Raw genomic sequence first — 144179 nt, 5'->3', positions numbered from 1 at the left:
TTGCACGGGGAGTAAACATGCACCCAGTGAGACACATGTGTTTCCGTAATCCATTTTGGTGCACTGTCACATGTGCATGTAGCTCAAATTTGATTTTTGCACATTATACCCGTAGAAAATCAATCAATCAATGTACTCAAATATCTTAATGATCTATGTGATTTTTTTGAAATTAAAACATCCCTCCTTTGGTAACATGTATGTTCACCGCGGGATAATTAATTTAACATGCATCGTAGTTGCGGTGGATTCGCGGTGTGTGTGTGGGTGTGTGCGTTTGGGGGTGGCAGGTGGCTCACAGTACACTACGAGTTGTGAGCCACCATGTGGGTTGGCCGTTTTGTTAGGCAGGCCGGTGCCACATCAGAGTCGTGAAATTGTTATTTAAAACATTACACAACCCTTTCATACATAAATGTTTTGGCCACATGCAGTCGATGGTTGTCCTACACGACACTCGATACTTGCGTGTGACGCTTTCTGTGGGCCTGCGAGGTCCTTGTCCATCACTTTGACGAATAGCCGGCAGTGAGGTTAATTCGACCAGCAAGGTAGAATCTTTTTTGTTTGTGTTATGGTGGTATATAGTACGCGTTGAAGAGGTGGGAGGGGACTAGCATATATACTATACGTACGCGTCCGTGAATAAGTACACCTCACTCAGTGTCGGGACTTTTTGGTTACCGAGGCACGTGCCACATCAAAATTGTGAAATTGGTTATTCAAACATCACACAACACCTTTTTGGGCCACATGCATATCCTAGCTAGGACACTCACGTGTGACGCTTCCATCTGTGGGCCCACGAGGCCATCGTCGATGCATGCATGCATCACTTTGACCTACATCGGGAGAGGTTAATTAATTTCACCATCGATGAGGATTCTTTTGGGTTGTACATATGTTACGGCAGGAGCATATAGTATGCGGTGAAGAGGGGGGAAGGGGACCATCATATGTAGTACGCTTGATATGAACCTCACTCCGTGTGGGTGCATGGTTTACGGTTTTTGAGGCATGTGGGACATCAAAGTTGTGCATTTGGGTATTCAACATATATATGTTTGGCCCACATGCAAAGCGGTGGTGGTTGTCCTCTCGCACCCACTTAAGCGGTTATTAGCGATATCGATGCTTTCCATCTGTGTGCCCGCTTGGTCCATCACTACTTTTCGCCTGACAACAAGAGAGGTTAATTTGACTTAGGAGGGGATTATATTTTTGCTCTGGGATGACATGCATGATACAGTTTGAGCACATACACATGCATGTGTACGCATGAATCCCTCCCATCGAGTCAAAGTGGCTAGCACAACGACACATCATGAACCGATCTCGCTCTGTGTGGGGAGCTAGTGTACGATTTTTGACACACGCGCCACATCAATGTTGTGTATTCAAACATGCATGCACGCATCACCTCCATACATATGCATGTAGTGGTTGCCTGAGAATGATACACTCCCTCGCGTGGTTATCGGCAACAAGCCTATATATTCGCGGGCCCGCGTGGACATCCATGATCACCTTGACCAACAACAAGATAGGTTACCATGGCGGATTCTTCATTTCGTTCTTGTTATTGTAGTATAGGTCATGGTGAGATTCAGACCTAATTAAGTTGGAGCGCATATACTATGCACGCATGCATGCATGAATCCCCGTCGTTGGCTTGAAGTGTGGTGTAACATACATATGCATCGTCAACCTAACCCTCACTCAGTGTGGGGATTTCTAGTTCGAAATCACGGTCCCACATCAAAGTTGTTCCATTGTTACTCAGAAACACACCTCTCCATACATATGTTTGGGCCACACGCATGCAGTGGTTGTCTTCGGGGAATAGCTACTTGCGTGATTATTGGCGAGCTAGCCCATCTCCGGGGTCGCATGGACGGCCATCACTTTGACCAACAACAAGAGAGAGGTTGTACGACCAAGGTGGATTATTCTAGCTTGGTCCGTTTTACGATCCATCTTGGTGAGATATATGCCTCTCTGGCCCGCCGACTGAAAGTGTGTGTGGGGGGGGTGCTACTTTGCACTTTGCTAGGTGAACCTCAGTTGGGGGGCGGGCATGCATTCATAGCTTAGGATTCCCTTCCTGGCGACACGAGGGGGGTGGGGGGCTGCTAGCTACTTCGCACTTGCTAGGTGTGGCACCCCGGCTCAGAGAAAACCGGAACGCCCCGTATTCTAGCCCAGAGATCGAGGAGAAGTCTTCTGGAATACGACACTGCTTAGCATAGAACAAATCAGCTCTTTATTGCAATCTATTGGGGTACAAGGGGATTACATCGGCACGACGACGCTACGCCTGCCATGGTTGCTCCATGCAAGCAACAGAACAACACGATGCAGCGGAATGACTACTGGTAGCGGAAAAGCAACGACGGTGGTGAACTCCACTCTGCAGGGACTCTGGCTGGAATGCTTATCCTAGCGCGCAAACAAGGGATCCACGGCAAACAAGCAATCATATCCGGCATGACCTGCAAACTGGCATGACACGCCAGGTCAGTACATTGAATGTACTTGCAAGCTCACAGCAACCAAAGCAATCAAGACAAACAATAGCATGGCAATTACAGGTTAACAAGGATTAACATGATACTATCAGATCAATCATAGCATGAACAAGCTGATACCGCTAGAACAATACGAGCATGGCATAAACATATGAACATGATGAGACTAGCATGCAACATGATGAACTATCATGCACCAACTTACTCTGTTCGGGTTACCTCGTAACCATCACCTGTATCACTTAACATCACGGATATCACACAATCATCTCAGGATCCAATCAAGCTTGGTATTAACAATACCGTAGTAATCATTTATGACCACAAGGAGCTTGACCTTTACCCTTGACTCTCGCATAACATCCCAAATATCCAACGAGTTGGTATTCACGATACCACAGTGATCCTCTCACGATCACATAAATATCAACCAACTTCATTCATCATCGAACCAGGGTTGTTATTAAGCACATCATTATTATTACTGTTGACCCACAGTGTAACCGACATGAGCTGGGCCCATATCTGCGGGCGCGGTTATCGATAGATTTAACACACACACACACTTTGCAGAGGTTAGCACAATGTACCCACACCACGAAACCCATGGCCTCGCCCTCCCATTCGGGTGGACCAACGGCGTTCTCATAAAATCGTCCTACTGCCATTTCGCCCCCCGGCCACTCCGACCAACTCCCCTTTGGGCTAAGTCATGGGTGGCCCCGTGCCTACCAAAGGCACCAACGGCCACCGTCGTGGCAAAACGGTCCCAAACGGGGACAAGGATCCATACTCAACAACGGGCACACAAGGCTTATGCCGTCCTACCTGGCCAAGGTAGCGCCCGCGCATAACCTTCCCCCGCAGTAGGAACCGGCAAGAGGCATGACAATAGACCCAGTTAGGACCCCCCCATAGGGTAAGCGTGGATGCACTGGTCAGATCGATATGGTGGCACCATGACTCAGCCAACAGTTGTTCAAGTTCAATTTAATCCGGTTAAACTTGAATGCAATATGCTGAGCCATGATAAAAATAACATGATGCAGCTACAATGCATGAACATGATAACAACATAAGCATGGTGATGCAACATAACTATTAAACATATCAACAATAAATCATATCCAACTTAGCATGGCATAATGACGAGCATGAATATCACAAGTATAACACTACTCATAGCATAATAGGACCACTAGCATCAACAATAAACATCATGCAAGAACATACCGATAAAACTACCATGCAAGTATTTAATCAACTGGATGCAAAGGAACAGGCATAACAACGGTACTCGGAACTGACGTTAGCCAGGCACCAAAAACCATCACCAACATGTACTACTACCAAACATTGCCAATATTAAAGTAATACTAGCATGAAGAACAAAATAACAGAGTGCAAGAAAACGTAGCATGACGGTAAACACCGGTCCATAAGCATAACCGGAATACTGACAGTAGTAGCACAACAAACAGACTTTATTAAAGATTCAAGTTGAAAACCAATGCTTCTACATGGCTATCATGCAAATGGTGGTTGTGGCTTGCCTGGGGATGGAGAAGGCTCCAGGAAGAAGTGCGGTGAAGCCGCAGAAAGATTTGCCGGAAAGGGTTCTCTCTCGGAGGGGGCTGATTGGGGCAAGGGCAAAATGGTCATTTCCAGTATGTCAAACCATAGTGAAAATGATACCAAAAGTTTGGGCTCGAAGAGACGAAGAAGTGGGCATTGGAATCACCTAAATCGGAGTTGTGGTTGAAAAGATATAGAGGTTTGACTGCCAGGGACCTATCTGTAAAAATAAATCCACAAACAGGCCCCTGAGTGGAAAAACAGAAACGCATTTCACAGAATACGCTTTCCTGATAGGAAAACGCATTCCTGGACTAAGCCGCACGAAAATACGCATTCCGAACGGGAAAATGTATCCGCGCAAATGCGCTTCCACTTATCCACCATGGCAGTGGCGGGGCCGCGGTTTGTGCAGCTGATGAGCGGGGCCCGCGGCCAGCTGGCAGGGAGGGGTCATCGGCTTCATCTTCTCCTCGCTCGCGCCCGATGGAGCAGAGGACGGGGCCGGCGCCGGTGGCTGTTCCGGCAGCTCCGGCCGTCTCCCGGGCCGTGCAGCATACCGGCGCGCTCAGGGGACCGAGACGCACCCGTCCAGAGCATCCATCCATCTTGGGGAGGTCGGACTCGAGCGGGGCCGCTGCTGCGGTGGACGGCGGTTCGGGAGGCGATGGGGCTTGCGGCCAGAGTGACTCCGGCGAGGGGGCGAGGGCACGGGGAGGATCGAGGTGGTCCGGGGAGTGCTATGGTAGCGACAGAAAGGAGGGGGAGGCTCGGCTTCGACCAAATTTAAGAGGTCAGGGGCGACGGCCATGGCGACAAGGGAGGGCCAGTAGAGCTCCTGGATGCTAATGGAGAGGCTAGGAAGGTTCCTGGGAGCGAGGTGAGGCTGCTGAAGTGCTCGGGCTACGCGGGGAGGGGCTACTTATAGCCGTGGACGGTGCCGCAGACGCGTGTGCTCGTGCATGAGCTCGGGGAAGACGATGGGAAGGGAACGGACGAGCGCAAGAGGTCACGGAGACGAGCGGAGCTCGGGGACAAGAGAGGGAAGCTGCCGCGGCGCGAACAGAGCCGGTCGGCTACAGTTCGCCCGTGGGCGCACGGCGACGAGCGCCAGCAAGGAGGCTTCGGGAGGGGGAGATGGCTCTAGGGGAACGGCGACAATGCGGGCTAGCTGTTGGACACGACGAGGCGCGCGAGCACGACGAACTGAGGAGGGGCCCGAGCAAAACGTCGCTCAGCTCGCGTCCATGGCGTGCCAGGGCGGTGGTGACTGCGTGAGCTGGCAAGGAGAAGAGGCCAAGGGCTGCCCTGAGATTTCTAGTGATTAGTCCTTGCATACTAGAGGACGAGGGAGGTGATAGATCACGCAGAAGTTCAAAGCAGAGATGTGAGTGGTCGCCTGAAGTTTGCTGTATCAGTTTTGGCTGAGTACTGCTGCTCAACAGGAAGGAGCTTGGAGCCAAATGGGTTGTCTAGTGTGATTATCTACGGAAGAACTATGATCCTGGAGATTTGGAGGTGATTTGGACCAGGAATTAATATAGTTTCTTTGCAACTGCATAATCTGGTCCAGAAACTTGATCAGGAAAAAGCACTCAAGTGATGAAGCCTCTTGAGCTGAAAATGGGCAAGGCTAGATGATTTGGGCATATGAGAGTGCCATATAAATTTCATACCATTTGGAAAAGCCAAAGTAGTACTTCCTTCATAATGGTCCTCTCTAGACAGAAACTTGAGAAAATTCCTGAGTGAAAGTGGCTAAACAAAATATGCCCAAATTTGTTGGAGATAGGTTATATGGATAGGAGAAGGTCTAGAAAAATTTACCGCCATAATGGAGCAAGATAAAATATACTTGCTTCACAAACTGAAATTTTGGGCATAATCAAAGAATTGAAGATGAGCTCACATGGAGGCATTACATGAGCTCAACTTTGGTGGAGGGCTATGATATGATGATATTGAGGTCCATGCAAAATTACAACTCATTTGGATATGCCTAGCTTATACCTCCTTCACAAAGTTTCTTTCTAAACAGAAACTTTGAAAAATCATAATTAAATAACTACTAGGCAAATGTGGTTGACTTTTGGCATGTGGCAATGATATGGGTATGAAAAGGTGTCCAAGGAGTTTGATTCCACTTGGAAAAAGGAAAATAGCACTTGCTTCACAATGTGGCATTAGGACAGAATAGGAAATGAATTATTTGAGCATGATGATAAACATGGCAAATGAAATATTTTGCCATATTGGAGGAAGATATGACCCAAACAATTTATGAGAATTATTTGGGAATTTCAGGACTGATAGAAATATAGGTTGCTTCACAACCTAGGGCAGACACGGTTATTCCTTTAATAGAAAAAGGAATATTCCCTAGCAAAAGAATTTTGGGATTGGGGAAGGATTTGAGGTTGACAAGCCGCTCTGAAAGCAAAGAAGAGGTCATCTTGTTCTGTTTCCAGACCACAAAGCCACTGAGAAAGAAAATTCAAGCAAAAACCTCAGAAAAACAAAAGAAAAAGAAAGGGCCAAAAATCAGGCTGTGACAAACCTTCCCCCCTTAAAGAAATCTCATCCTCAAGATTTGGTTGCTCAAGGAACAAGTATAAATATACTACCTTAAGGAAACCGTTTCCAACTCGGGCATCCTTTTTCCTTTGTTGATTGTTCCCATTAAATTCTTCATCTGACTGACCTGACTGGCTCTAGGGTTGCTTGCTTCACTGTATCCATATCCTGACGGATCTTAACTCACATGTTCTGCTTATACTGGCTCCAATTCTGTTCATATCTGCTGAGTTAGCTGAGATTACCATGACTGAAATATCTGCCTGTCTCACAAATCCAAGAGTGATTTCCAATGGTTGTGTCTGTACTAACAACTGTCCATGAATTGGTGATCCGATTTGTCCTGATGAACACCCAAGCTTTGACTCCTTGCATTGGGTTTCTCCATCAAATGCAGGTCCCTCAGGTTCCAAACAGTGAGTTGCGGCATATCCGTTTTCTGACAGATTCTGACTTATCGCAGGAATTTCTGACCCATCCTGACTGGCTCCACTGTCTTGAATCTCAACTTCATACCAAATATTTGATTGTCGCCTGTTGTTGCCAGCATAAGGGGTATGGCCTTACATGATAGTATCCGCAGGCTTGACTGACTGTGAATCTCGTGAAAGAATTTTGTCCATGACAGGCTATCCGTTGAGGCTTCACATAATTGAGGGCACATGCTCCCAGACTGTTATTCACCATCCAAAACCGAGCAGACCCTTTTGGTGAATATCCATGGTGATCCATACTGACTCAGACTGTCCGGGGTATCTGCACCATTTGAGTTATGCAACAATTATCAGTCTGGCTCCTTCATTACTGTTTTCCTTGCCTGGATCCTTGGGTGAAGGAGCGGGGTCATATTGCTTCTTCGTGTGACCATAGGTTCTATCGGGTGCAATATTCTGACAGTTGTACTCTTATCCGCATCTTCTAACATGGTAATCCATTAAATGGCGGGTTCAACACTTCTCAAGTTCCGACCATAGGAAAATGATCATCCGAACCCTTGCAAGAAATTGGCAAATAAATCAGTAGCCACCAGAATGGTCTTTACAACTCAGATCTGGGACATTAATGAAATAACTCAACCACGGCTCAGGACGGCTGAAAAGCAGCTCAGAACATGAGACCGGGTTGATAAGAAGAAAGTGGCAGCTCCCTAAAATAGCCAAAAGCAGCTATAGGGCTACTGTCACAAAAAGAAACTCAACAGCTGTATGAGATGGCCGAAAAGAAGCTCAGAACTCATGACAGTCGTTGAAGAGAGAAATAAAAATCGGCATCCACCCCGGATAGCTAAAAACAGCTCAGATCACAGGCGTGGTGCCGGCACTGAAGAAAAGGAGACAAGGGCTCATCAAGATCATCTTCCAGGTTCACTGGTACTTGTACAGAGCTCAGTGTTGTCGTCAATCCTCATAGTCCTTTGTCACACTGAGGTGTATATCTGGCTTCCTTCACATATATCTGAGAATCTGATTCCCGAGGCAGACTTGTGTTCTGACAGATTCTTGCTTCTGACCAACTGTTGCTGATCTGATTCTGCCATCTGCTGTCAATTCACATTGTACTATCTTGCACCAGTGCCATACTGAGGACGATTGGATGGCTTATGCTGAAAACCATCGAGAGTATCTTGCTGAGGAAGATTGGGCTTCGTGCTGAAACAGGAATTGCTGGACCATCCTCCTTTTTGAGTATGTGGCACATCCTTGCTTTCTTCCAGGCATATCATGTTTCGAAATCATCCTCCATGAAGAATCAAACCTTGTATCTGAACCATACCTTTGACTAAAATTGCACTGTTGGTCTTGCACATAGCTTATCTTCTTGTTGATCTGATCATTACTGCCATGAAGAGTGCACTCTGAGGCAAACTTGATTATCCGTATTGTTGTAAGGAGTGCATGCTGATGCAAACATGATACTGACTATCCATCCAGAATTCCTTTTTCCATTCAGACGAGATATTCCAAATTTCACCGCAGTCTGCTGATAACTTCATTCCATTTATCTGAGCTTCCAAACCTTTGAACTCCTTGCTGATTCTTCAGGTCCGGTGTTGGTTGATGAGCAACTTTAATGAGGGGAAAATAATGCCACACCGAAGGCCCAAAGAAAGAAGCAAAAGAAATGACTAAAACAAAAGCACACAAGCATACAAATAATATAAAATCAACCAACATCACATATTACTGCTACTAACACAATAATATGCATGCACACCTAAGCACATAAATCTCGCGGAAACTCCGGTATTGCGGTCTAATATGCTGTGACGGTGTGCACGAAAGTGAATCCATGTGTGGAAAGGGTTGGTGTAATCAAGGCTACACCAAGCGCTGGCTAAACTCCGGTTGCAACTAGATGGATACGGGGCAAGGACGGACTTGGTGATCAAGTGGTGAGACACAAGGTCACGACCACATCTTCATCAAGCATACGAAAGGGAATCGTACATGTCCAAAGAATGGAGTGACAGGGCAATATAGTGGCGGAGAAGCAAGGCTTGATGGCATTGCCCTTTTCCGATAACAAATATCAGTAAGGATTGCCGAAGGGATGAGATGGATGGCACGATTCGGGATAGAGACAAGTCTATCACCGAAATAATATGGGTGGGTTGCGGAAAGATATCGATGTGATACCTGAGCACAACTCCTGCAAATGGTGTCTGGAACACTTGGCACCAGGGCATCACTTTGCTGGGACAGAGATGACGCCAAACACCGAATAGCAGGCATGCTAAGAAGGAGGGTGCAGGTCGTGGATCGAAACCGATACCACCTACACTCACAAGATTAACCGTTAGCGACTAAGTAATAATCTATATGCATGCTATGCAACAAACAAATGCAGCAATCAAGTGCAACAAACCAACTAGGCTCTATACTACTGCATTCTAACGTTCGCGCGGGCTAGGGCGTCCTACAGCCAGACATGCTCTGATACCAAGCCTGTGGCACCCCGACTCAAAGAAAACCGGAACGCCCCGTATTCTAGCCCAGAGATCGAGGAGAAGTCTTTTGGAATACGACACTACTTAGCATAGAACAAATCAGCTCTTTATTGCAATCTATTGGGGTACAAGGGGATTACATCGGCACAGCGACGCTACGCCTGCCACGGTTGCTCCATGCAAGCAGCAGAACAACACGATGCAGCGGAATGACTACTGGTAGCGGAAAAGCGACGACGGTGGTGAACTCCACTCCGCAGGGACTCTGGCTGGAATGCTTATCCTGGCGCGCAAACAAGGGATCCACGGTAAACAAACAATCATATCCGGCATGACCTGCAAACTGGCATGACACGCCAGGTCAGTACATTGAATGTACTTGCAAGCTCACAGCAACCAAAGCAATCAAGACAAAAAATAGCATGGCAATTACAGGTTAACAAGGATTAACATGATACTATTAGATCAATCATAGCATGAACACGATGATACCGCTAGAACAATACGAGCATGGCATAAACATATGAACATGATGACACTAGCATGCAACATGATGAACTATCATGCACCAACTTACACTGTTCGGGTTACCTCGTAACCATCACCTGTATCACTTACCATCACGGATATCACACAATCATCTCAGGATCCAATCAAGCTTGGGATTAACAATACCGTAGTAATCATTTATGACCACAAGGAGCTTGACCTTTTTACCCTTGACTCTCGCATAACATCCCAAATATCCAACGAGCTGGTATTCACGATACCACAGTGATCCTCTCACGATCACATAAATATCAACCAACTTCTTTCATCATCGAACCAGGGTTGTTATTAAGCACATCATTATTATTATTGTTGACCCACAGTGTGACCGACACGAACTAGGCCCATATCCGCGGTCGCGGCTATCGATAGATTTAACACACACACACTCTGCAGAGGTTAGCACACTGTACCCACACCACGGAACCCATGGCCTCGCACTCCCATTCGGGTGGAACAACGGCGTTCCGACAAAACCGTCCTACTGCCATGCCACCCCCCGGCCACTCCGACCAACTCCCCATTGGGCTAAGTCCTGGGTGGCCCCGTGCCTACCAAAGGCACCAACGGCCACCGTCGTGGCAAAACGGTCCCAAACGGGGACAAGGATCCATACTCAACAACGGGCACACAAGGCTTATGCCGTCCTACCTGGCCAAGGTAGCGCCCGCGCATAACCTTCCCCCGCAGTAGGAACCGGCAAGAGGCATGACAATAGACCCAGTTAGGACCCCCCCCATAGGGTAAGCGTGGTTGCACTGGTCAGATCGATATGGTGGCACCATGACTCAGCCAACAGTAGTTCAAGTTCAATTTAATCCGGTTAAACTTGAATGCAATATGCTGAGCCATGATAAAAATAACATGATGCAGCTATAATGCATGAACATGATAACAACATAAGCATGGTGATGCAACATAACTATTAAACATATCAACAATAAATCATATCCAACTTAGCATGGCATAATGACGAGCATGAATATCACAAGTATAACACTACTCATAGCATAACATGACAACTAGCATCAACAATAAACATCATGCAAGAACATACGATAAAACTACCATGCAAGTATTTAATCAACTGGATGCAAAGGAACAGGCATAACAACGGTACTCGGAACTGACGTTAGCCAGGCACCAAAAGCCATCACCAACATGTACTACTACCAAACATTGCCAATATTAAAGTAATACTAGCATGAAGAACAAAATAACAGAGTGCAAGAAAACGTAGCATGACAGTAAACACCGGTCCATAAGCATAACCGGAATACCGACAGTAGTAGCACAACAAACAGACAATTATTAAAGATTCAAGTTGAAAACCAATGCTTCTACATGGCTATCATGCAAATGGTGGTTGTGGCTTGCCTGGGGATTGAGAAGGCTCCAGGAAGAAGTGCGGTGAAGCCGCGGAAAGATTTGCTAGAAAGGGTTCTCTCTTGGAGGGGGCTGATTGGGGCAAGGGCAAAATGGTCATTTCCAGTATGTCAAACTATAGTGAAGATGATACCAAAATTTCGGGCTCGAAGAGACGAAGAAGTGGGCGTTGGAATCACCTAAATCTGAGTTGTGGTTGAAAAGATATAGAGGTTTGACTGCCAGGGACCTATCTGTAAAAATAAATCCACAAACAGGCCCCTGAGTGGAAAAACAAAAACGCATTTCACAGAATACGCTTTCCTGAAAGGAAAACACATTCCTGGACTAAGCCGCACGAAAATACACCTTCCGAACGGGAAAACATATCCGCGCAAATGCGCTTCCACTTATCCACCATGGCAGTGGCGGGGCCGCGGTTTGTGCGGCTGACGAGCGGGGCCCGCGGCCAGCTGGCGGGGAGGGGTCATCGGCTTCGTCTTCTCCTCGCTCGCGCCCGACAGAGCAGAGGACGGGGCCGGCGCCGGTGGCCGTTTCGGCAGCTCCGGCCGTCTCCCGGGCCGTGCAGCATACCGGCGCGCTCAGGGGACCGAGACACACCCGTCCAGACCATCCATCCATCTTGGGGAGGTCGGGCTCGAGCGGGGCCGCTGCTGCGGCGGACGGCGGTTCGGGAGGCGATGGGGCGAGGGCACGGGGAGGATCGAGGTGGTCCGGGGAGTGCTATGGTAGCGACAGAAAGGAGGGGAGGCTCGGCTTCGACCAAATTTAAGAGGTCAGGGGCGACAGCCATGGCGACAAGGGAGGGCGAGGAGAGCTCCTGGAGGCTAATGGAGAGGCTAGGAAGGTTCCTGGGAGCGAGGTGAGGCTGCTGGACTGCTCGGGCTGCGCGGGGAGGGGCTACTTATAGCCGTGCGAGATCATGGCCGAGCTGGCGTCGCCGCGGAGGCGTGGACGGCGCCGCGGACGCGTGTGCTCATGCATGAGCTCGGGGAAGACAACGGGGAGGGAACGCACGAGCGCCAGAGGTCACAGAGACGAGCGGAGCTCGGGGACAAGAGAGGGAAGCTGCCGCGGCGCGAACAGAGCCGGTCGGCTACAGTTTGCCCGTGGGCGCACGACGACGAGCGCCAGCGAGGAGGCTTCGGGAGGGGGAGACGGCTTCAGGGGAATGGCAACAACGCAGGCTAGCTGTTGGACAGACGAGGCGCGCGAGCACGACGAACCGAGGAGGGGCCCGAGCAAAACGTCGCTCAGCTCGCGTCCATGGCATGCCAGGGCGGTGGTGACTGCGTGAGCTGGCAAGGAGAAGAGGCCAAGGGCTGCCCTGAGATGTCTAGTGATTAGTCCTTGCATACTAGAGGCCGAGGGAGGTGATATATCACGCAGAAGTGCAAAGGAGAGATGTGAGTGGTCGCCTGAAGTTTGCTGTATCAGTTTTGGCTGAGTACTGCTGATCAACAGGAAGGAGCTTGGAGCCAAATGGGTAGTCAGGTGTGATTATCTACGGAAGAACTATGATGCTGGAGATTTGGAGGTGATTTGGACCAAGAATTAATATAGTTGCTTTGCAACTGCATAATCTGGTCCAGAAACTTGATCAGGAAAAAGCACTCAAATGATGAAGCCTCTTGAGCTAAAAATGGGCAAGGCTAGATGATTTGGGCATATGAGAGTGCCATATAAATTTCATACCATTTGGAAATGCCAAAGTGGTACTTCCTTCATAATGGTCCTCTCTGGACAGAACCTTGAGAAAATTCCTGAGGGAAAGTGGCTAAACAAAATATGCCCAAATTTGTTGGAGATAGGTTATATGGATAGGAGAAGGTCTAGAAAAATTTACAGCCATAATGGAGCAAGATAAAATATACTTGCTTCACAAACTGAAATTTTGAACAGAATCAAAGAATTGAAGATGAGCTCACATGGAGGCATTACATGAGCTCAACTTTGGTGGAGGGCTATGATATGATAATATTGAGGTCCATGCAAAATTACAACTCATTTGGATATGCCTAGCTTGTACCTCCTTCACATATTTTCTTTCTGAACAGAAACTTTGGAAAATCATAATTAAATAACTACTAGGCAAATGAGTTTGAATTTTGTCATGTGGCAATGATATGGGCATGAAAAGGTGTCCAAGGAGTTTGAGTCCACTTGGGAAAAGGAAAATAGCACTTGCTTCACAATGTGCCATTTAGGACAAAATAGGAAATGAATTATTTGAGCATGATGATAAACATGGAAAATGAAATACTTTGCCATATTTGAGGAAGATATGACCCAAACAATTTATGAGAATTATTTGGGAATTTCAGGAGTGATGGAAATATGGGTTGCTTCACAACCTAGGGCAGACTGGGTTATTCCTTTAATAGAAAAAGAAATATTCCCTAGCAAAAGAATTTTGGGATTGGGCTAGGATGGAAATGATATGATCTAGGGAAGGATTTGAGGTTGACAAGCCACTCTGGAAGCAAAGAAGAGGTCATCTTCTTCTGTTTCCAGACCACAAAGCCACGGAGAAAGAAAACTCAAGCAAAAACCTCAGAAAAATAAAAGAAAAAGAAAGGGCCAAAAATCAGGCTGGGACACTAGGTGAACCTCGGTTGGGGGGGCATGCATATTCTTAGCTTAGGATTCCCTTCATGCCGACACGAGGGGGGGGGGCTGTTAGCTACTTCGCACTTTGCTAGGTGAACCTCGGTTGGGGGGGCATTCATTCATAGCTTAGGATTCCCTTCGTGCCGACACGAGGGAGGGGTGGCTGCTAGCTACTTCGCACTTTGCTAGGGTGAACTTTGATTGGGGGGGAGGGCATGCATTCATAGCTTAGGATTCCCTTCGTGCCGGCACGAGGGAGGGGGCTACTAGCTACTTCGCACTTTGCTTGGTGAACCTCGGTTGGGGGCATGCATTCATAGCTTAGGAATCCCTTCGTGCCGACACGAGGGAAGGGGGCTGTTAGCTACTTCGCACTTCGCTAGGTGAACCTCGGTTGGGGGGGCATGCATTCATAGCTTAGGATTCCCTTCGTGCCGACACGAGGGAGGGGGGCTGCTAGCTACTTCGCACTGTGCTAGGGTGAACCTCGGTTGGGGGGCATGCATCCATAGCTTAGGATTCCCTTCGTGCCGACACGAGGGAGGGGGGCTGCTAGCTACTTCGCACTTTGCTAGGGTGAACCTCGGTTGGGGGGCATGCATTCATAGCTTAGGATACCCTTCGTGCCGACACGAGGGAGGGGAGCTGCTAGCTACTTCGCACTTTGCTAGGTGAATGAACCTCAGTTGTGTGTGTGGGGGGGGGGGGTGCATGCATTCATAGCTTAGGATTCCCTTCGTGCCGACATGAGGGAGGAGGGGGCTGCTAGCTACTTCGCACTTTGCTAGGTGAACCTCGGTTGGGGGGGAGGGGGCATGCATTCATATATACCTTAGGATCCCCTTCGTGCCGGCATGAGGGGGGTGGGGGCAAGCAGTGCTTTGGGAGAGAATTGCCACATCAAAGTTGCATTTGGTATTTGAAAATCAAACCACCCTTTTGATACATAAATTTAATCCACATGCAAGTGTGTTCGTGTTCTGATCCTCTCCCGCGTCATTTTTCGCCAAATTTATGAACATTAGACAAGTCGGATGACGCAACAGACACGGTTCACTCAAACTAACCGTGTGCCACGCCGGTGCACCTGTCACGCACACATCCGCACAGTACATTGGGCTCCACGAGGCTCCCCCTCTCAACAATTTCTGCCCGCCTTGAGGGTTTTTCTATTTCATAACACACGGTTGTTATCTCCGGACCTTGTGAGATGTTTCTTGTTCCCAATCCCGCCTGCATCCCTAGAAAATATCTACCTGCCTCAAGGGTTTTTTTGTTTCATAACACACGATTGTTATCTCCAGACTGTGTGCGATGTTTCTTGTTCCCAATCCTGCCTGCATCCCTAGAAAATATCTACCTGCCTCGAGGGTTTTCTGTTTCATAACACACGGTTGTTATCTCCGGACCGTGTGCGATGCACTATCATCAAAATTTTCAATAGCCTGGCATTTCACTCCCGCGTTTGACTCCCGCGTAGTAAAATTTTCAGTACCCGCGTCATTTCCTCAAACACCTCGCGCCCCCCTTCCACACACACACACACACACACACACGCACCAAAACCTCCTCAGGCGTGCGCGCGCGCACACACCCCCTCCCTCGCTAGAAACCCTAGCAAGGTCCCTACCGCCGCCGCCACCGCAAGGCCTCCATTGTCAACATCTGCCGGTTTGCCCGTGCAGCTTACCCACCGATCTCCATACCCATGCGGCCCTTAGTTTCGTAGATGACGCCTGCCAAACGCCCACTTTCCCATAGATCCCCATCCCCCACTCCAGAGCTCGTGGCCTAAGCCCGGATACGCTTCCCGTGGAGCTCGAGGAGCGACTGGCCCAAAAGAGGTGTATAGCGGTCTCTTCGCCCGACGTCACCGAGGAAGCTGACGACCATTACTGGCGCAGGCACTCAAGCAGCGGGCAAGAGTATGCGGGCATGTCTCGTCCGCCGGCTACTACATCGAGGTCATCGACAGCGATGGCCTGAGGCGGGCTATGTCACAGGTTAAGTGGCCCACCCCCAACCCCTCGGGTTCAACCGCCATTGATCTCATCCATGGCCCCGCCGCTGATCTACTCTGGCTCGCTATCAACAATTTGCCATTCTACATCGCCATCGAGCCCCTTGTCATTTCTGAAGGACACGTTTTGCGATGTTGCCTTGGGATCCACAACTTCCAAGTCAGACCTCATCGACGGCGATCACGAGGAGGGCACCCTCTCCGGCTCTTCCAAGGGGAAAGAGCCCATCTGCTCTTCCAAGGGGAAAGCGCCCGTCTGCACATCAGGGAGGGCACCCTACTGCCGTGCTCTTCCAAGGGGAAGGAGCCCATCTGCGACAACATGGAGCGCATCTAGGGTCCGTGCTCTTCCCACGGGAACGAGCCCATCTATGACAAGTGAGGAAACCCATGATTTGTTTTGCCGTGCCTCTTCACAGGGGGAAACCCATGATTTGTTTTGTCGAGTCCCTTTTGTAGTGTAGTGAGAATATGTTCAGTTTTAATTGCTATATCTGGTTGTTTGCAGTATGCCTTGTTTATTTCAGTTATTCACAATGTGATGCTCTATATGTGCAATTATTTACTGTGCAGTACATTTCATCAATCCAGTTTTAAACATACCGATAGGAATGCATATATTTGCTTGCTGTTAAGCCTGTTATTGCTAGCATATGCCTCTTTTAAAGTTTTTTGATTGTTCGGTTGTTTGTAGTTAGCATATGTTCAGTTTCAAATGCTATCTTTGGTGGTTCATAGTATGCCTTGTGTATTCCAGTTATTCACAACGTGATGTTCTATATGTGCAAGTATGAACTTTGCAGTTCAATTTCATCAGTACCAGTTTCAACAATACCACTATGAATGAGTACATTTGGTTGCTGCATCTTGTAGTTAACACGCCTTTCCATTTTTATTTAACCATACCCAGTGTACTTAGACCAGCACAATACCAGTTTGAATGACTATGTTTGCTTGTTGTTAAATGTTAGGCCTGTTGCAGTTGGCACACATTTCCACTTTTTTGCTTTACTAGCGTGCTTAAACCTACACACTGAAGCTATATTTTGGAGATTATTTTGTCTGCCATGTATAATTTTGGTTGATGCTTAGCCTGTTGTGCTTAACATGCTTCTCAATGTACCTACACAGGACAATTTTGGGAACGACTGTTGTTTTCCATCGAGGTTAGTTTCATCCCATGGCTTATATCTGCTCACTGTTCAGGATATCGGCAGCTGGTACCATATAGGCAGCGGCTGATAAGCGACTAATCGGTGAATCGGACTTTTAACTGAATATATCTGCAACCCATTTTTCGTTAGGTTAACTATGGCCATATGTAATATATCTGAGGCTACATAGTAACATGCACTGTACTTAATGTCTAAATATGCAATCCTAGGCTACATAGCAACAAGGAAGAGTGTTACATTAATGTTCTAATGATGTCTAGATATACGTAGAAGAGCAGCAGCAGCAACAGCAACAACATAGCCCTGCTTGGATACTCAACTTAGCTAGAGGTTAGAGTTAGTTTCTCGCTCATTACTAACCCTGAACTAACTCCATCCGAAGAGTTGTTTGGATGGCAGGGTTAGATTGACAATAAATGCACTAGGAGAACTAGCTCCAATTAGCACCATTGGGTTGGATAGTTTTTTTGGGTGAGTTATAGATGCAACTAGCTCAAACTAGCCCTCATGTTTAGATATACTTTAGGGCTATTTGAGCCCGAACTAGCTCAAACTAACTGTAACCCATGGATACAGCAGTTAATCAGCCGATAATTTCTAAGAATGAACTAAACTCCTTCTGGCCCATAATATAAGATGTTAATTCATCTAATATGTGAGTATATTGGATGTTATAAGATACTCCCTCCGTTCCTAAATATTTGTCTTTTTTGAGATTTCAAATGGACTACCACATACAGATGTATATAGACATATTATAAAAGAGTGTTGTACTACATCATTGTGCAATTGCTGTTTAGCTTCTAATATTCACTTGGTGCTTTTAGGTACATATGTCATTGGTAAAGATCCGCGTTTCGACCCTTTCTGTGTATGGGGAATGAGATATCGATGAACCAACATTAAGTGAGGAAGCTGATAAAGATTGTTAGTAAAATGGGTCCAAAGATGGCAATTAAACTATTTGTTTACACTTTATCCAAGACAACAGCGAACTACAGGATGGTAAGTAAGAACTCTGCAGCCTTCTTTTTACTGCCCATAATGAGTTGTGTTAGATGACGATGTCTGAATCTTTTTCCTTTGCAGTGGTTACCAAAGCAGTTTACTCAAGATTACCTCTCAAACTACATGATTGGTGGGCATGCAAAGGTTAAAGTATTTCTACTAGAACACGATGATTATCTAGATGTTTTCATGAAGACCGTGAAGGATGGGCGGTCGGCCATCACAAGGGGTTGGACTAGAGTCGTGCGTGCCTTCTGCATGGAGGAGGGCACAATATGGGCATTCCACTTCACCTTGTTCAGCAACCAGAATATATTTCGCCTCTTTCTTTACCATCTTTAATAGTACAAGGATACAACTGTGGTTCATCATTCTTTATTTGGTTCTTATGTAATTCTTGAACATATGTACCTATGAATCGAATAATGCATTGGTTGTTTGAACCTGATGTATATGAATAAAGCTGTAGCATACATTCAAATTCAAATTCGAATCCAAATCCGGTACAATTTGGAAAAGCAGCAATTAAATTATCGTGAAATTACGCTCTCCGGGTTGTTACGGCACACACGGTTGGTAAAACACAAATTTTTGTGGTATACACCATAATCCGAGATGCATCACTGAGAGGAAACGTGTGCAAGCATGCACACAGTTGACGTTTGCAAAGCGTGTGCGATGTCGGACAATATCACAAACTGTGGGGCACACTAAACATTTGTGTTAGTTCCCTTATCATACATGATTCGCAACCATGAACTGTTTCTGATGAAGTATGCATCGTAAACGTTGCACCACAGAATAGCATGTGCGATAGTTGTCGTGTACGACGATGTTACGACGGTCCAACGTTTCGTAATCCTGTCCGACACTCGTACGATGATTAGCTAATCTTCTTAACGGTGAACCATATGTGATGGGCCGCACATCATACACGTTCTATAATAGTGAACCGTTTGTGATCACTACAAAAAAAGACACATCCTTGACATTTTGGGCCGAATGAATTTTTTCCTGTCATACTTATGACACTTCTATGATGATAATTGTGACAAAACCCGGTATCATCATAGATGTGGTGGGGTCCTACTTCTATGACAAAAAATTATGATAGAAAATGGGCTTTTCATCCTGGGCGGGCCGGAGACGCAGCTGCATGACATTCTTTGGGCCGTCCATGATGAAAAAAACCGTGGTAGAAGCGAGGGCGACGAAAATATTGGGGTGTTCCCGGTTACGGTGGGTGGTCGGGGCCGAGTGATGTGCGTTTCTCTAGTACACGCACGTGCGTGGGTGTGAGGCGTTGGGCTCTAACTGAACCCGAGCGATTGCACTGCAGGCTACGCGTTACTGAACCCGAGTGATCGATCGATGGCTGTTAACTGAACCCGATCGAGCGATTCCTTCGCTACTGCTGCTAACTGAAGCCGATCGATGCTTCCTCTGGATGAACAGTGAGCGTTCTTGGGGGGGTTGGATGAACAGTTCCCGGTGGGGGTGGATGAACAGGACCCCGTGGTGTTGCCTCTGGATGAACAGGACCCCGATCGATCGAGCCACTTGGGGTTGGATGAACAGGACCCCATGGAGGGCTGGATGAATAGGACCACCCCGTGGAGGGCTGGATGAACAGTAGACGGTGGAGGGCTGGATGAACAGTAGCCCATGGAGGGGTGGTTGAACAGGAGCCCGTGAAGAGGGCTGGTTGAACAGTAGCCGGTGGAGTAGCGCACGGTGGAGGCTGGATGAACAGGAGCCCGTGGATGAACAGTCGCAGGTGGAGGCTGGAGGAGGTCGACGGTGGATGAACAGTAGCCCGTGGAGGCTGGAGGGGGTCGACGGTGGAGATGAACAGTATCCCGTGGAGTCCCGTTTTGCGGTACGCCACATCCCTCCCAATGAACAGGACCCCCGTTTCGACCGTAGCGCTCCAACACAAGTCCGTTTCCTCCGTTTTGCGGTACGCCAGACCCTTCCCGAGCAACAGGACCCCCGTTTCGACCGTAGGAGGTCTGTTTCCTCCGTTTTGCGGTACGCCAGATCCCTCCCGATGAACAGGATCCCGTTTCAACCGTGGCCGGTCGAACACAAGGCCGTTTCCGCCGTTCTGCGGTACGCCAGGCCTTGTTTCCATCGGCTGTTCCGTCCAAGCCCTCCCGATGAACACGACGACACATTCTGTTCCGACCCAGCCGGTTGGCTCTCCATGAACACAACGAGGATGCAGTTTCTCCGTTTTGACCCAGCCATGTACACGAGCCCTGGCCGTACGTATGCGCGAGTAGGCGTTCGAGACCCTGCCCATATGTACGTATGTGGCCGTATTTTCTTTCTTGCACACTGGCCGTTGTACGTACGTGTACAAGCTACATCCGCGCCTCTACAATGACACGTGCACGCCTCTACATCGACCAGTATGTACGTATGCGTTCGCGACCAGAATGACAACGCTACGTACGCTTCGACCAGGTGGGTCCCGACTGTCAGGCACTTCCTTGCCTGCAAATATGTAGCTGGTGGGTCCCAGCAGTCAGGGGGGCGAATCATTTTTTTTGCCCGGACGCACTTCCTTGCATGCGAAGATGTAGCTGGTGGGTCCCAGCAGTCAGGGGGAAACGTTTTTTTCGTGAAATACGGTGGCCCGTCCGGTGGGTCCCTGCTGTCAGGTGGAGGAATAATTATTTTGCGCGTAATAAGGAGGCACTTCCTTGCGGCCGCCTTGGATCCAGCTGTCAGCCTCTCCACGTACAGTACTCTTCCGATGGAAGTCATTCCTTGACCACGTTGACCATGTCGCGCCGAGAGCACCAGGGCAGTGGACGACGGCGAGGCCTAGGAAGGGGACGACGCGGAGCCGGGGAAGACTGTTGGTGTCAAAACCGGTGGATCTCGGGTAGGGGGTCCCGAACTGTGCGTCTAAGGCGGATGGTAACAGGAGGAGGGGGACACGATGTTTATCCAGGTTCGGGCCCTCTCGATGGAGGTAATACCCTACTTCCTGCTTGATTGATCTTGATGATATGAGTATTACAAGAGTTGATCTACCACGAGATCGGAGAGGCTAAACCTAGAAGCTAGCCTATGGTATGATTGTTGTTGTCCTACGGACTAAACCCTCCGGTTTATATAGACACCGGAGGGGGCTAGGGTTACATAGAGTCGGTTACAAGGGAGGAGATCTACACATCCGTATTGCCAAGCTTGCCTTCCACGCCAAGGAGAGTCCCATCCGGACACGGGTCGAAGTCTTCAATCTTGTATCTTCATAGTCTAACAGTCCGGCCAAAGGACCTAGTCCGGCTGTCCGAGGACCCCCTAATCCAGGACTCCCTCGAAGACGCGGTGGTGGAAGCCCGCGCGGAGAGGAGTACGAGGGTTCACTGGTTCGGCTGCGGTGTGAGGCTGCCATCGCCGCAGGGCCTGGTCAACGGTGGGAATAGTAGGGGGCGGTGAGGCCTCCGCGGCAGCACAGCCGGCCACGGGAGGCAGGAGCATGCGGCATGACCGGCGCTGCTTTGGGCGGCTGGAGCAAGAAGACTAGAGGTTGAAGAAACACTACGGCCATTGGATGGACATCGTACGGACACTGGAGCTAGAATCGTTCATATTGACTAAGTTGACAAAGCACTCTGTCCCCGTCAACTTTGTAGGCCCACAAGTCAGCCTCCCACCAAGGTGGGTCCGAACTAGCAGGGGGAGTATTCATTTTTTTGTGCGTAATAAGGAGGCACTTCCGGTGTGTCCGAGCTGACAGCGGGGGGACGTTTTTTCGCAAAATACGGTGGCCCGTCCGGTGGGTCCCAGCACTCAGGGGGAAACATTTTTTCGCCAAATACGGTAGCCCGTCCGGTGGGTCCCTGCTGTCAGGTGGAGGAATAATTATTTTTCGCGTAATAAGGAGGCACTTCCTTGCGGCTGCCGTGGACTCAGCTGTCAGCCTCTCCACGTACAGTACTCTTCTGATGGAAGTCGTTCCTTGACCACATTGACCACGCCGCGTCGAGAGCACTAGGGCGGTGGACGACGCGCGAGTAGCAAGGCCTAGCAAGGGGATGACGCGGAGCCGGGGAAGACGCGGTAGTGGAAGCCCACGCGGAGAGGAGTACGAGGGTTCACTGGTTCGGCTGCGGTGTGAGGCTGTCGTCGCCGCAGAATAACAGGGGGTGTGGGTGAGTGGAGGCATGGCCTAGCTAGCGGTGGGAGTAGTAAGGGGCGGTGAGGCCTCCGCGGCATCACAGCCGGCCACGGGAGGCAGGAGCAGGCGGCATGACCGGCGCTGCTTTGGGCGGCTGGAGCAAGAAGACCAGAGGTTGAAGAAGCACTACGGCCGTTGGATGGACATCGTACGGTCACTGCAGCTAGAATCGTTCATATTGACTAAGTTGACAAAGCCCTTGGTACGCGTCAACTTAGTAGGCTCACATGTCAGCTTCCGAAACGGTGCGCCCCAGATGTCAGGGGGAGGAATCATTTTTTGGGCGGGTGAAGCTAGAATATCCGAGATTGAAGAAGAAGCACGACATCCTTTGATGGACATCCAACGGCCACTGCTGCTAGAACCGTGTGTTGACTATAATAAGTTGACAAAGCCTTGGATACGCGTCAACTTCTTTTTTTAGGGGACGCGTGAACTTAGTAGGCCCACAAGTGTGTGGCAGAGAACTTATAGCCCATTTGCGATTTGTAAGAATGTACAACCCATTTTTGAATTCTAATGGAATTTACTACAGCCCATTTACAGTTTGTTAAAAGTACAACCCATTTTCTAGCTAGGACACCGATTAATAATTTCAACCAACCATTCAAGACAGAATTCAATAAAATTTCCCACATTTTGATGGGTCCGAAATATTTTTATCCCGAAATTTCTAGTCAGATTAAATATAAATTTGTATTGCGTAAAAATCTAACGAAACATTGCGCGCGCAACAATTAAAAATTAAGATTTTCAAAATCCATAAATAATATTTTATAAACTAATTTTGTGCTTGGTGCATTTTTTTATAGTTACTGCCCAGTTTTTATAATTACATCCCATTTATTATTTTTAAAGCCCATTTTCCTGTTAAGCCTAATGCGTCCCTCCTAGGAAAGATTTGCAGCCCAGCGGGGCGGAGAATAACAAGTTGACCTTGCCTGGTTATTCCTCAAAAAAACGTATAGTTGGGCTAGCCATTTTCATCTTGAAAAAAATTAGTATCTGGGCTGGATATCTGTCCTGGGCTAGACGGGCCACAGCCCGCCCAGTTAATACCCTGCTCTCCTCTGAACAACAACGAAAACATCGCCAAGAAAAACTCTGCAGTGCTCACGCCTCAAATACACAAATACTGCTCGAGCTGCTTGGTCCCAGCTGTCGGCCGCACCTTGTGCAATTCTCTCGTTTATATTGACTACATAGGTTGGCAATGGTGTGGGACCGTGATGTCAGGAAATCAGGTGGAAGCAAAAAAAATATAGTTGTAAATAATAAGGAGGCACTTGCGTACGTACGGCTATGGCCCTAGTGGGTCCCTACTGCCATCCAGTCAAAATAAAGTCATCTCCTAAATCCTCATGTTCATTGACCATGTTAACAATGCTCGGCGCCACGGCGAGTGCAACAACTCGAAGGACGACGGAGAGGGCCTCGCGGGCCCTACGGATGGTCTGATACAACGCCCACTGCTCATTCAGGAAGCCAGGATCAACGGACACCTATGAGCACCTTCGAGAGACTGAGACGGCATGAAACGGTAAGGCCGCGCTTGGGAGCTCTGGTTTATTTCACACCTGTATTAAGATACAAGTGTAATTTACTCGTCATCGGAAACAACGCGTAAAATACAGGCGTAATGAAACCGAGGGCCCGAGGTCTGTAAGTATAACCGGCGGGCTACGCGTGTAATTTGAGAGACCGGTGTATATTTTACTAGTCGAAATCGACCAACCAAGCGCTTCGCCCGAGACCATCTGCTTTTATTTACAAGTGTCAGTTTTACAAGTGGTTTTGGTTGGAAAACAACGATCCAATCACGACCTAAGATGATGAGTTAGTCGGAAGATCATATGGTTTCACGTCTAACCTACCCGACTTGTCGTATAGGCTATGAATGAAACATAATACGATGAACTTCTTAAGCACGGAAACAACAGAAGAGGATGATGTTCCTAACAAGCAAATCACTGGCATTAGATCAACATGCAAAACAATACGAAGCATTCAGGAGGCACGGTGAACAGCTCGTGATGCCGCATGCCACAACATTCCAAGCTCAACTTTGCAATCAAACACAAGGCCTGGCATTACATAGACAATATTCAGAACAAACTCTTAAAATATCTTACATAAGTCAACATTCTTGTGACTATGCATCTCAGCAGAGTAAATATTTACTTCTGAACTGAAGACAGGAATAGGAAAAAACGATTGACGTTGCTCACAGCAAAGGGCGTCCCACTCAAAAATATCAAATGCATGTCTTCTGGCTAACATCAATGAGCAAAAATTGACAAGGTTTTCCAATTCCAATATATTAAACTAATGTCAACTTTGACAAGCTTTTCCCATTCAAAATATGTAATGCCTATGATTGTGGAACGGGCAGGGTTTGTCATCTAATAGTCCGCTGGCTCAAGGTGATGACGAATGATTAGAGAACCATTTGATGTATTGTGCACGATGAAGTATTATGGAGGACACGAACCATCTGAACATTTTGTGAAGTTCCACTAAAATTAAGTTGAGCATCCCTGTGGATTTCGTATTTATATGTTGCCAGAAAACAAAGACACATCAGCACACACATGAATATTGGCCCAGTGTCAACCCACCAATCGGTGGACTAACAAACTGAATGTACGGTAAACAGATTACCATCCCCAGATGCCCCATCATTGTTGCTTAGAGTGACATTGACAAACTTGGAGTCCTGTCCTGGCTTCTTGGTACTTTTTTGGGCACTTGTTTGCCCAGTGTTCCTCCGAACCACAAGTAAAGTAGCCATCTCTCTTTTTGTCTTTCTTCTTACCCTTCTTAATGGCCGACGCTGGCAACACCATTCAAACATATAGTCCGGTGGCTCAAGGTGATGACGAATGATTAGAGAATCATTCGATGTATTGTGCATGATGAAGTATTATGGAGGACACAAACCATCTGGACATTTTGTGCAGTTCCACTAAAATCAAGCTGAGCATCCCTGTGGATACCGTATTTATATGATGCAAGAAAACAAAGACACAGCAACACACACATGAATATTGGCCCCAGTGTCAACCCACCAATCGGTGGACTAATAAACTGAAAGTACGGTAAACAGATTACCATACCCAGATGCCCCATCATTGTTGCTTAGAATTACATTGACAGATTTGGAGTCCTGTCCTGGCTTCTTGTACTTGTTTGGGCACTTTTTGCCCAGTGCACTCCACGAGTTGTAGAGTTTCCTATGCTCTCTGCAGACTAGTCATGTCACTAGCGTGTACTAATACTCTATAAAGCTTCTCGATCATTCCTTGTGTAATGTAGCGCAAATAGTGACTGCTTCTTTCTGAAAGTGGTAAGACCAACTGGACCCACTAATGCAGCAGTTTGCCTTAGACACATTGGCTCCTTTTGTGCAGTTCAACTAAAATCAAAGTCGGAATAAAACCGAGCTTTAATTTTGATATTCCTGTAAGCAACAAAAGGTATAAGGGAAACAATTACTGAGAAATAACGGTTGATGACTTGTACGCCCAGAAGAAAAACATCTACTGATCTACCTTATCTTAATGGGAAACAAAGCAGGAGAGTAGCAATTCTCAATCTGTGTGATTCATTCATATTAACTAAGACATCATCTTAACAATGCCTTGCTTCAACATGTATAAAGAACGACAAAGCAGAAAAGTATCATTCCTAAAACAATGCGACTGATTCATTTTAATAGAGACATTATCTTAACAATACCTTGGTTAAACATGTAGAAAGAACTACAAAGCAGGATAGTACCATTTGTAGAACACTGTAACTGATATATAATAACAGAGACATTATCTGAACAACACATTTCTTAAACATGTACTCCGGCCGATCCCTAACAGAAATGGTACTCGCGCCGATCCCTAACAAGTGCTGCAGTTTTGAACTAAGATTCAGTAGTTAATTCTGAGGAAAGTCGGTACTGACCTTTCAAGACCAAGATTTGAAACAACTCGTGAGGAAGACCTGAGAGAGATCTCAACACATATATGGAAATCCGGTCTCATTTTGTGCAGTTCCACCAAAATTAAGCGAAGCAAAATGTCGCAATAGCAACAAGTTGAATAAATATCCCTGTTTTAACTGTAACATCCCAAATTTTCAATTTGGAATGTTATACATAGATCATTCTTGCATATCATATTTTATTGCATTTTGTTTTGCGATCCTAGAAATTCTACGCAACTCAAGGACCCGCGGAGAGAGTTGGGGATTTCGTTATTTTCATATTTGGGTTTTCTCAAATTTTGAAATAGGATCATTTGTTTTAATTATTTTTCTCTTTGAAAATATTTCATATCAAAATATATGAGAGGAGATAATATGACTTCTCCACAAATAATGAAATATTGGAGGAAAAATATTAAAAACAAATATTTGATTTTATTTGGATTTTATTTGAATTAGGAAAAATACGCGTTTTTTTTCAAAATTGCATTTTAGGCCCAAATAAATGTTCATCTTGTCCGTCTTATTTTTAGAAGTCGGGCAAAATTTATTTCGGGATTTTTGGAGTCCGTTTAGTATTTCTTTTCTTACCTTTTCTGCATGTCCGAATTATTTAAAGAAAAGTCAACCGACTCCGGGACGTACCCGAGCGGGACTCTTCGGGCCGGCCTTTAAAAGCCCGAGACCCCGAGCCCCAGCGCCGCCAGCCCACCCAAAACCCTAGCCGATCCGCCGCCGCCTCGGGATCCGCGCCGCCGCCGTCCTATCCGCGCCGCCACGCCGGCCGCGCCGCTCCGCCGCCGCCGTCGCCGACCCCGGCGCCGCCGCCCGTCGCCGACCCCGCCGCCACCGCCGCCCATCCCGCCGCCCGACGTCGCCCGCCGGAGCCCCGCCGCCCCTCGCCCGACGCCTCCCCGCCGGAGTTGCTCGCCGCCGCCGCCGTCACGCGAACCGAGGTAGCCGCCGGTTTTCTCGAAAAAACCGTTCGGTTTTATTTCGAAACCGAGATGCGTTTTTTTATTAGATCGATTTATTTTTTTCCGGTTTAACTAAATAGCGAACGCCCGTTCGTACGTTCGTTTTAACGAACGGTTTTTGTCGTTTAACCGCAGACAGCGAACGTTCGTTAGCCTGTTCGTCAGTTTTTCTTTTTCCCGGATTTTCCGCGATTATTTTCGATCGCGATTCCTGATCCGATTTTCGTTTCAGTTTAACTTTTCGCTCGTTTATCGGAATCAGGCGATTCAAGCGCCTAGAGTTACATCTCGAAACCCTCTTTCTGTTTAACCAACTCAAACAAGTTTTTGTTACTGTAAAATTTGACTTAGGTCCAGATTAGTAAACAAAGCTTATTTCTTTCGCCGTTTGAGTTTCGTTGCTTCATTCGATTTGATTCTTTTTGCAAACCGGAGTTCTTAAGTTGAACTTTCTGGTTAGATCTCTTATTTTGAGTTTTATTTGTGCACCCTTGCTTGATTGCTTATGTATGTATTGTTTGTTTGCGATAGAGTACCCAGAGTACGAAGCGTGCTACTACGAGTCTCTAGGTTTCACAGATCATCAGCAAGGCAAGTAACACTTTGATCATACCTCTTTACCACCCAGTTTTATTGCATTAGATCAATCCTCAAACTACTGCATGATTAGGATCTTTTTAATATGTGGGTTTTGGGAAGTAGATGAGGTAGTACCTATTGCCCTGTTTACTATCAAACCTTTGGGAGTTACTTCTACGTTTGCTTATATTGCTATGCTATGCTCGTAGACGTGGATTGGGTTTGAGATTTTTTCCATGACAGATGTGAGATTGTTAATTAATGGTTCAACTTAAGGTGGCTACTTTAATTTACATCTGGGTGGATTGAGGCACCTGGAGAACCCAGTGTTGCCTGTATTTTTTTGGATATCCCGGAGTACCCGTGTGATCGTCCTATGGACCGCCACCCAGGCTCAAAGGGATCATGAGATTATTCATGCTAGAAACTTCCGTGTGCAACCACAAGCTATTATGGGCTCTAGCATAGTTGAGTAGGTTACATGATCTCTTGAAGAGGTGGGCTAGCAGATGTAGGGGAAAGTAGGTGTAACTGTCCACCCGGAGTAAAGAGTATTGTTTCTCAAAGACTGTGTCTTGGTCATCCGTTTCTCAAACACCATGTAGTGCGAGAAATCAAGCGGAGGCGATCGATTCTTGTGGGGAAAAGTGCACAAACCTCTGCAGAGTGTACAAACTAATCATGGTTAGCCGTGTCCCCGGTTATGGACATCTTGAGTATCTAGTTCTTGGATTATCATGTGAATCTCATCATCATGTTACTTAATTTAATTTGATTGGGTTAATCACGTTCTTAATTGGGTTTGAGTTGGAGGTACCTTCTCAATGTTTAACAACCACCATGATAATTAAATAAAATGTATTCCTTTGTGGTAGGGAAAAATTGGCTTTTCGCAAAACTATAACCATAGAGCTTTCCACCAGCCAAATATGCATGTAGTGATAGCATTATTCTGTTTCATTACTCTCTATGTGTTACATTGCCAGCATATTCCATGTGCTGACCCGTTTTCGGGCTGCAACGTATCATGTTGCAAACTTTTCAGACGACGAGTAAGGAGCCTTAGGTCGTGGTCTTATACTTAGTGATGCCGTTGGAGTTGATGGACTCACTTTATCTTCCAAGCCTTCCGCTATTATCGTTTTTAGATGGCCTTAAGCCGTATTCATTTGTATTGAGTTCTCTTGAACTATTCAATGTAATAAGTGTGTGATTGCTACTCTGTTATAAATCCTTCAAAGTAATGTGCGTGTCAGCATTACCGATCCAGGGATGACACAGATGCACGGAGACTAGACTGTTTGAGGTCTGGTCGCTACATTAACAGAGGCAAAAAAGGAATCAATTACTGGCCAATATAGGAGGATGAAACATGCGGCCACAAAAATGGTAATCCCGCCAATCCCTAACAAGTGTTGCAGTTTTGAAATAAGATTCAGTAGTTAATTCTGAGAGTGGCATTGCTGAATTTTACCAGCGGCATTAGATTAATAAAAAGCAGAAACAGTTCCAGGGGAGAGTGGGCGCAATAACAACATGTGCTTCCATCTACTTATAGAGGGGGTGATGCAGAGTTTGTTGTAACAAAGCAACAAGCATAATGTCTGGGTTGGTCCCATTTTTATTCACTACTTAATGGGAAAAGATAGAAATACAATAGCTTCAATTCAACATTTATTTAAAACAGTACCAATACAAGTAGCACAGCATCTCAAAACACACTGCACGATCATGTGGATGAAGGCAAGTACCAACCTGTCATGACACACACAAGATCACGTACGAATCTGCCAACACGAATAGGAAATCCAATCTTGTTTTGTGCAGTTACTCTGAAATCAAGTAAATTCGCCGTTGTGACATTTAACAAAGGCAAAAAAGGAAATAATAACTGCCAATAAAGGAGGATGAAACATGCGGCCACAAAAAGAAGCATCTACCTTATCTAGATGGAAAACAAAGTATAGGACAATAGCATTTCTAAAATGGTTGCATTGATTCATATTAACAGAGAAATTCTCTTAAAATAGTTCCGTAGTTAATTCTGAGAGTGGCATTGCTTAAAATACAATAGCTTCAATTCAACATTTATTTAGAACAGTACCAATACAAGTAGCACACCATCTCAAAACACACTGCACGATCATGTGGATGGGACATGCCAACACCATGTGCGTCCACACGTATAAATGGGTGATGCAGAGTATTTAGCCAAGCAGCATATCTGCGTTGGTCCCATATTTGTTCTCTTTGAAACTTTTTCCGATGTGAGGGCAGCAAATCTAGTCCTGCACAAACTACCCGACCCCCCGTTTCTTTCCCTTTTCAACAAAGAGTTCGGTTCCTTACAGATGTGTGTACTGGGTTACCCCCTTTTTCCCTTCTCGACCAACAAAGCGGCTGGATAGCTAGTCTATACTACTTTCCCTCCCTCCTTTCCTCATTGAACCACGTCCTAGATTCATGCTCCACCCCACCGTACCCTTCTTTCCTCTTTGAACCAAGACCTAGATTCGACTACAGAATCGAAAAATATCAGCATGCAGCTAGACCAATGACAGTTTCAAAGAAACTTATACCTTAGGGTCGTCGGGATGTGGCAAGGCGTGCGGCGGGAGGTCGGATCTGCCCACACTACATACGACAGCGAGGAAGAAGGGGTCGGTGGCCCTCCCGCACAGGCGCTGGGTGAAAGAGAAAAGCGCAGCCGGCAGTGGATTGCCTCCCTCGCCGAAGGCGATAGAGTGAACGCTGCACCTCCTCCCCTTCCCGGTGCGACGGGATCCGGACACCTCCTTCGCCAGCTGTGAGGGGGGTGAGAGAGACAGAGGCCACAACGCAGTCTTGTTTAGATCTGGTGAAGAGGGTGAGAGATAGTGAATATTGCAAACCCTAGCAAAGGAACACCGAGCCTCCAGCGTGTGTATATATATATATATATATATGTAGTGCAGCGAGAGTGTGGAGAGTGCAAACCCTAGCGAACAAGCACTGAGGCTCCAGCTTATATATATACTGTAGTACGGACTGAGCTCTAGTGCCTTAACTACACCTGCTTTTGGTTGTATGATAGGTGGGCCAACCACATTTTGGGCCCACCTGTCATAAACCCAAAGGCAGGTGCACTAAAGTCAATGAAGCTGCGTCCATATAGTACTCGTGTATACGACTAATATATAGTGGAGTGGTTTTCTTATTCTCTTCATAACAATTGTTTTAAATTGTGTAAGTACGAAACAGAACTCTTTATTTAACGTACCAGTGAAGAAAACTACTACTCCCTCTGTTCCTAAATATTTGTCTTTCTAGAGATTTCAACAAATGACTACATACGGAGCAAAATGAGTGAATCTACACTGTAAAAAATGTCTATATACATCCGTATGTGTTAGTCCATTGCAAACCACTTGAAACTAATGATCCACGCGTCCTGGTCGCACTTCCTGTCCTTCACATGTGGTACACTACCCTCCCTTAAGTGAACAACCACACATGCGCCAAATTATCGAAAACGTGTGAGAGTGTGTACAAATAAAGAATTTTAATTTCAATTATCGGAAAGGTTTGAGAGTATGTACAGTTTGCCCTCTCTAATAATTATGGTTTGTTGTGTTCGGCCTAAACTTGGTCAAACTTTACAAAGTTTGACTTCAGTCAAATCTAATATGCGGAGTAAATGAAAATGGAGGGCTACTACGTCCATCCGGGTTTTTAGTCCACACCATTTTTTTAATCAAAGTTAATAGCTGGACAAATAAAATTACATGGGAGCTGGAGACAAAGTTGTGAGAAGGCTTAGAAATCAATACAAAACTTATGCTCTTAGTACCAACGTCGATCCTTCTTCGAGGAAACATTTTGTTCATAGCCAATTGTGTGATAAAATTGCACCAACGTGAAAGACGACTATGTCCCCAACGCAACCAAGGTGAACTGACGAAGGATATCATCTTTGTGGGTAACAACCAAAGAGCACTGATGGAAGACAACTTGTTTTTCATTGAAAATCAATCAGCTTCACCAGCTGACGCAACCATGAGGCGCAACCATGAGCATCAATAGGTCATCGTGGTGATGCATCATCCATTTGGCATCAAGTTTGGGTGAGGCACCTATGAAGTTCGACAAATCCTCACCGTGGTCTGTTTCGTCTCAGTAGTCAAGCTCGAGGAAGGAAGAACCACGTGGCAGAGGACAGTGAGGCGGAACAACAATGGCCATCCAATTTTGTGTAGTTCCACTAAAATTGAGGAAGACATGCCCGGGTATGGAGATACGCATCGCTGTTTCCAAAAATATAAAAAAGGGATATAGTGTTGTTACTTTGTTTTACAAGATTAACAATGACATCTCAATTGTCAATAAGAATTATGAAAAGTACACCATCAAACAGAAGCATCATGATTATCTTGATGGGAAATAAACCAGAATACCTAAGAAAAAAAGCATTTCTTCATTTAACCAGTGATAGTATTAGATTAGCAGCAGCAATAGGAGCATATGGACACTGACCGCACAACCACCATGTACTTTTTGTCGAAACAACATGTATACCTCCACCGAGGCATAAATCAGGACAACTTTTCGAGTGGCATTTCCTCTATAATAGTAGGTGATGTTGGACCAGCCGACGAACCCTAGCTACTATACATGGGGAGCTGGGGAGTAGTCGCATAGAAGAAAACCCGCATGCAGCGACCTGGGGAGCTGGACCAGTACAAGAAGTTATACCTCAGGTGGGCGAGATGTCGCTTAGGTGGGCGGGTGGGATCTGCCCACACGATGGCAGCGAACAAGGGCGCGGAGGACCTTCGTCCGCGCCAGCGCCGGCTCCGAGAGGACGGTGCGCATCGGCTTCCTCCATCGCCGACGGCGACAATGTCAACGCTGCACCTCCTCACCTCCCGCCGCGGACGGGATTCGGCCGGATCTGTGACCACCGGTGAGGAGAGAGATAGTGTGGACACTGTCATCTTATTTTGATATGGAGAGGGTGAGAGAGTGAGACGCGAGAAACTCTATCAAACAAGAGGCTATAATAGAGTAAAACAATCTCTCCATAGCAGTGGTTTTAAATAGAATACGTGCGTTCCCGGAGAAAAGAAACGAAAACTGGCGGACAATTTTTTAACGTACCAAGAAAGAAAACTTGATCAAAAGCACGCCCCCGCTTCCAGGTCGCATGAGTCGTCGCGCACACACACATAGACATAGACATGCATATCCGTGTTTACGTAAAATTCCATTTCCATCTCCATCTCCAATAATATTTGTCCAACTGGCACATTATCTACGTTGTTAATTATATATGCAGCAATATTAACCTACATCATCTCTTGTTTGCGGGTGTCCGGACCATTGCCACGGCCGCTCCTGACCAACCCGAACCCTCTTCATCACCCGCGCGTGCTTCCCGCCCGAAACGGTCAGTGCCGCATTCATGCCCGGCCAAAGCGGACGCGACCTCTCACTGGCGCCGGCATTGAAGCGGCGCGCCGCTTCCTGGTGCACGCGACTACTCCGCGTTCAAAGGTCGCAATAATCGGCCACAACATGCATGTAAAAAGTTCTTGGGAGTCCGTGCTACAGCTAGCTGTCCTCCCCCAACTCGTCAATCTCTTCTAGTAGTACTAGTACTCCATGGCGCGATCCATCGACAAGCAGGCAGGAAAGTTATCGTATACTCGGTTTGCGGTGAGTGGCATGCCGAGCGACCGTGTGGGGTCGAGCCGTGGAGGAGGGTGAGACACGAACGCGACAGGCATGATTTAAACGTTGGTTTTGCTCGATGGCGCGATCCAACAAAATGAAACATTGGTTTCTCTCCGTTTCCATTTTTTCTCCGGAAAAACGGAAACTTTCCACTCCATTTTCATTCCTACTCCAAGGTTGCCCCGTTACAACATTCCATCAAATACAAAGGAAAACTAACACGCATGCTGATGCATCTCAATGATTCACAGATCATAGCCAATATTTACTTCACAACTAAAGACAAAAGTTATGAGAGCGTGTACGAAAGAAAAACTACTGATGGGGTCACTACGACTTAAACCCTAAACCCTAAACAGGATTTAATTTCCTGGCCAGGTAGCACCTGTCGAAGGAAAGACGGCTGGCACCCTCGGATCATACGATGCTTTTGTGCAGTTCCACTAAAATCGAGCTGAGCATCCCTGATGGCAAAGATATTGAAGAAGTGTGATTAGAATAATAGTACTGGCACTAGTTCATGAGACATAAACTCATCACAAGTAGAATCCGGTGGAAGTAGAGAAATATCGACATGGAGATGGAGCTACGTGGGGAGCTGCGGCAGTGGAGCAAGCTGGCTCCAAAAGGAAGATGTACTACCTGGGATGTCGGGCTGTAGCTAGAAGGGCGGTTGGGATGCGGCATCGGCCCATACCGCAGTGACCCCCGATTGGGACGCACCGACTGTGGATTTTCTCCCTCGCCAATGTCGACCGCGTCTATGCAGAACATTGTTCCCTTCCCCCAGCTGCGTGATCAGGCCGGATATGTGACCAGCGGTGTGGCCACCGTCATTCTATGCTTGTGAAGAGAGCAACCCAAGCAAGCAGGCTTGTAGCTTAGGCTCCTGCTAGTGTATATATAGTGGTTTTCTTTTTCTATCCATATCAACCATTTTATATTGCGTACGTGTCATTAAAGAGTGAAATGATGATTGCTTCTTCCGACTAACTTACTGTGTGATTTGACTGCTCCTTTAGTGGCCCCTACACGTACCCCCCCTACGTGTATGCAACAGTCACACGTACACATGGACGCAAAAACGCGCGCGATGCCCTAATGCATGCATGTTCGAGCACACGACGGAACACACACGGTCATGCTCAAGTGCTCAACCTACACGTGCATGCACACACATACTCAGCCAGGGTGAGCTAGTGACCGTATAAACACCGAAAAATGTATATATTCAGCGCAATGAGCGTATTATGAAGTCCACTGACCGAATTTTTACAAATATACAGTGACATACAGTGTATTTATCTCGTTTGAAATTAAGCCATATTAACCGGAGAGGAGGTAGGATGGACTAGCATTACTTTGCTGTGTCCCGTCAACTTGCCGAACGAGGAGAAGCTTGCAGGACGGGAGAAGCTCGCGCGCGGTGGCTCGCAGGACAAGGAGAAACTGCTGACTAATGCAAGCTCTCCTTCGCTCAGGCAGTGGACGTGCAACAGTTAATTCGGTGTCAGATTGCCAGAAGCATACACTATACTAGTACTATTATTGTTGCACTTCCCGAAGAGGCGAGTAGCCAAGCGCAAAGTTTACTAGCACTAGTACTACTACTATAGTCTATAGAGGTATGTACTATACTAGTACTAGGAACCGGATGGAGGAGCGTCTGCACTCTTATTATATTTTCAAAATGTGATAAAGCAATCTTCAACACATTTGGTTCTCTTCGAGGGTTCTCCCATGTGATAATGGAAGTTGATTGCATGGAACACTCGCCACAATTCTTGCTTAATTCTGGCTCATATCCTATTACAAATAGGAGCGCTCGGTAATATTTCCTCTCTTTTGTTATTCAGCATGTAAACAGGTCAGCAAACCTTGCGGTGCATCTTTGTGCGAACCGTGCTTGCTGCACTTTGAATGTGGCCGAGAGCTGGCTTGATGAAACACCTCATTTCCTACTTCATTTTTTGTGGGGTACCTCGCTTCCTAGTGACCAGTGTCTTGGCTGATCGTCCTAAGAATGCTTATATATGACTAAATCTCTCTCATTTACCCGCAAAAAAGATTAAGCCATATTAACCGGAAAGGAGGGAGTATGGACTAGCACTACTTGTTGGTGTGTCCCGTCAACTCGCAGAACGAGGAGAAGCTTGCAGGACAAGGTGAAGCTCGCTTACGCCTTTTGACTAATGCAACGTACCCTCGCCCAGGCAGTGGACATGCATCAGTTCATTCGGTGTCAGATTGCCAGAGGCATACACTGTAGTACCGAACATGCGGAGTACCATCGTTGTTTGACTTCACGAAGAGGCGAAGAGCCAAGCGCAAGGTTTAGTAGTACGAGTAGTACTACTACTAGAACCGCATGGTGGAGCCTCTGTACTCTTATTTTTTTAATCTCTGAGAAAGTACACATTTATTCCGGAGAAGGGCGGAAAACGGCAGCCCAACATGTAATGATGATATCGATCAACCATGCTCGAATATATCTTGGCCTCCGTGCAAGCCCGTCTATGTGTTCTCGCTCGTCGTCTCTCTCAAGGAACGGTGGGTTGGCCATTTTGTCATCAATTGAAGTCGGTTTGCTCACACTCCAGTCCCACATGTCAGTGGTATGCCAAGAGGTGGTGCGTTGACCGACTGGCCATATGCGTACTTGGTTTTGCACCTTCATACTACTGCTCCCTCTGTCACAGTTTACAGGGCACGCTTCATTATGATGCATTTCTCTCAATGCATTTCCACCACCAAAGAAACTTTATACGCGTTTGGTTTATTGCTCAATTAATTAGGGCCTGGTAACCGCAATTTTCTCTCGTTGTAGTACTACGGAGTGGAGTAAGTGCATGCATGTGTGTACCTGGGGTGGAAGCACTGCATGCATGTGCATACGCATTATTTCCTCTAGTAAGAGACGTCGCGCTATAACTACCAATGCTATTTTTCAGGCCGATCGCTAGTCGCCTTGGTCCCAGAGATTTTCTCTTTTTCTGAAGCGCGCTCTATAAACAGTGATGGATGGAGTAGTATGAGCGAATTCAAAGAAGAGCGTATTGATGGTTGCTTCTTCCGAGCAACTTACAGTGGGAAAGGTGGGGCTTATGATTTGACTGCTCATTACTCACTATTAATGCGGTGCAACGACCGGTCTGAGTCTCCCATGCGGCTGTGCACTACCCCCTCGGTTCTTAAATATACTCCGGAGTATTTGTCTTTCTAGAGATTTCAACGAGTGGCTACTCAAATATTTGTCTTTTTAGAGATTCAAATGGACAACTACATACGGATGTATATAGACATATTTTAGAGTGTAGATTCACTCATTTTGCTCCGTATGTAGTCACTTGTTGAAATCTCTAGAAAGACAAATATTTAGGAACGGAGGGAGTACACATACGAAGAAAAATGAGTGAATCTACACTCTAAAATATGCCCATTTGAAATTTGTAAAAAGACAAATATTTAGGAACGAAGGAGTATAATTTTGTGCATGGCACATGGACCTGGATGCCGAAGAGGCTTCTGGCAATGCTATCAAGCTTCCAGCATTTTTTTACATAATTGACGTACTATACAAATAATTTTCCAGCGACATGAAATTGTACAATGGTGTGAGCTTTCAGCTTTTGTTTCGTGTGTCTTACCATCGATGCCCTTTCAGAAACAATAAAAAACTAACTTCCTTGCTAATCAGAGCTAATATTTACATCACAACTGAAGACAAAGTTGTGAGAAGGTGTTAAATTAAAATTGATCCATGCTTTCATTGGCAGCAACGTCCCCCCCAGCTCTGTCTAAATCAAAAAGGCATGTTGGGAAAAAAAGTAGCTGTCTGGAGCATGCGACATTCCGATCATTTTGTACAGTTCCACTAAAAGAGCTGAGCGTCCCTGTTCCAAATATATTAAGTGTGATTACAATAATAGAGGACTACTGATGAAACAATAAACACACAAATAGAAGCCGGTCACCTTTGCAGTCTCTCTTAAGACTAACTAGTTGGAGAAGATTAGGCTCGGAGTTGGATGAGGAGGATAGAGCAAAACCAATCTCCCTTTGTGCAGTCGCACTGAAATGTAGAGACATTGCCCGTGTGACATTTTGGTAGAACTGCACAAAACACTCTTAAGAAAAAAGTGATTTGTGCAGTTCACAATAGCAACGAGGTGAAATGGATAGCCCTGTTTGCAAAAAAGAGGTAGAAAGGAAACAATTACTGGCCAATAACAGTTGATGACACATGCGACGACAAAAAAGAAGCATATTCCTTGTCGTAAGGGAAGATAACAACACGGTTGTGTTTGTCTAAAACGGTGTGAGGAAGAGATTGCAATATGGAAAGTACGCCGGACGAGCTACGTTTTGGGCAAAGAACTATGGAAGATCCACATGCAGCGACGTGGGAAGATGGGTAGTGGAGCAAGGCCGGAGGGGATACCTGGAGGTCATCGGGATGTAACTAGGTGAGCGGCGGCGGGCGGAATCTGCCCATACTGCGGCAGCGAGCAGGTGGCGTAGGCCCTACCACGCCGGAGCTTGGTTAGAGAGAACGGCGTGTACCGTAGATCGGGACGTGCTGCCTCGGCGCCGTTGAACGGAGAAACGATGCACGTCCTCCCTTTCCACCGGCGGACGGGATGCGGCCGGATCAGTGACCAACGGTGAGAGAGAGAGAGAGAGAGGCCACCGCAGCCTTGTGTGAGATACTCTGAAGAGAGACAAACTAGGCAGGCAGGCTCCATTGTATATAGTGGAGCAGACTACCTTTTTCTCCATAAAAATCGTTTTATATTCTGTGTACGTGCCATTGAGCGATATAACTTTATTTAAAAATAATGCGCCAACGCATCAAGTCAAACTTTGTTTCGTGCACGCGTGGTACACGACCTCTATAGGTAAACAACCTCTACACGCGTTCAAATTGGCACGTGGGCTGCCATTTCGTACAGAAATGAGCTCCATGGTGTACCCGCGCGGGTCTAGCTGGGCACAAAGCGTGAGTACATGCACGGTGCACCTATTCTCTTCTTGTATACGTACACCACCTACATGGGGTTGTGTGACAGAGATAGAAACGTAGAGAGAGATATAGTGTGTGGGTTCGTGACAGTTTTTTTGGGGGGGGGGGGGGGTGGGGTCAATAAAAAAATGTAACATATGCAATGTTTGTGAAATAGAGTCCTGGATATATCATATATATAGAGGGGGCGGTCCACGAGAAGAGAGTGGAGGTATCATCGGCTTAAGGTATCTGTGCGCGCGTGATCGATAAAGAGTGCCATCGAATTTGTGTGTGCCCACGTCAAAGATACAGAGTGGCTGGCCTACTGGAACGTGAGAGGGGACATGTGTAGTTTGTCTGTGTGGCACGGATACCTACCTGCAGCGCTCGACTATCGGTGTGTGGTGGGGCGGGGGGAGGGAGGCCTAATTAACTATAGAGGTACAAAGGCTGGTATATGTGTGGAGGAGGAGAGAGGCCTACCTCATGTATTAAGGGAGATCGATCTACCTCATGTATTAAGGGAGATCGATCGGCATCCATGCATATGTGTAGGAGAGGAATAAGGTCGGGAGAGAGACAGAGCTAGAGTGTTGGAGGGGGTGGTAGTGGAGTTGCTTCTAACAAATGGTGGGATAGGCTTGCTAGACAACCGGATGGCACACCTGCAATATGAATAAGAGAGGGGATGGCTGCCTGTCTGTGCACGTGCGTGTGAGAGACGGGTCAGGAGGCATGCATGAATGATGAGGGGGGGGGATATGGCTGTGTAGGCAGACATAACTACATACGAAGATCAATCGTCCTTTGTCAGAGAAAGGAGAGACATAACTTGTGAGGTACGTCGATCGATGGGGGGGGAATAGTTAAAGTCGACCTAGGTATATGTTGGGAGATCGATTGGTATACATGCATGTGTGTGTTAGAAGCAAATGAGGCACGGGGAGAAGGATATAGAGAGAGGAATGCATCTAGGAGGTGGTGCGAGAGTCATACTATATCGAGGGGGAGGAGTGTGCGAGTACGAGATCGATGAAAAGAGTGGTGGGAGTGAGGCATGGACGGTGATAAGAGAAGAGGGGAAGCTTGTGTTTTGTGCTAGGTACACCTGGCTAGAGAGGCATATCGATCGATGTGTGCCATAAAGAAGGAGCTGGGGGGCCTACACACACCGTGGGTGAATGACCTAAAGTGAAAAGACGAATTTGCGATGGAGCTAGAGAATGCTGAGGGAGGGTGAGAGGGATGCGGGCGTGTGCATGCATGAGAGAAAGCTAGCGCTAGCTAGCTACAAAGATAAGAGGATTGTGTGGGTGTAAAAGACGAATAGAGATCATACTTCATTATAAAAAGCGAATTCGGATATTTGAAGAATTTATCATAGTGTTTTAAACTGATGCATGTGTGAATATATATAACGGTGATACACATGGTGTGGTTATGAACATGTTATACTACATATAATATATTTTATCTCTACTCTTATAAGAAAACGGAGTTGTTGATGATGGTGTGCCTGCCATCCTACAATATAGGCCGTACGATTTATATCTGACGGATAGGAAGGAAACTATGACAATTTTGAAAAAAGATACCGACACCCCTCTCCATATTTGCAAATTAGGCCTCCCCTTGATCATGTTGATGTTCTGTGGAACGCATGGGCATCTTGCTAGTACTACGTATAATATATAGAACATTGATCATAATTTGGGCTAATGTGTGGCTTTTGCAGGTCAGGTCTAAATACTTGTCATAATGTAGGGGCGGGGGCACTATACTATGTGTGATAAACACGGTGTACACGTATGGAACATGGTTTAGATTATGAATATATAGTTAGTACATCAAATGTACTATTATTTGGAATCAACATCAAGTGTATTCAAAAACTAGAATTCGAGTTCATGTAGTACACATAGTTCATATCTATCTCTATAGTAATCATGTGGTGTGTTATTAAGGTAATACACGAATGATGGTTGAAGTTGGCAACAATCATGATTCTAGATTCTTATTGAAATAGAGCAACGAATTCAAATTCAGTTCGAATTGCAGCGGTAGTATAGACATTTGGAATGCACTAAAATGTTGGTATGAGTTGGTTACATGCATTATACAGCAAGCGAAAAAATTTAATTGGACATAACATGGATTCATACTACCTCCTTCCATCTATATAGGGCGTAATGCGTTTTTTAAGACCGCCTTTGACTATTGACAAGATTAATAGTACATGACATGCACAATGTGAAAATTATATCATTGAAAGAACCTTTCACACACGAATTTTATGGTGTGCTTTATGTAAGTTGCATGTCACATATTATTGCTCTAATATTTGGTCAAAGTTAGCATCGAAAAACGCATTAGGCCCTATATAGATGGAAGGAGGGAGTAGCTTTGAATAGCATTTTTATAGTAAAACGGGGCAAGACTCTCTCTTTGTGTGGTGTGAATAGTTTTATTTTTTTCGTTTTATTTTTGGTTGAGGGAAGTGTGAATTGATTTGGTACGTACAAGTACAATATTACACGTTAGGCTTGTCCCTAAAATTCAACCCGTGCCTTGTTATATCCCGAAAATTCAGATATCGTGCTCCCAAAACTGGCGCCTTCACAACCCGCGCCTTGCTATCCCGAAATTACAACGCGCGCGAAAACTCCCTCCAGCTGCCAAATCCCGACGCGTGAAATCCCCCTTCTAACCCTGAGCCGAAAGTGCCGCTAGTTCAAATCGGTGGGGGGTACTTTTGTAACACACCCTACATTTTGGACAAGCGCGTCCCTAAGTCATGGTTCACCCCCTCCCATCAGCTCCTTTTTGCCATTCGAAATCCCAGGCCGCCATAACCTCTCCGCTCCAGCCGCGAAACCCCACCCTCCTTCGTCCGCCACCTCACCGCTGCCTAGCCAGAGCCTCTTCCCCGGCGACGTCGTCCACCACAATAGCTCGACGTCCCTCGTCCACCTCCCCGGATGAGGATCCGTCGTCCATCTCGTCGTCCCGCCGGTTCAGCCGCCCCGTCCTCCACCTCCAAGGAGCTGCTCCGACGATCCCTCGTCTATCACGGCGGCTCCATCCCCATAGCGCCGCCTTAACCTGCTCCGTCGAAACCGCAACATCCTCACCAACTCCTCAGACAAAGCCGAGGCCTACTCGGCGCCAGCAAAGAGGTTGTACACTCATCGCATCGCACCTTCTCCTTAGCTCGACCTCCTGGCACCGACGGTGCTCCATCCCGCACCCCCATGGAGCGGCTACCTTGAAGCCAGGGCCATGGGCGACATCTCCATGGTGGCTCTCCCCCAGTGCGAGGCCCCTTCGGCGGCGGCGTCCATACTAGCCGAATCTTCTGCTGCTGCTTCGGCTCTCGCTCGCTCGCTCGCGCTGCTGCTGCTGCTCCGGCTCTCGCTCGATCGCTCGCTCGCCCAGCTGCTGCTGCTCCCGTTCTTGCTCGCTCGCTCGCGCTGCTGCTCCTGCTCTCCCCCTCGCTCGTGCTGCTGCTCTGCTCCAATTTAGCTACACTTCAGTCGACTGAATCGACTTTTGGGTCAGTCAATTTTCAGGGGGTGGGGGGCTCGCCGGAGTTAAGGAAGAACCACCCGCAGTGGGGACGGGGGCTCGCTGGAGAGATACCCCACTATCTATCTTAGGGTTCAGGGTGGGGGCGGGGGGCCTATAGGGCTGGCCGGGGCGGCGGTGGACCGGCAGTGGGGAGTTGTTTCGGGGCGGCGAGGCGGCGCTGGGGCCGGCGGTTCGGCCGGTGGTGGCTGGCGGCTCAGGGGGGTGTAGGTTGAAGATGAACTGCAGGCCCTCCCTAAACTACATGTCAAGTGACTCTCTGCTACCATTGCGTTCAGTTTCGGCAGTAACATTCATATTCCACAGTAAATTTCAGTTTCGACAATTAAGTTCAGAGTCAACAGTTTTTACCTCATCTGTTGTAGTCTGGTGGTTTTTGGTGATGTAAATTTTACATCTATTTTACATCATCTATTGGAGATGCTATTAGAATCCCACTTGAGATTGACGATGTCTGTCTTGTGCTGCTTCAGCCTTGACGTCTTACGGCTCAGCGAGCTGCTCCAACGACAGAACGATCCATCACAACAGAGGAGTGCCCTGGACGCCGTCTACTGATTCCTCAGATCTTCCTCCACACCTCCGACAGCCACCTCTGCCTCAACTGCTTCAACGACCAACCCAATGATGCTAAGGTCGACGCGGCTACGGCAAAGAGGTTGTACACTTGTTGCATCACTTTTTACTATACATTCATGTCGATCCATTAGGGCTATTTTGGTTCGACGGAAAAACATAGTAATAGGGAATTTTCCAATGGCACACTACTATTCAATTATTCATGCATTTTGTTGAAAGGAATGAAGCAAAACATCCACCTGGACCTACTTTTCAAAATCCTATGCATGAAAACAAGACCAAGTGCATTAGTGGCAGAATAACATTCTAATTGTACACGCTTTCATATGGTTTCACTTTATTTTGGCCATGTTTCTTTGCATTCCTCTGCTCTTCCAATTCCTGTAAACCAAACACCCAAGTTGATAGAAATCCTGTGTTTACAAATGCTCTGTTTACCATGTGCATTCCTACCCTATTCCGGTGTTTTTCCTATCCTTGCGTTTTTAGAATCATGCAAGCCAAATGAGCCCTTACAGAATTACTTCAGTTACAGGTAGGTGTCGAAGGGAACTTTGTGTGGTTTGTCCTGCTCCTGCCGCGACGTCGTCCACCTCACCTGAGCTGCTCCATCGACAGAAACATCCACCAAACTAGACACCATGACTCCTGACCGTCTTTCGCCGCCTCAGATCTCCTTCCCTGCCGCCGGCACCCACCACAACGGCATCACCATCATCGACTCAACAGATGAACCACAGGAGTACACGGGTCCATAAGAGAGGTCGCACTCTTTTGATTCTGCTTATGTTATGCATTGCTTAAAATTACCTTCTACTTTATTGTCCTGTTCACCTCTTGGACTCCATGTCAGGACCAAATTAATGTTCAAACTTGAGTTCTAAATTAGTTGTGGGGCAGATATGGAGGAAGCAATGAATAGTATCTCTGTCTAATATCTGGTTCACCTAGGGTATGCCTATGTTGTTCATCTTGGGTGGGAAACAAATAGTAAAGCAATCATCATCTGTCTTTTTATTAAATTAAAGCAATCATCAGCCTGCTATCATTATTTTTGGATCTATCCACTGGTTGTTACTATCACTCTAAATTTCTGCATGCTCTCCTTACATAATCTCACCATCTTTTTTTCGTATGCATGTCAGATATTGTACACAGCCATGCTGAACATGTAGAGAAAAAGAGAAGAGTTTTGCGCGGCAATACAATGTCATGCAGACATCGCTCCATGGTGGGTTCAATGGCAAACCCTCCCCACCCCTCTCTAGATTGTAATCCAGAGGAAGATATCTGTTTTGAGGTGGATTTAGACGCCGCTGACCACTCCTATTTACCCCCCAAGGTGTTTGCTCTACCTTGGCATGATGATGTTAGTCATATCATGCATATGTTGCCTTGCAGTGCCTACTTTTGACATCATATATGTCATCTGCTTAGTTTAGACATGTTCTGTCGCCACCTGTTTAGTTTCTATATCATATATGGGAATTATGCAGTCTCATGTCTTTTAGCCAGCCATAATATATGTGAAATGTGCAATGCCATCCTGTTTAACCAGGCATCATATATTTGAATGATATCTTGCCCATCATTTTATTCATTAATTTCCATTTTGTCGATAATGGTTGTACATTAAACTACTCTTCCTGTGAATCAGCCATTTGGGTGGGAGATTGAAAAATCTGGAGTGAAAACAAGGCCTTCAGAGCAGACAGTGCTACCTGTCGAAGCAGATCTCTTGTTGGGTCCCGATAGCTCCTCAAAGATGGATTCAGAGACAGATGACCAGTCCTATTCCCCCACCGAGGTGTATGCTCTAACTTGGCATGGCGTTTTAGTTATTCGTCATATCTTTGAATTATGTTATGCTATGCTATCTAGTTTAGATAGACATCATATATGTGAAATTATGTCATGCTATCCATTTAGTTAAACAATATACATGTCAACTATTTCGTGTCATCTTTTTTCCATACTATCTATTGCATCTGTCTCTCATACAATGTCTGTACATTCAACTATGTTTCCTGTTTATCAGCCATTTGAATTGGAGCGGGTGATGCCAGCATCTAGCGGACTAAAAACACGGTCTTCAAATAAAACAGTGGTACCTCTTGGTGGAGATAGCACCCCGGTTGTCCATGCACGAGAACCAGCCCTACCACACATAACCCAAACTCTCGCAGATTGTACCCCTACTGCTATGGACAGAGAACCAGCTTCACCCAATCTAACCCCAACCCCAGCAGATAGTAACCCAGTTCCTGTTGACACAGCACCATCTCCACCACAGAGCTCCCAAAAAGAGCAGTTAGTAAGGCAGCTCCAGTGCCCAAAGGGCCAGTACTACCACGGCGAACCCCAACTCCACCAGTTAGTACGCCTATTCCTGTGGAGGAAGCACAACCAGCTAGTCGTAACTTAGCATCTATCACATTTGATGTTGTTAAATCGTATGTGCGTATCTTCCCATCTTGGAAATATTATACTGAAGATGAAGGAAAATGCCAGTTGCAGGTGTTTGTCCAGGAGTTATGGGTAAGTAATGTTATCCATGGCAATTACTTTGCTTTGTCCCATACATCCTACCTCCATGATGGTTATAATACAACAAATTTTCCCATTTTTCTCTATAGAGAAGGACCGATTTGGAAACTCAGGATAAGGTAACCTGTGCTAATACCTCTGCTATCTTCAAGAATGCTTGGTGGCAGTATCGGAATTACCTGAAGAAAACGTACTTCACCGGCAAAGAAACTCATCAAATTCCCTTACGTTCTCCTGAGCACATTTACTGGACGATGACTGGGAACGCCTTATTCTGTACTGGTCCCGAACCAAGAATGTGGTAAGGTCTATGAACTCATTTTCTATTTTTAAGTGCTATATTCTTGCGTCTTACTATACTCTGTTGATGTAGAACAAGTGCCTAAACCTGAAGAACAACTATTCTAATTTAAGATTCCATTGCTATCATAGTTCCAAAAAGCGCTAGGCTTTAATTGTGCATTTTGCCACCGCCTTGCGCTTTACTGACCAAAGCGCATGCCTATGCACAGTTAGGCACAGATTAAGCATAGTTATGCGCAATGCGTTTCGCCAATGCCTAGAGCCTAGGCGCGCTTAAGCGCTCGCTTAGGCGCGCCTTTTTTAACTATGATTGCTATCGTGCATACTGCTTTGCTCTTGTATCACTATATTTACTCATACAAACTTATTTTTAAATTGAAGGATCCAATCGAAACTCCAATGGCACAGCAGGTATGTTCACACATGTTTCTTTAACAGGCTTGCTCTTATCAATAGCTCTGTTCATTTCAATTTCAATTGTGTATACACTGGACTTCTCATATCATGCACATTACTAGCATCACAATAGAGCAAATAGTGTTGTTGTACATGTAGACCCGTGGTACCCATCTGAAATCTTGTTGTGCCGTGTAGTTTCCCACGCTTTGTATTCTTTCACTGCTGCTTTGTCTTGAACTGATATGATTTGAACCGTGTCTCTATTTTGATTTGGCAAGACAATGCAGTGACCATCGGACATAGATATATGTTTGTTTGATGCTTTTATTATGTACTAGTACTTGGCAATAGAAGACTTGGTAGTTTAATCCTGTCGACCTTACTAATGAACTAGTTCACCGAAATGAGTTTCATATACTAGTACATGCTAAACCTGTTATGTGTCTGCTTGTTTCTTCTTTTAGAATGCTGATAGAATATTGGGGAAGAGTGCCTTATTAAGCAATGGTTAAGGAAGTAATGCAGATAAGGTTCAGGATAGTGACACATCCTTGTTGGTCTCCAACAAAGCTGATAAAACAGCTAAGGAAGACTATCTCGATGACAGTGAGACAACCCCAAAGTCCTGTCTTGGTTTAGTGTTCGAGTTACTGGCCACTACCGCTTGCACAAGCTATTCAAACTCACTGTCTGAATCAGTTCGATTTCTTGAGTCTCAACTACAAGCTGAAAGACATCGATCAGCTGTGCTGCGACAAGAAGATGAAGGACTGCGGAAGTCCCTGGAGCATTCAGATGCATACTTTTTGGTGCAACAGCAAGCGTTGGAGAATTTTAGCGCAAACAGGACAAAGCTAATAAGCTTGCTAAGCTTATTGCCAGCATGGTGGATACCACGTTTCTTGAGCTCTTCTGAAGTTGTTTCAGTTATGCTCTTGTTTTGCCGCCGCATTTATTTGCACTGGGGGCCAATTTTGACGGCCAGTATATGTAATATGCTGCTTTGTTCCCTATATTTGCACTGGTGGTGAACTTTGATGCCCAGTGGATGTAATATGTGTAATAGCGGTAATAGGCTAGTGTTAATTGCTTGCTTATTTATTTCCTTATTGTCTTGTTTAGTTGTTTGCTTGTAGTCACTCCAGTTCTTTTTCTGTGTTTTTCTAGTGGCCACAATAACCTATTTTTGTAAACTGGCCAAAATAATCATGGCAACACACGGACTGTTGTAACCATGGGCCTCCTGCGGGCCGTATGATCCATGGGCCTTCTACGGGCCGTAGGATCCATTGGCCTTCTATACGGGCCGTAGGATCCATGGGCCTTCTACGGGCCCTACGATTCATGGGCCTTTTACGGGCCGTGGGATCCATGGGCCTTCTACGGGGCGTATCATCATTTCGCCAATCATGGGCCATACTATTCGTGGACAATAACGGGCCGTTAATAGGCCGTATTTGATAACTCTATGAAAACAGACCAACGGGTTTTTTGACATGAAAACGGCCCAACGTATTAACGGGCCACAAACGGGCCGACTGTAACCACGGGCTGAATTTGGCCCACAAGCAGTAAATGACAGTAACAGGCCGTAAGTAACCAAATGCTGGAAATGAGCCCAAGAATAAATGGGCCATGAGAAGGCCGAAAGATAACATGGGCTGGAAACAGCCCAACGGAATAATGGGCCGTTAAGGGGCCGAGGGTTATTAAGGGCCTCATATGGGCCGAAAGACGTCATGGGCCATACATGGGCCGGAAGTTAAAACGGGCTGGAATTATATTGGACGGCCCAAATGACGCTACTGGCCTAATTCGGATAGGTCGTAAACGGGCCCTAGCTTAGTGGGCTTTAAATGGGCTATATGCGACCAAGCCGTTAACAGGCTTGCCGTGGGCCGGCCAGCCACCTTTTGACCAAGTCAAACGGGCCAGCCATTTCACAGGAATGGGCCTCTGTTGGGTCGTGCCACGTGTCGATGTATCATAGGCGTTTTGGGTCCAATGAGTCGATGACATCTGTCCCAACAGTGAGCCGACACGTGTTTCCTCCAGCCAATGATGATTTTACACGTGGAAAATCCCCATTGGTCGGGGCTGTTAACGGGTTATCGGATCCAAAACCGGACCCGATAGCTTAACGGCGTTCCGTTACGGTGGATGCCACGTGTCGGTCACCCTTGACGAAAGCACTTCTGTGACGCGCGATTTATCGTCATGCAAGTGGACACTTCCGTGATGATAATTTTGGTAATGTCATGGAACACTTCTATGATAGCACAGGTATGACCATCTGGATTCTGTCATAAATTTGGCATGGATGTACATGCATGACAGAAAACGTGACCTACTGTGACAAACACGTATCATCACGGAAGTGTATTTTTTTTGTAGTGGATGGGCCGCGCATCGTAAACGTAGCACCACAGAATACTGACTGCGATGGCAATGCGAGCAGAAACGAGTAGGAGTACTGTAGGGGCCCTATCACTGACGGTTTCTAGGTCGTGTGGGAAGGACCCTCTATCGCCCACACTCACTTGGCGATGGTTCCAAATGCCGTCGCGGAAAGGGGTTAAAAACCGTTTGTTTAGGACCGACGCGTACGAGTGTATGACAATTTACCCGCACTCCTCTCCATGTTTGCAGATAAGGCCTTCCCTCGTTCATCCTTCCCCCCACAAGATCTTGATGTTTCGTGCAACGCACAGGCATCTTGCTAGTACTCCTACAATATACTATACTATTGTGAAAGTTCATATACACCGTCCGAGATTAATGCAAACACGGCAGATTTTCATTACATTTCAAACTTTTATAGGAAAGAAAAATAAAAGAAACCCGACCCTAAACCTATTCTACGGCGGCGACCGACGTCCTCCATCCGCGATCTCCATGTACAGGGGCAGGGTTCAAGACCCGTGAAGTGAAGGTGCGGTCTCCGGCAAGGAAGAGTAGAACACGGGAGACGGACCGGCCAGTTGGCACACCAGGCCCTGCCGCCTCCCATGCCCTACTCATCCTCGGAGGAGTCCCCGACCTCGGCGGTGCCGGACGTTGGACGGCGGCAAGTAGGAGGCGTGGCTGACGGTGCTCCCGTCGTCGGCCGCCAGCGTGGCCACCGCTTGTGCGGTCGCGTCCACGTCCGGCTACGCCGCTATTGCGTCACGAGCGGTGACTTGAGCGAGGGCGGCGACCTCGAGCTTCATCCCCGAAGACAAGCTCTCCAGCAGAGCATTCGCGCTCGCGGTCATGGCGGATGTGGTGCCAGGTAGCAGGACGATAAGCTATGGTGTGGAGGTTAGCTGGGCGTTGCCGCTTTAAGTAGCATATTCCGGTGAGACCAAGCGTCCGGGTGCGTCATTAAGTTGCCGGAGTTGGTTCCTCGGGCACCGACCCTCTTAACGACGGCATACGGGCAGACGGCATGAATGCGGGCAGCTGGCGCCAGCTGGGAACACACTGCGCGACGACATGAGGGACGAGGGTTTTTGGTGTGCCAGGGTAGTTAGCTGCGGTCGTGGCAACGTTGGAGATGCCCTTTGCTCACATGCGACCCCACATGTCATTGAAAAAGCAAGACGACCCGGCATGGTCTCAGGTCCTGGGGATGCAGTTGGCCGTGCTACACCACTCCACGAACGCGTCGCGGCGCGCGCGCACTTGGGCGCCCCGTGCATCCTCGATGAGCCGGGTGTTGATCTGTTGGTCGTGCCACAGCGCTAACGCCACCCTCGGCACACTGAAACCGACCGTGTAAAGCGACGATGAGCGTGTCGCTCCCGCATGCCTCATTTGAATATTCTGCCGAGTATCATTCGCATGTGGTCCTAGACCATGCTTGTATTTCCAATGTTGTAATTTGTCCGACATGCATACAAACAAATGGTTCGTTTAAAGTTTCACTTTGCCTCCACTACGTGTCGCTTCCCGTCTTAGTTTTGACATCCCATTTGGTTAATGCCCCGACACATCTTGACGAGATCGATTGATGTTGAGAGATCAATTGCGTGTCGTGCAAGGAGATAAAGGTTTGGTCTGTTTCTATGATAGAAATGACCGGCGGGGGGGGGGGGGGGGGTCTGTGGGGATCAGAGGGAGTATATTGTATGTTCATAAGCGAAACGAACGTAATGTACCCACCCTAGTCCTCTTTCAATCGATCTCCGGACCCCGAGATGAAATCAAGAGAGAACGAGTGGGTGCAAGTGTGATACCTAAAGCGGATTCAAAATTTTGAACCGGTGATCATAGCATCCACAAATCATATATAAAGGGTATTCAATGTTCGTTTCGCTCTTGAACGTACAATATACTCCCTCCGATCCTTTCTAGTTTACATATAAGTTTTATGTGTAGTGAAAGTATCTCTACTTTGATCAAACTTACAGAAAAAAGTATCAACATTCAACAACGCCCAATCAATATTGTTAGATTCATACGTACTCCTAAATTTGTATTCAAACAGACATGGTTTCCAATTTGTTTTCAGCCACGTGAATGTGCTTGTTCTCGCGCATGCTCTTCCTACTAGGATTTCGCCAAAAATAGGCAGTCCAATATTATACGTAGTACTAGCAAGATACCCATGCGTTCCACAAAACATGATCAAGGGGAGGCCTAATTTGCAAATATGGAGAGGGGTGCGGGTATCTTTTTTCAAAATTGCCATAGTTTCCTTCCTATCCGTCAGATATTAATCGGACGGCCTATATTGCAGGATGGCAGGCACACCATCATCAACAACTCTATTTTTCATAAGAGTAGTGATAAAATATATTATATGTAGTATAACATGTTCATAACCACACCATGTGTATCAACGTTATATATATTCACACATCCGTCGGTTTAAAACACTATGATAAATTCTTCAAATATCCAAATTCTCTTTTTATAATGAAGTATGATCTCTATTCGTCTTTTACAGCCACACAATCCTCTTAGCTTTGTAGCTAGCTAGCGCTAACTTTCTCCCATGCATGCACATGCCCGCATCCCTCTCACCCTCCCTCAGCATTCTCTAGCTCCATCGCACAAATTCTTCTTTACACTTCAGGTCGTTCACCCCCGGTGTGTGTAGGCCCCCCAGCTCCTTCTTTACGGCACACATCGATCGATATGCCTCTCTAGCCAGGTGTGCCTAGCACAAAACACAAGCTTCCCCTCTTCTCTTATCGCCGTCCATGCCTCACTCCCACCACTCTTTTCATCGATCTCGTACTCGCACACTCCTCCCCCCTCGATATAGTATGACTCTCGCACCACCTTCTAGATGCATCCCTTTCTCTCTATCCTTCTCCCGGTGCCTCATTTGCTTCTAACACACATGCATGTATACCGATCGATCTCCCAACATATACATAGGTCGACTTTAACTATCCCCCCCATCGATCGACGTGCCTCACAAGTTATGTCTATCCTTTCTCTGACAAAGGACGATTGATCTTCCTGTGTAGTTATGTCTGCTTACCACAACCATATCACCCCCCTCATCATTTGTGGATGCCTCCTGACCCGTCTCTCACACGCACGTGCATAGACAGGCAGCCATCCCCTCTCTTATTGATATTGCAGGCGTGCCCGCCGGTTGTCTAGCAAGCCTATCCCACCATTTGTTAGAAGCAACTCCACTACCACCCCCTCCAACACTCTAGCTCTGTCTCTCTCCCAACCTTATTCCTCTCCTACACATGTGCATGGATGCCGATCGATCTCCCTTAATACATGAGGTAGATCGATCTCCCTTAATACATGAGGTAGGCTTCTCTCCTCCTCCACACATATACCAGCCATTGTACCTCTATAGTTAATTAGGCCTCCCTCCCCCCCCCCCCCCACCACACACCGATAGTCGAGCGCTGTAGGTAGGTATCCATGCCACATAGACAAACTGCACCTGTCCCCTGTCATGTTCCAGTAGGCCAGCCACTCTATATCTTTGACGTGGGGACACACAAATTCGATGGCACTCTTTATCGATCGCGCGCGCGCACACACACACACACATCATCCCTCTCTTCGATTCTATGGACACCTCAAGCCGATGATACCTCCACTCTCTTCTCGTGGATCGCCTCCTCTATATATATGATATATCCAGGACTCTATTTCACACACATTGCATATGTTACATTTTTTGATTGACCCCACCCCCCAAAAAAAAACTCTCACGAGCCCACACACTATATCTCTCTACGTTTGTATCTCTCTCACACAACCCCACGTAGGTGGTGTACGTATACAACAAGAGAATAGGTGCACCGTGCACTTACTCACGCTTCGTGCCCAGCCAGACCTGCGCGGGTACACGGTGGAGCTCATTTCTGTACAAAATGGCAGCCCACGTGCTAATTTGAACGCGTGTAGCAGTTGTTTACCTACGGAGGTCGTGTACCACGCGTGCACGAAACAAAGTTCGACTTGATGCGTTGGCGCGTTATTTTTAAATAAAGTTATATCGCTCAATGGCACGTACACAGAATATAAAACTATTTTTATGGAAAAAAAGGTAGTCCGCTCCACTATATACAATGGAGCCTGCCTGCCTGGTTTGTCTCTCTTCAGAGTATCTCACACAAGGCTGCAGTGGCCTCTCTTTCTCTCTCACCGTTGGTCACTGATCCGGCCGCATCCCGTCCGTCGGTGGAAAGGGAGGACGTGCATCGTTTCTCCGTTCGACGGCGCCGAGGCAGCATGTCCCGATCTGCCGTACACGCCGTTCTCTCTGACCAAGCTCCGGCATGGTAGGGCCTACGCCACCTGCTCTCGCTGCCGCAGTATGGGCAGATTCCTCCTGCCGCTGCTCACCTAGTTACATCCCGACGACCTCCAGGTATCCCCTCCGGCCTTGCTCCACTGCCCGTCTTCCCACGTCTCTGCCCAAAACGTAGCTCGTCCGGCGTACTTTCCATATTGCAATCTCGTCCTCACACCATTTTAGACAAACACAATCGTGTTGTTATCTTCCCTTAGGACAAGGAATATGCTTCTTTTTTGTCATCGCATGTGTCATCAACTGTTATTGGCCAGTAATTGTTTCCTTTCTACCTCTTTTTTGCAAACAGGGCTATCCATTTCACCTTGTTGCTATTACAACCTTTTGGTGAACTGCACAAATCACTTTTTTCTTAAGAGTGTTTTGTGCACTTCTACCAAAATGTCACATGGGCAACGTCTCTACATTTCAGTGCGACTGCACAAAGGGAGATTGGTTTTGCTCTATCCTCCTCATCCAACTCCGAGCCTAATCTTCTCCAACTAGTTAGTCTTAAGAGAGACTGCAAAGGTGACCGGCTTCTATTTGTGTGTTTATTGTTTCATCAGCAGTCCTCTATTATTGTAGTCACACTTAATATCTTTGGAACAGGGACGCTCAGCTCTATTTTAGTGGAACTGCACAAAATGCTAGGAATGTTGCGTGCTCCAGACAGCTACTTTTTTTCCCAACATGCCTTGTTGATTTAGACAGAGCTGGGGGGACGTTGCTTCCAATGAAAGCATGGATCAATTTTAATTTAACACCTTCTCACAACTTTGTCTTCAGTTGTGATGTAAATATTAGCTCTGATTAGCAAGGAAGTTAGTTTTTAATTGTTTCCGAAGAAGCATCGATGGCAAGACACACGAAACAAAAGCTGAAAGCTCACACCGTTGTACAATTTCATGTCGCTGGAAAATTATTTGTATAGTACGTCAATTACGTAAACAAATGCTGGAAGCGTGATAGCATTGCCAGAAGCCTCTTCGGCATCCGGGTCCATGTACCATGCACTAAATTATACTCCTTCATTCCTAAATATTTGTCTTTTTACAAATTTCAAATGGGCATATTTTAGAGTGTAGATTCACTTATTTTGCTTCGTATGTGTACTCCCTCCATTCTAAATATTTGTCTTTCTAGAGATTTCAACAAGTGACTACATACGGAGCAAAATGAGTGAATCTACACTCTAAAATATGTCTATATACATCCGTATGTAGTAGCCCATTTGAATCTCTAAAAAGACAAATATTTGAGTAGTCACTCGTTGAAATCTCTAGAAAGACAAATACTCCGGAGTATTTTTAAGAACCGAGGGGGTAGTGCACAGCCGCATGGGAGACTCAGACCGGTCGTTGCGCCGCATTAATAGTGAGTAATGAGCAGTCAAATCATAAGCCCCACCTTCCCACTATAAGTTGCTCGGAAGAAGCAACCATCAATACACTCTTCTTTGAATCCGCTCATACTACTCCATCCGTCACTGTTTGTAAAGCGCGCTTCAGAAAAAGAGAAAATCTCTGGGACCAAGGCGACTAGCGATCGGCCTGAAAAATAGCATTGGTAGTTATAGCACGGCGTCTATTTCTAGAGGAAATAATACGTACACACATGCATGCAGTGCTTCCACCCCGGGTACACACGTGCATGCACTTACTCCACTCCGTAGTACTACATCGAGAGAAAATTGCGGCTACCATGCCCTAATTAATTGAGCATTAAACCAAACGCGTCTAAAGTCTCTCTGGTGGTGGAAATGCATTGAGAGAAATGCATTATAATGAAGGGCGCCCTGTAAACTATGATTGAGGGAGGAGTAGTATGATGGTGCAAAACCAAGTATGCGTATGGCCAGTCAGTCAATGCACCTCCTCTTGGCATATCACTGACATGTGGGACCGGAGAGTGAGCAAACCGATCTCAATTGACGGCAAAATGGCCAACCCGCCATTCCTTGAGAGAGACGAGGAGCGAGAACACACCGACGGGCTCGCACGGAGGCCAAGATATATTCGAGCATGGTTGATCGATATCATCGTTACATGTTGGGCTGCCGATTTCCGCCTTTCTCCGGAATAAATGTGTACTTTATCAAAGATTAAAAAAATAAGAGTACAGAGACTCCACCATGCGGTTATAGTAGTAGTACTACTCGTACTACTAAACCTTGCGCTTGGCTCTTCGCCTCTTCGTGAAGTCGAACAATGATGGTACTCCGCATGTTCGGTACTACAGTGTATGCCTCTGGCAATCTGACACCGAATGAACTGATGCATGTCCACCGCCTGGGCGAGGGTACGTTGCATTAGTCAAAAGGCGTAAGCAAGCTTCGCCTTGTCCTGCAAGATTCTCCTCGTTCTGCGAGTTGACGGGACACACCAACAAGTAGTGCTAGTCCATACTCCCTCCTTTCCGGTTAATATGGCTTAATCTTTTTTGCGGGTAAATGAGAGAGCTTTATTCATATATAAGCATTCTTAGGACGATCAGCCAAGACACTGGTCACTAGGAAGCGAGGGACCCCGGAAAAAAAGAAGTAGGAAGCGAGGTGTTTCATCAAGCCAGCTCTCGGCCACATTCAAAGTGCAGCAAGCACGGTTCGCATAAAGATGCGCTGCAAGGTTTGCTGACCTGTTTACATGCTGAATAACAAAAAAAGAGGAAATATTACCGAGCACTCCTATTTGTAATAGGATGTGAGCAAGAATTAAGCGAGTGTTGTGGCGAGTGTTCCATGCAATCAACTTCCGTTATCACATGCGAGAACCCTCGAAGAGAACCAAATGTGTTGAAGATTGCTTTATCACATTTTTAAAATATAATAAGAGTGCAGACGCTCCTCCATCCGGTTCCTAGTACTAGTATAGTACATACCTCTATAGACTATAGTAGTAGTACTAGTACTAGTAAACTTTGCGCTTGGTTGTTCGCCTCTTCGGGAAGTGTAACAATAATAGTACTAGTATAGTGTATGCTTCTGGCAATCTGACACCGAATTAACTATTGCACGTCCACCGCCTGAGCAAAGGAGAGCTTGCATTAGTCAAAAGTTTCTCCTTGTCCTGCGAGCCACCGCGCGCAAGCTTCTCCCGTCCTGCAAGCTTCTCCTCGTTCGGCAAGTTGACGGGACACAGCAAAGTAATGCTAGTCCATACTGCCTCCTCTCCGGTTAATATGGCTTAATTTCAAATGAGATAAATACACTGTCTGTCTCTGTATATTTGTAAAAATACAGTTAGTGGACTTCATAATACGCTCATTGCGCTCAATATATACATTTTCCGGTGTTTATACGGTCACTAGCTCACCCTGGCTGGGTATGTGTGTGCATGCACGTGTAGGTTGAGCACTTGAGCTTGACCATGTGTGTTCTGTCGTGTGCTCGGACATGCATGCATTAGGGCATCACGCGTGCTTTTGCGTCCATGTGTACGTGTGACTGTTGCATACACGTAGGGGGAGTATGTGTAGGGGCCACTAAAGGAGCAGTGAAATCACACAGTAAGTTAGTTGGAAGAAGCAACCATCATTTCACTCTTCAATGACACGTACGCAATATAAAATGGTAGATATGGAGAGAAAAAGAAAACCACTATATATACACTAGCAGGAGCCTAAGCTACAAGCCTGCTTTCTTGGGTTGGTCTCTTCACTAGCATAGAATGACGGTGGCCACAGCGCTGGTCACATATCCGGCATGATCCCGCAGCTGGGGGAAGGGAACAATGTTCTGCGTAGACGCGGTCAACATCGGCGAGGGAGAAAATCCATAGTCGGTGCGTCCCAATCAGGGGTCACCGTGGTATGGGCCGATGCCGCGTCCCAACCGCCCTTCTAGCTACAGCCCGACGTCCCAGGTAGTCCATCTTCCTTTGGGAGCCGGCTTGCTCCACTGCCGCAGCTCCCCACGTAGCTCCATCTCCATGTCGATCTTTCTCTACTTCTACCGGCTTCTACTTGTGATGAGTTTATTTCTCATGAACTAGTGCTAGTACTATTATTCTAATCACACTTCTTAAATATGTTTGCCATCATGGATGCTCAGCTCGGTTTTAGTGGAACTGCACAAAAGCATCATATGATCCGAGGGTGCCAGCCGTCTTTCCTTCGACAGGTTCTACTTGGCCAGTAAATTAAATCCTGTTTAGGGTTTAGGGTTTAAGTCGTAGTGACCCCATCAGTAGTTTTTCTTTCGTACACGCTCTCACAACTTTTGTCTTTAGTTGTGAAGTAAATATTGGCTATGATCTGTGAATCATTGAGATGCATCAGCATCCGTGTTAGTTTTATTTTGTATTTGATGGAATGTTGTAATGGGGCAACCTTGGAGTAGGAATGAAAATGGAGTGGAAAGTTTCTATTTTTCCAGAGAAAAAATGGAAACGGAGAGAAACCAACGTTTCGTTTCATTGGATCGCGCCATCAAGCAAAACCAACGTTTAAATCACGTCTGTCGCCTTCGTGTCTCACCCTCCTCCACGGCTCGACCCCACACGATCGCTCGGCATGCCACTCACCGCAAACCGAGTATACGATAACTTTCCTGCCTGCTTGTCGATGGATCGCGCCATGTAGTACTAGTACTACTGGAAGAGTGACGAGTTGGGGGAGGACAGCTAGCTGTAGCACGGACTCCCAAGAACTTTTTACATGCATGTTGTGGCCGGCTATTGCGACCTTTGAACGCGGAGCAGTCACGTGCACCAGGAAGCGGCGCGGGCAAAGCTCTCTCGGCCGGCGCGCCGCTTCAATGCCGGTGCCAGTGAGAGGTTGAAAGTGCGTTATATCGACTAGAGGGGGGTGAATAGGCGATTTTTATGAATTCTTTACTGAGGAATTTGCCAGTGAGGAAATTCCTTAGTGAAGAACTACTTGCAGCGGAATAAGTACTCAAAAGTATGCATAGCAGAACACAAGCATGGTCATCATGATGAAATGAAGACAAGCACAGAGTACAGAAGCGTAAACACAGGATAGCACAGGATGAAGACAAACAGACTAAAGAAATTGAACTGAGGAAATTGAGAAAGTCTTCAGTCAAAGTCTTCAAACACAGATATGAACAAGTGCACAACACAGTTATGGGGAAATGAAAGACTTAAGGAAATACAACCATTAGGCTTGGTGAAGACAATGATTTGGTAGACCAGTTCCAACTGCTGCTTAGTTGTACGTCTGGTTGGAGCGGCTAGCTATTTAAACGTGAGGACACACACTCCTCACCGTATTCTCCTTGAGCTAAGGTCACACAGACCTCGCCAAATCACTCGTGGTAAGTCTTCAGGTGACTTCCAAACCTTCACAGACTCGGTCACTCGGCGATCCACAATTTCCTCTTGGATGCTCTAGACCATGACGCCTAACCGTCTGGAAGAAGCACAGTCTTCAAAGGTAACAAGCGTCGGATCCACGCAGGATCAATCTCTTAAGTGATGCTCAATCACTTTAGGTTTGTGGGTGTTTGGGTTTGGGTTTTCCTCACTTGATGTTTTTTTTCTCAAAGTCCTCAGAGGATGGGATGCTCTCAAATGACAAGTGTCAGTTTCTCTCGGAGCAGCCAACCAGCTAGTGGTTGTAGGGGGCGGCTATTTATAGCCTAGGGAGCAGCCCGGCATGATAAGACATAAATGCCCTTAAATGATATGACCGTTAGGTGGGTAGATATTTTGGGACAGCTGGCGCATAGCACAACAACGGTCGGAAATTTGAGTATCAAATTCCTCAGGCTATCATGTTCCTCACTGTGTAGGCAATCCGCACTGGCGAATTTCTATCTCCTCAGTCAGAACAAATTCCTCAGAGACCAGAAGAACTTCGTCTCTGTCACTGAAGAATATGACTGAACTGTATGAGATTTCCAATGGCTTCACTCGAAGGGATTGGTAGGTGTAGGATTTTGAGTTGAGCATCACATGGAAAATTTTCCTTATTATTTCCTCGACCCCTTTAACAGTATGGTGTTTCCTATGACTCAAGAAAGAGAAAATGAAACTACGTAAGCAAAAGTCTTCATGCTTCATGTTCCTCAAACGAATAGCAAGTCTTCAAGGTCACACCAATTTCTTCACTTTCAAAGTCTTCAGAAATTCGAAGTCTTCAGTCAAAGAACTTCATTTTTAGGGGTCGACTTTCTCTGTAAATATCAAACTTCTCATCGACTTATAGACCTGTGTACACTCATAAACACATTAGTCCCTTAACCTATAAGTCTTCATACACCAAAATCACTAAGGGGCACTAGATGCACTTACAATCTCCCCCTTTTTGGTGATTGATGACAATATAGGTTAAGTTTTCAACGGGGATAAACATATGAAGTGTAAATACTGATATTGAGGAATTTCATTGCAAGATATAGAAGAACTCCCCCTGAAGATGTGCATAGTGAGGAATTTGCTTTTGAAGCAATGCACACTTGAAGAGTTGAATCATGGAGATCTCCCCCTATATCTTGTAATGCATACACGCATTTGACATAATATATGTAGAATTTGAAATGCATGATTAAATATGGTGACTGATGTAATTCAGCATGCGCGCAATAACATTAACGAGGAATAAGCATGCAGAAGAAACAGAAAAAGTATCAGGCCGCCATAGAGTTTTAAGTTTACAACTCGATCCAACAAAGTCATCAGAAGAACGAGAGTTGTAACTTACAAAAAAAACGCCCATATAAGATAGACCCGCTTGAAGACTAACTCAAATTTCTCCCCCTTTGTCATCGAATGACCAAAAGGTTCGAAAATGAGGACTAACGCCCGTGAAGAATATCAAGTTGATGAAGGAGAGTCAGCGTTGTCGGGGTCGTTTGTTGTAGTAGGGCCTGCCGCAGTGTCGTCCAAGTCCTCATGTTCATCAGTGTCACGTGATGAAGAATAGGAGCTGGCCACCAAGGAAGGAACTTTAACCTTCTTGTACTTCTTCGGAGGAGGTGCAGCCCAGTCAAGATCTTCCTTGAGACCCATTTTCTTCAGATCTTCTTCACCATATATGTGCGACAGGACAGCCCAGGTGCGGTTGAGGGTTTCATGAAGGTAGTAGTGGTTTTTCTTCACTGCATTGTGGGTAGCAGTCATGTTGTGAAGAATTGAACCAAACTGACGTTTGACCCATTTATGATTGCGATCAACCTTCTGGTGAAGACTGAGGAGAAGCTCACAGTCAGTCATCACCCTGGGTGCTGTGCCTTGAGGATTTTGCTTGGGTGCATTGGCGGCAGAGTCATGGGTGGCAGAGTCATCATTGGTGGAGTAGGATGCAGCCTTGGGAAATTGACCATCCAATGGACAAATGCCTTCATCAATTACAGCCGTAGCCTTGCCCTTTTCATCAGCTGAGGAAAATGTCCGTTTGAGGACTTCAATCGGGGGCAAGTAGCTGCAATGGTCCAGTGTATCAGCTTTGTAGTTGAGTGAAGACCTTGTTCTGATGAATCTCATAATCCACAGTGCATAAGGCTTCAACTCAAATGGTGACATGCGACATTGGCCAGAGTCCTCATGAAGAAATCATGGAAGTTGACAGGAATGCCATGAATGATATTGAAAAGCTGATTCTTCATGATGCCAACGACTTCTTCTTCATTCGAGTCGTGGCCCTAGATAGGACTCAATGTCTTCATCAGAATGCGATAGACAGTCCGAGGCACATACAGCAATTCCTTCACAAGGAATTTTGTTCTTGGGGCCTGACCTGGCTTCAAAGGCTTCATCAGCACTTGCATATAGTGATTGGTAAGCTCAGGTTCATTGTACACGCAACAAGCACCTTCAAGGGGCGGACTGAGAGGCAAAGCACGAAGCAATTCAGTAGCTGGTGCTTTGTAGTGAGTGTTTTCAGACATCCAGCCCAGCACCCATGAATTCACGTCTTCAGGGTTGTCGGTGATGTGCAGAGTTGCATAAAATTGAAGAATTAGCTCTTCATTCCAATCACATATGTTAGTGCAGAAATTTAACAGTCCAACGTCGTAGTGAACACTGAGGACTGGCCCGAAGCATGGCAGAGATTCCATATCCACGTGAGGAATGTGCTCATGATCAAAGACTTTGTCTTTGTTGAACAGCACTGAGGAATAGAAATTTGCCTGGCTGGCAGTCCAGAAACGCCTCTTCCTTGTGCGAGCAGAGTCATAAGGGTTGTAATCAGTGAAGAATATGTGCTCGCCGAAGAAATCATCAGCCTTGAATTTTTGCTTCCTTGAGAATGGATCCTTTGGCTTGGGCAGAGGAGTGTCAGTCAGTTGCATGATGACCTCAGGAATCGCAATCTCAGGTTCTTCAGGCTGAGGAATTTCTGGTTCCTCTTCAGTGGTAGCCTGGTTCTTCAAATCTTCATTTTCATTTTCTTCAGCACTAGCAGCTGGAATGTCTTCATGAGCTTCATTAGATCCCATTTGAACTGTAGTGGCCGGGGACTGAGGAATTTGCTGCAGTGGAGTGAAGAGTGGAGAATTGGGGTGCTGACTTTCCCAAAAGTCATCATTCATCACTGGTGTGGTACAGCCAATGTCCACATCTTCTTCTTCAATTTCTTCAACGCCAGCCTCTTCAGCAGTAAACTGAGGCATAGGCGAGGAAACTGTGGGGGTTGAAGGGATTTTATCCACTTCAATTTATTCATCCATCTGCTCTGACGAAGCAGCAGAGGGATTTTCTTCATCAGATCCGCTAGGGATCACATATTCTTCATCAAAAGGGATGATTTCCTTTGATGGCATGGAGGAAACTGGAACAGCATCAATTGGATTAGCAAATGAGCTTGTCAATTTGTTCATCTTCTTCGGTGCTGAAGAATCTGAAGGAGCTGATGCTTTCCTTTTCTTCACTGCTGCACGCTCTGCAGCCTTGGTCTTCCTCACATCTAATGTAGATGGAAGGATTGGAGTTGGAGTAGGCGCACGAGGAGCAGAGGAATGTGGTTGATTTTCTGCAGGCACAACTGACGCAGTTGCCCTGACCTCTTCATTTTCTTCAGGCGCACCACTAGTGGGTGCCCTGGCAGTTTCATCAGCGGCTGGAATGCAGTCATCAGCCCTGGAACTCACATTTTCTTCAGCAGCCTGATTGTCATCAGCGGTGCTGGCATGTTCTTCAGGTGGCTAAGCAGATGCTTCAGCCTGAGGAATTTTTTGTTGCGATGGGGCTGCAACATTGGAGGTGAACATCTTTGTCAGTTTAACAAACCTGGCCTTGGCTCCTTTCCAATCAGCATAGTAAGCATTGAAATCATCATTGGGGACTTTGATTTCAGACTGGATCTTCACAAGTTCATCAATTTTCATAGAGACCACGTTGTTCTTCAGGAATTTCTCCTTCCTGTACTGTGCTTTCTTGAGCTGCCTGGCCTTCTCAAACTTCCATTTCTCTTCTTGGATGAAGGCAGTCAGCATATGACTTTGACCAGGAGTCAGCTTGAAGTCAGGCATAGGAGTGTTTGGGTCCTTGTGCCAGAGATCAATGTAATCGAGGATCAACTTTGGATCCAAAAGCAGAGGCACATTTGTGCCCTTGGCTCTAGCGGCCCTGACTTGCCTGTCTCTGATGATTTCAGCAAGTTCTTCATCATTAGCTTCGTCTTCTTCAGATGGCACTTGGGCGACCTGCTTCTTGTGAAGACTTGGGCGAGAGCCTCGTCCAGCGGTGGTCTTAGTCTTCAGCAGAGAGGGTCATGTTGAAGAATTTGGTGCAGCTGAGGAACTAGCTGAAGCTCCTGAGCAATAGAGATGCTTGTAGTCCTTTGGCACGTGGCAAGATGCACAGGTGCTGAGGATTTTGTCGGAGCAGCTGAGGACTTTGGAGGAGCAGGAGCAGCGTGAGGAATTGGCCGTGAGGGCTTAGCTGAGGAAATTGGCCGTGAGGGCATTGAAGAAGAGGCACTTGGCTTGTGCACAGGCTTCTTTGCCATGGATTTCTTCGGCCTTACAGAGGCCTCAGTAGCAGCAGCAGTGGAATCTTCGTTGAATTTCTTCACTACAACTTTTGCCTGTTTGGCCAACTTGGCCTGTCGCTTGGCCCATTCTTCAGGAAACTTCTCACCGCGTTTGATGCTAGTGGGATCTGCTTCTTGGCCAGGTGCCAATGGTGGTCTTGAGCATCGAGGAGTAACAGCTAATTTCTTCATGTACTTTGGAGTCACATATCTGTACTCCCTCCGCTCTCTTGCCCATCTCCTCTCAATCTTTTGAATGCGCACTTTGCGCTGATTTTTATCCTCCTCAGGGGGTGTGCAGTACCCAGCATAGATGTCCTCAGGGATTTCAAAAGCATTGTTGACCTCGGCCTCTTTCCTCCTTTCTGTGGCTTCTTACCGTCAGCCATTTTCTTCAGATGAGGAATTTGAACAATGGAATTCTCTGAAGAAGTATGCAACTTTTCTTCGAGGAACGCTGCAAATGAGTTAAGTTGATGAGAACCTAGTGATTCAGCAGCGGACATGAGTACCTGTGAACAGAGTATAGTTGCGAGGAATTTGGAGAGGTTATATGTGTTCTCAGAAGGTTTTTCAAAAAGAACAAGTTTGAGGAATTTGACCAGATGAGTCTTGAAGAATTTCACTAAGCGTTCTCAGTCTTAGGTTCTAGAGTTGTACAGATCAGAAATCCGCACAATTGAGGAATCTTGAAAAAAAAATTGCTTCGAGAAACGAATCAAGAACAGATGACATGTGAGGTGTTTAGTGTGTGAAGAATTTGAAGAATAAACACCTTTTGAAGATTTTGCAGAAATCATTTGAATCAAAGAGGGCAGTAAAAATAACTTTTAATTACCTTGAACGAAGAACACGACGAACTGTGAGGTGGAGAAGTGAAGTTCGTCTGTGCAGATCTTCCATGCCCTAACTCGGCGGAGGAAGACAGCTACGGCGGCGGCGGAGTGAAGATTTCCACGGCCGGCGTGAGTACGACGGCGACGAGGTCGAGGCAGTGAAGCTCTTCCTCACCAGCGACGATGAAGTAGCGGCGGCGCTAGGGTTTGAGAAGCTTGAGCTGGAGAGAGGTCGAGCAAAGTAAAGGAAGTGAGGAAGGGGAGAGGGGGTATTTATAGCCACGGTGGAAAAACTGTTCGCCCGAAGAAATTGGACGAACGTGCCCCTGACCCTTCTCATTCGCTTGACATGTGTCACCCACGTACTGAGAAGTGGAGATCATGTTAGATCGTAGGTGAATAGATAAGTATTTCGTGGGATGCGGAACGGTTTGAGCGGCAAAGCCGAAAATTTGGATAAGATAAGTTAAAAGTTCCGTTCACAAATTCTTCAACTGACAAGGACACAGTGATGTTTTTGAACGAGTTTCAAATAGAACGCACATGAAGAATTTGTGAATAGATTGGGTTGAGTATAGCATAGAGGGGGAAGGGTCCGATCACATTCACTTAGCAGAAATAGCAACTTGAAGAAATAGCAATAAGTGAATGCTGTAGAGGACATAAACTCATATATATATATAGCCAATGAAGAAAAACGACGGAAACCGTGAAGATTTTGCATAGTTGAAGATTTTGAACAACTGAGGAATTTCAAAACTGAGGAAAAACTCAAATTGAAGATTTTCAACTTTTGGTGGTGGCGTGACCCACCGTATAAGAATGATGATTTCAGACACCGCGTACAATTGTCGTAGGGTTCTGAGAATCAAATTATTCGTTAATTTCTTCACACTTAGAGTGTTATTCTACATTGATTGAGGGAAAACGTTTCTTCATGTATTGCACATCTAAGTCATCAATTTTGCATAAGTGTTAGGATGAGTGTCCTTTTCAAAGAACATTCGAAGATTCTAGGATATTTAGCTCACACCGCAACTTGCTAAATCTCTTCTCATCCAAGGGCTTAGTGAAGATATCGGCTAGCTGTTCTTCAGTCTTCACATGCTCAATAGAAATGTCGCCCTTCAACACATGATCACGAAGAAAATGATGACGAATCTGAATGTGCTTTGTCTTCTAGTGCTGAACTGGGTTGTGAGCAATCTTGATGGCACTCTCATTGTCACAGAAGAGAGGCACATTCTTCACGTTGACGCCGTAGTCCTTGAGAGTTTGCTTCATTCACAACAATTGAACACAGCAAGAGCCAGCAGCAATGTACTCAGCTTCAGCAGTAGACAGTGATACACAGTTCTGTTTCTTCGAGGACCAACAGACCAAAGATCATCCGAGGAAATGACATGTACCAGATGTTGACTTGCGGTCCACACGATCACCAGCATAGTCAGAGTCAGAATATCCAATGAGATCAAAAGCCGAGCCCTTGGGGTACCATAATCCAAGTGTTGGTGTGTGAGCTAGATATCGAAGAATATGTTTCACAGCCTTATGGTGTGATTCCTTCGGTGTAGCTTGAAATCGGGCACACATGCAAACACTAAGCATAATATCTGGCCTAGATGCACATAAATACAATAAAGAACCAATCATGGAGCAGTATACCTTTTGATCGAAGTCAATACCATTTTCATCAGTGCACAGATGGCCATTTGTGGGCATCGGAATTTTGACGCCTTTGCAATCTTGCATGCCGAATTTCCTCAGTACATCCTTGAGGTATTTCTCTGGAGATATGAATATGCCATTGCGCTGTTGATGAATTTGAAGACCTAAGAAGAATTTCAACTCTCCCATCATAGACATTTGATATTCTTCACTCATCACATAGGCAACTTCATCACTATAACGTTGGTCAGTACAGCCAAAGATGATATAATCAACATATATTTGGCACACAAACAATTCATCATCATATGATTTAGTGAAAAGTGTAGGGTCGAGTGAACCGGATTTGAAGCCTTTCCTCATGAGGAATTCCTTCAAAGTATCATACCACGCCCAAGGGGCCTGCTTGAGGCCATAGAGGGCCTTATTTAGTGTGAAGACTTTGTCAGGATGCTTAGGATCTTCAAAAACTGGGGGTTGAGCAACATATACTTCTTCCTCAAGCTTACCATTGAGGAATGCACTTTTCACATCCATTTGATATAAAGTGATATCATGATGGTTAGCATAAGCGAGTAATATGCGAATAGCTTCAAGTCTAGCAACAGGTGCAAAAGTTTCATCGAAATCAATTCCTTCAACCTGTGTGTAGCCTTGAGCTACTAACCGTGACTTATTCCTCACCACAAGGCCAATTTCATCTTGCTTGTTGTGGTAGATCCACTTTGTGCCAATGATATTGTGTTTGCGAGGATCTGGACGATTGACCAGTTCCCAAACGTTGTTGAGCTCGAACTGATGTAATTCTTCTTGCATGGCCTGAATCCACTCAGGCTCCAGAAATGCGTCATCTACCTTAGTGGGCTCTGTGATAGAGACAAAATCATAGTGCCCACAAAATTTAGATAAATGTGAAGCTTTTGAGCGTGTGAGAGGACCTGGTGCTTTAATGTCATCGATGATCTTTTCAACTTGCACTTCTTTTGCAACGCGAGGATGAGTTGGTTGTCGTCGAGGAATTTGATCAGCATTTTCTTCAGCGCCATTTTCTTCAGCATTTTCTTCAGGTGCATTAGCTCGACGTTCTTCACGTTCTGGAATGAATTCTTCAGCAGATTCTTCGGTAGGAATGACATCCTCAGTAGCCTTGAACTTGATAGATTCCTCAGGTGTTGGTTCATCTATCACAGAAGGTAGGTGCTCCCTTTGCGAGCCATTAGTTTCATCGAACCGCACATCTACAGTTTCAACAACCATGTGAAGAACGTTGTTGAAGACTCTGTAGGTGTGCGAGTCCTTTCCGTACCAAGCATAAAACCTTCATGTGCTTTCGGTGCAAATTTAGCATTGTGATGAGGATCTCTAATCCAACATTTAGCACCGAAGACTTTGAAATAACTCACATTGGGTTTCTTGTCAGTGTGGAGTTCATAGGCAGTCTTCTTGAAGAATTTGTGAAGATATACCCTGTTGATGATGTGGCACGCAGTATAAATTGCCTCAATCCAGAAGTGACGAGGCGTCTTGTACTCATCAAGCATAGTGCGAGCCATCTCAACAAGAGTTCTATTCTTGCGCTCCACGGCGCCATTTTGCTGAGGAGTGTAAGGAGCAGATAACTCATGAGTAATACCAAGTTCATCAAGATAGTCATCAAGACCAGAATTCTTGAACTCAATTCCATTGTCACTTCTGATGTGCTTGATCTTCACACCAGAGTTGGTTGAAGCCCTCGAGGAAAATCGTTTGAAGACTTCCTGCACTTAATGTTTGTAAGTGATACTATGTACCCATGTGTAACGAGAGTAATCATCAACAATAACAAAGCCATAGAGAGATGCATCATTTGTGACTGCTGAGTAATGGTTAGGACTGAAGAGATCCATATGAAGCAATTCAAATGGTCGAGTAGTGGTCATGATAGTCTCCGCTGGATGCTTAGCCTTGGTCATCTTTCCAGCTTCACAAGCTCCGCACAAGTGATCCTTGAGGAATTTTACATTCTCAATGCCAATGACATGCTTCTTCTTCGCAAGCGTGTGCAAATTCCTCATGCCTGCATGACCAAGTCGTCGATGCCATAGCCAGTCTTCTGAAGCTTTTGCAAGTAGGCACACGGCTGGTTGCGGTCCTGTAGAGAAATCAACAATATACAAGTCTCCTCTCCTAAAGCCTTCGAAGACTTTGGAATTGTCAGCTTCCATAACCACAACACAACGCTACTTGCCAAAGACAACAACCATATGAAGATCACAAAGCATTGAGACAGACATGAGGTTGTATCCTAAGGACTCGACAAGCATGACTTTGTCGATGTGTCGATCCTTTGTGATCGCAACCTTACCTAGACCCAATACCTGACTTTTGCCTTTGTCAGCGAAGATGATATGCTTCAGATGCGATGGTAATAAGGGAGCATCCATCAATAGATTCTTGTCACCAGTCATATGATTTGTACATCCACTATCAAGGACCCACTCAGTGGTTTTGGGTTGATCATCCTGCAGATGAATTAGTGTAGCTTACGAACTTCATATACTTCATCAATGAAGAATATGACATCACAATTCATCAGACCAATTTCATCAAGCAATGCAATAGTTAAAGCAGTATGAGGACATGAGAAATGAAAGTTCATTTCTTCATGATTAGCCTGCGTCCTTTCAGGCACTTTTCAGGTCTCCAACAAATTCTTCAGACGTTAAAGTACGTCTGGAGACCTGACCCTGCATAAAAGATTAGTTCTTTTTCTTCAACACCCACATTTGAAGGGGTGGCAAAGAGTTCATCACTCTGCGAGCTCCATAAGATAAAGGTGGCATAGAAGCCAATCCATTTCGTTTCACATAAGAGGAGTTAGGGTAAGCATATGAATAAGCAGAGAAATTCTTCGAGGACTTATGAACATAATGATTAGAAGAATAATGCTCATATTCATAGCCCTTGTCTCTTCCCTGCGAAACAGAGTTGTTAGCACAATGATGTTCATATGAGGACTTTGATCCTATTGAGGAATTTGATCCATGTGAGGAATTTGGTCCGTATGAGGACTTGGATCCATATGAAGAATTTGATCTCGGGTTCCTATTCTTCACAGGTGGTGTCATGAGGACATTCACCTGAAGACTTTGAAGACACCTTTTGGGAACCCAGATTTTCTTCATAGGAAAACCGTTCCTGCAGTTAGTGCCAACATATCTAGCAAATACTTCACCATTCTGATTTTTGAACAGTTGATAGTTGGAGTCAAATGACTCATCAGAAGAATGAGAAGATTCACATGTAAAGCCAGATAAATTAGATGGATCAACTGGAGGTCCCTTTGCAGCAACCCATGAGGTTTTGGGGTACTGCTCAGGCTTCCAATATGTACCATCAGCATTGAGTTTCCTCTCAAAGGCAATACCCTCTTTCCTAGGGTTCCTGTTGAGGATCTGCTTTTTAAGCAAATCACAAAGAGTCTGATGCCCTTTGAGGCTTTTGTACATGCCTGTCATGTATAATTCCTTCAGCCCTGCATCGTCAGTGATACTAGCAATGTCCTCAGATGAGGAATTAGTGATAGCAGAGACAGTTGAAGAATTTGTAGCATTAGACGCATTTGAACATTCAGGTGAAGAATTAGCATATTCACATTCAATGCATTTCAAACATGGAGGAACAAATTCTTCCTGAGCAGCGCTGATTTGTTGAGCAAGTAATGAATCGCGCTCCTTCTGAAGATCTTCATAACTCACTCTTAGCTTCTCAAGATCTTGCTTTCTTTGAAGAAATTCATAAGAAAGCTTCTCATGATCAGATAAGAGAGTGTTATGTTGATCTTGAAGGGTGTCATACTTAGTATGAAGTCTCTGAAGACTTTCAACCAAAGCTTTTGACTGATCCATTTCTTCACCCAACATATCATCGCTCTTACTATGCATGTTGTGAACCTTTTCCAAAGCTATTTGTTGTTTAGCGGCAAGGGAAGCAAGTTTGACATAACTGGGTCCAAATTCATCACCAGATTCATCATCACTGGATTCAAACAGATAGCATTCAGTTACCTTTTCACCATCTACCAGAAGGCATGGTGAGGAGGATGATGATTCTGGTTCGAATGTCATTGATTTGAGAGATTCCTTGAAGTCCTCAAACCAAGGATCATGACAGGTTCCATGACCTTCATAGACATCAGAGAGACGGTCCCAGATAGGCTTTGCTTGATCGAGATGCATAACGTTCCTGAACTGATTTTGAGACAGACAGGAGCAGATGACGTCCTTCGCCGTGAGGTTGAGAAGAGTGTACTTGCAAATGTCATCAGCTTCCGCCGTCTTGCATAGATCGGTAAGACCAATCTCAGTGACGGTCCACAGTTCGCTGTTCATTGCCATGAGGCGCTTCTTCATCATGGCCTTCCACTTGGGATACTCATGACCGTCAAAGATGGGGCATGTCACTTTCTCCATACCTGCGGTCGACATAACTAAAACTCCAGGTGGTTAAACCAAAATCACACAGAACAAGGGAGTACCTTGCTCTGATACCAATTGAAAGTGCGTTATATCGACTAGAGGGGGGTGAATAGGCGATTTTTATGAATTCTTCACTGAGGAATGTGCCAGTGAGGAAATTCCTTAGTGAAGAACTACTTGCAGCGGAATAAGTACTCAAAAGTATGCATAGCAGAACACAAGCATGGTCATCATGATGAAATGAAGACAAGCACAGAGTGCAGAAGCGTAAACACAGGATACCACAGGATGAAGACAAACAGACTGAAGAAATTGAACTGAGGAAATTGAGAAAGTCTTCAGTCAAAGTCTTCAAACGAAGATATGAACAAGTGCACAACACAGTTATGAGGAAATGAAAGAGTTGACGAAATAGAACCAGTAGGCTTGGTGAAGACAATGATTTGGTAGACCAGTTCCAACTGATGTCTCAGTTGTACGTCTGGTTGGAGCGGCTAGGTACTTAAACCTGAGGACACGCAGTCCCGGACACACAGTCCTCACCGTATTCTCCTTGAGCTATGGTCACACAGACCTCGCCCAATCACTCGTGGTAAGTCTTCAGGTGACTTCCAAACCTTCACAGACTCGGTCACTCGGCGATCCACAATTTCCTCTTGGATGCTCTAGACCATGATGCCTAACCGTCTGGAAGAAGCACAATCTTCAAAGGTAACAAGCGTCGGATCCACGCAGGATCAATCTCTTCAGTGATGCTCAATCACTTTAGGTTTGTGGGTGTTTGGGTTTGGGTTTTCCTCACTTGATGTTTTTTTTCTCAAAGTCCTCAGAGGATGGGATGCTCTCAAATGACAAGTGTCAGTTTCTCTCGGAGCAGCCAACCAGCTAGTGGTTGTAGGGGGTGGCTATTTATAGCCTAGGGAGCAGCCCGGCATGATAAGACATAAATGCCCTTAAATGATATGACCGTTAGGTGGGTAGATATTTTGGGACAGCTGGCGCATAGCACAACAACGGTCGGAAATTTGAGTATCAAATTCCTCAGGCTATCATGTTCCTCACTGTGTAGGCAATCCGCACTGGCGAATTTCTATCTCCTCAGTCAGAACAAATTCCTCAGAGACCAGAAGAACTTCGTCTCTGTCACTGAAGAATATGACTGAATTGTATGAGATTTCCAATGGCTTCACTCGAAGGGATTGGTAGGTGTAGGATTTTGAGTTGACCATCACATGGAAGTTTTTCCTTAGTATTTCCTCGACCCCCTTGAACAGTACAGTGTTTCCTATGACTCAAGAAAGAGAAAATGAAACTACGTAAACAAAAGTCTTCACGCTTCATGTTCCTCAAACGAATAGCAAGTCTTCAAGGTCACACCAATTTCTTCACTTTCAAAGTCTTCAGAAAGTCTTCAGAAATTCAAAGTCTTTAGTCGAAGAACTTCATTTTTAGGGGTCGACTTTCTCTGTAAATATAAAACTCCTCATAGACTTATAGACCTGTGTACACTCATAAACACATTAGTCCCTCAACCTCTAAGTCTTCAATACACTAAAATCACAAAGGGGCACTAGATGCACTTACAGAGGTCGCGTCCGCTCTGGCCGGGCATGAATGCGGCACTGACCATTTTGGGCGGAAAGCACGCGCTGTCAGATCACGGGTTCTGGCAAAACCCTCGAGGTTCAAACACTGGGGTGCGCGCGAAGATCTCCTCCCTACCGATCCACGCCCTAGCTCTCTAAGATCTCGCGGACGAACTCGACGAACTAACAAGACAAAGACACAAGATTTATACTGGTTCGGGGCAGCGTTGTGGTGTAATACCCTACTCCGGTGTGGTGGTGGTGGATTGCCTCTTGGGCTGATGATGAACAGTACAAAGGGCAGAACAGCCTCCTGAGGTTGAGGTGTTCTTGTGCTTGACAAACTTGTGTGGGTGAGATGCCTCTGAATGAGTTATCCCCTACAGTGGTGGCTGGCTCTACTTATATATTCCTGGTCCTCTCCCCAAATATTGAGCGGGAAGGCAGCCAACAACGACCAATTTGAAAGGGGATAGCTAGTACAGCTTATCCTGACAAAAGTAGTCTTTGCCTGCAAAAGGCTCTGGTGGTGACGCCGTCTTGGGCTCCATGGTGACCTCTGTCTTGCCGTCCTGCTAGTCTTGGTCTCGTTGCACCGATATGGAAACCTTTGCTTGATGCCTCGGCACTCCGCGCCCTCGCCTGCCCCCTTGGCACCAAAGACGAAACAAGGACGTTGCGCGCGGTGGCGCCCGCCTGGTCTCGATCGTCATGGCTCACGTCACGAGGACCTCGCGAGGTTTGCCTTTCCTTGATCTCTCCGCCCCTCGCGAGCCTGCCTAGCGAGGCCGCTCCTGAGGAGGTCTTGCATCGTCCGCCTCGCGAGGCTTGGATGCCTTGTCAGTGAAGATGGGCCGTACGGGCATGCTAGCTCAGCCACGCCGTGGGCCGCAGGCAGGCAAGTCTAGGGACCCCCATTCCCAGAACGCCGACAGTAGCCCCCGGGCCCAAGGCGCGCTCGGGCTTGGCTTTGAGGTGAAGCCAAAGGTCAAGCGCGTAGCGCCGCAGGCCCCAAAAGCCTGCAGCCTCGATTGACGCATGGCGGTTGATTGGACGTGGGCGTCTCCGCTTCCCCACGCTGCCTCGGCAACTGCCCGACTTGACAAGTCCCTGCGACATGCAAGGAAAACCATCATTACCTGTGATCATGGGGGGCGCTGGTTGGCCTTCTCCTGATATAAATGAGGAAGGGGCGGAGCCCCGGTCCCCCACTTCTTCCCATTCCGACTGCTTCTTCCTCCTCTGCTCCACCACGGACTCCAATGGCGTCATCAAAAAGGTTCTCCGCCGCAGAGAAAGGAAAGGCCCCTCGCGAGGGGCCCGGCTCCCCGGCTCCCAAGCAGGGACGCGGCCGTCCCCGCAAGCACACCACGACTCCCGCCGTGGCCCCCCGCTCCCGGGGTGGCGCCGTTGCGCGTGGTGGGGGTCGCTCCAGTCGCGGCAGCCCCATCGATGAGGTGAGACATGCCGTGCTTGAGCGGCCTCCCCGGCCACGCTTCCACTCGGCAGAGGTGTTGCCGGAGTTCGTTGTCTGGTCGGAGGATCCGGCCGGCAACTGGCTTCAGCTTCCGCGCTTCTTCGTCGACGAGCTGCCGGCCTTTGGTCCAGCCGGGCTCTAGCTGCAGGCGGACGGTTGCTGCAGCAGGGCCTCCTGTGTCGCGGTTGAAGTCTCTGCCGCGGGCACCATAGCTCTGGCCCGCGGTTGGCAGACATTCGCCCGCGCGCGCGGCCTGGGCAGGCGGTGCATCCTCCGTTTCAAGTATGACAGTGATGCGACCCTCTACGTGAGGGTGTTTTGGGAAGATGGTCACCGCGCTGGGTGCTTCCCCGAGACGAACGACAACGAGGAGGTGCTCGGTCTCGGTGATGTCCGCGACGAGGGCGAGCCCGCCGGCCGCGCCTCGTCCAGCTACGGTGACTCTTCTCTTGGCAAAAGCTCCAGCAGCGGTGGCTACGACTAGCCGCCATGCCGCCACGCTCGATTCGAAGGTGGTAGCGGGTCGTCTCGTCGCCGCGCCTCCGTGAAGCGCGAGGAGGGATCCGGCTGAGCTCGGGACGTCGTTGGAGGCCTGCCCCTGTGGTTCGCTGCAATGCCGCTTTTCTTTTGTTTCTCTTTTCTTTCCTGCATCAAAATGAAACCAATATGGGCCCGGAGGGGCGTGTATCAAACTGCGATTACTCAATCATTACGCTATGCTTGTTATTTCCGTGCTGTGTCATTATTTTGTGCAGAGATAACTTAGCCTGGCGCATTCGGGGCAGCCTCTTCTTCACGAGGCACTTGTTTCCTCGTGCCCGTCTTGGCTTAGTGGTTGCTCGGGAACTGCAAAAAATTCATTAGGAAGCTCGCTAGGAGACTTATCGCTCACCCGAGCCTTGACCCAGCGCTTCATGTCGTGGTACCCAAGGGGCACGGATTTAGGAGAGATGTGCCGGCTTGTGGGCTCGAACGAGGGTGCCTCGCGAGAAACAAGACCGAAGGCAGAGAGAAGGACCAACACAGGAGGAAGAAACCCTCGCGAAGGCACCTGCCTAGCCCCCTCGCGAGGTATGCGAGAGAGAGAGAACATAAGCGAACTAGATTCAGAAAAGGCGGCAAAAGGCGATGGAACCAAATCAGCAAGGAACACCAGAAGCAAACTTCGATTAATAGAAGGCGAGCCAACTACGAAAAGCAAATGAAAAGCCGCTTCCGGCACCTAGTCTAGTCTTCAAGTCTTCTCACCAGCGCAGAGCTAAGTGCTTCCACTAGGAGTGGGAGGGAGCCCCCGAGGCCCGAGGGCGGCACTCCTAAGACTCCGGGGCGTGTACAGCCCCACTCATTATTACGTGAGAGTGTCATGGGTGGCGATTCTTCACCGTCACCGGGCCTTCTTCACAGGCACTAGGCCTTTCTTCAGAGGCACTGGGCCTTGCTTCATGGGTAGAACTTCCGGAGGTGCTAGATGTTCCAGGCGTTCTGGATGGGCACCCCGTCCTATGTCTCCAGGCGCGCGGCGCCAGGCCTGGAGATATGGACGACCCTGAATGGGCCCTCCCACATGGGTGAGAGCTTGTGCAACCCTTCCCTGGAGAGGACCCGCCTCAGGATGAGGTCGCCTACCTCGAGCGTCCTGGAGCGGATGTTGCGACAGTGGTATCACCGTAGTGCCTGCTGGTACCTTGCCGCCCTCAGTGCAGCTTCGCGGCGACATTCCTCCCCTAGTATGAGGTCCATCCCCCGCGTGGCGTCCTGCTGCATTTCATCAAACGCCAGGACCCGTGTAGAGCGATGCTTGACCTCATGAGGGAAGACCGCATCGGCTCCGTAGACAAGGAAGAACGAGGTCTCACCCGTCGGCCTAGTGGCGGTGGTGCGGATGGACCACAACACGGACTGGACCTCGTCGTGCCAGCCCTTGCCGCAGGCCTCGAGCTTCTTCTTGAAGGTCCTGGTCTTGAGGCCTCTCAGGACCTCCATGTTGGCGCGTTCAGCCTGGCCATTGCTCCTGGGGTGCACCACCGAAGCGTAGCAGATCTCCGTTCCAAGGTTAGCACAGTATGTTTTGAAGAGGTTACTCGTGAACTGCGAGCCGTTGTCGGTGATGATGCCGTTGGGGACCTCCGAAACGGCTCACGAGGCCCTTGATGAACTTAACCGCGGAACCAGCTGGGATGGTGCGGACAGCTTCCACTTCCGCCCACTTGGTGAACTTGTCGATGGCGACGTAGAGGGAATGGGCCCAAGATATCCAGCCCCCAGACCGCGAACGGCCATGTGAGTGGTATAGTCTGGAGGCCCTGAGCTGGTTGATGGATCTGCTTGGCGTGGAACTGGGAAGCTTCGCAGGACTTCACCAGCTCAGCTGCGTCGTTGAGCATCGTGGGCCAATAGAATCCACTGCGGAACACCTTGCCAACGAGAGTCTGTGACGACAAGTGGTGTCCGCAGTCCCCGTCGTGTATGTCAATCAGCACCTCCTTCCCCTGGTCCCTGGAAACGCAACGCAGCGAAACATCATTTGGTCGCTTCCTGTACAACTCACCGTCCTGGATGCAGTATGCCGTGGCTTGCCGGGCCACGCGCTCTGCATCCTCTTCCTTCTCTGGTAGCGCCCCTTGCATCAGATATTCCTTGAATTCCTTGTTCCAACATCCCTCTTGGGGCTCGAGCGCCAAGAGCAAGCGAGCTCTTGAGGTTGGGCCACAAGCTGGGGCTCCCGTGGAAGGCGGTTGTGGGAGCTCCTCCCGAGGCCGTGCCATGCTTGAAAGTGGTGGCGTCGCTGACGGCTTGAAAAGCCGCTCCTCGAAGACGCCTGGCTCTTGGGCCTGCCGCTTGGATGCCCTCCTGGCGATGTCGTCGGCTTCCTTGTTGGTGCCATGGGGCACATGATGCACCTCCAGGCCTAGGAACTGCTTTTCCATCTTACGTACTTCTGCGAGGTACACCTCCATGTGCTCGTCCTTTGGCTCATATACTTTGTTGGAGAAGTTGACTAGGAGCTGTGAGTCGCCCCTAACGGTGAGGCGCTTTACCCCTAGAGCTGTCGTGGCCTTCAAGCTAGCTATGAGGCCTTCGTATTCTGCGATGTTGTTGGAGACCTTCTCGCCCTGCTGAAAACAGAGCTGCACAGCGTAGTAGAGCTTGTCCTGTGTGGGCGAGATGAGTACTGCTCTAGCCCCCGCGCACTGGTGCGCGAAGGCACCATCAAAATACATGACCCATCCGTTGGGCGCCTCACTTCCTGGCGAAGTGGACCGGTCCTCGCCCACTTCAAGTGCCGGGGCATCCATCCATTCCGCCACAAAATCAGCGAGCACGGCTCCCTTGATGACCCTAGTAGTGCTGAACTCCAACTGGAACGCCTGCAGCTCGATGTTCCACTCAGCGACCCTTCCAGCGGAGTTGGGGTTCCTGAGCACCCTCTCCAATGGGTAGGCCGAGACGACCTTGATAGGGTGGCCCTGGAAGTAGTGCCGCAACTTGCGCGAGGCCACCAGGAGCGCGAGCAGGAGCTTCTGAGGCATGGGATATCGTGCCCTCGCATCCCTCAACACCGTGCTGACGAAATACACCGGGTGCTTGACGAGGGCCGGCGTGTTGGTGAGGCTCGCATCTTGCGAAAGCTGGGGTGCCTCCTCAGGTGGTGGGACCCCTGGCGCCTGATCGCTTGCGGGAATCTCTACGGCGTCGTCCTGCCGAGCTTGGTCTTCTGTTGCTGCCGCTATGGCTCTTGCTGTGCCTTCCTGATCTTGCGTCATCTCGGCTGGCGGCGTAGCTTGGCACGGCGCGCTCTTGGCCTGGTGCTCCTCCCGAACCGCCACTAGCGCAGCGCTATGCTACGTCTTGAGCACTGTGTTGGTTTTCCCTTGAAGAGGAAAGGGTGATGCAGCAAAGTAGCGTAAGTATTTCCCTCAGTTTTGAGAACCAAGGTATCAATCCAGTAGGAGGCCACGCACGAGTCCCTCGCACCTACACAAACAAATAAATCCTCGCAACCAACGCGATAAGGGGTTGTCAATCCCTACACGGTCACTTACGAGAGTGAGATCTGATAGATATGATAAGATAATATTTTTGGTATTTTTGTGATAAAGATGCAAAGTAAAGAAAGTAAAATAAAAACGGCAATAGGAATAGCTAAGTGTTGGAAGATTAATATGATGGAAAATAGACCCGGGGGCCATAGGTTTCACTAGTGACTTCTCTCAAGAGCATAAGTATTTACGGTGGGTGAACAAATTACTGTTGAGCAATTGACATAATTGAGCATAGTTATGAGAATATCTAGGTATGATCATGTATATAGGCATCACGTCCGAGACAAGTAGACCGACTCCTGCCTGCATCTACTACTATTACTCCACACATCGACCGCTATCCAGCATGCATCTAGAGTATTAAGTTCATAAGAACAGAGTAACACTTTAAGCAAGATGACACGATGTAGAGGGATAAACTCATCCAATATGATGTAAACCCCATCTTGTTATCCTCGATGGCAACAATACAATACGTGCCTTGCTGCCCCTACTGTCACTGGGAAAGGACACCGCAAGATTGAACCCAAAGCTAAGCACTTCTCCCATTGCAAGAAAGATCAATCTAGTAGGCCAAACCAAACTGATAATTCGAAGAGACTTGCAAAGATAACCAATCATACATAAAAGAATTCAGAAGATTCAAATATTGTTCATAGATAAACTTGATCATAAACCCACAATTCATCGGTCTCAACAAACACACAGCAAAAGAAGATTACATCGAATAGATCTCCACAAGAGAGGGGGAGAACATTGAATTGAGATCCAAAAAGAGAGAGGAAGCCATCTAGCTAATAACTATGGACCCGAAGGTCTGAGGTAAACTACTCACAAATCATCGGAGAGGCTATGGTGTTGATGTAGAAGCCCTCCATGATCGATGCCGCCTCCGACGGAGCTCCGGAACAGGCCCCAAGATGGGATCTCACGGGTACAGAAGGTTGCGGCGGTGGAATTAGATTTTTGGCTCCATATCTGGTAGTTTGGGGGTACGTAGGTATATATAGGAGGAAGGAGTACGTCGGTGAAGCAACATGGGGCCCACGAGGGTGGAGGGCGCGCCCAGGGGGTAGGCGCGCCCCCTACCTCGTGGCTTCCTGGTAGCTTTCTTGACGTAGGGTCCAAGTCCTCTGGATCATGTTCGTTCCGAAAATCACGTTCCCGAAGGTTTCATTCCGTTTGGACTCCATTTGATATTCTTTTTCTGTGAAACTCTGAAATAGGCAAAAAAACAGCAATTCTGGGCTAGGCCTCCGGTTAATAGGTTAGTCCCAAAATAATATAAAAGTGTATAATAAAGCCCAATAATGTCCAAAACGGAATATAATATAGCATGGAGCAATCAAAAATTATAGATACGTTGGAGACGTATCACGCTGGCGGAGTATGGGGTGGCGGCAAGATAAAGTACTAGAGGCTCAAGAGGCCGTGGCGCCACCATCACCGGAGGACTGGTCAGGTATCTCTTGAGGTCTTGGAAGGCTCGGTCGGCCTCCGGAGTCCACTCGAACGGGTCCTTCTTCTTCATCAGCTTGAAGAAGGGTAAGGCGCGCTCTCCCAGCTTGGAGATGAAGTGCCCCAACGCAGTCACCCGACCAGCCAGCTTCTGCATTTCCATGAGGGTCTGCGGTGGGCTCATGTCCTCAATGGCCTTGATCTTCTCCGGGTTTGCCTCGATCCCTCTGTGTGACACGAGGAATCCCAGCAGCTTGCCGGAAGGGACACCGAACACACACTTTTCCGGGTTAAGCGGCAAGTTCACCTGGCGCAGGCTCTCGAAGGTCTCCTCCAGGTCTTGGATCAAGGTTCTCGCCTCCCAGGACTTCACCACAATGTCGTCGACGTAGGCCTCCGTGTTTCTCCCGAGCTGCTGCCCTAAAGCGATGTGCATCAGCCGCTGAAAGGTCGCACCCGCGTTGCACAGTCCGAAGGGCATACAGGTGTAGCAGTACACCCCACACAGGGTCAGGAAGGCTGTCTTTTCTACATCTTCCACCGCCATCTTGATTTGGTGATACCCTGAGAACACATCCAGGAAGCACAGTAGGTCGCACTCGGCGGTGGAGTCGACGATCTGGTCAATGCGCGGGAGAGGGAATGGATCTTGAGGGCACGCCTTGTTGAGGTTGGTGAAGTCGACGCACATTCGCTCCTTTCCGCCTTTCTTCGGCACCACGACGGGGTTCGCCAGCCATTCGGGGTACCTAACCTCACGAATGGCACCTGCTGCCTCCAACTTGCGGGTCTCTTGGACGATGAAGGCATGCTTCTCTGTGGACTGCCGCCTTGCTCGCTGCTTCACAGGGCGCACATTGGGGCATACCCTTAAGTGGTGCTGAATCACCTCTCTCGGGACCCCCACTAGCTGATTGGGCTCCCATGTGAATATATCCTTGTTCGCGGACAAGAACTTCACCAATGCTTCCTCTTGGCTGGGGTTGAGGCCGGCACCTATGGTGAAGGTGGCTCCTGAGGAGCCGTCCTCGTCGACCGGCACCTGCTTGGTTTCTGCCTTGTCTTGGGTGAACAACTGCTTCTTCTTGGTTGGTGCGGCCTCCTTGGCCTCGGGAGCACCGGCGCCGACGGGCTGCGCCGCCACAGCGGTCTTGAAGGCAAGTTTGAGCGCCGTCACAGCCTCCTTGGTGTCCCCCTTGACGGTGAGGACACCTTTGCTTCCAGGCATCTTCATGAGGTTGTAGGCTGGATGAGTAACCGCCATGAACTGGGCTAGAGCTGGGTACCCGAGGATGGCGTTGTACGGGAGGCCGATGCGGGCGAAGTCGACAGCTCGGTGCGGTAGTTGTCGCACGTGCCGGAGGTGACGGGAAGGCGGATCTGCCCCAGGGAGCGGGCAGCGCCTCCACCAACTCCTGAGAAAGGCTTGCTGAGGCTGAGCCGCTTGAGCGGCACGTGAAGAAGGCTGAAGGCTTCCATGGAGAGCAAGTTGAGGCCAGCGCCGCCGTCGATAAGGGTCTTGCTGACGGCCACGTTGCAGATGGTGGGCGTGCAGAGCATCGGAAGCACGCCCGAGCCGGTGATGGTGACGGGGTGGTCTTCTGAGCTGAAGGTGAGGTCGGCCTCAGGCGCAGCCCAGCCCGGCGGAACCCCGAGCGCTTGGAAGCGGCACCAATGTGGCGGAGGAACGGCTTGATGTGGCGATCTGAAGGCGGCACTTGTGAGCCGCCTAGTAGGGCCGCGACCGCGTGGTGCACCAGTGCCGCGTAGCGCGTAGTGAAGAGGTCACGCAGCTCCTCCCAAGACGCCACCGTGGATCCGGGAAGGTTGAGCAGCCAGGCGCGCGGCTCGCCGGCGAGGGCCATGGGAAGCCAGCTGGCCATGACCTTGTCATCACCCCCGGCCTCGAGGACGGCCTCCTCATATGCCAGCAGGAAAGCTGACGGGTCCGCTGCGCCGTCATAGCGCGGCGACATCTCCGGCTTGAACTTGGGGGGCCCCGCACCCACCGCAGGGTGGGGGCCAGGGCTCGGAGCCCCCTGGCCCCGTCGTCAACGCTGGCCGTCGGAGTTGGTGGCAGGGCGCCTGCCATGTGGACGAAGTGCGGTGGCGACTGAGCACAGATCGATGGAAGAAAAGCTACGGCGCACGCCTACCTAGCACGCCAAATGTCGGATCACGGGTTCCGGCAAAACCCTCGAGGTTCGAACAATGGGTGCGCGCGAAGATGTCCTCCCTACCGTTCCACGCCCTAGCTCTCTAAGATCTCGCGGACGAACTCGACGAACTCACAAGACAAAGACACAAGATTTATACTGGTTCGGGCCACCGTTGTGGTGTAATACCCTACTCCAGTGTGGTGGTGGTGGATTGCCTCTTGGGCTGATGATGAATAGTACAAGGGGAAGAACAACCTCCTGAGGTTGAGGTGTTCTTGTGCTTGACAAACTTGTGTGGGTGAGATGCCTCTGAATGAGTTATCCCCTAAGGTGGTGGCTAGATCTACTTATATAGGCCCTGGTCCTCTCCCCAAATATTGAGCGGGAAGGGAGCCAACAACGGCCAATTTGAAAGGGGACAGCTAGTACAGCTTATCCTGACAAAAGTAGTCTTCGCCTGCAAAAGGCTCTGGTGGTGACGTCGTCTTGGGCTCCATGGTGACCCCTGTCTTGCCGTCCTGCTGGTCTTGGTCTCGTTGCACCGATATGGAAACCTTTGCTTGATGCCTCGGCACTCCGTGCTTGCGCCTGCCCCCTTGGAACCAAAGAGGAAACAAGGACGCTGTGCGCGCTGGCGCCCGTCTGGTCTCGATCGTCATGGCTCACATCACAAGGACCTCACGAGGTTTGCCTTGCCTTGATCTCTCCGCCCCTCGTGAGCCTGCCTGGCGAGGCCGCTCCTGCGGAGGTCTTGCATTGTCCGCCTCGCAAGGCTTGGCCCCTCGCGAGGGTCTTGGATGCCTTGTCGATGAAGATGGGCCATACGGGCCTGCGAGCTCAGCCACGCCGTGGGCCGCAGGCAGGCAAGTCTGGGGAACCCCTTTCCCAGAACGCCGACACGCGCGGGTGATGAAGAGGGTTATGGTTGGTCAGGAGCGGCCATGGCAGCGGTCCAGACGCCCGCAAACAAGAGATGTTGTACATTAATATTGCCGCGTATATAATTAACAACGTAAATAATGTGCCAGTTGGACAAATATGATTGGAGATGGAGATGGAAATGGAATTTTACGTAAACACGGATATGCATGTCTACGTCTATGTGTGTGTGCGCGACGACTCTCGCAACCTGGAAGCGGGGACGTGTTTTTGATCGAGTTTTCATTCTTGGTACGTTAAAAAACTGTCCGCCAATTTTCGTTTCTTTTTTCCGGGAATGCGCGTATTCTATTTAAAACCACTGCTATGGAGAGATTGTTTTACTCCATTATAGCCTCTTGTTTGATAGAGTTTCTCGCGTCTCGCTCTCTCACCCTCTCCATATCAAAACAAGATGACAGTGTCCACACTATCTCTCTCCTCACCGGTGATCACAGATCCGGCCGAATCCCGTCCGCTGTGGGAGGTGACGAGGTGCAGCGTTGACGTTGTCGTCGTCGGTGATGGAGGAAGCCGATGCGCACGGTCCTGTCGGAGCCGGCACTGGCGCGGACGAAGGTCCTCCACGCCCTTGTTCACTGCCGTCGTGTGGGCAGATCTCGCCCGCCTGCCTAAGCGACATCTCGCCCACCTGAGGTATAACTTCTTGTACTAGTCCAGCTCCCCAGGTCACTGCATGCGGGTTTTCTTCTATGCGACTACTCCCCAGCTCCCCATGTATAGTAGCCAGGGCTTGTCGGCTGGTCCAACATCACCTACTATTATAGAGGAAATGCCACTCGGAAAGTTGTCCTGATTTATGCCTCAGTGGAGGTATACATGTTGTTTCGACAAAAAGTACATGGTGGTTGTGCGGTCATTGTCCATATGATCCTATTGCTGCTGCTAATCTAATACTGTCACTGGTTAAATGAAGAAATGCTTTTTTCTCGGGTATCCTGGTTTAGTTCCCATCAAGATAATCATGATGCTTCTGTTTGTTGGTGTACTTTTCATAATTCTTATTGACAATTGAGATGTCGTTGTTAATCTTGTAAAACAAAGTAACAACAGTATATCCCTTTTTTATATTTTTGGAAACAACGATGCGTATCTCCATACCCGGGCATGTCTTCCTCAATTTTAGTGGAACTGCACAAAATTGGATGGCCATTGTTGTTCCGCCTCACTGTCCTCTGCCACGTGGTTCTTCCTTCCTCGAGCTTGACTACTGAGAAGAAACAGACCACAGTGAGGATTTGTTGAACTTCATAGGTGCCTCACCCAGACTTGATGCCAAATGGATGATGCATCACCATGATGACCTATCGATGCTCATGGTTGCGCCTCATGGTTGCGTCGGCTGGTGAAGCTGATCGATTTTCAATGAAAAATAAGCTGTCTTCAATCAGTGCTCTTTGCTTGTTACCCACAAAGATGATATCCTTCGTCAGTTCACCTTGGTTGCATTGGAGACGTAGTCGTCTTTCACGTTGGTGCAATTTTATCACACAATTGGCTATGAACCAAATGTTTCCTTGAAGAAGGATCGACGTTGGTACTAAGAGCATAAGTTTTGTATTGATTTCTATGCCTTCTCACAACTTTGTCTCCAGCTCCCCTGTAATTTTATTTGTCCAGCTATTAACTTTGATTAAAAAAATGGTGTGGACTAAAAACCCAGATGGACGTAGTAGCCCTCCATTTTTATTTACTCCGCATATTAGATTTGACTAAAGTCAAACTTTGTAAAGTTTGACCAAGTTTAGGCCGAACACATCAAACCATAATTATTAGAGAGGGCAAACTGTACATACTCTCAAACCTTTTCGATAATTGAAATTAAAATTCTTTATTTGTACACATTCTCACAAATTTCCGATAATTTGGCGCATGTGTGGTTGTTCACTTAAGGGAGGGTAGTGTACCGCACGTGAAGGACAGGAAGTGCGACCAGGACGCGTGGATCGTTAGTTCATCGGAAGTACTCCCTCCATTCCTAAATATTTGTCTTTCAAGTGGTTTGCAATGGACTACCACATACGGATGTATATTGACATTTTTTATAGTGTAGATTCACTCATTTTGCTTCGTATGTAGTCATTTGTTGAAATCTCTAGAAAGAAAAATATTTAGGAACAGAGGGAGTAGTAGTTTCCTTAACTGGTACGTTAAATAAAGAGTTTTGTTTCATACTTACACAATTTAAAACGATTGTTATGGAGAGAATAAGAAAACCACTCCACTATATATTAGTCGTATACACAAGTACTATATGGATGCAACTTCATTGACTTTGGGTTTATGACTGGTGGGCCCAAAATGTGGCTGGCCCACCTGTCATACAGCCGAAAGCAGGTGCAATTAAGGCACCGGAGCTCAATCCGTACTATAGTATATATATAAGCTGGAGCCTCGGCGCTTGTTCGCTAGGGTTTGCACTCTCCACACTGTCGCCGCACTACATATATATATATACACGCTGGAGGCTCAACATTCCTTTGCTAGGGTTCGCTATATTCACTGTCTCTCACCCTCTTCACCAGATCTAAACAAGACTGCCTTGTGGCCTCTGTCTCTCTCACCCCCCTCACAGCTGGCGAAGGAGGCGTCCGGATCCCGTCGCACCGGGAAGGGGAGGAGGTGCAGCGTTCACTCTATCACCTTCGGCGAGGGAGGCAATCCACTGTCGGCTGCGCTTTTCTCTTTCACCCAGTGCCTGTGCGGGAGGGCCACCGGCCCCTTCTTCCTCGCTCTCGTACGTAGTGTGGGCAGATTCGACCTCCCGCCGCACGCCTTGCCACATCCCGACGACCCTAAGGTACAAGTTTCTTTGAAACCGTCATTGGTCTAGCTGCATGCTGATCTTTTTCGATTCTGTAGTCGAATCTAGGTCTTGGTTCAAAGAGGAAAGAAGGGTGCGGTGGGGTGGAGCATGAATCTAGGACGTGGTTCAATGAGGAAAGGAGGGAGGGAAAGTAGTATAGACTAGCTATCCAGCCGCTTTGTTGGTCGAAAAGGGAAAAAGGGGGTAACCCAGTACACACATCTGTAAGGAACCAAACTCTTTGTTGAAAAGGGAAAGAAACTGGGGGTCGGGTAGTTTGTGCTGGACTAGATTTGCTGCCCTCACATCGGAAAAAGTTTCAAAGAGAACAAATATGGGACCAACGCAGATATGCTGCTTGGCTACATACTCTGCATCACCCATTTATACATGTGGACGCACATGGTGCTGGCATGTCCCATGTCCCATCCACATGATCGTGCAGTGTGTTTTGAGATGTTGTGCTACTTGTATTGGTACTATTTCAAATAAATGTCGAATTGAAGCTATTGTATTTTAAGCAATGCCACTCTCAGATTTAACTACTGAACTATTTTAAGAGAATTTCTGTGTTAATATGAATCAATGCGACCGTTTTAGAAATGCTACTGTCCTATACTTTGTTTTCCATCAAGATAAGGTAGATGCTTCTTTTTGTGGCCGCATGTTTCATCCTCCTTTATTGGCAGTAATTGTTTCCTTTTTCCTCTGTTAAATCAGGGATATCTATTCAACATGTTGCTATAGCAAACTTAAATGTCACACCGGCGACTTTACTTGATTTCAGAGTAACTACACAATACGAGATTGGATTTCCTATTCGTGTTGGCAGATTCGTACGTGATCTTGTGTGCGTCATGAAAGGTTGGTACTTGCCTTCATCCACATTCTAAGCAAGGACATGAAGCCAGGACAGCACTCCAAATCTGTCAATGTCATCCGGTTTGTTAGTCCACCGATTGGTGGGTTGACACTGGGGCGAATATTCATGTGTGCTACCGTGTCTTTGTTTTCTTGCAGCATATAAATATGATATCCACAGGGATGCTCAGCTTGATTTTAGTGGAACTGCACAAAATGTCCAGATGGTTTGTGTCCTCCATAAGACTTCATGATGCACAATACATCGAATGGTTCTCTAATCATTCGTCGTCACCTTGAGCCACCGGACTATATGTTTGAATGGTGCTGCCAGCGTCGGCCATTAAGAAGGGTAAGAAGAAAGACAAAAAGAGATATGGCTGCTTTAAGGAACACTGGGCAGAAAAGTGCCCAAACAAGTACCAAGAAGCCAGGACAGGACTCCAAGTCTGTCAATGTCACTCGAAGCAACAATGATGGGGCATCTGGGTATGGTAATCTGTTTACCGTACTTTCAGTTTGTTAGTCCACCGATTGGTGGGTTGATATTGGGTCCAATATTCATGTGTGTGCTGATGTGTCTTTGTTTTCTGGCAGCATATAAATACGAAATCCACAGGGATGCTCAGCTTGATTTTAGTGGAACTGCACAAAATGTTCAGATGGTTCGTGTCCTCCATAATACTTCATCATGCACAATACATCAAATGGTTCTCTAATCATTCGTCATCACCTTGAGCCACCCGACTATCAGATGAAAAACTGATGACAAACCCTGCCCGTTCCACAATCATAGGCATTACATATTTTGAATGGGAAAAGCTTGTCAAAGTTGAAATTAGTTTAATATATTGGAATTGGAAAACCTTGTCAATTTTTGCTCATTGATGTTAGCCAGAAGACATGGATTTGATATTTTTGAGTGGGACGCCCTTTGCTGTGAGGAAGGTCGATCGTTTTTTCCTATTCCTGTCTTCAGTTCAGAAGTAAATATTTACTCTGCTGAGATGCATAGTCACATGAATGTTGACTTATGTAAGATATTTTAAGAGTTTTTTCTGAATATTGTCTATGTAATGCCAGGCCTTGTGTTTGATTGCAAAGTTGAGCTTGGAATGTTGTGGCATCCGGCATCACGAACTGTTCACGGTGCCTCCTGAGAATAATTCTTCGTATTGTTTTGCATGTCGATCTAATGCCAGTGATTTGCTTGTTAGGAAGATCATCCTCTTCTATTGTTTCCGTGCTTAAGAAGTTCATCGTCTTATGTTTCATTCATAGCCTATACGACAAGTCGGGTAGGTTAGACGTGAAACCATATGATCTTCCGACCAACTCATCAGCTTAGGCCGTGATTGGATCGTCGTTTTCCAACCAAAACCGCTTGTAAAACCGACGCTTGTAAATAAAAGCAGATGGTCTCGGGCGAAGCGCTTGGTTGGTCGATTTCGACTAGTAAAATATACACCGGTCTCTCAAATTACACGCGTAACCCGCCAGTTTTACTTACAGACCTCGGGCCCTCGGTTTCATCACGCCTGTATTTTACGCGTTGTTTCTGATGACGAGTAAATTACACTTGTATCTTAATACAGGTGTGAAATAAACCAGAGCTCCCAAGCGCGGCCTTACAGTTTCATGCCGTCTCAGTCTCTCGAAGGTGCTCATAGGTGTCCGATGATCCTGGCTTCCTGAATGAGCAGCGGGCGCTGTATCAGACCATCCGTAGGGCTCGCGAGGCCCTCTTTGTCGTCCTTCGAGTTGTTGCGGTCGCCGTGGCACCGAGCGTTGTTAACATGGTCAATGAACATGAGGATTCAGGAGATGACTTTATTTTGACTGGATGACAGTAGGGACCCACTAGGGCCATAGCCGTACGTACACAAGTGCCTCCTTATTAAGTACAACTATATTTTTTTTGCTTCCTCCTGGTTTCCTGACATCACGGTCCCACTCCATTGTCAACCTATGTAGTCAATATAAACGAGAGAATTGCACAAGGTGCGGCCGACAGCTGGGACCAAGCAGCTCGAGCAGTATTTGTGTTTTTGAGGCGTGAGCACTGCAGAGTTTTTCTTGGCGATGTTTTCATTGTTGTTCAGAGGAGAGCAGGGTATTAACTGGGCGGGTTGTGGCCTGTCTAGCCCAGGACAGATATCCATCCCAGTGTCGGTGTCAAAACCGGCGGATCTCGGGTAGAGAGTCCCGAACTATGCGTCTAGGATCGATGGTAACAGGAGACGGGGGACACGATGTTTACCCAGGTTCGGGCCCTCTCTATGGAGGTAATACCCTACTTCCTGCTTGATTGATCTTGATGAATATGAGTGTTACAAGAGTTGATCTACCATGTGATCGTACTGGCTAAACCCTAGAAGTCTAGCCTATGTGAATATGGTAATGAGTATCCGCCTATCCGGACTATGCTCTCCAGCTTATATAGACACCGGAGAGATCTAGGGCTACATGGGGTCGGTTACATAAGAAGGAATCTTCATAGTCGGTCGCCTAGCTTGCCTTCCATGTCAAGTAGAGTCCAATCCGGACACGGGTATAGTCTTCGGCCTTCATATCTTCACATCCCATCAGTCCGGCCCAATGACTAACAGGTCGGACGCCTGAGGACCCCTTAGTCCAGGACTCCCTCAGTAGCCCCCGAACCAGTCTTCAATAATGAAGTGTTTGGCACACAGATTCTCTTCGGCATTGCAAGGCGGGTTCCTCCTCCGATGACTTCCAAGTAATATATTTGGTTGTTGATTCAATATCACTCCCCTCGGCTTTTGTGCGTTAATAACTTCGTCTTCCACGTGTCGAGCGAATGCGGAAGGTCAGAGTGTTTTTGCAAATAACACCCTATCCATGCAAGGCCGGGTGCCTATTTAAAAGGACTGGATCTTAGATCCATTCGACGCTATGCCGAAAAAATCCCCGGAGACTGCTAGGAGAGACCATTCCAACATGGCTAGTATTCCCAGCTCCTCCTCCCGTTCCGACCCAGCGGGTGGGTGAAGTGCTCTGTGTCCCACAGTCAACTGATCAAGTTGCAAACACAGGGATTTCTTCCTCCCGTGGATCTGGTCCCTGTCCGAGCAGGACTGGCCTCTTTTAATGGCGAGACTCAGGCGGAGGATTTCCCCAACGCATCTTGGGGAGAGCAAGTGTGTTTCGTCCCCTTCCTGCTAAGAGGCGTCGGATTTCCAATCCATCCGTTCCTCCGAGGGCTTCTGGAATATTATGGCCTCCAACTGCACAACTTCACCCCTGCCTCCCTTCTGCACATTGCGGGTTATGTCGTTTTATGCGAATTATTTCTGGGCGTCGAGGCCCATTTTGAGCTATAGAGGAAGTTGTCCTGCCTTGTCCCGCGTAATCACGAGGGGTCAATATTTGAAGTGGGTGGAGCTGAAGTGTTGCGTATTGCCGATACCGGATATCTCTCCGGCACACCAAGGAAGGCGTCTGACGAATGGCCTTCCGAATGGTTCTATATTGAGGACGTAGCACTTCCTGACCTAGTTCGAATGGGTCTTCCCGAGTTTGCGATCGTTCCGCTGAAGAAACGCCATAGTTGGCGTCCCCGGAGTCGCGAAGAGGATGACAGTGCGGAAGTTCGTCAGCTCATGAGAAATATAAAGATGCTCGCTCAGTCCGGGCTCACAATAATTGAGGTAATGGCGACCTCCATAGTGCGAGGGTTTCAGCCGTTACAATACAGAGGGCTGCCAATGTGGCACTACAACAGGGAGGATGACGCCTCCCGCTGTGGCCGGAACGGTCCGGATACTCCCGCCGCTCTGGCTAAGATATTGGTCGGGCTATTTAAAGGGGAGGAAGAGGAATTTCTCCACATTAAGCGCACAGATGCGTATTCTATGTATGATCCTCCCAGTTGGGTAAGCTTCCACCCCTCTGTTTCATTCCTTCCCTTGCCGGATTCCTTTTGATAAATTTCAAATCTGTTTGTTACGACAGCACTGGCGAAAGGTCACCGAAGGACTTCATAGTCCCGCCCCACAGCTAGAAAACCACAACCGGGAGCTTGATCCTGGGTTTGAGGAGGATCCGGATATATTCGTGATGCTTGTCGAGGGAGTGTTTTACCAGACAAGCTATGATGGCACAGAAGTGGCCATCATCGCCGACTATCCTGGCCTTCTTCCTCCTTCACAGGTAAGTAATCAAGAGACACTTTCTCTAAAAGATGTGTTTTTATTCCGCCTCACCCACCGTATTGTCTCGCGCTCCATAGGGGAGGTGTTCGACGATTCCGAAGAGATCGGTTCCTGTGTCGGGCAGGCCTTCGAAGAGGAAGGCCGGTGAAGACGTAAACAGGCCTTCATCGAGGAGGTATGGGTAAATATGCTTTGTCAGCGGCCGCATCCGACTGTGACTTGTGCGTTTGTTTGATTACAGGAAAAAGGTTCGCTGAACTGTGTCCGGGGGCCCAGCTGGTCGTGCTCCCGACAACCAGGATTTAGATCCAGTCGGAGAGACGGGGGCCACTGTCCATCGGCCGAGGGTTCGGAAAATATGTCCGTTACCAACTCGGAGGTAGAGAGCGCCATGAATCATCGACGCTGTAGGGCGGTCTTACGGGACCCCAAGTTCTCATAGGATGCATTCGATGCCTTTAGCTCGGGCGACGCATACATCCGAGCTGCTCGAGATGGGCTTAGAAGAGCCACGAAGCAATATTTGGCGGATGTGCGGGTAAATTTTGTTTGTCCAAAAAAGGATGATCATATGCCCGTAGCCCCCAAGACTGAAAGCAGTTGGCACAACTGATTTAAGGATCGTTGTACGACCAGGTCCTTACAGAGAAGAACGGCCTGCTAGCTCAAGAGGTGGAGCAGTGTCGGGCGCAGCTAAATGCTGCTACCACCGAACTGGAAAACTTCAAGAAGCTGTCCTCTGGTAACGTTCCCCTCTATCGAGGAACAATAATTGTATAGCAACTGTGCTAATACTGCCACTGATCGCATAATAGGGTCGCCTGATCAACTTGAAAAGAAGTTGAAGATCGCCCAAGAGGGGGAAAGAGAGGCAAAGAGGCAACACGACGCAGGCGAGCGTGTGCTGGCCCGCGTCAGGGACGGGAAAAACAAGCTACAGGATTCCAACACTACATTGGGTGAAGAGTTGAAAGATGTGCGGGCCCAGCTAGCCGACTCCGTGAAGGAAACAAGAAGCTGCGGGGCGGCATATTCAGTATGTTTCCGAACTTTTTTTTAGGTAGTTCGGAGATAAATGGAACTGATATAGCTATGTTTGCAGGTATATTGACGGGCCGTCCTGAAGAGGAGGTGTCCGGATCATCAAGTGATCTACTGCAAAGACTGTCGCAAGTGCACGAGCTTGCTCGGCTGGCCATGCGGAGTGTTGCCAAGGCCTTATGGCCATCCGCCTCCCCTCCAGGAAGTATGGAGGAGCTTGTAGAGCTGTTCAAGGGAGCGCGGCGGCGTATCCGATTATGGAACTTATCGGCCTGCCGAGAGGGTGCGCGAGAGGCCTGGGCCATGGTGAAAACGCGATATACCAAGCTGAATCCTAATCACATGGCCCGGGTTGGACCGTTAGGGCCAAATGGGGAAGAAATTCCCGTTAGTTTAGTATATGACCAAGTAGAGGTGGCCGCCAAATATTCCCAACAGGATTGTAAGTTAGACTGCCTGTTAGATGGTATAGAGGAGGAAGTGTTTTGAGTCCATGGGACTATGTACTTTCCTCACCATGTGGAATTCTAGCTGAATTGTATATCATTTGTCATGGCAGACCTTTTCACTTCAACCTCCGGACCCGAAGGTGTGGAGTGTTTTCGAATACCGTCACGGCCGAATAGGCCAGGGTATGCGTGGAAAACTAAGCGTAGGGGTCATAGTTGCTTGAACAGACAAGTTGTATCCGGCTAGTTATGTTATATTACATTGAGATTGTAAGAAACATCTTCCAGGAGAATAGTTTCGTTAAGGGTTCCTTTCCCTGGGTGTGCATGCATTAGTAGACATGTCCGAACTGTTATGTGAAAATCACAGTGTGTATAGCTTCTGGGGGTTCACAATAGAGTGAGTGCAAAAAACATTTTTCATCCACCTACCGAATATTCCCTTAAGAACGCTAGCTTTCGGCTTCACCCAGTCTGAGGTACACATCCGGATGACCCGGCAGTAACAATCGCAGAGGTGCTCCCTTCACCACCTAGCCGAACAATCGGGAACGTAGGGGTAAGCACAGGAGCCAGGGGCAACCCAGCTTGGCCAAAACTTAAGTCATATCGATGCATATAATGGTGAAGAAAAGACAGACGGGAAAACGCGTATGTGTGATGAGCTTCACGCTCGGAAAATAATATTAACAAGCTTCTGTTAAAGAAGCCCCCAGGTATAATGGACGTACATATGTAAAGATGTGTACGTCAGCGGTGTTCGGTCAAGCCGTATGAGAGCTTTAGAGTGAAAAAATAAAGAGAGAGAAAGTAATGGTAACTACAGGGGAGAAGGGGACGAACAAAGAATTCGGCGCTAGGCATAAAACCTTTGGAGTCTGGCCGCATTCCAGGGGTTCAGCTCTAGGCGATTGTCTCATACATCACGAAGACGGTACGCTCCGCCGGTAAGAGCTTCGTCGATTATGAAGGGACCCTCCCATTTGGGCTTCAGTTTGTCCTTTTTCTTCTCCGGCAAGCGTAGAACAAGTTCGCCAACGTTGTAAGTCTTGGCCCGTACTTCTCTGCTTTGATATCTTCGAGCCTGCTGTTGATAAAATGCTGAACGGGCTTTGGCGACGACGCGCTCCTCCTCCAAGGCATCTAGGCTGTCCTGCCGATCCAACTTGGCCTCTTTCTCTTTGTACATACGCACTCGAGGTGAGTCATGTATAATATCGCAGGGCAACACAGCCTCTGCACCATACACCATGAAGAAAGGTGTGTATCCGGTAGTGCGGTTGGGCGTGGTCCGCAGCCCCCAGAGTACGGAGTCGAGCTCCTCAACCCAGTGCTTGTCTGCTTCTTTCAAAGACCGCACTAGCCTGGGTTTTATGCCACTCATAATAAGACCATTGGCTCGTTAGACTTGACCATTTGTTTGCGGGTGGTAGACAGAGGCATAATCGAGCTTAATGCCCAGATTAGCACACCAGGTTTTTACCTCATCGGCTGTGAAATTGGAACCGTTGTCGGTGATGATGCTGTGCGGGACACCATAATGGTGCACCACGTCGGATATAAATGCAATCACCGGTCCAGACTCGGCCGTTTTAACTGGTCTAGCCTCTATCCACTTGGTGAATTTATCCACCATGACCAGCAGATATTTTTTCTTATGGCTTCCCCTTTAAGGGGTCCAACCATCTCCAAGCCCCAGACCGCAAAGGGCCATGTAATGGGGATTGTTCGTAAGGTGGTTGGGGGCATATGGCTTTGGTTGGCGAAGAGTTGGCATCCCACGCAGCGCTGGACGAGGTCCTGCGCGTCTGCTCGGGCCGTAGACCAATAAAATCATGTCCGGAAGGCCTTGCTGACAAGTGCCCTGGCTGCGGCGTGGTGCCCACCGAGACCTGCGTGAATTTCTGCCAAGAGTTGCCGCCCCTCCTCCTCGGAGATACACCTTTGATGGACTCCGGTAGTGCTTTTCTTGTAGAGCTCTCCTTCGTGAACTTTATAGGCCTTCGAACGCCGGACAATGCGGTGAGCCTCGTTCTGATCTTCTGGGAGCTCCTTCCTATCAAGGTAGGCCAAGAATGGTTCGGTCCACGGGGCAATGACTGCCATAATGAGGTGGGCCGATGGTGTTATTTTGGTGGCTGAGCCTCCGATGATATCGGCGTGTTTGCAATCTATATTTGTGTTCGGAACGGGACTGTCGTTGTTGTCTCCCCCTTGCCACACCACGGATGGCTTGAAGAGCCTTTCGAGGAAGATGTTAGGTGGGACGGGGTCGCGCTTAGCGCCGATGCGAGCAAGGACGTCTGCCGCCTGATTACTTTCGCGGGTGACATGATGAAATTTGAGCCCCTCGAACCGAGCCGACATTTTTAAGACGGCGTTGTGATAAGCTGCCATCTTTGGATCTTTGGCGTCAAAGTCTCCATTAATTTGGGATATTGCGAGGTTTGAGTCCCCGCGCACCTCCAGGCGTTGTATGCCCATTGATACGGCCATCCGAAGGCCATGTAGGAAGGCCTCGTATTCGGCTGCGTTGTTGGAGTCTGTGAATAATATTTGGAGTACGTACTGGACGATATCTCCCGTGGGGGACGTTAATACGATGCCCGCTCCTAGCCCCGCCAACATTTCGGAGCCATCGAAATGCATAACCCAGTTGGAATACGTGTCGTACTCTTTAGGGAGTTCGGCCTCTGTCCATTCGGCGACGAAGTCAGCCAGTACTTGGGATTTGATGGCTCGACGTGGTTTGTACGTTATGTCGAATGGAAGTATCTCAATGACCCATTTGGCAATCTGGCCCGTGGCATCCCCGTTGTTTATTATATCATTGAGGGGCACTTCCGAAGCCACCGTGATCGAACACTCCTGAAAGTAGTGTCGTAACTTTCGAGATGCCATGAAGACTGCATATGCTATCTTTTGATAGTGAGGGTACCGATATTTGCATGGTGTGAGGATGGTCGATACATAGTATACCGGCTTTTGGAGCGGAAATTTGTGTCCGTCCTGTTCTCGCTCGACGACGAGTACGGCGCTCACCACCTGGTGTGTTGCCGATATATATAGGAGCATTGGTTCACCGACGTTTGGCGCGGCCAGGATTGGGTTGCTTGCCAGAAGGGCTTTTATTTCTTCCAGTCCGGCCGTCGTCGCGTCTCTCCACTTGAAGTTATCGGAGTGCCGTAGAAGGCGATACAGTGGCAGCGCCTTTTCCCCCAACCTGGAGATAAAGCGGCTCAAAGCTGCCACGCACCCAGCGAGTTTTTGGACTTGTTTAAGTTCGGTTGGCGTTGCCAATTGTGACAGAGCTCGGATTTTGGTGGGATTTGCTTCCATCCCTCTATTGGAAACGATGAAGCCCCGCAGTTTTTCGGCGGGGACGCCGAAGACGCACTTTTCCGGGTTAAGCTTGATGTCGTATGTGCGGAGGTTGTCGAATGTGAGACACAAATCGTCTATTAGTGTTTCGACGTGTCTAGTTTTGATGACGACGTCGTCCATGTAAGCCTCCACTGTCTTGCCGATCTGTTTTTCTCGAGGCATGTTTGGACCATGCGCTGGTAGGTGGCGCCGGCGTTCTTGAGCCCAAAAGGCATGGTATTGAAGCAAAACGGCCCGTATGGCGTAATGAATGTTGTTGCGGCTTGATCGGACTCTTTCATTTTGATTTGACGGTATCCAGAATTTCCATCAAGGAAGCACAGCGAGTCATGTCCTGCGGTAGCGTCAATGATTTGACCAACGCGAGGGAGGGGGAAGGGATCCTTAGGGCAAGCCTTGTTAAGGTCTTTGAAATCGACGCACAGGCGCTAGGATTTATCCTTCTTTGGTACCATTACCAGGTTTGCCAGTCAGTCCGGATGTTTAATATCTCTAATGAATCCGGCCTCGATGAGTTTAGCCAGCTCTTCCCCCATAGCTTGTCGTTTGGGTTCGGAAAAGCGCCGCAGAGTTTGTTTGACCGGCTTGTATCCCTTCAGTATGTTGAGGCTGTGTTCGGCCAACTCGCGCGGGATTCCTGGCATATCTGAGGGGTGCCAGGCGAATATATCCCAGTTTTCGCGCAAGAATTCTCGTAGTGAGGCGTCGACTGTGGGGCCGAGCTGCGCTCTGATAGATGCTGCCTTCTTCGGGTCTGTTGGATGGACCTGAAATTTGACTATTTCTTCTACTGGCTTGAAGGAAGTGGATTTGGGTCATTTGTCTAGGATCACGTCGTCCCTGTCTATCGTGGAGCGCAATGCGGTTAATTCTTCGGCCGCGAGGGCCTCAGATAATGCCTCGAGGGCTAGGGATGCGGTTTTGTTTTCGGCATGGAGTGCTATGTCCGGATCACTGGCGAGGGTGATTATGCCATTGGGCCCGGGAATCTTAAGTTTCATGTACCCGTAATGAGGTATAGCTTGGAAGTGTGTAAATGCATCTCGCCCTAAGAGGGCGTGATATCCGCTGTTGAAAGGGGCCACTTGGAAGATTATCTCTTCGAACCGATAATTCTCCGGTGTGCCGAATACTACGTCAAGTGTGATTTTTCCCGCACATCACGCCTCCCGACTAGGGATGATTCCTCGGAAGGTCGTACTGCTTTTCTCGATGCGGCTCCTGGGTATTTCCATTTTGTGGAGAGTATCTTCATCGACGAGGTTTAGTCCGTTGCCGCCGTCCATGAGAACCTTGGTGAGCCGAAAGCCGTCCACGATTTGGTTGAGGACCAAGGCGGCTGGTGCTTGGACTGTCCTGTATTTTGGTTCGTCGCCGGCATTGAAAGTTATGGCCGTGTCGTTCCAAGGGTTTATTGCTGCGATTTGGCAGACTTCGGCGAGTTCGCGGAGTGCCCTTTTGCGCCTATTGTTTGAGGCGAATATCTCGAAGACCGTCAGTACTTCGGGGTTGTCGTTTTCTGTGGGGTGTTGTTCTTGTGTATTCTTGGTGAGGATATCCTCACCGCTCTTGGCCACTTGCCGGAGTATCCAACATGCTCTAAGACTGTGGGTTGGAGCGTTATCCGGTGTTGTGTGTATTTTGCATGGCCCATCGAGCCAACCTTCCAGAACGGTTCCGCGCCCCACAATGGGTTTTGATTTCTTTGCTGTTGGGTCAGACGTCCCGAGAGGGTGTGTCCTTTTTGTTCGGATGAGGGGCCGGGTAGCGGCCGGTGGTTCCCAACGAGCTGCCTGAGTTTTCCAGGAGCTTTCCATTGCACAGTACCTATGTACGATGGTTGCTAAGTCAGCAAATTTCAGTATGCGGCAGCGATTGATGGCGTTAAGGATTCCTTCGTCCGCGTAATTTTTGCAGAATGCTGATATTGCGTCCTCGTCACGGCAATCTTTTACCTTGTCCTTGACAAGGAGGAATCTGGCCCAGAAGTGGTGGACCGTTTCCTGAGACTACTGCTTTATGCTCTTGAGAGCGTTTATGTCTGGGTGGGTGGGTGGAATTAAATCCGAACCCTGAACTGACCGATTATCCGGAGTCTGGAGAGCCTGCAGACTTGTCAGTTCGGGCCCTAGAGTATCTTCTCATTGTTTAGGACTGCCGTCCGATTCTATGTTCGGGAGGCTGGCCGCATCCTTTCGCTGGTCGGTATCTGGTTCCTCCTGATCGGCGATCCGGATATAGCCTATCTTCATCATAGAAGAAGACTCGCCGCCCTGCTCCTCGACTACCGCTATCTGATGGGTGACCGGTGGAGTTTTGATTTCTCCTTGATCGGTTTTAGGCCCGATCTGATCGTAATCTGTGGCGATTCCCAAAGCGGCGATGCGATCCAGGAGCTCATTTAAGGACGAAAACTCTGCCGGATCCATCTCCTTGGAGTGTTCGGGGTTGATGCGAACGGGCTTTTCGATGGCCCGAGAGGTCATCGTCGGCTCGACGGCCGACAGGGCGATCATGGTGAAGCCGCCCAGCCGGAGGATCTGGCCTGGGGTCAGGACTCCCCCGGAGGTGATGTCGTCTTTAAGGACAAGGCGAGCCATCGAACCTTTTGTCGACGGCACGGTGGAACTCTCAATGAAAGCACCAATGTCGGTGTCAAAACCGGCGGATCTCGGGTAGGTGGTCCCGAACTATGCGTCTAGGATCGATGGTAACAGGAGACGGGGGACACGATGTTTACCCAGGTTCGGGCCCTCTCTATGGAGGTAATACCCTACCTCCTGCTTGATTGATCTTGATGAATATGAGTGTTACAAGAGTTGATCTACCACGAGATCGTAATGGCTAAACCCTAGAAGTCTAGCCTATGTGAATATGGTAATGAGTATCCGCCTATCTGGACTATGCTCTCTAGCTTATATAGACACCGGAGAGATCTAGCGCTACATGGGGTTGGTTACATAAGAAGGAATCTTCATAGTCGGTCGCCTAGCTTGCCTTCCACATCAAGTAGAGTCCAATCCGGACACGGGTATAGTCTTCGGCCTTCATATCTTCATAGCCCATCAGTCCAGCCTAATGAATAACAGGCCGGACGCCCGAGGACCCCTTAGTCCAGGACTCCCTCACCCAGATATTAATTTTTTTCAAGATGAAAATGGCTAGCCCAGCTATACGTTTTTTTAGGAATACCCAGGCAAGGTCAACTTGTTATTCTCCGCCCCGCTGGGCTGCAAATCTTTCCTAGGAGGGATGCATTAGGCTTAACAGGAAAATGGGCTTTAAAAATAATAAATGGGTTGTAATTATAAAAACTGGGCAGTAACTATAAAAAAATGCACCAAGCATGAAATTAGTTTATAAAATATTATTTATGGATTTTGAAAATCTTAATTTTTAATTGTTGCGCGCGCAATGTTTCGTTAGATTTTTACGTAATACAAATTTATATTTAATCTGACTAGAAATTTTGGGATAAAAATATTTCGGATCCCATCAAAATGTGGGAAATTTTATTAAATTCTGTCTTGAACGGGTTGGTTGAAATTATTAATCGTTGTCCTAGGTAGAAAATGGATTGTACTTTTAACAAACTGTAAATGGGCTGTAGTAAATTCCATTAGAATTCAAAAATGGGTTGTACATTCTTACAAATCGCAAATGGGCTCTAAGTTCTCTGCCACACACTTGTGGGCCTACTAAGTTGACGCGTCCCCTAAAAAAAAGAAGTTGACGCGTATGCAAGGCTTTGTCAACTTATTATAGTCAACACACGGTTCTAGCAGCAGTGGTCGTTGGATGTCCATCCAACGGATGCCGTGCTTCTTCTTCAATCTCGGATATTCTAGCTTCACCCGCCCAAAAAATGATTCCTCCCCCTGACATCTGGGCGCACCGTTTCGGAAGCTGACCTGTGGGCCTACTAAGTTGACGCGTACCAAGGGCTTTGTCAACTTAGTCAATATGAACGATTCTAGCTACAGTGACCGTACGATGTCCATCCAACGGCCGTAGTGCTTCTTCAACCTCTGGTCTTCCTACTCCAGCCACCCAAAGCAGCGCCGGTCGTGCCGCCTGCTCCTGCCTCCCATGGCCGGCTATGCTGCCGTGGAGGCCTCACCGCCCCCTACTTCTCCCACGGATGGCCAGGCCATCCCTCCACTCACCCACACCCCCTGTTATTCTACGGCGACGGCAGCCTCACACCGCAGCCGAACCAGTGAACCCTCATACTCCTCTCCGCGCGGGCTTCCACTGCCGCGTCTTCCCCGGCTCCGTGTCGTCCCATTCCTAGGTCTCGCCGCTCGCCGTCGTCCATCGCCCTGGTGCTCTCGGCGCGGCGTGGTCAACGTGGTCAAGGAACGACTTCCATCAGAAGAGTATTGTATGTGGAGAGGCTGAAAGCTGAGTCCACGGCAGCCGCAAGGAAGTGCCTCCTTATTACACGGAAAATAATTATTCCTCCACCTGACAGCAGGGACCCACTGGACGGGCCACCGTATTTGGTGAAAAAAACGTTTCCCCCTGACTGCTGGGACCCACCGGACGGGCCACCGTATTTCGCGAAAAAACGTTCCCCCCGCTATCAGCTCGGACCCACTGGAAGTGCCTCCTTATTACGCACAAAAAAATGAATACTCCCCCTGCTAGTTGGGACCCACCTTAGTGGGAGGCTGACTTGTGGGCCTACTAAGTTGACGGGGACGGAGTGCTTTTTCAACTTAGTCAATATGAACGATTCTAGCTCCAGTGACCGTATGATGTCCATCCAATGGCCGTAGTGTTTCTTCAACCTCTGGTCTTCTTGCTCCAGCCACCCAAAGCAGCGCCGGTCGTGCCGCATGCTCCTGCCTCCCGTGGCCAGTTGTGCTGCCGCGGAGGCCTCACCGCCCCCTACTATTCCCACCGCTGGCCTGGCCCTGCGGCAACGACAGCCTCACACCGCAGCCGAACTAGTGAACCCTCATACTCCTCTTCGCGCGGGATTCCACTATCGTGTCTTCCCCGGCTCCGTGTCGTCCCCTTCCTAGGCCTCCCCATCGTCCACCGCCTTGGTGCTCTCGGCGCGGCGTGGTCAATGTGGTCAACGACCGACTTCCATCGGAAGAGTACTGTACATGGAGAGGCTGACAGCTAGGTCCACGTCCACAGCTGGGTCCACGGCCACAGCCCAGTTTTTTTGTGATTTTCCAAGTAAGTCGCTTTGTCAGGCCTGTTGGGCTACAAATCTTTCAAGACGAGGAGAGCTTCATTCGGCTGGCCGAGAAAATGGCCTATCGGTAATGAGAAATGGGTTGGACATTTTTAAAACACATCAAACCAGCAATTAGTTTCAAATTTCTTTTTTTCATTTCGAGATTTTAAATTGCGTTGATTTTTATGCGTGGACAATTTGTTGGATTTTATATTGATATACATTTATCTTTAAAATCAGTTTGAATTGACTCGAAATTTCGGGATTAAAAACAGTTCGAACTGCACCGAATTATGCAAAATTTCGTATAATTTTTTAACCGTGGCCACAATATGGGTTGTAATGCTAACAAAAAGAATATGGGCTCCAAAAAAACCTTAAGAATTAGCAAATGGGCTGTAAATTATTAGAAATAATGGCAGATGGGTTGTATGATGTTTTCCACAGATTTGAGGCTTTCCTCAAATAATGTTGACGCACAAGCAGTGACTGTTGGATGTCCATCCAACGGCCGTCGTGCTTCTTCAATCTCTGCTCTTCCTGCTCCAGCCGCTCAAACAAGCGCCGGCGGGACTGCCTGCTCTCTCCTCCCCACGGCCGGCTGTGCTGCCGTGCAGGCCTCACCATCCCACCGTGTCCCATCGCTGGCCTAGCCATCCCTCTACTCACCCACACCTGCTGTTATTCTTCGGCGACGGCAGACGAACCAGTGAACCCTCGTATAGTCATACTCCCCTCCGCGTGGGAAACAACTGCCGAGTCTTCCCTGCCTCCATGTCGTTCCCTTCCTAGGCCTCGCCGTCGTCCACCGCCCTGGTGCTCTCGGTGCGGCCTGGTCAACGTGGTCAACGACCGACATGCATCTGAAGTGGAATGTACGTGGAGAGGCTGACAGCTGGGTCCACGGCCGCACGCAAGGAAATGCCTCCTTAGTACGTGCAAAATAAAGATTCCTCCACCTGACATCTGGGACCCACCGAAATGGCCTCTGTATTTCGCGAAAAAACGTTACCGCCGCTGACACCTTGGACCCACCAGCTATATCTTTGCACGCAAGGAAGTGCCTCCTTATTACGCACAAAAAATGAATACTCCCTCTGCTAGCTGGGACCCAGTATAGTGGCAGGCTGACTTCTGGGCCTACTAAGTTGACGGGGACGGAGGGCTTTGTCAACTTAGTCAATATGCACGATTCTAGCTCCAGTGACCATACGATGTCCATCCAACAGCCGTAGTGCTTCTTCAACCACTGGTCTTCTTGCTCCAGCCGCCCAAACCAGCGCCGGTCGTGCCCCATGCTCCTGCCTCCCGTGGCCAGCTGCGATGCGGCGGAGGCCTCACCGCCCCCTACTACTCCCACCGCTGGCCAGGCCATCCCTCTACTCACCCACACCCCCTGTTATTCTGCGGCGATGGCAGCCTCACACCGCAGCGAACCAGTGATCCCTCATACTCCTCTACGCATGGGCATCCACTGTCGCGTCTTCCCCGGCTCCGCGTCGTCCCCTTCCTAGGCCTCGCCGTCGTCCACCACCCTGGTGCTCTCGGCGCGGCGTGGTCAACGTGGCCAAGGAACAGCTTCCATCGGACGTGGACTGTACGTGGAGAGGCTGACAGCTGGATCCACGGCCGCAGCAAGGAAGTGCCTCCTTATTACGCGCAAAATAATTATTCCTCCACCTGACAGCGGGGACCCACCGGACGGGCCACTGTATTTCGCGAAAAAAATGTTTCCCCCTGACTGCTGGGACCCACCAGCTACATCTTCGCACGCAAGGAGGTGCGTCCGGGCAAAAAAAACGATTCGCCCCCCTGACTGCTGGGAGCCACCGGCTACATCTTCGCAGGCAAGGAAGTGCCTGACAGTCGGGACCCACCTGGTCAAAGCGTACATAGCATTGTCATTCTGGTCGCGAACGTGTACGTACATACTGGTCGATGTAGAGGCGCACACGTGTCGTAGTAGAGGCGCGCACGTAGCATGTACACGTACGTATAGCGGCCAGTGTGCAAGAAAGAAAATACGGCCACGTACATACATACGGGCAAGGTCTCTAACCCTACTCGCGCATACGTACGGCCAGGGCTCGTGTACATGGCTGGGTCGGAACGGAGAAACTGCGTCGTCGTCGTGTTCATGGCGAGCCAACTGGCTGGGTCGGAACGGAATGCGTCGTCGTGTTCATTGGGAGGGCTTGGGCGGAACAGCCGATGGAAACGAGGCCTGGCATACAGCAGAACGAAGGAAACGGCCTTGTGTTCGACCGGCCACGTTCGAAACGGGATCCTGTTCATCGGGAGGGGTCTGGCGTACCGCAAAACGGAGGAAACAGACCTCCTATGGTCGAAACGGGGGTCCTGTTGATCAGGAGGGGTGTGGCGTACCGCAAAACGGAGGAAATGGACTTGTGTTGGAGCGCTACGGTCGAAACAGGGGTCCTGTTCATCGGGAGGGGTGTGGCGTACCGCAAAATGGGACTCCACGGGATACTGTTCATCTCCACCGTCGACCCCCTCCAGCTTCCACGGGCTACTGTTCATCCACCGTCGACCTCCTCCAGCCTCCACCTGCTACTGTTCATCCATAGGCTCCTGTTCATCCAGCCTCCACCGCGCGGTACTCCACCGGCTACTGTTCAACCAGCCCTCTCCACGGGCTACTGTTCAACCACCCCTCCACGGGCTACTGTTCAACCACCCCTCCACAGGATACTATTCATCCAGCCCTCCATGCTGTGGTCCTGTTCATCCAGCCCTCCACGGGGTCCTGTTCATCCAGCCCCAACCGGCTCGATCGATCGGGGTCCTGTTCATCCAGAGGCAACACCACGGGGTCCTGTTCATCCACCCCCACCGGGAACTGTTCATCCAAACACCCCCAACAACGCTCACTGTTCATCCAGAGGCAGCATCGATCGGCTTCAGCTAGCAGCAGTAGCGAAGGAATCGCTCGATCGGGTTCAGTTAACAGCCATCGATTGATCGCTCGGGTTCAGTTACGCGTAGCCTGCAGTGCAATCACTTGGGTTCAGTTAGAGCCCAACACTCGCACCCACGCGCGTCCGTGTACGAGAGAAACGTGCATCGCTCGGCCCCGACCACCCACCGTAACCGGGAACACCCCAATATTTTCCTCGCCCTCGCTTCTACCACGGTTTTTTATGTCATGGACGGCCCAAAGAATGTCATGCAGCTGCGTCTCCGGCCCGCCCAGGACGAAAAGCCCATTTTCTGTCATGATTTTCTATCATAGAAGTAGGACCCCACCACACCTATGATGATACCGGGTTTTGTCACAATTATCGTCATAGAAGTGTCATAAGTATGACAGAAAAAAATTCGTTCGGCCCAAAATGTCACGGATGTGTCTTTTATTTGTAGTGTTCGTGCAAATCTTACGTGTCTGCTTGCACGGTATTCATCCCACAGAAGACACTAGTTGACCGCTTCTTGATACTAGATGTTCCTAGTAATTCGCGATGCACAAGGTTTCTCCTCATATACTATTTCACCTTAGCTAGAGGTCCGTCGCCCCCTTGGATTTCAATTCCTCGTCAGTTGATTCCCAATTAACGGGAGCATTCACTGGCGTAATAGGCGCTAGTCCGCCTATTACGCCGGGGAAGTAGCACCTCGGTGTTTATCTTAGGGGCGTGTGGGGCCTAGAGCTGCTGGCGCCCGATCTAGAGGTCGGACAGGATTACAGGGATGGCCTAGGGGCGCTGCCAAGCACGGCGGTGGTGTGATGTCGAGGGGAGGACGGGGCGGCGGAGGCAGGGGTTTGGGCCAGTGGTCGCTGGCGGTTCGAGAAAGATCGTCACCAGTGACTGGCGGGAGGTAGATGAAGGCCATCTGCCCGTTCCTTATAGATCGGACGGTTCATAAAAAAATCTACTGGCCTATTTATTTTCAGTCGACTGTTATCTAGATAGGACCACATGTGGTGGTGTGCTGGAGGAGTACCTGCATTTCCTGTGCTCATATATTACAAAATCATACGGAGTAGAATCTAAGTTTGTTTGCCATGCAATGTTGTAGAGCTATCAGATGTCTCATGTCATTTATTTTTCAGCCACCTGCTATCTGCTACTTTTACAGTACACTAGTTCTGCACACACTTCACCCATACTCTAACTATTGTGTTTTTATGCAAGGGTATTTCAGACTGTGCTGCCTACACAGAAGCAGAAAAGAAAAGAGAGAAGTCACTCCTGCTTGCTTTGCGGGCAGGCAAGACACGTGTTTTCGCTTTAAAGGATGGATGTTTAACAGATGGAGACGGTAAACGTAGCTCTGGAGTTGATGATCTCGCTCGCCATGAACCACCATCCCAGGTGCTTGCTTTAACTTCACGTTGTCATATGTGGTTGCATGTCGCATATGGTGTCTAGCTTGTATTCGAAAGGCCGAAGTCGGTCTTTATCAAGATAAGGCAAGATATTTTTTACATGAACCACCATCCCGGGAGCACCAGAAGACAAATAGCTAGTCAGGGCACTGGCCGAGCCAGTGACAAGCCCAGCACAGACATGCATCACCTGGATGCCAACTAAAAAGCCACGATGGTGGCGAAGCAGCCCGCCTCCCACCAGGCTCTCAGGTCCTAGATGATCATGCTCACCACTCCAGCCGGATGTCTAGCTTGTATTGCTTCCAATTTGGTTAAATTGCATCTGTTTAGCTTACACACTATACCTTTGAATATGACATGCCTTCCTGTTTTTGGTACATACTAGTACATGTGTCTATTAACCATGTTCTTACATCAAACTAATGTTCTTGTGTATCCCTCATCAATCACGTATGATGAGGCAGTCAGGCCAGTGGACTACTGTGTGAAAAGATCCTCATTTAAAGAATGCAGCATCAGCCTCCCCACATGATTCTCAAGAAACAGCAAGGCTAGATGAAGATAGCTAGTGAACGTAGCTCTATAGTTGATTACCGCATTTCCCCTACACTAGCATCGCATGTGCTTGCTCTAACTTGGCAGTGTGATATGTGGTTGCATGTTGCATACGGTGTATAGATTGTAATTCTTCCAATCTGGTTAAATTGCATGTGCTATTCTGCTTAGTTTATACATTATACCTGTTAATGTGACATGCCTTCCTATTTTCAGTACATAGTACATCTATCTATTAAGCATGTCCTTGCATAAAACTATTGATTTTTTTGTATCCCGCATCAATCAATATGACGACACACCTTTAGTAGATGCAGTGTGATATTAGTTGCATCTTTCATATGATTTATAGCATGCGCTGCTTCTAATTTGTTGAAATGCCATTTATGATGGGACGCTTTTAACTTGGCAGAGTCATATTGGTTGCATCTTTCATGTGGTGTCTAGCTTGCATTGCTTCTTATTTGTTGAAATGGTTTCTTTTTAGTTTACACAAACAGTTGTGAACATGCCATGTCATCCTGTTTTTCGTATTATTCCATCCTGCTATCATGTGTTTACCTTACATCAAAGTAGTGATTGTCACCATCATGCATGAATGAGTTCTGAAGAGTGAATTTTGTTACTTTTTCTTGTTGGTTTTACTTGACAATTCAAAATCAATAAAGCGGAAGGAAGTTAGCAAGGCAGCGGATATAGGTGCTCCTTCCAAACGAAGGGCCTCTACAGATTCTACTCCTCCATCCCCCCCAAGATGATTTCCAAGACAGCACATGCATAGACACTCAACGTAGCTGTGTTGATGATGAGCATGTCTCCCCTAGTGCACCATCACAGGTGCTCCCTCTAACTTGGCACTGTTATATGTGGTTGCATGTTATGTATGATGTCTATCTTGTATTGCTTCTAATTTTGTTGAATTCCATCTACTTACTTTACACATTATACTTGTGAATAAGACATGTGTTCATGTTTCTAGAACATACAATATCTGTCTATCACACCATGTTCTTACATCAAAGTACTACTGTTGTGTAACCTACAACAATCACTTATTGTAAGACACGTTTGATTTGGGAGTGTGATATATGTTACCTCTCGCATTTTTTTCTAGCTTGTACTACTTCTAATTTGTTGAAATGGCACTTATGACGAGACAGTTTTAACTTGGTAGAGTGATATTCGTTGCATCTTTCATATGGTGTCTAACTTTCATTACTTCTAATTTGTTGAAATGCCTTCTCCTTAGTTTACACATCATAAGCTGTGAATATGCAATGGCACTAATGACGAGAGACCTTTAACTTGGTAGTGTGATGTTGTTTGCATCTTGCATATGATTTATTTCTTGTACTGCTTCACATTTGTTTTAACACCATTTATGATGAGACACTGTTAACTTGGCAGAGCGATATTTGTAGCATCTTTCATATGGTGTCTACCTTCCATTGCATTGCTTCTAATTTAGTGAAATGTCTTTTGCTTAGTTTACACATCATAGTTCTGGTTATCTCATGCCGTCCTATTTTTCGTACATATTACATCCTCCTATCATGTGGTTGTCTAACATCAAAGTTTAGTTCGTCTGTATCACGCATCAATTTGTTCTGAAGAACTAAATTGTTATTCATTTTTCTTGTCGGCTTGACTTAACATGGCACAGAGAAAGAGGAAGCAACACAGAATGACATGGATTGGGAAGTGGAAGAATCCTGCAGATTCTGCTGGTACTGATGGTGCAATAGAAGGTCAAAGTCCAGCGGAAAATTGTACAAACAGGGTATCCCATGCTACACGAGCTGCAGAACAAGCCAAACAGAAACAAATAGCTGCCACCAAACAAGTAGAGACATCCCTAGTTGTTGCAACACCTTCCACAGTACCACCAGCTGCACGAGTTACTCGTTCGTCAACTCAGCTAGCAGCACGTTCCCAAGCTCCCTTGCCACTTGACACTACTTCCGAAGCACTCTTGACACAAGATGAGTTGGCAAGATCAGATGAACTTTGTGAGCTTCAACAGCGAGATGGTAGTTGCTAGAGTCAAGTTACAGTTGCATGCTTCTTTATATGTAGTCTCACAGTTTGATGTACACTAACACTTCCTATGTTCGTTGTTGGACTAGCACCTAGGCGCAAGAGGAAACAAACATCAAGAATAATGCTCGATAGGTTAACTAAATCTAGAGGAGGAAGAATGCGGATCCATTTTGAGGCAGGTTTAAAAAGGCCACGTCATGCTACAGAGTCAGCCAAGTTAGTATTAGAGGCAGCGGTTGCCGTTAGGTGTCATGTATGTATCCTCCCAACATGGACTCAGTACAGGAATGACAAAGATGAAACCTAGTTCAACACCTTCCTCGACCATTTGTCTCTAAGTGTGGTTATGTATGGAAACTAGTAATATCGTCTTGCTCTGTCCCATACTTTCTAGGTTGCTGATAATGAGACTCCCATAATTTTCAACAGATGAGGTTCAAGTTGGATAGCCAAGATGATGCAACCAGAAAAGCTTGCACCCATGTTTTCAAGTCTGCTCTGACACAGTATCGGTATAACTTGAGGAAAACTCACCTTGAAGGCAAGGCTAACAATGAACTTGCCCAAACATCTCTAGTGGAAAATATATCGGATGAAGACTGGAGAGGCCTCGTTAAACACTGGTCTGATCCGAAGTATCAGGTACATTATATATATGTGATCAGTCACATGTTGAAGTCCTATTTACGCATGTGCCACACAAATCTATCTTCTTGTACGTGAACTATTCAAAGAACAAGTCCAACCGTACGAAAGTGAAATTCCAACAGACGACAGGATCTCGTAGCTATATTGCACACTGCGAGGCTCTTGTAATTAGCTTTTGTTTCACTCTGTTTGCTGTACCATATTATCAGATCTATATTGACTTGTTCCAAATGTAGAGGAAAGCCCGCATGGACCAAAAAGTACCTGAACCAAATGTTGTGGAAATCTTCAAGGACTGTCACACCAGCAAGACGAAGGGCATGACTACACCAGTCAAAGCCGCTGTTGTAAGTCCTTAATCCTCATGCCTTTTAAATACTACTTACTCTGACTTGTGCCTTGAACTACATGGTTTGCAGCCAATGTCTATTATTCTTTTCAATTTTATACACAATTGTCTTAGCGTATCATTGCACCTTACAAGGTTTAAAAGAGAGGAGTGATGTTCCTTTGATCTTGACCTGTAATCTAGTTCCGTGCTGGACTTGCCCACACAACGTTATAATTGCCTGTTTGTCTGTTCTCAGTTGTTTTGTGATATGAATGATGTCATACTATGCTTACCATATTATAAACTTTGTCTCTTTATCCTTAACTATCAATACAATGTACATAAATAGACAATACATTAGCCATGGTACATGGTCATATGTTTGGAACCTGGTTTTATTATGTACTTTGTAGTAAAATACAACTAATATTTTACATGGTTTCACCAGAATAAGTTCTGTATATAGCTATTTTGTTTGGTTTTGCTGCCTCCTTAATATCTTCTGTTCTGGTACTACTAATGTAAAAACTCAACTTTTCAGCAAGCTATGGAAAAAATGGTGGAACCGGTACCTTCTAAAGGTGGCGAGGCAACTATAACTGCAATGTCAGCTCTTGCTGCAGTGGGTCGGTACCTATCCACTAACAGTGACAAAAGCACGTTCCTGCGTAGTACTGGGTTGGTTGTTAAGGCAATCTTGTCCAAACTGCCTCATGATCAAGATATGCAAGCTCAAAACAATGTTATATCTGCACTCCAGACACAAGTCCATTCCCTACCAGAGACCCTTTGTGAAACAAGGACAGACATTGTTCGATGTCGTCAAGATATGCATGGTTTTGAAACCAGACTATCAGACATTTTCTATGTTGTTCAGGAGCCTAGGATCAATGAAGGCGAAGGTTATGGTGCTCCATCGGACAATACAGAATGAAAACGTAATAGTCAGGTCAAATGAACTGAGCTTCTGAACTTCTAGTGGTGCATGTATCTGCCAGACTGTTAACTTTTATGCCAACTGTTGGGGATATGAGTATCAGATATGACCCGCCCAGGCGGGGCCGGGTCATCCTTATGGCGGTTCATCTCAATGAAGCCCAAGTATATATTAAGGATGACGGTTCATAGAGAGGCTTAGTAGAGGGCCCAAACCCAAAGGCGACTTAAGGCCCACGAGTATAAACCGCCATGTATATGTAAACTTGTATTGTAAGGCATGTAAGATAAGTCACCGAGTTGGACACGTTGTATGAGCCGGCCGGGACTCTGTAGGCCGCAGGGTGTCAACCCGTGTATATAAGGGGACGACCCGGCAGCGGCTTAGGGGAAGAAAACAACTGATCGAGAACCAGGCAAAGCGTATTCGCTCCCTGGTCATCGAAACCCTAGCAATACCACCTCAAACAGGATTAGGCCTTTACCTTCACCGCAAGGGGCCGAACCAGTATAAACTCCTCGTGTCCTTTGTCCTGTTTAACCCCTTTAAGCTAACCACGTCGTAATGGCTCCACAACTATGCCCTTCCATGAGGAGATCTACCATGACACTTCCCCGACAGTTGGCGCCCACCGTGGGGCTAGCGCACGGTGGTTTTGAGTTCTTAAAGGGCAGCTTTGAAGGGATCAAGGGATACGCCGTGGGCCGGATGACCAAGAGTCGTCGCGGCAAGCTCTACATTGACGACGCAGGCTGGGGCCCCGAGGCCGGCTCAATCGAGTACGGGTACCGGGTCCCCTTTGGCGGAATCCACGTCTTCATCGGCAAGATCGGCGAACCGGGCCCTAAGCCGGACATCTGCACCGACATCATCGAGATGGCTCAGCGTGCATGACCCGCCCGGATCCAACCCGCCGTAAAGCATGCCTTTGTTGGATGCAGCCATGGGGCTGAATTGGAAGGCTCTGTGTCCGGGAGTGAGACAGCCATCTACTCTGATGGTGAGTCGTCCATAGGCGAAACCAATTCCATGTATCAACTGCAAGATGGACGGTTTGGGGGCTATTCCGATGGCGAAAGTATTCCGGACCCCCTTGAGCCGCCGAACAGAGTGGTGATTTTCATGGCTGGCACCCAGCCGATTCTCGGTTCAACAGCCGCCGCGGCCATGACCTCCAGTGCAGCGGCGGTGACAGCGGCTGGAGTTGGCGGGTCAGCTCGCCCGCTGGCTCAAGTTTTAACAGATCTGTTGGATGATCTGGCGACTCTGATGGGAGTGGAGGTAACCGCAGACAACCAGGAACAGCATAAGGTGGATGTGGCTAAGTTGCGTGATGAGATAGCGCAAGCTAAGGCGGAATTGGCAGCGGAAAACACTAGGATGGCTGCAGAGCGGGCTGTCTTAAACGCCCAGGCACAGCGGATTCAAGCAGATTCATACCGGCTTATGGTGGATCAGAAGGATTCAAACGAAGTCTTGAGGAGAAAGCGCCAGAGTCGTCTGCCCTCGGTTTATGAGTCAAGGGACCTCTTCAACACACCCGAAGCGGGGGCTAGTAACCCACCGGTGATAAACCCGACGGTTGAGGCGCCGGGGGGTGGAGCATCAGGTCAGCCGCGCATAGCAGGTTCTCCGCATATGAATAATACCCCGCCTCGGCACGTAGTGATGCCACCAGGTCATTACTCTACCCCTCTAGATAACATGATTGCTGCAGCTACCTGATTGGCGGCTCTGCCAGTTGAGGGTGAAACTCCCGCGACGGTTGAAACCCAGAGGGCTAGGGAGCTTCTTCAAACGGCTTTGGTGCAGCAGCAGGCTTATTCCTATAGTCGTGACCGGATTCATGCGACCCCTCGTCCAAGCCGGAGCTACAGTAGGCACATTGACTCGCCAGCAGTCTCGAGTACTGAGTGGCGTCGTAACCAACCTCATGGTCATGACCCGGTGCGCTGGGAGGCCGAGCTGGCGGCTCAACTAGCGGCTCATCAGCACGCGCCGGTTTACTCGACGGCTTTAGTTGAAGCGGGTGTAACTTCTAGAGCTTTTGGTGTGTCGTGTCTAACGGCGGCTCTACGGAACGAGCGTTTACCCAAGGATTTCAAAGGCCTTCGTAAGGTGCCCAATTACACAGTAGATCAGCCCCCTGAGGCTTCGGTTGAGAGTTATGAGATAGCTAGGGAGATGTTGGATGTTAGTGAGGCTGCGTACGCCAAGTACTTCACCATGATGCTGGAGGGGACGGCTTGTACCTGGTTGAAGGGGCTGCCGGCTAATTCCATCTGGTCATGGGCGGAGCTGAAGGCCCGGTTCATCTAGAATTTCAAAGACACATGCAAGTAGCCCATGTCGATTGTGGATTTGGTTTCTTGTGTTCAAGCAGAGGGCAAGTCAACAACCAGCTGGGTAAGCCGGGTCTCGACTATCATACACTCTACGGATAACATAAACGTCGGTTCAGCGATTCTGATGTTGGAGAAAAATTGCCGTTTTACTCCACTCAAGAAAAAGCTTGGACAACTCAAGCGTCATTGCGACAACATGGGTACTCTAATGGCGGCTCTAGTCAAGTACGCTGCCTCTGATGGTACCAAGGACCCCGACTCTGAGGATGAATGATCGGGAAAGGGAAACAAGAGTAGCGGCATGAAGGGACAGCAGTACAATCCTGCAAATCAGGGCGGCAACGGTAAGCGTAAGGCTGATGAATTTGTGGCTAACACCGGTGCGCGCAATTATAACCAGCGTCGTAAGGGACAGCCGGCTCCAAGGGCAGGATTCGATCTAGAGGCAATGCTAAATCAACCGTGTCCGAAACACGAAACAGATCAGAAGCCGGCTACTCATTCGTGGAAAGATTGCAGCATAATGAGAAGCTTTAGGGAGTCCATCCAGCGCCAACATGGCCCGAACGTCGGATCAGGGTCCGGTTCTCATGGTCCGGGTCATGGCGGCGGCAGTTCAACTTCCGGGTTTCAAGGCCACGATAACCAAGGTGGTTACAATCAACAGAGTAATCACGGGAATCAACAACAGCAGCAGTCGGGTTATCAGAGCAACCCGAAGCAGTTGTATAGTGGACAGTACCACATCTTCACCACTAGCTTATGTAAGCGGGATCAGAAGCTTCATAAGAGGGCAGTCAATGTTGTTGAGCCGGCAGTGTCGCGTTACTTGCGGTGGTCAGAGCAGCCTATAGTGTGGAGTCGTGAGGATCACCCACCTCGGGTTGATAATCCGGGTCAGCTGGCTCTTGTGGTGGCGCCTCAGGTTGGGGGCTATAAGTTTACTAAGGTGCTCATGGATGGAGGTAGCAGCATTAACATCCTTTATTATGAGACCTTCCATCGCATGGGACTGACAGATAAGAATCTTAAGCCGTCAAACACTGTCTTCCATGGTGTGGTGCCGGGTAAGTCAGCCTACCCGGTGGGTAAGATATCTTTGGAAGTTGCCTTTGGCGATGAGCATGACTCCAGGTCTGAAACTTTAACCTTCGAAGTGGTCAAGATCAAGAGCCCTTATCATGCTCTGTTTGAGCGGCCGACTTATGCTAAGTTCATGGCGAGGCCTTGCTATGTTTACTTGCAACTTAAGATGCCGGGTTATAAGGGCACCATCACAGTGCATGGGAGTTGCAAGGTGGCCCTGGAGTGTGAAGAAGGTGATGCGGCTTATGCTGAATCAGTTTGTGCAACAGAGGAGTTGAAATTTTACAAGGATAATGTTGACCCGACAGAGATGACATCCTTGAAGAAGCCAACCACAGAGCATGATCCGTTGCTCAAGTTTAAGTCGGCGGACAACACCAAAATGGTTGACTTCGTCCCTGGCGATTCATCGAAGCAGTTCAGTATCAGTGCTAATCTGGATCCGAAATAGGAAAGCGCGCTCATCGAGTTCATCTGTGAGAACCGGGACATCTTTGCATGGAAGCATTCAGACAAGCCGGGTGTACCGAGGGAACTCGCTGAGCACACTCTTAATATTGATCCGAAGTTTAAACCGGTCAAGCAGTTTCTTCGCCGATTTAACGAGGACAGGCGGAAGGCCATTGGTGAAGAGGTAGCCCGGCTTTTAGCGGCCGGGTTTATTGTTGAAGTTTTTATCTTGAGTGGTTGGCGAACCCAGTGTTGGTGCTTAAGAAGAATGGAACTTGGCGCATGTGTGTGGATTACACGGACTTAAATAAGGCTTGTTCGGCTGATCCGTTTGCTCTCCCCGTATTGATCAAATCATTGATGCTACAGCGGGTTGTGAGCGTCTGAGTTTTTTGGATGCTTATTCTGGTTATCATCAGATCAAGATGGCAGTTAAGGACCAGGAGAAGACGGCTTTTATTACTCCGTTTGGAGCCTTCTGCTATGTGTCTATGCCTTTTGGGCTCAAGAGCGCCCAGGCGACTTACCAGCGGTGTGTGCAAAATTGCCTTCACAATCAGATTGGGCGCAATGTTCATGCTTATGTAGATGACATTGTGGTGAAGTCAAGAAAGAAGGAGACCCTGATTGATGATTTAAAGGAGACGTTTGACAATCTTCGGGTCTATAAGATGATGCTTAACCCAGCTAAGTGTGTCTTTGGTGTACCAGCAGGCAAGCTCTTGGGTTTTCTGGTTTCCAACAGAGGCATTGAAGCTAACCCGGAGAAGATCAAAGCCATTAATTCATTGGCTAAGCCGGCGTGTGTTAATGATGTTCAGCGTCTGGCGGGTCGTATTGCGGCTCTGAGCCGGTTCATAAGCCGGCTGGGTGAGAAGGCTATTCCCCTTTATCAGATGATGAAGAAGACAGATCACTTTGTTTGGAGTGATGCTGCTAATCAAGCGTTTGAGGATCTAAAGAAATAGTTGGCTGAGCCGCTCGTGCTTGCTGCCCCTATTGATAAAGAGCCTCTGTTGTTATATGTGGCTGCTGATAGCTGGGCCGTCAGTGTAGCCATTGTGGTGGAAGGAAAGAGGCAGGCAAGGAGTACCCGGTTCAATGGCCGGTTTACTACATCAGTGAGGTGCTTATCGAGTCCAAACAGAGATATCCACACTGGTAGAAGCTTGTGTATGGGGTTTTTCTGGCAAGCCGGAAGCTTAAGCAATATTTTCAGGGTCATCCATCACTGTGGTTAGTTCTGATCCTTTAGGAGACATCATCCAAAACAGGGAAGCCACAGGCCGGGTTGCTAAATGGGCCATTGAGCTTGGACCTCACGGTTTAAAGTACGTGCCACGTACGGCCACCAAGTCTCAAGCACTTGTGGATTTCATCAATGATTGGACAGAGTTACAGGCACCTGAGGAAAAGCCAGATAACACATATTAGACTATTCACTTTGATGGATCCAGACAGTTGGAGGGCTCGGGGGCTGGAGTTGTCTTGACTTCCCCATGAGGTGACAAATTTTCTTATGTTCTCCAGCTAATGTTCGCCTGTACTGACAATGCAGCTGAGTATGAGGCCTTGCTCCACGGTCTTCGGATGGCTAAGTAGATGAACTTAAGCCACGTGAGGTGCTTTGGCGATTCAGATCTGGTGGCTCAGCATGTTTCTGGTACTTGGGATTCTAAGGATCCGCTTATGGCGGCTTATCGTCGAGAGGTTGATGCTATTGCGGGTTATTTCAAGGGTTACCAAGTTGATCACATTGATCGCACGAAGAATGAGGCGGCTGATATGTTAAGCCAGCTGGGGTCTCAGCATAAGCCGGTGCCGCCTAACACATTCCTGGATATTTTGCTTAACCCCTCTGTCAAATTGCTTACAGAGGAGGATCTTGCTGTCCCTGACCCAGAAGCACAATTGGTGGCGGCTCTCCATGCTATTCCTGATTGGACAGTTCCTTATTTAGCTTACATGACCTGGGGTGAGTTGCCAGAAGATGAAATTTTTGCCAGATAGATAACCCAGCGGTCTACGTCAATGTCAATGGGGATTTGCACCATCGCAATGTCACAGGGGCGTTTCAGCGTTGTGTCTCTCCTGAAGAGGGCTGTGAGATTCTACGAGAGATCTACGAAGGAGATTGTGGTCATCATGCCAGTTCTAAATCTCTCGTAGCCAAGGCTTTTCGTCACGGTTTCTATTGGTTGACGGCTCATGCTGATGCTGAGGACTTGGTCAGTAAATGTGACAGTTGTCAGAAGTTTTCACGACGAGCTCACGTTCCGGCTCAGGAGTTGAGGATGATTCCAATCACTTGGCCATTTGCAACTTGGGGGCTTGACATGGTTGGGCCTTTTAAAAGGTCCAAGGATACGAAGACCCACCTTTCGGTGGCGGTTGATAAGTTCACTAAGTGGGTGCAGGCAGAGCCAGTTAGAAGTGTGATGCAGCAACGGCGGTTCAATTCATGAAGAAGGTGATCTTTCGTTTTGGCTTTCCACACAGATTATAACAGATAATGGCACTAATCTTTCTAAAGGTGCTATGAGAGAATTCTGTCAACGAGAGCATATCCGGCTTGATATTTCTTCTATGGCTCACCCCCAGTCTAATGGTAATGCGAAACGAGCTAATTAGGAGATTCTGTGAGGTATCAAGCCCCGGCTTATGGTTCCTCTGCAGGGAACGCCGGGTTGTTGGGTAGAGGAGTTACCCTTATTATTATGGAGTATCAATACAACCCCCAACAGATCAATGGGTTACACACCTTTGTTCATGGTTTATGGAGCAGAGGCGGTTCTCCCTAGTGACATCCGTCACGATTCACCCCGGGTGGCGGCTTACGTGGAAGTTGACAATGAAAAGGCACGTCAAGATGCACTTGACCTGTTGGATGAGGAGCATGATCTCACGGCAGCTTGTTCGGCGATTTATCAGCAAGACCTACGTCGTTACCACAACCGCCGGGTAAAAACCAAAACCTTTCAGGAAGGCGACTTAGTGCTCTGGCTCATCCAGGATCAAACAGACATGCATAAGCTCTCGCCGCCCTGGGAAGGACCTTTTGTGGTCAGCAAGAATCTGCATAACGGGTCGTACTATCTTATCGACATTCGAGAACACAAAGATTCACATAAGTCATAGGAGGAGACCCATCGGTTGTGGAATATTGCTCATCTTCGGCCCTACTATACTTGAGCCACCGGCTCTCATGATGTACATAGTTCGATGATGTATATATTATAAGAAGTATAATAAAGCCGGCATCCCTGGTAATTCAGGGCCTCTGTCATTTCACTTCCTCGAAGCTGAGTCTTTATCATCATCTTACATATTCATTTAAGAGGCTTGATGCCCAACTTCAGGGACCAAAGAGGGTTAGATGCATAGCACAACTCAAACATAGGTCCTTGACGAGCATGAGTTGTCAGTATGTTGCTTGGGGGCTTCCTATTGAAACATAGGTGTATTCACCAAAGAGAACATAGCGTTACTACCCTCTTGTCAGTATGTCACTTGGGGGCTTCCTGTTCAAACATAGGCGTATTCGACCAAAGAGAACATAACCTTTCCGGGTCATCCTACCTGTAGCGAGTTGCTTCAACTCCATCGGGTAATCCTGATTGACCCGTCGAACTCTTAAATGATCAATCTTACGGCATATTCGACCAAGATCTGAGCTCGTTAAGGTTCAAACGGCGGCTTGTCATGCGAGAGCATGGTTTACAGCTAGTCAGGATAGATCCAGGCTTCATAAGCCACCTTCCTTGAAACTTGGATAAATCGGCCCGTGATATGTGCTGTTACTCTGGCCCCGCGTACTCCTGATAAGTCTTCGAGCAAGACCAGAGTTTATCTAGGGTTCAAATGTCGATTGGGCACACTGTGAGTCAGGCTCACGGAACGCACGAACAATCCAGTGGCTCAGGCTAGTTTAATTGAAGAAGACACTTTGGCTTGGCTGCCCACAAAATCCTTGAATTTCTTTTGATTTTTCAATTATATTCGAAGATTTCTTCTTTGACTTCTGGTTTTTTACAAATCGGGCCCAACTGCCCTACTTATATGGCTCATATTTGAAGCATCTTCTGGGTTTCTATGACCCACCAGGATGGCAGACTCTAAGTCGCCAGAGTATCATACTCTTATGTTACAGTTACAGCTCTAAAAATGCCTCTAACTATACGAAGCTGATAAGCCGGCAATCTAAGCATATATTACAGGTATGACATCTTATTTAACAAGTATCAGACCAGCCCTGGTTATGGACTATTCGTCCCCGGCGGCTTCAATTGGGTATCATGACCCGCCCGGCGGTAAGCCGCCAGGGTGCTTGTATTTTCTTTGTGTGCAGGATATTAATCATTCAGATCTGCATAAATCAAAGGCTATCATACCCATAATGGTTTTTAAACCGGTGGATCAGCAGTATTAAGCAAAAGCAGAAACGTGCACGATGGAACGACAGATTTAAGTTTTTACTACCCTATTACACGGCTTCATGAGCCGAATGAGATCGACTGTTTTTCAAAAGATAAAGTATCTAAACCGCCCGGCGGTTCACTCTTCCTGGCCTTGCTGATTGGAGGCTTCTGCATCATCCCTTTCCGGTTCTTTGTCCTCTTCCGCCGGCTGAAAATTTGGTGATGACCAATCGATGCTAGATAAAGCTTGAAATTCAGCTTCGTCGTCTATAAGATCAGATGGCTCAACTTCAGGGGCAAAAGTGTGCTTACGGACTGGGGGGATTAAGTCCATCACCCTATAAGCTCGGGTCGGCATCTTCTGATTCTCCTGGTTATAAGCCGGATGGTATTTTGCAAGATCAGAATCATTGGCAATCAGAGTCGCCATTGGACGTATTTCCTTTACGCAAGCTGAGAAGTCCTTCTGATCAAACGGAGTGCCATCTTCCTTTAAGCTTGGGTATCCAATGGCTACCTCGGATGGGTCAAGCTCTGGTACCCATGCTTTGGCCCGGCTTAACGCAGTCACGGCGCCGGCTCTTGTAGACGATCGTTTCATCTCCTCGAACGTGGCAGGTATCACAGAAAGCTTTTTCAACACATCTATCAATAGAGTGGGTGCCTGGTTTGTTGGAGAGATTGCAGCCAGTGCACATTGAGCTCCGGTGTACAGCTGTTCGACAAGCGTGTAAACAACTTTGAGCTTCACAAGCATGTCTTGATTGAGGTTGCTGCTCCTGGGACCTGGATATATCACAGATTGGTTAAATGGCGTGTTATATGATCACAACAAAAATTCACTTTTTATGACTAGCAAGGCGACTCGCCAAAGATAGCAGAAACCATCTGAGATGCATGGTGTTTCAAGCCGGTGAGCTCAGTGGTCACCTCTTGAAGCGCTGCCTCTGCTTTCTCAGCCCGCTGTGTTAAAGCAGTCTTTTCTTCAACCCAAGTATTTTTCTCCGCCTCAAAACTAGTCTTCAGCTTTTCCGACTCAGCCACGCTAAACTGGAACTTTGACTCAGCTTTCCGGGTCTCAGTTTCCTGAGTCGCCAGCCGGGTCTTTGCATCGTTCAATTGAGACTCCAGTTCATCAGTAGCAGCCTGTATGAAGTACAGAGTTATCAACATTTATATTAAGGTTACAAGAATATAAGTCCCAAGTCTTTTGCAAGCAACAACACTTGACACTTGGGGACTAATGTCTGTCAAAGATTTTTTTTAAGGAAACGGCTCTTATAACTAAAGTCCAAGCACTTTGCAAGCAAGACTACTTGGCACTTGGGGGCTAATGCATATCGCTTGTATTTTCTTCATAATGAGCCGGATGTGCTGTAAACAGTCCCAACCGACTCATTGGGGCTATGCAGACTAAGCTCTCTTTTCTTACAAATGATAAATAGGACCGGTTCATTCATGGTGATTAAACCGGCCCTTGGGGACTACGGATGCAAAAGTTAAAACTGCTTACACATCCAGTTTATATTTAAACCGGACAAGGATGGATTCTAGGACAGAAGTTTATGGATTCTTCTAAGTCTACAACCTATTCAATCTTATCATAACCAGTAGACTTGGGGGCTGGCAGGATATACATAAATTATTCAAAGCTGGAAGTCATACCTCATACTTTTGGTGCATTTGTTTCACCATATCAACTTCAAGATCGCGGCTGGAGTGTACTTGGCTAAGGTAACCAGAGAGGATCTCACTGCTGCTCAGTTGCGTATTAATGGGAGACGTCAAACTTCATCTTCCGCCTTTCAATAATCTCTTGCTTGGCAGTATGCTTAGCTAAGGCTATTGGATTTCCCGGCTCTACAAAGCCGATGCCAGTAATCAACACGTCATCATTATGAGTCTCCAACGGCTTAAGTGAGCTTGATGGTGCAAGTTTGAAGGATCAATAGTAGTGTCATCAACACAGAGATCCGGAAACTCAGGCGGAGCGTCAGTGACAGTTTCGTCTGGCTGTTTGTCAGAAGCTTCAGGTGCAGAGATTTGCTATTCCGGCTCAACAACTTCAGGTGCCGTAGTTGGCTTGGTCACCTTCGCCTTTTTATTAGGCTTTGCTTGTCCACTACACGGATTATAACAAATCAGTATAGTTACTAGAATATAACAAGGTGCAGAGTAAGAAGTGAATGTCATTACCCAGGGGCAGTCTTAAAAGCCGGCAACTCAGTTTGTGATGAGTCGCTAGAGGAAGAACGGGCAAGCTCCTGGTCAATTGAATCAACAGAGTTAGGAGGAAAACAGATAAGACCTGCCAACGGGTAGAAAAGAGTTTAAGTTTAAAAGCACCTCGTTTCGACATTTCTGAGGAGCAGGGGTGTTCCGTAAACCGGAGGACAATTCTTCACCTCCACTGGTCCGGGTCTAACATCGATTCTCGTGTTGCTGCTCCTTCAAAAGAAATTGAGGATCTAGATAAGCCAAGGGGTGTGAAAACCTTACTTTCCAGGTTACTTGCAAAGTTTCTGTCTTGGCAAAGAGTCTTAGCCGGAGGAAATGATAGTTACCTCTTATTCAGCTGCTTGGCTGGCTCCCGTGTCATCCTGGTAATAGTCAGAGTCAATAAGATGATTGAAAAATGAGCCAAGAGAATCTAGGGCTACCTCCAACTCAGAGGTGTCATCCAGATTCAGCAGTTCAGAGGCGCTGGGTTACTTTTTCCTCTTGGTGGTCTTCTTGGCAGCTTTCTTGGCGGCTTTCTTGGCAGCCCTGGCCTTCTTAGCAGCCTCATGATCATACTCCGTTTTCCAAAAATCAGACTTAGCCTGCAAAGGTTATTAAGGGTTGAGTTAGTCAGGTATTTGAATGATGAGGTCAAGATAAGTAAATTCAGAGACGCACATATGGTAGTGAGTTAAGCTTGCAGAAAGGGGCCAGACCCACTTTAACACAATCCTCCGGATCTTCATTCCGAAGAGACTTAACCATTTCATTTACTGCTTCATCAGTTAATGGTGCAGAGCTATGGCGCAGTGAATCCTTTACACCACTAGTGTAAGTACACATTAAGCCGGTGCGGCGGCTCAAGGGTATGATCCGCCAAGAAACCCAACACCTGACTAAATGAACGCCAGTTAGCCCGTTTCCTAGCAGAGCTTTAACTTTCACAATGGTAGGAGCAATCCTTTTCCGTTCAGCAGCAGTAAGTTTTTCAGGAAGATTGTGCTTTGGGTCTAAGCGCTCGACACGGTAACCCGGCAGTGGATTCTCGTTAGCCGGAGAAGTGTCTTTGCAATAAAACCACGTCTGGTTCCAATCCCTGGGGTGACTTGGCAAACATGCATAAGGGAAGATAGCATCTCTTTTGTGTTGAATCGAGATCCTGCCAAGTTCCAAGATGGGCCCGTTCGTGAACTCAGCCTGGCCGTTCAAATAAAAGTATTCTCTAAAGAGATCGATGCTGGGCTCCTCTTGGAGGTATACTTCACAGAAGACTTGAAAGTTGCAGATATTTGACACGGAATTGGGTCCGATATCTTGAGGGTGGAGTTGAAAAAAGTGCAGAACGTCCCGGAAGAATTTAGAGCCGGTGGTGAGAAGCCCCGGTTCATATGGTCAGTAAAAATGATGACTTCACCATCTTTCGGTTGTGGTTTTTCTTCGCTCGGGTCAGGAGCACGGTAATGCATCACACTCTTTGCGGGCAGATACCCGACCTTGACAAAGTCCTTAAATGTGCCGTCAGTGACGATGGAGGGGACCCAATTGCATGTGTAGACTGTTTTTGGCGGCATGGTGAGCAGAAAAGGCCTAAAGGAAAGGAAAAATATTGCCGGTTCAAATCAGTTGGAGAAAACACAAGTTAAACAGTTACAGCATATACTCAGCATGGTGGCTTAAGTGAGGACTAAAGATATATGAGTAAGTATAAGCTGGGGATGTAAGCCGCCATGACAGGTACTAGTATTCAAGACCTGACAATCGTAAATCTTACTAAGTGTTGAGACAAACAGTTTCCACAGATTAAGGTTATAAGTTCGGATCTGCAACTCTTCACAAAAAGGAAATAAATTCTAAACCTACGGATGCAGTAGCAGAAAAGCGGAGGTGCCCCAGAGGAGATCTTCCGCGATGAGGATATGCTCTAGTATCAAAAATAGGTGCTAAAACTACTGCCGCGCAAGATTAATGTGGTTTTTTTGGATCTAAGCCATGGATCTAAGCAAGAAAAAAGAAGGGCAGCGACGAACACCGATGAACACTGAAACCCAAATGACAGATCTATGGCGACGAAAAGGAGGACTTACTGATGCTGATGAAACAGCGGAGAGGCGCCGCGGTGCTCTGGTCCGTTCAGGGTGATGCAGCAGCTGGTGTCGAGGTCGGAGATGAAGGTTGACGTCGGCGGAGCTCGGCCGCACTGGAGCGTCGCGGGGAAGAAGGAGAAGTCGAGAAGGAAAAGGGGGGAGAATGAAAGGGGAACCCGTGGCCCTATTTATAAAGCTGGAAGGATAAACGACAGGCGCGGGAATCAAGGAAACAAAGAAATGGATATGTGACGGCGTGGGCGCCTCGATTTTAGAGGGTCAGTAAAGAAAGAGATTTATTAAGATTTGGATTCTGTGTAGTATTAATCACAGGTGACGTCACGACGGGTTACCACAATTTCCAGAGATGACGTCATGGCGGGTTACAATATTTCACAGTAAAGATGAGGAAGGATTTTTCTAAGTATTGAAGATTGACATGAACAAGTTCAAATCAACCTGGGGCCTAATATTGGGGATATGAGTATCAGATATGACCCACCCAGGCGGGGCCGGGTCATCCTTATGGCGGTTCATCTCAATGAAGCCCAAGTATATATTAAAGATGACGGTTCATAGACAGGCTTATTAGAGGGCCCAAACCCGAAGGCGGCTTAATGCCCACGAGTATAAACCGCCATGTATATGTAAACTTGTATTGGAAGGCATGTAAGATAAGTCACCGAGCCGGACACGTTGTATGAGCCGGCCGGGACTTTGTAGGCCGTAGGGCGTCAACCCGTGTATATAAGGGGATGACCCGGCAGCGGCTTAGGGAAAGAAAACAACAGATCGAGAACCAGGCAAAGCGTATTCGCTCCCTGGTCATCGAAACCCTAGCAATACCACCTCAAACTGGATTAGGCCTTTACGTTCAACACAAGGGGCCGAACCAGTATAAACTCCTCGTGTCCTTTATCCTGTTTAACTCCTTGAAGCTAACCACATCGTAATGGCTCCACAATTAAGTCCTTCCATGAGGACATCTGCCGTGACACTTCCCCGACACCAACCTTCCTTTTGTTTTATAGTTGTAATTTTTTTTGTTGCGATACAAAATTTGTTCTTAACGTGCCGCCACCGGCTGAACAAAATAGCAAGCCATTTTTGTATAGTGTAGGGTGTTCCCTATATTTGCACTAGTGGCGATCTTTGATGCCGAGTGGATGTAATCTGTGCAATTGCCTTAATAGCCTAGCGTTAGTTTCGGGCTTATTTATTTCCTAGTCTTCTTTTTCCCTGGTTTGCTAGTGGCCGCAACAACCATGGGCCATATACGGACCGTGGTAACCTTGACCCTGCTACGGGCCATAGGATCCATGGGCCTCCTACGGGCCGTCAATAAATGGGCCTCCAACAGGGCCGTAGAATCGGTGGGTCTCGGGCCGTCAGATAAATGGGTCTACATGGGCCGTAAACGGGCGTAATTGGTATCGGCCCAGCACAGTAACGGGCCGTTAACAAGCCAGAGGACAACAAAGGCTTAATTCTGTCACAGGCATAACGGGTCGTTAATGGGCCAGAATATAGGACGGGCTGGAAACGGCGCAACGGGTTAACAGGCAAGAAACGGGCCGCCTCTTGCCACGGGCCGAATTTGGCCCATTAGGGGAACAGGCCAGTAATGGGCCAGAAGTAATTGAGGGCCGGAAAGGAGCCCAAGAACGTATGGGCTGTCAGTAGGCCGAAAGCTAACACAGGCTAGAAACGGCCCATGTGAATCATGGGCCGTTAACGGGTACAAAGGAATTTACTGTTCATTATGGGCTAGAGTCACCGTGGGCCTCTAAAGGGCCTAAAGATACGAAGGCCTCATATGGGCTGAAAGACGTCATGGGCCATACGTGGGCCAAAAGTGAAATGGGCTGGTGTTATATTCGACGGCCCACATGATGTTGTTGGGCCGATTTCGGGAAGGCCCTAATGGGTCGTGAGTTACCGGGTCGTAAAATGGGCTATTTGCGAAAAGACCGTTTACAAGCTTTTCATGGGCCAGCCCGCTAACTTTTGACCAAGTCAAACGGGCCGGCCTTTGTAAGCTAAATGGGCCAGTGGTGGGCCGTCGCACGTGTCGACATATCATAGGCGCCTATCTGACCCACTAACGAGCTGACATGTGTTTCCTCCGGCCAATCAGAATTTTACACGTGGAAATTTCCCATTGGTCTGGGTTGTTAACGGGTTATCGGATCCAAAACCGGATCCGATAGCTTAACGGCGACCTGTTACGGTGGATGCCACGTGTCGGTCACCCTTGACGAAAGCACTTCTGTGACGCGCGATTTATCGTCATGGAAGTGGACACTTCTGTGATGATAATTTTGGTAATGTCATGGAACACTTCTAGGACAGCACAGGTATTACTATCTTGATTCTGTCATAAAATCGTCATGGATGTACATGCATGATAGAAAACGTGACCTACTGTGACAAACACGTATCATCACGGAAGTGTATTTTTTTGTAGTGGCATGAAGAAACTCCATATGGATGGACTTTTGGAATCACTTCATTATGAATCATTTGATACTTGCGAACTATGCCTCATGGGCAAGATGACTAAACCTTCGTTCTCCGGAACAATGGAGTGAGCAAATAACTTATTGGAAATAATACATACAGATGTGTATGGTCCGATGAGTGTTGAAGCACGTGGCGGGTATTGTTATTTTTTGGCCATCACAGATGATTTGAGTAGATATGGGTATATCTACTTGATGAAACACAAGTGTGAAACATTTGAAAAGTTCAAAGAATTTCAGAGTGAAGTGGAGAATCATCGTAACAAGAAAATAAAGTTTCTACGATCTGATCACGGAGGCGAATATTTGAGTTACGAGTTTGGCCTTCTTTTAAAACAATGTGGAATTGTTTCACAACTCACGCTACCTGGAACACCACAGCATAATGGTGTGTCTGAATGTCGTAACCGTACTTTATTGGATATGGTGCATTCTATGATGTCTCTTACCGATTTACCACTATCGTTTTGGGGTTATGCATTAGAGACAGCCGCATTCACGTTAAATAGGCCATTGTCTAAATCCATTGAGACGACACCGTATGAACTATGGTTTGGCAAGAAAGCTAAGTTGTCGTTTCTTAAAGTTCGGGGTTGCACTGGTACACATCGGTGCTATACAAACATTTTTTAACCCCTTTCCGCGACGGCGTTCGGAACCGTCACCTAGTGAGTGACTGCGATAGGGGGGTCCTTCCCACACGACCCAGAAACTGTCGGGGATATGCCCTCCCGGCACACACGCTTGGCAAAATGAGGTCGTGTGCGGCCGGCGAGCGACCAAATACGGTTATACGTACAATAGTGCTAAAATTACAATTATACAGGTGAAATCATTTCTGGTCGTAAGTACATCCTACACAGTCAATCCCCGCTAAACGTTTCCATTCGTATATACATCTCACACAGTCACTCCAAGGAAAACGTTTGCGCAAGGTGGCGTAACGCAAACAGTTTTCAAGAGAATGTCGTGTGTGATTGTTCATTGATCCAACATCGTTTATTCCTAGAAACTGTGTGTGTTGCCTGAGGTCATCGCCCATGGTGTTTTCTCAATAACCGTTTGCAATAGGAAAACCCAATTAGCAAGCTAATTGGCCAATTAGCAGGCTAATTGCCCTATTATTAATAATCCATTTACTAATATAATTGACATTCATATTAAGCACATAATATATTTCATTTCCATATTAAGGAAGCAGGATTTCATAACTGAAATACATCCGAGTACAACATGATATGGCTTTAGCACTCAGCTACCCCGTTTCACCTGCAACAGCACCAAGTTTCACCTGCAACAGCACCAAGTTTCACCTGCAACAGCACCAAGTTTCACCTGCAACAGCACCAAGTTTCACCTGCAACATCTAGAACCTTTCGAAATTAGCATCATAGACGGTACATAGACAGATGCATCTCATCTGGAAATCTGCTGAAGCGAAGGCGAATATTGAGCCTTCATTCATGTTGAAGGTCTTTGCAACTTTAGGCCAGTGCCTGTGGATGATTGACCGTCCATCCTTAGACCTCGTCAGGAACACTTCAATATTGAACCATGGGTGTTGTATGAAAACATTCCTCGCCTCCTGACCACAGAGGTGGTTTGAGAGGTAATCATCAGTGAACCCTGAAAACAAGGACGTGCATAAATATCTTCTCTATATTGGAAATGGGTCAAAGGAATAAAAAAAGGCAAGGTATAATAGTTAGTACCATCTTGCAAACCTCAGTGCTTCCCATTGTTTCCCTGCAACACATATAAGGTAGTTAGTCATCAGGTTAAGTAAGGGTTCGCATGCTATCAGTAAAATATGTTGATGATAAATAAGCACATTGCAAATTCATCAGATTAATTCAAGCCACATGGAAAACCCATTTATCCAAACCAAGCGTGATTAAGAACTAGGAAATATAGCACTTGTATATGTTTCTCATATATTAAGTGCAGCCAAATTTGATTTATTCCTCACATGGTATACAATAACAGAATGCAGCCACAACAATTGAACATCGCATTGCAGAATTGAACCAAGCAGCTAACTAAACACCACAACAAATGAACCAAACGTTAACTGAGCACCACATTGCACAATATAACATACTCCTAATAGAAAATCAGACAGTTAACCAAACCAAGCATGCTTAACAACTTGGAAATATAGCAATTGTATTTGTTTCTCATGTATTTAGTACAACCAAATTCGATTTATTTCTCACATGGTATACAATAACAGAATGCAACCACAACAATTGAACATCGCATTGCAGAATTGAACCAAGCAGCTAACTAAACGCCACAACAAATGAACCAAACATTAATTGAGCACCACATTGCACAATATAACATACTCCTAATAGAAGATCAGACAGTTAACCAAACCAAGCATGCTTAACAACTTGGAAACATAGCAATTGTATTTGTTTCTCATGTATTTAGTACAACCAAATTTGATTTATTTCTCACATGGTATACAATAACAGAATGCACCCACAAGAATTGCCAACAACAATTGAACATCGCATTGCAGAATTGAACCAACCGGTTAACCAAACACGACAACAAATGAACCAAACGTTAACTGAGCACCACATTGCACAATATAACATACTCCTAATAGAAGATCGGACAGTTAACCAAACCAAGCATGCTTGACAACTTGGAAAATTGCACCCTGAAGAATTGAACATCACATTTGCAGAATTGAACCAAACAGTTAACTGAACACCACATTGCACGACATATAGAACATATACTCTAGAGCAGAAGATTGCAAGGTAAAAGTAGATAGCACAATCCACTAGAATTTGTTAAGGAAAGGCAGTAGCTAGCAAACTGAACATGGGTCCTTATAGTGAGCTAATAAGACAAGCTACTCCTCATTGTCGGAGATATCGATGACGATTGGCTCCTTGGACATGGAAGAAGGCGAGGCCTCCGCATCGTGGGTGCCCTTGTCATAGTGGTGAGTTGCCTGAGCCGCTCTGGGCACCAACCTGCTGGCTCTCGAGATGAGGTAAGCACATGCACGCAGAGAAAACACCTTGTAGTCTTCGTCGAAGGCACCGATGGTGGCCTCGAGAAAATGCCGCGAACTATCCGCGTCGCAGCGTCGGCACACGAGGCGGCGACGGTGGCCTCGACGGCGAGGTGCTCCTCCATGATCTGGGAGTCGGCACGAATGACAGCCATCGCGACTGTCGGCGTTCTGGGAACGGGGGTCCCAGAACTTGCCTGCCTGCGGCCCACGGCATGGCTCCACAAGCGGGCCCGTACGGCCCATCTTCACCAGTAAGCACTCAAGACCCTCGCGAGGGGCCAAGCCTCGCGAGGCGGACGACGCAAGACCTCCTCGGGAGCGGCCTCACCAGGCTGGCTCGTGAGGAGCGGAGAGATCAAGGCAAGGGGGTACCTCGCGAGGTTTCCCGTGACGTAAGCCATGACGATCAAGGCCAGGCGGGCGCCAGTGATCGCAGTGTCCTCATTTCCTCTTTGGTGCTAAAGGGGCAAGCACAGGCGAAGAGTACCGAGGCATGAGGAAAAGGTTCCCATATAGGTGCAACGAGACCAAGACCAGCAGGACGGCAGGATGGAGGTCACTGTGGAGCCCAAGATGGCGTCACCACCAGATAAGCTGTACTAGTTGTCCCCCTTCAAACTTGGCCGTTGTGGGATCCCTTCCCGCTCAATATTTGGGAAGAGGACCAGGGCCTCTATAAATAGGACTAGTATAGATCTTGTGTCCGCGTGTTCTTTAGGTTCGGCGAGCTAGTCCGTGAGATCGTGGAGTGTGAGAGCTTGGGAGAGGAGAGATCTCCGTGCGCACCCCAGTGTTCGAACATCAAGGCTTTTGCCGGAACCCGAAATCCGACATTTGGCGCGCCAGGTAGGGGGTGCGCCGGAGCCTCTCTTCCGCTAGTTGATCCACTGACGCTCCGCGGTTCCGATGTCCGGTGACCCAAGAACCAACGCCGACCGCTGGGCAGCTTGGCCAGCCCGGGTGGCGTCGTCCACCCAGGATGACCTCAACCCCACGCTCCAGGCGGCACGAGCGCCACCTAAAGCTGCGGGGCGCGGGCGGCGCGGCCAGGCGCCGTCCACCCTTACTCCGCGACAGGCGCGAGCTGCTGCAAGGGCCGCAAGCCACGCCGCAGCGACGGAGCCGCACACCCGGCGGGAGCAGGCGAACATGCGAGCTCCACTCACGGTGGCAAGGGAGCTGCTGCGGTGCCGACTGATGAAGAGCGGCCGGGATGCACTGCTGGAACGCGTCGCCCTTCTGCTACTAGCTCACGCCCCAGGCAGCGGCCGGATCCCACGGCGGGCCTCGCCGCGTCAGCGCGACCCACGGCGGAGGGCGCCCCATCGCACCCGCACCACCCCCGATGGGTGCGGGCACGAGCATTACCGCACACGGCCCCAGCGGGGCACTACCCTACCATCCTCAGGACGGCGTGATGGGCCGGGCGACAAGGAGCGTGGGGCACTTCGGCGAGGTCTTCGGGGCAACGGCCTCAGAGGCCCACGTGCCCCGCATGATGAACTAGGAGTACACGCCGGAAGATGACCCCGGCTCGTTCCTCGAGCCAGGCTGGGAAGAGGAGGTGCTAGGAGCTGAGGCCTTCCAGGAGCCGCCCGAGAGCCCCGCCCAGCACGCCATCGACAACAGCTACAAGGTACCACTAATCTCTCAGGGGCAGGCTTACACTAACCATGAATCGCAAGTGAATCAGGTCACAGCGCCAGGCGATGGTTCCGGCACGACGGTATCCGTCCCACCAGGAGAAGCTCACTGGGGGCTGCGTGGGAGGAGCCAGGAGCAAGGCCCCTTCCCGCGTCGCACGGAGTGAGGCGTTGCACAGAGGTAGGCCCTCTGCCGGGGAGGCACCGGCGAGCCTTCCCCCGGCAGAGGACATGTGGTCGCCGAGGGCGCTGCTGGCGTCCCCTTTGCCCCCTTTGGCGCCATCCTGGTTTCCGGTCGTCCCAACGGTGGTGGAGGGTGACGCAAGGCGGGGCCCTCGTCTGGCGATATGAAGTAAGGCTCACGCCTATGAAGGTCTCCGCTCGTGACACTCTCACGTAATAATGAGTGGGGCTGTACATGCACCGGAGCCTCAGGAGTGCCGCCCTCGGGCCTCGGGGGCTCCCTCCCACGTCCTAGTGGCAGCACTTAGCTCTGCACTGGTGAGAAGACTCGAAGACAAGAAGACTAGACTAGGCGCCGGACGCGGCCATTTGCTTTTAACCTCTTTTCTGTAGCCTTGCTTTTTGGCTTTGGATTTAAGTTGGAGTTGAGTTTTCATTGATGCGCGGGGGGTGCCTTTTCTCGTTCGTGCTATTTCTTGCAATCTGGTTCTTTCCTTATTTCAGAGCTCGCGCTTACTGCCTCCCCCTCGCGAGCCCCTCACGAGCGGGGCTGGGCATAACACACGCGCACCACACACGAGTCACGCCATGGCTGGCGCATGCCTCTCGCGAGGCCCTCTCAGGTGGATTAGAAGGCTCCTCAGGGGCTCCTCAGGAACTCACAACCTCATGAGTCAGTTCGGAACCTGCCCAGGCTAAGGTAAAATACAACAGCAAACTCGCCACGGGACTCGTGAGCTCATGAAGGCGCATATTCAGCTTAGCCCAAAAGAATAGGGGCAGTAATCTGTTTACATGAGGGGCTCCCCCTCACAAAATGCTCTTACAACCTCTGGGCCACGCCCGAGCTTTTGCGTGCAGGATAAACAGCAGGGAAACACGAAAACAATCGGACATGTTGCTCATTGCGTCCCCTGGGTCGCCTTCAGATGCGTTGCTGGCATCGTCATCACTGTCGCTGGCATCACCATCACCTTCGACGGCTCCGCCATCACCATCGTCGACCACGTCGCCTTCATCTGCCGCGATCACCACCGCGTCGTCCTCGGAAGCGAAGGCCCTGACCAGCACGTCCACATTGTCTTCCACCCACCGCGCCAGGTCGCCCTGGATGGCCTCCGGTACTGGGGCAATGGCGACATCAAAGTCGAAGTTGGGATAGGTGTTTTGGAGATGGCTGAAGACGCGGGAGAACGCGCGCCCGAGTAGGCTGCGGCTCCTCTCTTCAACAAGCTGGCGAGCTCTCTCGAAACGGTTCTCCAGGCGCGTCACCACTTCGGTGAAGAAGCAGAGGTGACTGGCGTAGTCGTCCGCGTGGGGATGAGGGGCATTTTCATCGCAGATGTGGCCCAACGCAATGTTGGCCTTGTTCCTGAGGCCCTGGAGCATGGGGGCGTGCACGCGCTCCAGTGTCCGGTGCTGAAGCACTTCCTCCCTGTTCTGCCGCGCGATGGACTCGGTGTCGGCAACCCGCTGCTGAAGAGGGAACAGCTCGGTGCGTGCGGAGGCTAGTTCAGCCTGTGCCGAGACCAGGGCGGCTGCGGCGGCCTCCTCGCGCCGCTCCGCCTCAGCCAGCTTAGACTTGCGGGCAGCAGTCCTGCCTGCAGCCTTGGCTTCAACGCGCCTCAGCTTCAAGTTGTACCTGCCCACAAGATCTGCGCGAGCCTCAGCCACGCGGCGGTCGACCTCCCCCTGGACCCGGGCCTCGCGCGCACCAACAGCATCCTCCACTTGGGTGACTTGGCGCTCCCTCGTCACCCGGGCCTCAAGGCTGCGCTCCATAGCTTCTAGCGCTAGCGCTTCCTCACGCTTCAGCATCTCTTCCTCCTCAGCAGGCGTCCCCCTCATTGATGCAAGGGTGGCTTGGCGCGCCTCCACCTGATGCTCCAAGGTGGCGCTCCAGGCTTGGAGCTCCCACGCGCGTTTCTCTGCGATCTCGCGGCGCCGGTCAGCTTCCCGGGCTTCTTCCAAGGCTCGGGAGCAGGCCTCACGCGAGGTCGCGAGGGATGCCTCGGCCTTCGCATTGTCAAGCTTGCACTGATGGCGCCCGAGGTTGATGGCCACCTTCAACTTGTGCTGCTCCTCCAACGGCCGAAGACCCTCGGCCACAAAGCGCGCGTCTACGTCCATGAGTTCTTCGCCGAGCCGGTTCATCGCGTCCATCGCATCCCGAAAGAGCTCGTGCGCCAATCTAAGCACGCTGCTGACTCCATCCTCCACCGCGGGGGGCGCGGACGGGGCCCGAAGCGGCTCGCCCCCTTTCAGTAGGGGGCTGGGGGCTGGCGCCCGCCTGGCTGCCGGCCAAGCCTCGCGAGGGGCCCGGATGAGTGGAGACTCGCCGCTTGAAGAGGATCCCAGGATCGAAGCCAACCAGCCGACGTCCACGATCAGAGGAGGGGCCCTTGGCACACTGGCCGCACTCCAAGCAAGGCCGCAAAGGGGAGACGGCGAAGGCACGAGCTCAAGGCGCCCCGCTGGCAGGCTTGCTCCTCCGGCGGACCCCGCGCCAGGGGCAGCTTGTAGGCTTGGGGCGCTCAAGGCTGGCGGGGAAGATGAGCCGAAAGGAGGTTACTCCTCGCGAGGCTCCGCGGCCTCGGCAGAAGGGATCCTGGGGAACCTCCGTCAGGAAGGGAAGCAGCACACAAGGAATGACAGAGGCAAGGTACTTACTCATCAATGGCGATGACAGAGGCAAGGTACTTACCCGAAGGCACCACTGCTGTAGCTTGGGGATCCCTTCCTCTTGCGGAGCTCCTCAAAGTCCACATGGAGCCGACCGAAGTGTTGGACGTGGCGACCATCGCGGGGCGAAACTGGAGAAGCACCCAAGGATACCGCCTTAGGAGCGCCAAGCTGGGGGAAGCTATCGGGCTCCGCCTCGCGACGACCTGCCGAGGCCTCAGGAGTTTCGACCTTAGGAGTAGCGGACTGCGTCGCCCCTCCAGCTGCCGCCCCGGCGTAGGAATCATGGGTTCCCGAGGATGACACCTCGGGAGCCTCAGGCAGCATCGACACCTCGGCACCCGTGCCCTGGCCTCCGACGGTGCTTGCCTCCCAGCGTCCACTCTTGGGGCAAGATCGGGGCTGGTGGCAAGGAGAGGAACCATGATGATGGGGTTCTCACGGGGCCCCACAAGGCCGACTGGACGCAGCCCCCACTCATCGAAGGAGGGCATGTGCTCCACAAATCCCGCCTTGTTCAAGCAGCGGTATAGAAGACAGCTCTTCCCTGGCATGTTGTCTGGCAATGGGACGCGTGTCAGGACCTCGAGCACCGTTCGCCGCGCCTCAAGGGGGAGCCTGGACTCCTGATGTCTCATGTGGTCCTTGCTGTTGAGAAAGGCCCACATCGGTCGAGAATGGCGCTGAAGCGGAGCAACTTGGCGCCGGACGAACTCCTTCACCACCATAGGCGCAGTCATGCCAAGGTCTTTTAGCCTCTTCAGCCTAAGCCAGACGGAGACAAGGCGCGAATCGGCGAGCCTTTGGTGGCACCAACCGGAGCTGGGAATGGCGGGCGCCGACGGAGAAGAGAGCAGGGGGCTGAGCACTCCGACATCAACAAATACCCACCATGTCCGAAACCCGCTCGTGGATGGTGGAAGCTCGAAGTCAATCCCCACGCCGGCCATCGCCGCCACGGCCTGGAAGCTCAGGCATCCGGAGCTCTGTCGGGGATCAATCAGGTGCAACGAGAAGAAGTGGCGGAGAAGGGCCACGGAAGGAGCAATGCCCACCATGGCCTCACAAACAAAGGCGAAGACGGCGAGAAGTGTCACGGATTGGGGATCAAGGTGCAGCATGTGGATCTGATAATGGGCAAGCACTGCGTTGAAGAAGTCGGAGAAAGGAGGAACCAGGCCAACCCAAAGGGCGTCAATGACGAATGGGACCTTGGTGGCTGTCCTGTCGACACGAGCTCGAGACGTAGGCCAGGCCGCCATCCCTCCCCACTCATTGAAGCTGGAGGCAAGCATGGGGCGCACCTTGTCCATGGCTTCTTGGTTGAGCACCAGCGACCTGCCAACGGCAGGCTCAATGGCCGGACGTAGTTCGGCGGAGGACAGGGGCTTCTTCCCTTTCTCCGTCTGATCCGATGCCATGGCGATGGGAGGACTGAGCTCAGATCGGATTGGGAGAAGGGGCTGAGCTTCGAGGAAGCGGAAGAATTGGGGGACTGCACCGCAACGATGGGAGGGAAACCGTGTAGACCGCGGTGGCCGCCTAGCCAGGCGGGTATCAAGGCAGCATGGGGAAGCGGAGACGCCCATGTCCAATCAACCGCCACGTGTCGACCAAGGCCGTAGGCTATTGGGGCATGCGGCGCTCTGCACTTGCTCTTTGGCTTCGCCTCGAAGCCAAGTCCGAGCGTGCCTTGGGCCCGGGGGCTACTGTTGGCGTTCTGGGAACGGGGGTCCCCAGACTTGCCTACCTGCGGCCCATGACATGGCTCCACAAGCGGGCCCGTATGGCCCATCTTCACCAGCAAGCACTCAAGACCCTCGCGAGGGGCCAAGCCTCGCGAGGCGGACGATGCAAGACCTCCTCGGGACCGGCCTCACCAGGCTGGCTCGTGAGGGGCGGAGAGATCAATGCAAGGGGGTACCTTGCGAGGTTTCCAATGACGTAAGCCATGACGATCAAGGCCAGGCGGGTGCCAGCGATCGCAGCGTCCTCATTTCCTCTTTGGTGCTAAAGGGGCAAGCGCAGGCGAAGAGTACCGAGGTATCACGCAAAGGTTTCCATATCGGTGCAACGAGACCAAGCAGGACGGCAGGACGAAGATCACCGTGGAGCCCATGACGGCGTCACCACCAGAGCCTTTGGCAGGCAAAGACTACTTTTGTCAGGATAAGCTGTACTAGCTGTCCCCCTTCAAACTTGGCCGTTGTGGGATCCCTTCCCGCTCAATATTTGGGAAGAGGACCAGGGCCTCTATAAATAGGACTAGTCATCACCGTAGGAGGCAACTCATCTCGAGCAATCCTCACACACGCACCAGCTCACCATGCATAATAACACCTCTCCTCAGGAGGATGTTCTTCCCTTGTATTGTTCGTCCTCAACCCAAGAGGCAATCCACCACCACCACACTGGAGTAGGGTATTACACCACAACGGTGGCCCGGACCAGTATAAATCTTGTGTCCGCGTGTTCTTTGGGTTCGGCGAGCTAGTCCGTGAGATCATGGAGTGTGAGAGCTTGGGAGAGGAGAGATCTTCGTGCGCACCCTAGTGTTCGAACCTCAAGGGTTTTGCCGGAACCCGAAATCCAACAGCGACCTCATCCGCGCGTGCGCACGCGATTTGCTTCTCCGCTGCCAAATGCTCCTTGAGATCCTGATTATACTACGTGCACCATGGCTTAGGGCGGCGCTTCTTTGGTGGAGGGGTCGGTGATTTGGGTGGAAGGTGTCGCGCTCGCGCAGGCGGTCGGGGCATGTGGGATGTTGAAGGAGGAGGAGGATGGGGGTTGGGTGTGGATTACCTGCCTGGATAGGCGAGGCCGAGCAACGTGAAGGAGGGTCGCCGGCGAGGAGGCGGCATTGCAAGAATGGAGTGAAGGTTTCAACTTGGAAAGGAAGTCGGAAACAGGGGAAATGTGGCTTTTGGTAAGGGGGAGGGCGGGGAGGTTGATATTTCTGCAGAAGCCAAAAATTTGGAATCGCTTCAGCGAAAAAACTGGCGCGCAAAGTGTCATACTCCGACGGTGCTCCAAGATATTTTATGCTGCATCTCACATGGTTGGTTATAATAAACTGTGTGGGATCTACTTGATTTTTTGTCTTGATTTGAATTACATAATGGGGTCACAGCGGCAATGGATGGTGTTTGAATTTCTAGACCTTTTATCTGGAGTGAACATGCAACTATATGTGTGTCGTAAAAGAATTGGAATTATTCAGGGTTCGTTTGGACATTTTATACATTAAATTGGTTTTCTAGCAATTTCAGGTGCACAATTCAAAATTAAACTACATGCACATGCTCCGGTGCACCAACATGGGTTGTAAAATTGTATATGTGTCCATGGGCTTATGCTTATGTCCCATGCAAGAAATGGGGATGAATTTCGAACACCACGGCACCGTGGCTCTACGGCAAACGTTGACGTACTTGCTTTTGTAATTCTAGCAAATCCAAAAGTCGTCTGAAATTCATGAAACTTGGCATGCTATCATCGAGCGGCATCAATATGCCATGGTAAAAAATTTGTCCCATTTGGGGCAGGTTTGGGTATAAGCTTCTCATAAACTAGAGCTTCTCACAACAAGCGTGATGGTTTCGGTAGGGAACGTTTCACCTTTCCGGACGAAATGATATCCGTTGCCTCTTCTCGATTTTTTTCCTAGTGTCAACAGAGAACAACAGGAGTGTTGTGTCAATTTTTGGGATTTTTCGGGGTTCGCTTGGACATTTTTATACATTAACTGAGTTTTCTATGCATTCATTTGCATAATTCAAATTTGAACTACATGCACAAGCTCTAATGCATATAAATTAGTTGAAAATTCAAATCCGTGTCCTTGGTTGCATGCTTAGGTCCCATGAAAGAAATGGGAATGAATGTCAAAAACCCTGCCATCGTTACTCGGCCGCAAACATTGAGATACCTGGTTTTTAAATTCTAGTAAATCCAAAACTCTTCAGAAATTCATGAAACGTGCATGCTATCATGGAGCGGCATCAACATGTCGTGGTAAATTTTTTGTCCCATTTGGGGCAGGTTTGGGGATATGCTTCTCACAAACCAGAGCTTCTCACAACAAGCGTGATGGTTTCAGTAGGGAACGTCCTACCTTTGGGGACGAAACGATATCTGTTGCCTCTTCTCGATTTCAATTTTTTTCCTAGTGTCAACATAGAACAACAGGAGTGTTGTGTTAATTTTTGGGATTTTTGGGGTTCGCTTGGACATTTTTATACATTAACTGACTTTTCAATGCATTCTTGTGCATAATTCAAATTTGAACTACATGCACATGTTCTAATGTATATAAATTGGTTGAAAATTCAAATCTGTGTCCCTGGTTGCATGCTTAGGTCCCATGCAAGAAATGGGAATGAATGTCAAACTCCCTGCCACCGTCACTCGGCTGCAAACATTGAGATATCTGGTTTTTAAATTCTATTAAATCCAAAACTCATCAGAAATTCATGAAACTTGGCATGCTATCATGGACCGGCATCAACATGCCGTGGTAAATTTTTTGTCCTATTTGGGGCAGGTTTGGGGATATGCTTCTCACAAACCAGAGCTTCTCACAACAAGACTGATTGTTTTGGTAGGGAACATCCTACCTTTGGGGACGAACGATATCCATTGCCTCTTCTCGATATCAATTTTTTTCCTAGTGTCAACATGGAACAACAGGAGTGTTGTGTCAATTTTGGGATTTTTCGGGGTTCGTTTGGACATTTTTATGCATTACCTGAGTTTCAATGCATTCATGTGCATAATTCAAATTTGAACTACATGCACATGCTCTAATGCATATAAATTGGTTGAAATTTCAAATCTGTGTCCTTGGTTGCATGCTTAGGTCCCATGCAAGACGTGGGAATGAATGTCAAACACCCTGCCACCGTCACTCGGCCACAAACATTGAGATACCTGATTTTTAAATTCTAGTAAATCCAAAACTCGTCTGAAATTCATGAAATTTGGCATGCTATCATGTAGCGGCATCAACATCCCATGGTAAAGTTTTTGTCCCATTTGGGGCAGGTTTGGGTATATGCTTCTTACAAACCAGAGCTTCTCACAACAAGCATGATGGTTTCGGTAGGGAACGTCCCACCTTTGGGGATGAAACGGTATCCATTGCCTCTTATTGCTTTCAAAAAATTTCTCGTGTCAGCATAGAACAACAGGAGTATTGTGTCAATTTTTGTGATTTTTTGGGGTTCGTTTGGACATTTTTATGCATTAACTGAGTTTTCAATGCATTTATGTGCATAATTCAAATTTGAACTACATGCACATGCTCCAGTGCATATAAATTGGTTGAAAAATCAAATATTTGTCCTTGGGTGCATGCTTAGGTCCAATTCAAGAAATGGGAATGAATTTCAAACACCAGGGCACCGTTGATTGCTGGCAAAACGTTGAGATACTTTGTTTTCAAATTCTAGTAAATCCAAAACTCGTCTGAAATTCATGAAACTTGGCATGTTATCATGGAATGGCACCCAACATGATGTGGTATTTTTCTTGTCCATTTTGAGAGAAGGCGCACTCGAATAACAGCCAACAAAGGCATTTTGAAAAAATAGCTGCCACTTTAATATCTCAAACGTGAGGCCACGTGTCTTGGTTTTAATGGCTATATATTTTAATGGCTCTTGATCACAAACGTTTTAGATAGAACACCCGTATGAAAAGTGAGAGCAGGATTTGTACATCTCTTGAACGCAAATAGTTCGTTTGGATGACCTGTGTGCAACCACTTACAAACAATTTGGTAAGATTTGCATCTGTCATATTGGCTATGTTGCCACTTGTCAAACTAGAAAGATTGACATTTGTTGATATAGTAACATTGCCATTTGTCAACCTTGTAACACTGCGATTTTTCAAAATATGAAGATAAAAATCACTAGCAGTATCTAATTTTTGCAACTAAAATTCAGTAATTAAGCATAGATGGAGGCGAGGAGGCGTGTTCAGCCGGGCGTGCAGCGGGCAGCGCAGTACTATTCAATTTGACAGGGGCGGCGCAGTTCCCGATGCGGCTTTAATGCAGACGAGGGAGAGGGTAGCTATTCCCGAAATGTTGAACGTCCAATGATGCATCCTCCTTCAATTAGCATCGTGTGAATGCATGAGGGAAGTAACGGGAGGAGGACCAGGAAAAGAGGCAGCACGATGTGAATCCAACGCAGTTTGCACTCATATAAAGGTGCACCTCCATTCCAATGCATCTACCACATCGTACGCACCTAAGCATTTGCCTAAGCACCTACACTAATAAGAGCAAAAGTGCTCATTCCGGACCCATGGCGGCGATGCGCGTGAGCGGCCAGCGGCTGTGCCAGATGGTCCGCGATGCCGGCCCGCGACATGGCACCGTGGATCGTCTCCAGACGGTGTTGGCGACCGGCTGGTGGATGGCTGCCGTCGATGCCAACTACGACTCTCAGTTGGACCAGATGATCGTTCGCACCACCAACAGGTTCACCGTCGTCAAGAAGCTCGCTGACGACATCGCCGTACTCCTCTAGCCCGCGCGCCCGGGCTCCTCATTGCCTGCCACCCTAATCGGCCTCCATGGTCGGAATCTCTTTCAAGCACCGGTGGCCCTGCGACTGCCCGCCGACGCCACGAAGAATGTTCACGTGGAGGTCGCACTCACCGCGAGGTGCCTCGCCCTGCAAGAATCCGTCGACCTACACATCCATGTGTACAAGCAAATCATGTACATAGGTATCTACAAGGCCAGTGAGGACGCTACGATGTTGGCCTTATTCAGCCGGCTGGAAGCCTTGGATGCCTTTGCTGAGAAGCACCTTGACCTCGCGACAAAAGCCGCCGCTCCTAAGCCGTCGGTCGGTGGCCCGGCGCACTGAGTTGAGGATGAGGAGGTCGTACGTTGATGGATGCATCTTTCTTCTTGCCTCCTGTAACCACCACCGCGATTGCATCATCGTGGCCTTAATTCTTATTGTGCTATTGCATTCTTGTTCTAGTCAATAAAGACATCTGCGATCCCTTTGCTTAATTATATACATCACTGTAACTAGTACTCCATCCGTCAATTTATAAGTTGTGCTGCCACTGTCTATCTCGCTACTTTTTGATAATTTTTGTTTCTTGAACACATGTTGATTGGCTTGAATGAAGGTCTATCCCGCCGTTAGGCGCCACAGTGCACTGTGCTCGCCGTTAGGCGCCGCGGCGTGCTCTGCTCGCGTCCGTCGGCGTGCTCGGCTTGTGGACAACTTTTCCTTGCGTGTTCAACTGCTATATATATATATATGTGGTTGCTCGCCGTTGAGGTGACTGCGGAGCGCTCTGCTCGCGTCCCTCCGCGCGCGCTCTGCCAGCGGTTGGGCGTGCGCACGATCACGTCGGGGGCCCCATATGCATGCGGTTGCGCCGCGCGCGTTGCCACACGATGCAATTACATGCGGCACGATGGAGTTATGCGCTGCAAGTCAGAACTGCCATCAGGGCCTGCCGATATTCCTGGTCGTCCGACTTCCCCCTTAATTCCCGCGGCCATTATAACCTTAGTCTCTTCAACCTTTCGATCGCGCCCCACAACACAACAAGCACACCCACGACGACACATAGAGAGGGGATGTCTAGCGGCGCTCCAATGGAGTTCGGCGAGCATAGAGTGGAGACCCACGCGAGGGAGAAGGATCTCCCGGTGGTGTACACCATCGACCCGGCCATGGTGGACGACTACATTAATAGCGTTGAGCAGTTGCTTGCTTGAGACAAGTACAAGGTGGTCGGCATCGACCTCCAGTACACCGCCGGTCGTCCCGGCATAGATCAGAAGGTTGTCGTCTCCCAGTTGTGCGTGCGCCATCATGTCCTCATCTACCACTACTGCATGGCCACAAAGTCTTGCGACCGTTTCAACAGGTTTGTCAACAGCACCGACTACAAGTTCGCCACGGTGGAAACCACCGACGATGTAAAAGCGCTCAGTGTTACAGGCTTGGCCTACAAGAACCTTGTCGAAATCCGTGACCACTACAGGGTCTGGGGCAGCACAAAGAAGGGCTCCCTGGTCGAACTCGCCTCGGCCATCATCGACCCCTACTATGAAAAGATGAAGCAGGATGCCCAGAGAACAAGTCCCCTATCCTGGCACAGGGCCTGGATGCGGCAACTGGATGAACCTCACCTCAGGTTCACGGCCAAGAGCGTGTACACATGCTACGAGATGCACAGGTGGATCGTTGACATGAGAAAGTGCCTCGTTACCCAAATCGACGAGCCCGAATCGAGCCACAAGCAAAGCAAGCGTCACAAGAAGTAGATGATGATCAGATGATCGTTTATGCTAGTTAATCATGCATGTAATATATAGTTTACTCTATTGGTGTGTGGAAATGTCATGTGTGTAGTAGCCACCTATGTAATTATGCATTGTAATAGTTTACTTTGGTGTGTGCAAATGCCATGGTTGTAGTAGCCAACTATGTAACTGGATGTTTAATTTGGTTATGCAACCATGTCCTTATAAGTGTGTGTGTGTGTGTGTATGTGTGTGTGTGTGTTGTGTTCTGTATGCAATCCCATCGCACAACACACACGTCTTATTAGCAGCAACCGTCTGTGTTATTATCGGTATTCGTACACATTTCTGATTACAGACTGTTTGCCACGTATCACACACATTTTGTTATATTGAATCGTTTATGTTCTCTTGTCTCAACACAAATAGTTCATCCGAGTGAACCGCATGCCGTATATCGCACACACCTTGATCTGGCTGACCGTTTCTTTTGTGTTGCCTAATCACAAACAGTTCATCCGAGTGAACCGTATGTTGTATATCGCACACACCTCCATCTGGCTGCCCATTTCTTTTGTTCCTCCTCATCGCAAATAGTTAATTGAACTGAACCGTATGCCCTGCATCGCACACGCAACTACAATCTGAACCGTGTTTGATGCATCGTCCATCGCAAACGTTTTGCACCTTTTTTGATGTTTTTTTTACACCACCGTTTGTGATTATTGCATCGCACACAATTTCATCGAAGGGTCTCTGATCATAGTGTCGCGTTAGCAGCATCCTGTAGTAGTGTTGCGACACTTATGTCAAAAGGCTTCAGCCTGATAAGCGCGAACCCAAATCGGATAAGTGCGTCTTCATAGGATACCCTAAGGAAAAAAATGGGTACACCTTCTACCATAGATCCGAAGGCAACATTTTTGTTGCCAAGAATGGAACATTTCTAGAGAAGGAGTTTCTCTCGAAAGAAGTGAGTGGGAGGAAAGTAGAACTTGATGGGGTAATTGTGCCTTCTCTCAGTTTGGAAAGTAGCACATCAGAGAAATCTATTCCCGTGATGCCTAGACCAACTAGAGAGGAAGCTAATGATGATGATCATGAAACTTCAGATCAAGTTACTACTGGACCTCGTAGGTCGAACAGAGCACGTTCCGCACCAGGGTGGTACAATAATTATGTCCTAGAAGTCATGTTACTAGACCATGACAAACCTATGAACTATGAAGAAGCTATGATGAGCGCAGATTCTGATAAATGGCTTGAGGCCATGAAATCTGAGATAGGATCCATGTATGAGAACAAAGTGTGGACTTTGGTGGACATGCCCGATGATCGGCAAGCCATTGAGAATAAATGGATCTTCAAGAAGAAGACAGACGTTGATGGTATTGTCACTATCTACAAAGCTCGACTTGTCGCGAAAGGTTTTCAACAAGTTCAAGGGGTTGACTACAATGAGACCTTCTCACCCATAGCGATGCTTAAGTCAGTCCAAATCATGTTAGCCATTACCTCATTTTATAATTATGAAATTTGGCAAATGGACATCAAAACTGCATTCCTTAAAGGATTTCTTAAAGAAGAGTTGTATATAACGCAACCAGAAGTTTTTGTCGATCCTAAAGGTGCTAACAAAGTGTGCAAGCTGCAGCGATCCATCTATGGACTGGTGCAAGCATCTCGGAGTTGGAATATACGCTTTGATGAGGTGATCAAAGCATGTGGTTTTATGCATACTTATGGTGAAGCATGTATTTACAAGGAAGTGAGTGGGAGCTCTGTAGCATTTCTGATATTATATGTGGATGACATATTGTTGATTGGAAATGATATAGAATTTCTGGATAACATAAAAGGATATTTGAATAAGAATTTTTCAATGAAAGACCTCGGTGAAGCTGCTTATATATTGTGCATCAAGATCAATAGAGATAGATCGAGACGCTTAATAGGACTTTCACAAAGTACATACCTTGGTAAATTTTTTGGAGAAATTCAAAATAGACCAGTCAAAGAAAGAGTTCTTGCCTGTGTTACAAGGTGTGAAGTTGAGTAAGACTCAAAGACCGACCACGGCAGAAGATAGAGAGAGAATGAAAGTCATTTCCTATGCCTTAGCCATAGGTTCTATAAAGTATGTCATGCTTTGTACCAGACCTATTGTGCATATTGCCATGAGTTTGGCAAGGAGGTACAATAGTGATCCAGGATTAGATCACTGGACAGCGGTCAAAATTATCCTTAGAGAACTAAGAAAATATTTTCTCGGTTATGGAGGTGATAAAGAGTTCGTCATCAAGAGTTACGTCGATGCAAGCTTTGACACTGATTCGAATGTCTATGAGTGTCAATCTGGATACATATTGAAAGTGGGAGCAATTAGCTAGAGTAGCTCCATGCAGAGCATTGTAGACATAGAAATTTTCAAAAACCATACGGATCTGAATGCGACAGACCCGTTGACTAAACTTATCTCACAAGCAAAATATGATCACACCTTAGTACTCTTTGGGTGTTAATCACATGGCAATGTGAACAAGATTATTGACTCTAGTAAACTCTTTGGGTGTTGGTCACATGGTGATGTGAACTATGGGTGTCAATCACACGGCGATGTGAACTAGATTATTGACTCTAGTGCAAGTGGGAGACTGAAGGAAATATGCCCTAGAGGCAATAATAAAGTTGTTATTTTATATTTCCTTATTCATGATAAAGGTGTATTATTCATGCTAGAATTGTATTGATCGGAAACTTAAATACATGTGTGAATACATAAACAAATACCGTGTCCCTAGTAAGCCTCTACTAGACTAGCTCATTGATCAAAGATGGTTATGGTTTCCTAACCATAGACATGTGTTGTCATTTGATAACGGGATCACATCATTAGGAGAGTGATGTGATGGACTAGACCCACCCGCTAGCTTAGCGTATTGATTGTTCAGTTTTATTGCTATAGCTTTCTTCATGTCAAATACATATTCCTTAGACTATGAGATTATACAACTCCCGGATACCGGAGGAATACTTTGTGTGCTATCAAACGTCACAACGTAACTAGGTGATCATAAATATGCTCTACAGGTATCTCCAAAGGTGTTTGTTGAGTTGGCATAGATCGAGATTACGATTTGTCACTCGAGTATCGGAGAGGTATCTCTGGGCCCTCTCGGTAATACACATCATAAGCTTGGAAGCAAACGACTAAGGAGTTATCACGAGGCGATGTATTACGGAACGAGTAAAGAGACTTGCCGGTAACGAGATTGAACTAGGTATAGAGATACCGACGATCGAATCTCAGGCAAGTAACATACCGATGGACAAAGGGAATTACGTATGTTGTCATAACGGTTCGACCGATAAAGATCTTCGTAGAATATGTAGGAGAAAATGTGGGCATCTAGGTTCCACTATTGGTTATTGACCGGAGAGGTGTCTCGGTCATGTCTACATAGTCCTCGAACCCGTAGGGTCCGCACGCTTAACGTTCGTTGACGATATAGTGTTATATGAGTTATGTGATTTGGTGACCGAATGTTGTTCGGAGTCCCGGATGAGATCACAGACATAATGAGGAGTCTCGAAATTGTCGAGAGGTAAAGATTGATATATAGGACGATGGTATTTGGACACCGGAAGTGTTTCGGTGGGTACCGGGTACTCATCGGGTCACCGGAAGGGGTTCCGAGCACCCCCCCCCCCCCGGCAAAAGTTATGGGCCTTATGGGCCAAGAGAGGGAACACACCAGCCACAAGGGGTTGGTGCGCCCCCCATAGCACCTAGGAGGAGAAGGGAAGAGGGGAAGGAAAAGGAAAGTGTGGAGTAGGACTCCCCTTCCTTCCCTCTCCCCCCTCTTTCCTCCCCCCTTATCCAAACATGGCAGGGGGGCAGGGCAGGAGCCCTAGGGCCAGCCGGCCACCTATGTGGTGCGCCAGGCTGCCTCCCCTCCCCCTCTCACCTATATATATGTGGGAGGGGGTGCCTAGCACACACCAGATCAATTGTTAGCCGTGTGCGACACCCCCCTCCACCGTTTACACCCCCGGTCATATTTTCGTAGTGCTTAGGCGAAGCCCTGCAGAGATCACTTCAGCATCACCGTCACCACGTCGTCGTGCTGACGGAACTCATCTACTACCTCGCCGTCTTGCTGGATCAACAAGGCGGAAGACGTCACCAAGCTGAACGTGTGCAGAATGAGGAGGTGTCGTGCGTTCAGTACTTGATCGGTTGAAGCACGAAGGAGTTCGACTACATCAACCGCATTGTGAAACGCTTCCGCTTACGGTCTACGAGGGTACGTAGACATACTCTCCCCCTCGTTGCTATGCATCTCTATGGATAGATCATTACGTGTGAGTAGAATTTTGTTTTGTTTTTCATGCAACGTTTCCCAACAGTTGTGGGGCAAGAGAGTGAATCACTTTTTTTTAACTAGACGATACCCCGCACATTACTGCGGGAATCACTTGGTGAAAATTTGGATTTGATAACATATGAAATTTTATATTTGATTATGTAGAGAAAAATATTTATTGAATATAATTAGAATAGTTGAATGAAAAATATTTTTCAATGCATGGTTAACTGTTGTGCTGGTTCTTTCTCCGTGCATGGTTAGATGTTGATGAGGGAAGTCCATTCATAACTCTATGCTGAAGTGGCAGGCTTGCATTGTGAGATAAAGAAGTTAGTGAGGATCACTCTCTTATATATAGGATAAGATAAGGAAAAAACAGATGTTCTTTTTGGAAAAAAAAAACTATTTGCTACGAGAGAAATGTCACATACTTTTCTACATGGTGAATAATATCACATATCCTAACAAGTCATTTCTCGATAATAATTTACCAACAAGTGATTTACATGTGAGACTATAGTCTA

Source organism: Aegilops tauschii, chromosome 6, assembly GCF_002575655.3.
Source record: "Aegilops tauschii subsp. strangulata cultivar AL8/78 chromosome 6, Aet v6.0, whole genome shotgun sequence".
In the NCBI taxonomy this organism is placed as follows: domain Eukaryota; kingdom Viridiplantae; phylum Streptophyta; class Magnoliopsida; order Poales; family Poaceae; genus Aegilops; species Aegilops tauschii.
This window is presented reverse-complemented; position numbering follows the sequence as displayed.